This window comes from Hirundo rustica, chromosome 3 (assembly GCF_015227805.2).
Source record: "Hirundo rustica isolate bHirRus1 chromosome 3, bHirRus1.pri.v3, whole genome shotgun sequence".
Taxonomy (NCBI): Eukaryota; Metazoa; Chordata; class Aves; order Passeriformes; family Hirundinidae; genus Hirundo; species Hirundo rustica.
Window position 1 is genome coordinate 71,181,239 of NC_053452.1, and position 134,092 is coordinate 71,315,330.

At 43.3% G+C, this 134,092-nt stretch overlaps 1 protein-coding gene across 2 annotated transcripts; it reads right to left on the bottom strand.

Moving 5' to 3' along the window:
• Positions 1-21,718: 21,718 nt before the first annotated feature.
• SOBP (sine oculis binding protein homolog) lies at positions 21,719-121,260 on the bottom strand. 2 transcript variants are annotated; one of them, XM_040058313.2, is made up of 6 exons: positions 121,093-121,260; positions 111,659-111,797; positions 109,605-109,790; positions 97,217-97,368; positions 57,590-57,685; positions 21,719-23,673 (listed from the first exon to the last, which is right to left on the bottom strand). In XM_040058313.2, exons 1-6 carry the CDS (start codon positions 121,186-121,188, stop codon positions 21,721-21,723), a joined length of 2,622 nt encoding a protein of 873 aa, XP_039914247.1. In that variant the 5' UTR covers positions 121,189-121,260; the 3' UTR covers positions 21,719-21,720. The 2 variants fall into 2 exon arrangements, with proteins under 2 accessions (XP_039914247.1, XP_039914248.1); XM_040058314.2 differs by lacking the exon at positions 57,590-57,685.
• Between the last annotated feature and the right edge of the window lie 12,832 nt (positions 121,261-134,092).

The following is a 134,092-nucleotide window of genomic DNA, read 5'->3' on the forward strand; positions in this document are numbered from 1 at the left end:
ATTTTGGAGGATTTGCACAGGCAGACCACAGAGATGTCCTTTCTTTAGTGAAACATAGAAAGTACTTCCCATGTAAATTCAGTTTAGATGCAGGAGCTTGAGTGAAGGACTGTTGAAACTACTTATCCCACCAGCTATTCTATAGTCTCACTGAGAATTTATTTCCAGGTCAAGCAGGGTAGTACATGCTGAGAAGGCAAGGATGGAGCACAGCCCTGTGTAAATAATACACTAGGCCTGCACTGGACCAATTTCTACTGGCAAAACAGACTCTTTTTTCAGGAACTTGGTCCAGTTGGGACTTCCAGCAAATGAAAGTATTTTATAGCGCAACCTTGTAAACTACTTAGGGATTTTGAAAATAAGCAAATAGAAGCAAAGATACTGTTCCTGTTCCTCAATGTCTGATCATTTCCCAGGAGCATGGATGGCTGAAAAAGGATCTCTTTTCTCATGGTTACATACCCTGCTGTTTCTGGGATGTCACTCACTGGGCTGCATTATCAAAAACCTTTAATGAATCTCCCCTTGGGTTTGCATTCCCGAAGAAAGCCACAGCAGCCCAGATTGCAACCCGTGGCAGCCTAGCTGCTTCTTGAGGCCATGCTTACCCTGCTGGGTGACCTCTTTACGTCTCCCCAAAATGCAGAGGAGTTCTTGATCCCCTCAGGAGCCCTTAAAACCCCGACCAGAGTATCCGCCAGCACGTGTCCATGTCGAAAGACAGGGGCTGGACTGGAGCAATGTGAGGAGACCTCTGTGAAAAGCAGCCTACAAACCTGTGAGCTTAATGGACAGTGAAATACGTGATACTTTTTTTTTAATCAACTGTTGTAAGTAATTGAGTGGGGAATAAAAATTTCCATTAGATTCTATATGGTGGGAAGATTATCTCTCTCTTTTGAAATCTCCTGGATTTTCCTGTGAGAGCAAATGTGTCTGACTGATAGTGTGTGGCTATCAGACACAAGGAAAATTATCTAATTTATAGCCTGTACTGAGAAAGCTACCAGCAGCAGAATAAAATAGTTCTCCATATGGCACCATAAAGGTTCCAAAAACTATAGTTAAAGAAAAAACAACAATGCTCGTAGAGAAATTCTCCTTCCATGTATCAAGGAAGGGGTTAAAGCAACAAGGCTGGTAAAGACTCACAAGAAGGAATGATGTCTTTGATTGTCTTAGATGAATTTATAGCTTTTATGTACAGGATTACAAGTATTAGATGCATCTTTGTGCTAACAGGGCTCATGTTTTGAAGTACAAGGAAACTCTACAGTTACATTCTGTGGAGGCTTCCACAGTTTGCCAAATGGAAAAACATTTGGAGGTTTGGAAAAATCTTGCACATAAATTACTAAAGGCACGAAGCGCCTGAAAGATGGATGAAATCAGAAGCCAAGGAAAAGCAGCGTGTGTGCCAAGGAACAAAAAAAAAACATGTAATGATTTCTTTTAATGACTCTCCTGCAAAATGGAGAGCAAGCTTCCAGGGCATGTCATATTCTCATAAAAGCAGCTTGCCTGGGTGATGAGAAATACCCTGTAAGTGGTCAGACCGAGACCAAATTTTTCATCCTTTCTGCACATAGCTCTCCATTGATTATGTTAAGTGCTACCCACTGGTTAAAAACACAGCAAGCTCATTGTCTCTGCCTGTGGCAAAGGGCAGCTACACACTTGCTAATTTCCTGATTTATGACACCCTATAGAAGGAATTGAAAATGGGCACAAGCCGGGGACACACACACACACACTATTGGAACAGAGGGAGATCAGGAAGTTTGTGATAAAGAAAAGGCAGGCTCTCCTCTGACATGTAATCTCTCTTTTGGCTTGAAGTAAACCTGCTCCTTCAAGGCTATGCCATCAACAGGGCCTGGCTCAAGTTTCACCACTAAATCTGAGTCAACAATCTCTAATCTGGACACTGGGCTCAGGATTCAGGCTCAGGTTGCAGTTGGAAGCAGACAACAGGGACACACAGAGGTGGGGGTCGGGGGAGTGGGGAGAGGAGGAAAAAGACAATCTTTGTTTCTCACTTGACTGTCCACACAAGGCTAAATCAAGGTGGTTTTTTTGTTGGTTTTTTTTTTTTTTTTTGTCATCTCCGAGATAAAACTTTGCACCTCTCTGGTCTTGAAGTAGCCTTCCTGACACTTATATTAAGTACAGAGGATATATGTCCGAGAAAGGGGGACATAAGTTTGCGGAGCAGCTCAGATTTGGAGTTCTTTTCATCTTTCTGACATGTGATACCGTGACATAAGCTGCCTGCAGTGGGGTTGCTATGCAGATATACAGTTTCTGAAAAGTTACACCAGGAAAACTAAAACCTACCGATGGATTTAGCATTTCACAAAGAAGCGGGATAAAATGTGTGGCAGTAGACTCAAAAGCTAGAAAAGGTGAATTAAACTTTCATGAAAACAATCTCCCTAAAAACCAAAAAGGATCAATAAGTATAAAAGTATCTTGTTGCATTCCTAGCCTTTGGGCTGCTGACTTAATCCCGCTACTGTATATAATAAAGGACAGCCTGTGTGTTTAATGGCAGGGGCAGAAAGAAGTGGGAAATACTTGGGTACTGTTCCTCCTAATTTCACCCTCTTTCCCCCTCTTTGTTGCTGCTTTGCCATAATTTTATTTTGAAAAATAAAGACTAGAATAAAAAATATGTTGTCTGAGGCTTCCAGCCAAAAATGTGCCAGCACTTTCCCTTCCCACCACCCCCCCCCAGTACTCCTCAAACTCCTTAGGCCAAAAGCCTTAACAAAAGCTGTTTTCTGTTTGGAAGATCTTCGGGTCCTGAGCTCTCTTTCCTAACCCCTAGCACAGGAAATGATTTTATAATTCACATTATTAAGGAATTCGACTCATGATCCCCCCTCTTCCCACCTCGTTCCCTGGATGTGGACCGACAATAAGCCTGTGGGCTGGCACCCATCCTCTCTGACCCGTCTGTGTCAGCTCCTCTACCTGACCCTGCCCATAAATCGTGCTGCTGGGCCTGTAGCGAGGGTGTGCAGGCAACAGGGAGCTTTCCCCAGCATCCAGCTGTGCCTCAGCGCTCGGGCGCCTGCTCAGCCACGTGTTTTGGGAGATACTGGGAGTTACACAGCGGGCTGCTCCCAAGTCCTCTGTGTCCTCTATGTGTGTGTGTGTGTCCATGTCCCAAACATTATGTTTCACATAACGCCTGTCGGGCCAAAGACCATGCCAGCAACAGGGACGCAGTAAGTCAACCTCCTTTGGCAAGAGTTGGAAACCACATCTCTGTCCCCAGGTACTCAGGAGAGGGCGGGTTGTGCGAAGGGCCAGCATCACCCAGCACACGTGGGGCAGACGTGCGGGGGCAAGGGGCAGCCCTGCCAGCCCGGCACGCTCCAGAGCTGCCTGGGTGATGCTGCCAGCGCTGCTGCCCCAGGAGCTCTTTGGCTGCCTGCCCTCCCTGTCCTGCTGTGCTGAGGGCCCGGGAAGCGCGGAGGACAGCGGGGCTGCGGCGCGCTGAAGTGAGCTCCTGGAGCTGGCTTAGGGGGGGCTGCCTTTGCTTCAGAAGTGGGCTCTGTAATGGGTCGGTAAATGCAGCAACTCTAAAGCCCTTCTGGGAGCAGGAGCAGATGCCCTTGTTCCAGGAGAGAGCCACAAGCACTAACTGGAGGACTATGCCTCCCCTTCCTGGCGCTGAGGATGTAATCCTCACGTCTCTTCCCCGCGAAATGCAGAGAACCTCTCCGGCCTTTCGTGGCATAGCTTGTGCCCCAGCAGACCAGCCAGGACAGATTGTATCACATCCATTCTGGCCTGGGACATGGGAAGGGATAACAGCCTCCCTCAACAACTTGTTTTGCATGTGCCTGTGTGGGCTCGACTCCTTCAGCTGAAGAAGGGGAGTGAAGCTGAGTCTCCTGGCGCCTCGGCAAGCCCCCAGAGTACAACACTTTTCTGGAAAAGAAGGCAGCATTCCTTCTTCCTCAAGCCCTTTTCTTTTACTAAATAGATCCAGCAAGGTCCTTCAAAAGCAGACCTGCTGAGAGCTGGGAATCACAACACATCTCTGTCCTCAGCTATCTTATCAGCAAATAATAACCAAGCTTTCCTTCTCATCTGGGCAGGATCCCAACTGCATCATGGGCTGCCCAGATGCCAGATAGCTCCAAGGGGGAGCAAATGAGGCTGCCCCTCCTCCGGTGACAGTCATGTGCCTGGACTATTGATGTAGGGACATACAACTTTTAGATGTTTGCATCATTTGTAAGGAAAGGTCATGGGCATTTGGCATTTGGCTACATCTCTGTCTCTTGAGAATCCTTGAAAAACTTATTTTAGTAGGGCAGTGGGTGAAGTGACTGGGACACACCTGCTCCAGCAGACAGGGGATACTTTAGAGACCAGGGAACAGCTTGGAGGAAAGAGAGCATCAGCAGCCTGTTACTCTTTTCTTCTTCCTTTTGGCTGAGTTTGTTCTTCACATTGTCACAGAACTTCAAGTCCAGGCAGGTCTTGGCGGGTCAACGTGTCAGGCTGAGGGGCACCCCTGTATCAGACGCCCTGTTCCCCTTGGGGGAGCTGCAGTGCCCTGCAGTGAGCATCCATCACACCTCTGAGGAGCCACGCTCCCACCACTGCCGGAAGCAAACAGCCAGAGGCTGCTGTTCTGCTGTGTTTTTCACAGCTCTTTGTGTTTTGCTGATGCTTCCCATGTTTTGTGCAAAATGTCCCAGTATTCCTCAAGGTAGCAATGCATTTCTTTGCCCAGTTCCACAGAAATGACAACTAAAATGTGTGTAAGCCTACGTAAAGCTGTTCTCCCCATTCCAAAGCATTTGAGCTGTTATGTTCAGTATGAAGCAGGTTCAACTCTGTTCCGGATTCTCTCTCCCCCTGCTGCATGCATGTATGGATACTGCCTGAGTGCCACTTTTCCTTACTCACAGATCCCAAATATCAAGTCAAGTCTCAATATCAAGTGAGAGTGGAAGGCAAAACAACCTAAGAAACTGCATCTTTTCCGAGTTACACCTCTGTAAATCCAGAGCGATTATGGGGGGATCAACCTGAATCAGCATCAGCAAATTTGCTCTTTGCACACAGAATGTTTGTCATAGTTGTTATTATTAAATGATGTCTTTATATTCCAGGTCTATTTTTAAAACAAAGGCAATGAAGTTTGGGCATCCAGTTCTATATATGGACACTCCAAATGGCATTGAAATGCCTCATGCATGTGTTTGGCTGAGTGTTGATTTGAGTGTCCAAATATGGACCTCAGAATGGGATATCTCACTTGGATAAGCATCCTTGCAAATTTGGCTCACAGCACTTATTTGAACAAAGCAAATTTATTTCTATCATTTAGCACGGAAAAAGCACAAATTGTTTTCATTTTGAGGGACATCCTTATTCACGGAATTGGGACACTCAAAAAACTGTCACGTGTAGTAGTTCTGAAAAAAAATAAAGCTCTCAAAATCATCTAAGACAACAGGAGAGGAAATTAATGCAGAGTGCTTGCAGTAGGCAGACCCCCTTTTATCACACGGGCAAAATTCTCGCTGACGGCAAGAATTCAGTGTTAGCAGAAGGGCCCATGCAGCTTGATCACAGCAAACTCCCCCTCTGCCCCAACAGTGTGAAGGGATGCACGCACGGCCAGCTGCCCCGAGACCCGAGTCAAAACCGCCTCTTCTCTGCTGATGGAGACAGTGTCTGCAGCCCAAAACCCCTTGTGAGCAAGAGCTGGAGCCATGGCTGTTGCACGCAGGAACCTTCCCCTGTATCTCCCAGTGCACAGGATTTTCTTTGTCTGGCTCCTTGATGGAGAGTTCTCCAGGAATGAGTTTGGCTTGGCTGTTAGGTCTTAGTGCTTAATAAATAATGTCAGCAGCAAGCGAGCACCGTTCTGCAAGTGTTTGCTGGGTTCCCGTTAATTGCAAAGGACCTTTACATCCTTTGTGTAATTCCATTCATTTTGTTGGCACCATGCAAGGGATGGATTTGGCCTCAGAAATAAAGCAGGTTTCTCTTGAATAATGTATTGTACCATTTGGTCTGCATTTTCCTCGAGGTTTATGTATATTTGGATATTCCCCCCCCACCCCCCCACCCCCCCCCTTATATGCAGCTGGAGATACTTTTTCAATAGCAAACAATGAACTGATTCAGCTGTCCAAAGCAGTTGTTCACATTCTGGATTTTGGGGTAAGATGTTAAGAAAGTATAAGGTGAGCAAATTCTCAGGAAAGCTAAGGTAAGTTTGTGATCACTGCAAACACGTGAAACCGGCTCTAGCCTAGATCGCTTTCTCTACCTCTGCTGTACTGATGAATTTTGACAAGCTGATTCCATTTCTAGAAAGGAAAACCAGTTCACCAGAGAGAAAGATTTCTCTAAAGAGTCTGTTGTTTTTCAGAAGGGTGAAAATGTGTGCTAACAATTCTGGACCACTGACAAAAGCAAAATCAATACACACGGCCTTCGTTTTACAGCCAAGTTCAGATGAATAAATAGAGATGCAGCAAGCTGTTTACCAGGGAGACAAGCTTTACTCTACGTGCCCTTCCAAGCAGGCACGCTTAGGCTGTTGTTGTTTGCCTTACATGGCTGGTTAATGAAATCAGTCAAATAGTTCCAGAGCTCACTGGACATTTCCAAGCCCTCCATCGTCAGCCGTGCTGGCTGTGCTGGCCCAGAGCTGGAAAGCAAACGCTATTGTGTGAGATAGCAGAGGTCTGGGGGCACTTGGGAGGAGCTTGGTCCTTTGAAGAACCTCTGATTCCAGGGGCAGTTCATGCACAGAAAAGCCCCATCCTCACAAAAGGCAGGCACAATACTCTCTGTACACTTCCCCAGAGGCAGCATGAGAAAATGGTGCTTGCACGCATCCTCTCGAAATCAATGAAGCTGCAGCCACTGCATCTATCCAGGGACCCTCTCCAGGATCAGGACCTAACTCTGCACTGTGCTAAGTGCAGGGTTTTTTCTCCCCATGCCTTAAACACTGCAGAAACTGAGAACTGTCAAGGGAGGCACGAAGATGGAAGGGACATAGATACAGCTTTCAAGAACAACTTACACGTATTTTTCTGTGGCTTCAGACTCAGGGGTCTTTTTGTCTGTGACCAGGCAGGTAGAGGAATGAATAACTGCATGCACAAAGAAGGGAAAAAAAAGAAAAATAAAACAACAGCACGTTTAAGTGCATTTTTTTTTCTTGGAGATTTATTTTGTTTTAATAAATCTGACACCAGTCAGGGAGAGAGAAAAGCGTTGCAAGACCAAAAGGAAAGCAGAGCACGCTGAGGGTGCTTCAGATTCTTGCTCTCTTGAAGATGTTTCATCAAAATGTCTTTGAGCTCTCTCCCTAGACTCAGGAGCTGTTGGATTCCCCCCACCCACCCCTTTTCCTTTTTGTTGGTTTTTTTTTTTTGTTTCTTTCTTTTTTTTTAAAAAGCGAGCTTACTCGCCCGGTGTGATTTCCAAGCTTTCGCAGCTCTAATAAATAAGGAGCACCTGTAAAACAGTAGCTTGACTTAAGTGAATCTGTACAAAGGAAAATATAGAAATACAGTATATACATAGTGCTCATAGTGCACCATCACTACAAGGCTCTGGTTCAACTGACTCTGCTGCCCTGCTCCCAAACACTGCTGACACACAGACTCCGATGCTGCAAACTACTCCTCTGTTCCCCACAGCAGCCTTATAGAAAAGGTGTACTCTGAACACTCAAGAGTGAACAATTGCTTTATTCGAGTTAGTAAACAGTTACACTGAATCACAAGGTGATCTGAATTTTTTTTTAAGTTTTTTTCTTTCTTTTTGATTTTTTGTGGGGTTTTTATGGGTTTTTGTATTTTTTTTTCTTTTATTTTTTTTTTTCTTTTTTATTTGTCAGAATGGGATACTCCACAACTCTCTTACCAATTCAGTGCCAGTATAACATGCTCTAGTGTACTTTTGGACTCTTGGCTACAACTGTACAAGTGCACACAAGTAAATTCTACCCTGTTATCCTCCACCCACTGATTGAGGATCAAATTGCACATTTCTCTTAACCATGACAGGAGAAAGCAAACAGTGAAACAGAATCATGGGGGATCTTTCTCACTTTACCCTTGTTTTCATTGGTTTGTCCATACCATTCTAATTATCATGAAAGGGCTATGCATATGGAGAGATTGTCTCACTGCCTTCCTGGATCACTGAAAACCATCAGGGTTGAAATTTCATCCAAGTCTTTCGTGACGCCCAGCAAATATTCCCCTCAGATTATTTTACACCTTGAGGGAATTTTGGTCTTTAGTTCAACACTCTTGCTCTGTTCCCAAATGGGGCGCTATTTAGGGGAATTTAAAGAGAAAGCTGAGAAGAATAAACATTTACTGAGTTCTCTTGGCATTCAGTCTCTGAAAAACCACAGTATAAACTATTCATGCTGCTTCTTACATCTGTCAAATCAAAAATTAAAAGCCATAAAAGTGTAACACTGAAAATATGGCATTAGAAAGGATAAAGGTGGCCTTTGTAAAAATAACAAGGAAGGTATATTAGCCAATAAAATATTCTAACTCTTCATTTAAAAGTGCATCATGGGTAGGACAGAGATGACTCTGAAGCGTTGCTACTCCAGTATTACCCCTTTCCCCCATCAAAACTTGAATAGGTCCAAAACCATACAATGCAAATCACGATTCTTAGTGTAGCAGCAAAACCACAGCAGTTTTTCAAAGGAAAAAAAAAAAAAAAATTAAAAAAAAATCCGTATCATTGCCCAGTCTCAAATATCTGAACTTCGAAGTCAGTGAGGGTAAAGTACCTATGTTGGTCCATGTGGTTTTTGAAACCCGGGTGAAAAATCCCCCCCAGCAAGAAACCAAGAGGAAAAAGCGTTCCGAGAGGAGAAGAGGGGTGGTCGCAGGAATGCTGAGCACGCTGTGTGGATCGATGGTGTGCTGTCTTCTGGGTCAAAGGCACCCGTGGGACCGAGACTTCTTGGAGGGGCTTCATGACAGGAAGCTGCTTTCTTTGCTGGACTTTCAGCCAGAGGGGGTGGTGAGCGGACCAGCTGGTGTCATTCGGTGGAGCGACGTGGTTTGCTCTGCTCCCTTTCTCCATGCAAGGTACCCTGTCAGCGAGCGCTCCTGCAAAGCAGACAAGCAGAGGGGGTCAGCGTGAGCAGCAGGAGGCTCACTGCAGCAGGCTGGGCACTGCCTGAGCTCACGGCACACACAGCCTCACGCTGGGCAGGCGGTCAGGCCGAGGAGCAAGCCCACTGCTCCGGCCTCGCCTGCCCCTCGTGCCCCAAGGGCCATCGGGGCACGCAGCCTCCAAGGTTGCTGGAGAGGAAGATGGAGGAATTTCTGTGATTAAAAAAAGCTGGAAACTGATGTAATTATAGTTCATTCTCAACAACACCCTGGCAGTCATAAGTTCCTGAGTCTTAGTGTTCCTAGGGGCTGCTGGGAGATACACCATTGCTTCGTGTGCTTCTACTTCCCTTGTCAGCCGGCCGTGTAAGCTACCTAGCAGGGATTGTCCCTTCTGTCGCCCTACACAGTGAGCTTTGGACTTTATCTCCTTGGATGGGATCTGCTGTCTCCTACAGATTTGGACTGAAACTCAGCAGTACTTATCAGCCTGAGTTTTGGTGCTCAGGCAGTTTTGGTGCTCAGGCAGTTTTGGGGCACATTTTCCTTCTCAGTCTGCTCCGCGATCTCCCCTTTACACTGGCTCCTCTGCAATCCCTCTCAACAATGTGCCTGTATCCCCTTGCCAAACCTCCACCCTCCTTAAAGCAGAGACTGGAAGGCACATGGAATATGTCGACCAGCATAAATTTCCATGGCATGGAGACCATGATATCCAGGTTAAGGAGTAACGTTTGTGCTTTCAGGCAATGCGCCCAGTGAGATGAGCTTCTTTGAGTGTACAGAGAGTTGTGAACAAGAACTAGACTGAGAACTGGGATGTATCCACCTACTAAGGTGGAGTATATGACTGCTTTCTGTCACATTTTTTGGCTCGGAGCCTTGGTGTAAAAAGGGAAAATTAAGCCTGTAATGTCTGTATGAAGCCTCACGCTGCTCTCTCTTTCCATACATCAACGGAAATGAATTCCCATCCCTCACTAACCAGTCTCAAGGTACATGGTACAGCACAGACCAATAAGGGATTAGTAAGGGAAGGCATTAAGAAGTTCAGTGGCTCTTGATGCTGTCTGCCCGGAGCAGTCATCTAGCTGTGTACACTCTGTCTATTTTCCCCTGGCGCAGATGGACTCCGTGTAACAGGGTGTGCAGAACGGCTGTAGGACCTTCCCTGTTGACTGGCTCATATGGCAATAATCCCGTTTGATGAATGCATCTTTGTAGCAATCAAATTACAAAATAAAACTCCGTATCAGGCATAGCATGCAAAGTTCTATAAAGAAATGAGAACACACTAGTCATCACTGTTTCAGAGTTCAGTGCCAGCACTAGCGTGCATGACCAGCACAATAAAGTCAGCTATTTATATCTCCCCCCAAAAACCCCAAATTACTTTTAAGGAGAGCGACATATGCTCTTCACCCTAGCTGAACCTGCCTTCAACACACACCAGATATTGCTGATCAGATAGAAAAATCGCATCAACCACAAAAGAATTTTCATCAGGGTAAAGCCATGGAGTTGAGCTTACGCGAGTTGTGCTGAGGTAAGCACACTGGGTTTTGCTGGCTTTCCAAAGTCAAGTAGGGCTGGGCTGATCCTGGGTTTGAAGACCACCTAGAAGTTAGAGGTCAGCTGTAGTTCAAACCCTGGAAACAGCATGGAAAAGATGAGGGAAGGCTCATTTCTGCCCTATTTTTAACATAGGGGGAAGGAGGATAACTCAACTGGATGATGACCCAGCTGAAGCAGGTGCCTTGGAGGTTCATTTATGTGGGCTCAGATAGTGATGCAATGCTTCCATGCAACAGGTGAGAGTTGCACTGGTGCCCTGTGTGACTGTTAGTCAAAACCTGAGCAACCAGCAGCTGTGACACAGGCTGCACGCACCCACACAGAGCTTCCTCTTCGGCTGATGCCTGACCTGAGGATTTAAATCCTTGCTCAGAAAAGCACGGAATTAGAGCATGGCAGGTCAATCTGGCAGCTCAGGCAAAGCCTCCCCACTCTTTGCTCCCTCTCTGCAATTACCCAGCTCTTTCCAGGTTCTGTTGCAGAGCTACAGCCCTTTGTCCTGTGGTGGGAAGCTTGGTCCTGCTTGGTAGACCCAAATGCTGGAAGTGTTCCTCATTTCCCTGCCCCTCCATGCTGAGGAGCTGGGGGGCTCAGCTGTGGGGACACGTCCTTCTTCTGCTGCCCCACATCCACGCACTGATCCCTGTGCATCTGCTCCCAGCACTGCCCCAGGAGCCAAGCATGGCAGCATGCTCCTGATGGCCACCAGAAAAAGCTGCTTTTATACAGTGTCCTCCCCAGCCATGTCCTGCTCCCTCAGAGGGACCGTGTCATTGACATGGCTTTGGACTCATACACACATCCAGACACACACACACACCGAGTTTTTTCCATGGTGGCTTCCCTGTCATTCCATGCCCCATTGAATATTTCTGTCTCCAGATTCACATCTTATTGTTCAGGAAAAATTAGAGACTGGGTGGGGAAGGCTGAAACAACCGTTGATGTGGACTGGCATGGCAGAGCTTCCATAATTTAGAACAGCACTTAATTCACCCAGACAATGAATGCTGATGTGCTAAAAGAGGCCTGCTTCATCTGGGACATGCATGGCCCTAGAGTAAAGGCACTGCAATTATTTTCTCAGGGAAACTGCTCTGAAGATAAACCACAAGAGTGCAGCTAAAGTCAGCATGGAAGCAAGCTCAGCCCTGGAAACACTCAGGAATCATCTGTTACTTGTAATAGTTCTGTAATTTTCTATTTTTTTTTTTTTCCAATTCTTAAAGCAGTTCAAGCTTCTTCATTAAAACCTTCCCCTTTGAATATTCTAAGATTTATCTTTCCATGAGCTAACGGAAGGGATGCCACATTGCAAAAGACAGGGAGGATTTTTAGCACAAATTGGAAAACAAGCTGAGTCTTTAAGCACCAACTCTGGATTTCAAAGATAGTGATTTCCTTCTGCTCTGACCTTGTAAGCTAAAGGTCCTCCTCAGCTTTGGGTCACCCGTGGAACTCAGGCTCTCCCTTCTACCGAAACATGAGCTGCAGTCTGAGCAAACATTGTGACTTTAGGCAATGCATTGGGGAAGAGCCCTGGGATTTGCCTTTTATGCCTAGGCAGAAGAAGTGGAAAGGACATCCCCAGCTCTAAGAATTGTTGCACCATGTTGTCCAGGCTGTTACTGACAGTGGGGGTGTCTCTGGTTTATATTTTTGGGCATTCTGAGGTATGTACATGGATGATGCAAAGAGGAAAATGCCGTCACGGTTCTGGACTTCTAATCTCTACACTGAAGTGCCCCTAGGGCAGACCACAGAGCCTGCCAGGGCCAGCCCCGATTTACACTGGCGTAATTGGTGTATCTCCACAACAACAAGCAGCCCCGTCTCCCCCAGTTAGTGCAGCACCTGGGTGTTTGCCAGCCTTGCAAGCAGTGTGCTTTGCCCCACCGGTGTGCAGATGTGGCAGAAGATATGATTTTCCTCTAGGAAAAAAAAAAAAAAAAAGCCAAATTTTCAACGAATTCTCCCATTCTAAGCTGGGATTAAGTTGAGATTTTGCAAGGTATTAAAAAAAAAAAAACAAACACTAAAAGGAACACCCCTTCCCCCCCAAAAAAAGGACCAAACCAAAAAACCAACCTGAACCAAACAAAAAAAACCCCAAACTGAAAAAATGAAAGTAAACCAAAATTTAGACAGTTTCTACTCTCCTTTCCTGAAAACAGGGAACCACTATGATGTGATAACCCTTCTTTAAACCTCCAATTTTGTCTGAATCAGATTAGTAGCTTCAACTTGTGTTTCAGCAGTCTCCTGTGGGCCTAAACCGCTATACCAAGGTGCTTCTCGATTTTCTCATTCAACTTGATCTCTCCAGTAAACCCAGTTAAGTGGCCAGGGAAAGGCAGTTTAACTGTTGATAGTGGTAAGGAGGATGGTGAGGATGGGTGTCCTGCTGAGCCACATCCTGTACCTCCCTGGGAGAGCCCTCCTCCTCACCTGGGCTACACCTGGGCCTGGCTTTTTAACCTGAAGTGTTATTGCGGGCCACAAAATTGTAACAATTACAATAACAAAACTTTCTGAAGCAGGAATGAACCTTCTTAGTGAAAAGTTTCAGCATCCTTTATCAGGAAGCAGTCAACATTTTCCCGTTTTCCCATGAACAACTCCACTGCCCATAACCATCCAGGACTGCATGCCTGGCACTGTCCCCATAGAGTTTCTCCCTGGTTTTCACAACCCTTGTTCCGGTTCTCTTCAGGCCTAAGCAAGAGCAGATGCAGCTCAGGTGGCAAAAATGTCATGTGGATTATCTTGTGGGAGAAAGAAGAGGAAAAACTCATCCACAACACATAAGGAGCAAGTGGGTAAGACCTGGCATAGATCTTAGTGCAATGCCAGGCACCTTAGGGCATCTCCCTTATCCTCAGCACTGAACTGGGCACTGAAAAACCTGCATTGGGCATTAGATTTTCTCTGTTTCTCACCCCAAGAAGAGAGGAACAATGTTTTTACCACCAAGATAAGCATTTCAGCAATAACTGGCAATCTGCTTCAAATAGAACTGAACTGGCATTTTAACTGATCTTTGAAATTTAGGGTCAGAATTCAAATTTTCAGTGACTTCGTCATGTATCTTTTCTAGTCATGTTCAAGATTCTCTCAACTGGAGAATTCCTGTGGGAAAGGGCTTTTTTTTCCTCCTCTTTTTGGATAAGGAACTTAGAAGAGGCAGCACAAGTGGTTCATGAAACCTTATAAATATTTGGAGCATAAGCAGGCGACACGAAGTTTTACATTTAACCACGTGGGCTCCAAATAAATAGCTGAAAATTGCTTTAACCATAGGTTTCAATATCAATCACCTGATGATGGGATGCAGATCTTTCCAGAGAGGTCGGAACTCCATAGTTATTTCACTCAACACTACCCAATCCCCAAACCCCCTATTTCTTAATTTATTTTTTTTTTTTAAATATCTGCTTTCACAGAAGATGATTAAATTACACAGCATGAAAGTCCAAAACTGGGACTGGAAGATGGAGCACAGCAGGGAGTATGGGTGTCCTCTCACCAAACACAGTTCAGCCTCTTTGCCTTTAGATAATTTGTTATTGAAGGTTGGCTCGAATTTAAGGCAGCAATGTTTCAGAAACACTTGGAAAAGCAAGCCAGCTGCAGGGCGGATATCATTACAAATTGAGACACATGTTGTACAGGAATACCATTCTTTTCAAATACCAAAGTTGTGTCTGGGGAAGTAAAGCCATGCAAAGGAGTCAGAGGCAGAATCTGTAACGTGCTGAGGGCCTTCAACTTGCATTAGAGGCACCAAGCACTGAGTGCACACAGTACTGAGCAGGATCAAGCCCAGATATTTAATCAGCTGTAATTTCCATGGTAGAAGCAAACATTAAATAGTTGAGGGTTCTGCAGCATGTTAGAGGTTAATTCGATTTACAGCTCTCATGAGATGATCACACACGTTCCCAAAGAAAACTTTCAGTCCTGTGAGTGCACTGCAGCTCATTATCAAAATAATGTAAATAAGGTCATGATTAGTAGGTCTCAGCTGTGAGGCTTTGACTGGTGGAAGGACCCAGAAACATGCTTACCTTTATGGGACCTAAAAATAGACAGGAGAGACTCAGTAGGTAATCTGGAAACAAAAATTGCTTCAGAAAGTCTTGCTTGCTACTGCCTGATTTCCTCCCATCTTCTTGCTCGAAGAGCTTCGTTTCTACTTTGCTTCAATCTTCCACTGTGTTTTTTAAACAATAATTTAATTTTATCCTAAAATATATGGCTCACTGCTTGAGTAGGTGCAACTTTTTCACAACCACAGTCCTCAGAAGTGTTTTCCTCCTTTCTCTCCCACTTTCAGGTATTGCTCGTAGTACTGTTAAATAGTTTATAAGCTCCTCACAGTTGTTTGGAGCTCACTGCCCTGCACTGAAGTTGGCCATCGTGTTTCAGGGTCAAGTTTCACAAAGGCTGTGAGGTGCTTAGCTCCTCATCAGATTTCAGTGGCAATCAGACACATACCATCCAGCATCTTGGCCCCTGCATGTCAAGGCAATCGATGTCTAGATGATGTTTTTACAAGTGTTTTTACAAGAGTCTGTTTTACTATGGTCTTTGTTGTTCGGGACTCTGTATTTAATTATGAGTTGTGCTTTCCTCCTCACCCCCATAAAATTTCCCTGCACCACTGACTTCAGCAGCTCAACAGCACAAGGACAGGCTGATGAAGAGTTCGAGTCTCCCCACAGGGCTGCTTCACACTTAACACTTCTCAGTGCAGCCAAACCTGCTTTGAACCAACTCAAATAAGAGGAGCATTTTAGACTTTACATGTATGAAAGTACCTGATCAGTCTTTAAAACCTGGCAAAGAATTATGAGCAACTCATTGTTTCAATATGAATGTGGGTTGTACCAACTTGGGGAATGGCATGGTGCTTATTTCAGTTCAAATTATTTTAATTTCATAAGACAATTTAATAATGGCAAGTAAGCACCAAAATTATCTCTGAAATCGGTGGTCTGAGCTCCTGGGAGCTGTCAGGTAGACTGCAGTCTGTAGGTGTCATAGGCTCTTCAGATTTCTGTGGGTCTGTCAATTGAACTGTGCCTTTTTTTGCTGTCAAGTTCTGGCCGTGTGTTTTGTTTGCCAACAGCCCTAGATGCTTATTACCTTTACAAATCAGTCCAGGTGGAGTTGTTTTCTAAACAGAGTTCAAGGATCAGATTTCGCATTTGAAACATGTGCCCTAGGAGGTTTTACAGAAAAGCAGGAGGAGCCCATCAGAAATCAGCACTTGCTCCTTCGATTCAAAGAGTGTGCAGTGATCTATGGCAGCGTACCACGAGCCTGCTATTTACTGCCACTGAGACGGAAGTTAGCACTCCCACACCCCGGCAGCAAGATGTGGGAGCTGAAAGCTACCCTGGAAGTATGTCATTTTATACTTCACTATTTTGAGAACCCTCTTTTCTTTTCTTTTCTTTTCCTTTTCTTTTCTTTTCTTTTCTTTTCTTTTCTTTTCTTTTCTTTTCTTTTCTTTTCTTTTCTTTTCTTTTCTTTTCTTTCCTTTCCTTTCCCTTTCCTTTCCTTTCCTTTCCTTTCCTTTCCTTTCCTTTCCTTTCCTTTCCTTTCCTTTCCTTTCCTTTCCTTTCCTTTCCTTTCCCTTTCCTTTCCTTTCCTTTCCTTTCCTTTTTTTTTTCCTGGGAAATCCTTTTTCTGATTTTATATACCTGAGAAGTTATACAGGCAATTTTGAAACATAAGATCACAATGCTAGAGTCAGGCAGCTCTCAAGGGCAAAGCTTCAGTTTCAAGCAAATGTGTTTAAGGCTTTGTGGTGTCTCTTCTCCCCCTTTGGATAAATGGAAAATTTCTGTAGGCTCATAAGAAGTCAGGTGAAGGAAAACTTCTGAAGCAGAAGAGTAGGTGTTAAGTGTATGAGTCCAATTACTCTGCTGATTTAAATTAGTTTGGCATCAGTGGAACTATATCCAGTTAAAATTAGCTAAGGCTCTGGCCCATACTACCGTGTCAACAAAGATGACTAGCATAGAAATGTGTTCAAATATAGAAAAACCGTTTTCAAGTATATCTTTAAGGTCAAATTTTGTCCTGATCATAGCAAGCTGGGCAGAGGTAAGAAAGTTGTTGGTAGATGGACACCACAGTGACAGAGGAGAGATAAAACCTCTTAGTCTAAAAAAAAAGGAGGTCAATAGCTATGCCCCTTGCCTCAGGAATCCAGACCAGAGCAGAAAATCTTGTGCTGACCATTACGGGCAGAGGAGTTCAAAGTGGGATATATATTACTTCTGAGTGTTCTGCATGCTGTATATTTTTAAGAGTACAATGCATGGACTAGACAGCTGAAGGTTTGGGCCTTTCACTCTGCAGAGGCTGACCCTAGGACATACAGGTTGGCTCTGTTGGTAGACATACACCTACTATTTCCATTACTTCTGGAAGAAATTCTGCTGTCACAAGCGGAAAAAAAAACTCCTTCCTTTCCTGACCCCTCTGTCCCCAGCATGGGATTACCCAACACATCCACATATATGCACACACAGAAGCTAGTTGTGAGTTTAGCATGTGCCACGTCATTTTCTCGTTTAGTTTAACGTAACTATCATGTTAAATCCAAGCAGACCTCAGTGTTTTCATTTCTTTGCTTTAGGAAACATTGACATCAAAGCTAGTGGGTTAAAACTGATCCCGCCAGGGCATAAAGCATGTAGGCAGGCAACACTAACACTGCTAATTTTAGAAACTCACATTGCTCAAACTTGAAAATATAACACTCAACAGAATATTCTTCCTAGCTTCATTCCTTTATCATAGCAGGACTTTGGCACTGAGACATCTTTTGATAGTTTTTCAAATTGCATCAAGCTAGAACAGCTTGACAGTCCACTTCCTGATGGAGAAACTAAACTTTAACATCGAGGATTATGTTGCTGATTAGCACTTTCAATAATCAAGTAATTGGTACATTAAATAATACAGAGACTGGCAACTTGCCTGAAAAGGTCACGCTTGCACTGATTCCTTTTTAGAGTCCGTGTTGCTGTTACATGAATTCAATCTGTCTGTCCAGAACTCTAGCGTAAAAATATTTGGCTAATTTCCTTCTTGACACACATTTTGATGGGAAATGAAATCCAGGAAAAGTTGTACATTAGGACAATATGTTCAGATTTTCCAGTTTGTGTAGGTGAGAAGCAAGAGAGAAAAAGACAACCGGCTGGACGTTTTTTCTCCCAGGTCAGTGTGGCCAGTGCTATCAATACAAACCTCCAAGGGCCCAAATCAACACATTTGTTAGTGCAGCTTCTATCCTCTTTGTAATTTATTAGAATTTCTATGAGGTTGGAGCCTCTCTTAAGGTAGCCTCCCCCCAGCTGTATTGCAGAAGATGAAAGGTTTTATTTCCCTGCTTCCCAAGACCTGGGCAGGATGAACTAACCCACGGGCATGGCAGAGGTCAGGGCTGCAGTGCAAGAGGCTACACTGATGTTCTCCTCCTTCCGTTGCCCCCTCTGCATGGACACAGACAGGCTCTGAGCCCTGCTCAGTCCTCACAGGCAGGGAGGGCAGAAATCTAAGGCAGAGCCCTTTTGCTCCCCCAGACTGGCTGTGACCAGCAATGCTGAAATAGTGAAAGAAGGGGTCTGCATGAAACCACAGAGTCCTCACCTCAAATCAATCCTCAAAACCACACAAATCACTTGTGCGTGCCTTGAGACGCTCAAAACCCACCCGCATTTCACTGAGGTACCCACTGGAATGAGATGGTTACCATGCTGTTTACTTCTGCAGAGTATTTGGAGTATCCTCTTTCCCTTGGAGCACATAAGGACCCTGGTGTCCCATATCTTCTGCACAGAGGCTCCTTTTCTTTTTCTGGTGGAAGAAGGGGATGAACACAGGCTAATAACCATCACCATGCCATGCTGTGCTACTGCACAAGCCCCAGAGGTACGGCAGACACCTAGGCTGGGCTTCTTAACTTCCAGACAAGTGGACATCTATGTCTGTGTCAGTCACCCTAAGTTTCCCTCCTTGCAGGCAGAAATAGGTGCTCCTAGGGCACAATTCATCTGAGCTGTCTTAGTTGTTGACTCTGGGATGAGCTCAGCTGTCTCTTTGAAGTGCCTGCTTCTCTAGGTTGATTTTAAAGAGAGTTTAGACAATTAGCTCAGCTGCATCCTTGTTACAGATGTCTATATTGGGTCAGATTAATCTTGTCTGGCAACCTGAAAACTTTCCTGTAGACGACCCTTACACCGAGGCAAAGTAATATGTAAAACTCAGGATGAAAGGGAAAATGGTTATTCCTGAGGATAATCACAGTAGTAGTTATTGACATTTAGAGAATAAAAAGGGCTGAGGACAGTAACTGAATGATAAAGAATCCTTGCCTTTCCAGTGCAGCTTGTCCAGTTTGCCCACTTTCTCTCTCAAATACTAACCATGAAGTCATGTCATGAATAATCACATCAACAGGCAAAAATACACAACTCGGTGAAGCCAGAACACTCTCTGAAGGTTTAAGCTCTGGCTTTCAATGATACTAAACTCCTCTTGGGACTGGGACCTTGAAGAGGCAGCATTGCTGCAGCCCGGATGGTCCAGGCAAGCAGAAATAGATGCTAAGAGCCAGCCTGTCTTTGACTACAGAGTAAGCACATAAATGTGCAAGTCTTCTAGCGCTCTCTTGAAATAAGCAGCTACGAGGAGCTTCAACGAGGTGGGAAAGGGAGGGTTAACAATGGCTCTCCTAAAATGTAATAAAAAGGATACAGTCAAATAGCAGCCTTCTCACTAGATCAAATCACTACCCCTAGGTAGAAGCATGCAAACATTCATGAGGAGAATCTTTCAAGCTCCAAAGGTAACACTGGGGTTTGCAACAAAGCTATCACTGCTGAGGGACAAACATTCCACGGGGGGATCCCCACTAATAGGACCTATGAGTGTGTAAATATTTTAAATTTTCATTTGACTTCTGATTTATTGTATATGCTGATTACTAGTCCAAGAATCTGATGGTTGTCCTCCCTCCTTATCAGTGTATCTTTTAAATGTGTCAGCACACGCTGAGAGCAAAGAATAATAGTTGTGTTCCACCAAAGAAAGTAAATAAATACTGCTGGTGATCAAGGGAAGTAATGTTCCCAGCCCTGCAACCAGCACAGGGAATGCAGTGTTAACAATCGAGGAGGGAGTCCTGACTATACCATGTATCTTTGATGGTGCAATTAGCCCACACTGATAGAGCAGGGAGATACTGCAATGGCCCAGATTACACAGCCTGCTGCTGTCTGTGGCTGTAGGTGCCAAACACCACTGCAGTCACTATATTTGTGCTACCAGGGACAGGGATTTACTGGAGGCTACAGCATATTCCATGGATTGTAATGAAATCTGGCATGTCACCAAGCCACATCCGGCGAACCATCAGTATTCTACTGCTCAACAGATTTCTTGCAACACCCACCATTTCCCCTTTTCCTGAAAGAACTTCTCTGTGCTTGTGAATCTAAATAAATTCCCTTACACTAGCTTTGTTAAGGAATATATTCAGTGCAGGTAGCTCAGTATGCAGCTGCAGTGTCAGCTGCAGGTTGAGCTCTGGGTGCCAGAAGCCCAAGCCTGAACACCAGGCAAGAGGATGGGAATAGGCACTGATCCTTTCCATAAAAAAGGACACAGAGTGACCAGACACTCACTCCCAACAACCGCCAGAATTTCCTGTGCTTAGACTGTGAGGGTATAAAAGGTAAAAAAGCCCAGGGGTTCCTTTGTTCTGGATCCCTGCTCAAAGGCATAAGCTCGAGCTGTTGTTTTGTTATTTGTTTATTGCACCATGTTGAAATTATTTTAAGGATTGGGATATCTGAGAACTCTGCTATGGAAAACCTGGGGTTGAGCCAGTGAGGAAACCTGGCCTGATTGTGTGAGTGTAGGATGTGTAGCTGTGGAGGGGCTTCTGTCCCAGCTCAGGTCGGACCAGAGTGACTGCCAGAGCCATTCTTGGATGGTCAGACAGGGAAGATTCGTTAGACAGTTTCTCACTCACAGGTTTGAAGCATCAGGCACGTAGTAGACTAAGAGTTTTACAAAGATGCTATGCTATCAGAGGGATTCAGTAGGCTGGAAACTGGAAACGAAGGATGAGAGGTTGCTGCACCTGGACCATTGCCCTTGAACAAGGCATGGAGGTTGGTGGAGTTACCTGTATCTCCTGCCTTGCTTTGCAAACCTACCAGGGGCCACAAACATACCAAGTGCAGGGCTGGGGCAAATCTCCACTGCTTTTCTAAGTCTGAGACTTGCACCAAAGGTAGACACCTCAGGTAGGGCAGTAAAGCCCCATGGCAGAGGTTTTGCTGCAATAAGCTATAGTGGGCAGGTCCCAAGCAGCAGGCAGTCCCTAAGCAACAACAGATGGGAAAGGAAAGCCCCTGGAGAGGAGTTCAATCTCAAGAGAACAGCTCAGTGGAAAGCCAGGGTGCAGTCTGGAGGCAGACCAAAGTAAGATGGTTGGAGGCGACCATTTGCTAAGTCCATTGGATCTGAGCTAGCAGGAAGCTGCTGGGTCATCCGGCTCTATGCTATGCTGCAGGGCAATTTCAGTCATCATGAAGGCTTGAGTTGCTGTGTAACTCAGCTGGAATAAGTAAGCAGATTAATGGCCCAGACCTATACCACATTCTAGGCAGAAAACCACTGACTTTGACATACACAGCACAATAACTTCACAGCCAGAACCATTACGATATGTTCTGTGAGCAAAAGTGTAATGAGGCTGCTGATGAATGGAGTACCGACAAGTACAGATGCAATGCAACACAAAAAACAAGACTAAAACACAAATACCAATAGTTTTCTGAAAGTGCTCATAAATTGGAATTTTTATCTTTTTGTTTCATAAAGGCCACATCCACATGAGTTTGACCTCGTACCTGAAAATACTGAATTCTATTTACACAGAAGGCAGTAGTGATTACACAAACCTTTACTTATTCTGATTTCGAATTCGGAGACACCTCCTTTTCAATGGTGGCTCCAGATCCTCTGGCCCTGTGCTGAGTATTGGCGTTGAGATAATGCACGGCGCAATAGCAGTCTTTTCTGCTGGTTTTGGCACAGGCTGGATCACGCAACCTGTCTTGGGCAGCATCCTCAAAGCATATGCATGGTCCTCGTCTGCTGGATTGTTAAGGTTAGGGTCCTGTTTGTCTCCCCCAGCCAGGGGCTCTTCCCCAGTCTTCTTGCCAGCATCTCCCTCAAGGTGGCAGTTTGACGCACAGTTGTTCTCCTTCACGGACTCCAGCTCGCTCACTGCCAGCTCCTCCGGGGGCTGGGGCTTTTTCGGCTCCTGGGGCGGCTCCGGGTTCTTGGAACCCTCTGTGCTCTTTGTGCCATTCACAATGACGTTGCACACCGCTGCACCAGCTTCCAGTCCCGGCGCGCCAGAGGCCAAGGAGACGGGACAGCAGTGAGCTCCGTCACTGCACGGTAACGTTTTTGAGTCAACTGGGCTGCAGTTGTCCCTGCAGTCACTGCAGTTCCTTTTGTCTGAGCTACCAAAAGCCAAATTTACAACACTGTTAGGTTCACGCTCAACTTTCACTTGGGCGTGCAGGGCCCTGTGGATGACATTGTGCAGCCTAGACCGGTGGCCTACTGTTAGGTCTATCACACCATCCTGTGGACCCTGTAGCACACTGGGGAAACCAAATTTACTGTTCACTGGACTACTAGGTCTGACAGTCAAATCAACAACTTCATTTTTACTGTGCTCCTGAAGCACTTTAGCTTGATTAAGGGACTGGCCTGAGCAGCTCGGTGATGAGTCAGAGGACTTGGACGATCCTTGCTTTGACTCTCGAGGGGATGAAGAGCTATTGGCTGGCTTTGCCCCAGGCGTCTCGCTGGAGGTACTCGGAATGAAGCTTTCACCGTTGCTGGAGAAGCCGTTGGGGGGTTTGGAGTCGTTGATGTGAGGGATGGGGATGGGGATGGGGATGGGAACGGGCAAAGGGACAATGACGGGATATGGCACTAGTAGAGTTGGGGGTGGCACCAGTGGGGCAAGGGATGGCAATCCAAAGTTCATCATCTGTGGCATAGGCATAGGGCCATTTGGCATCATGCTGACAGGGGGGAAGGGAAGACTGGGCAAAGGAGCTCCGGGAGGGGGAGGCGGCAACAAGCCGGGAGGATTCCCCGGCATGGTAGGTGTTGTGGGGGGATGGATATGGGGGGAAAGCATTGGCCTGTGCATGGGGCTGGAGGTGGGACCCATATTTCTGGGACCACCTGGTGGGGGACCAATTCCAGGAATCATTGGGTTTGACAGAGGGCTGTTAGGATTTGAGGCATGGTGAGGTGGCCCACGAATAAATGGTGGACGGATTTGCTGCATAATTTGCTGTTCCATGAATATGGGCAGAGGAACTGGCCCACGGTTTGTCATCACCATGGGAGGACTGCGAGGTGGGACACCAATTGGAGGCACAATGCTAGCAGGTGGCTGGACAGAAACTGGTGGAATATTTGGATTCTCACTGATGGGAATAGGTTTGGGAACTGGCGTGGGGATTTTAGTGACAGAGCAGTTGGCAGTGTCAGACGGAGAGGCAGTGGTAGACGCTGATGGTCCAGGGCCTTGAATTTGGCCAGCTGCAGACGCTGGGGATGGGGCTTTTCTCCGAGCATCTGCTAGCGGTATATTCCAAGAATCTGGAGTCAGCAGCTGCACCCCAGTGCCTTCTGCTTTATTTTCCACTGGAGGATGTAATGTACTGCACAGTCCAGCTGGAAGATTGGCCTGTGTCTCTTTGTAGAAAATGTCCATTTTGTACTGATTGAGACATTTTGCACTGCAGAACTGAAGCCTTCTTTCCCCGTCCCCAAAATCCAGATACTCTTTTGTGTGTCTTATGTGCTTACACCAGTCACATACCTACAACACAGTAATAAAATCAAATCAGGTAAGAAAAGCAATCTTCTCTTCATAGTGTTATTTTAAAAGTAATTTTTCAGTTGCTAAATACATTATTTTTCTAACAGAAAAAAAAAATGTTACATTTGTGAAAACGGCACCTTTTTTTTTTTTTTTTTCTTCCCCTCCAACATATTAATGAATTGAATGCCACTCCCTTTTCTGGCTCCTGTGATCTCAGTTCTACCTTATACGATGCATTATACATCTTAAACCCACAGCACAGGGAAGAATCCTCAGCTGGCATGAGCTGTTGTAACACACATATGTAAGTACGCAAAGTCCATATGAGTATGGCTGTGACTACTCCTTGGTGGTAATCTAAGCACACTTGTGCCATCTGAGATGCCATACTACACAAGGACTGTGAGAACTGGAAAAGGACTCAGAAAATTGCTGGATATGCATGCAAACCATTTTCTGCTAAACCGCAGCACACAGTAACATTCAGTATTCTACTAAGGGTATCAAATAATAAGTTGGAAAGAGTGTGATATTTCAAAATGGCATCACAAAGCAAAAAGCATCATTGATTCTTTGCCCTTTGTTCCAAGGAGAAACTTGGAAAGAGTCGGGATATTTGTGTAAGGTTCGAATAGTCCCAATTTGTGATGTTTCAGCAAGCTGGAATTATTTTCTGAGCTGTTTGCCCACTTTTGTGTACAAGGCACTTAGAGTAAAACTTCTTGGCAAGCAAGGACCTGTTTAGCAACTTCTCAAATACTACGGCAAAAAGTTTGCATTGCAGGCTCAATTTTGTTTTGTTTCTCTGCTTTCCATTTAATCCTTTTTTATGTTGCTATTGGTGTGGTGAAGACACAGCCAATTTTTTTAAAAAAATAAGGCTGCAGAACTAATTAAGCTGTGAAAGGTTTTCCCAGTTGTAAACCACTAGAAACCAAAGTTCAAAAAATAGTCATTCTAGGCTTCAGAATGCATTACTTCAGAGAAATTATTGTGATTTCATTAACACATTAATTTTGCAACACCAACAGCTCTCACAGATGGTGAAGACATGATCTACAATTCAAATATGACTCTTGTTTGCACAAATGCCTTTCCTTCATATGGCATTTTAAACAAGAATTAATATGAGTAATCTTGCCATAGCTATAAACAGATAAACAGATGTCAGATTTTTCAGTGCCTCACTTTTTTGACAGAATTTTACACACACAACCACCCCTCCCCCCCTCCCGATTTTTTGTCATTTACATTAGTTCTCAAAATACTCCACTGACAGTGATTCTTGGGGCTTTCTATCAGCATGTTGAGCCTATGACCATGTCATAATATATCCTGGTATTGTTTGTTCTGCCTTTTCCAAATAGTCCATATTAGCCTGTTTTGAAACGACTTCATCTTTTGTACATAGGAAAAAAATACACTAAAAACCCCAAAGAAGACTATGATTGTGAAAAGACTGCATTAAAAGGATAATTAATTTTAATAACTATTGGCCATATAAACAATTCAAAACAACATATGCTGGGCATCTGATTACCCATCTCATTTAACTCTCAGCTTTCCTTTAATATAAACAGTGGCGACATTCTTGAGTTTTCAGTAATATATCTTTAATGTATAGGCGCACACACACACACACACACACACACACACACTATATGCTGTGGCTATTGGCCCATTTAACTCCTTGACCTTTTGACCATCCCATCAGGTTGCTGCTTCCCTCCTGCTCCCCTCCTCATTCACACACACACATGCACACACTCCCTCTCTTTTTTCCCAACATTTAAATCAAGCGAAATAATTAACTGAGAAGTAGCAACTCCTAAGTCAGCCCTGAAGTTTGGGAATGCAGGACCTAGATTTTTAGCTTGGGCATGCAGGCACTGTGCCCCGTGAGATAAAGCAGAGAGGGTGCTGCTGCTGCTCGGTGCATGTGGCATCAGCAAGGGTGTATTTCCAGCATGGCGCCCCATTGCAAGAAAGGAAATTTCCCAGTGCAAACAAGTCCAGCCCTGCATTGAACACACAGTGATGGTGTCACACCCTAAAATATGTGGACAAAAAGGCTGTCAAACGCACAGAACTGTTGGGATAAATGCCTCCACTGCAGTGGTGCATGTATCCCCCCCCAAAAGTGGGGCAGATGGGAAAGCAGGAGTGCAGCAAGCACGGCAGAGTGGGCAATCCCACTTCCAACAGCTCCTGGATTTTATCAGGTATCAGCTCTCCGTCTGCTCCCCACAGGAAGGCTCAGCGCCATCACAGACCTTGCGCCTGTGAGCTTGTGCTGCAAACATTGCAAACACACAGCAGCGGGCACTGAACCATCCCACATATTTGGCACGGGTGTGGGTTTTGCCACCCACCTGGCAAGTCAGCACGCACGGTGGAACCATCCTATAATCAATCTCCTGGAGTTTTCTGGCTTGCCACTGCTTTCAAAGCAGACAAAAGCAGAATTTGTGAGCCTGCACCAGGAGGTAATAGGACACTATTTAACTCAGTGGAGCTGCTGAATTTACCTTAAAGTCATTTCTGAGCGAGAGCTCACTGCTGTAGCCACAAAATGCTATCTATTTTGCTTGTATGGAATCAGGATGCACCCAACCACACTCCTCCTGCTGCTTGCAGAGTATGCTCTTGCCCCAAGGGCTGGCATAGATGCAGAGAGTCTCCACATGTACCCCAGGAGCTGGAGAAAGAGGCACTAGGAGCTCCCAGATAGCTCCTGAGGCAGGCTGGGCCAGGATGAAGTCCACTCTGGCCCACCACCATCTATTTACAGTGGAAAGACAAGGAGGAGAGTTGCCTCAGAGGTATCTGCAGTAAAAAATGGAGGAGGACTTCAGGTGCAGCTGCAGGGAAGACTTGCATTTCCTTTGCGACAAGGAAGTAAACTACCTTGTAAGCCCGCTGCCAAAGAAGCGCCTGAGAAATATGAGAGAGTAAACCCTTATCTTCCTAGGAAGCACCCCATACATGACCTTAATTAAAGGGACTGAAAGAGAAATACAGCCCCACAAAAAATTGTGGCATCTTTTCTAATGATTTAATTTTATTAGTTAGCATTTGAAAAATTCACTGAAACCCTTCACTGTATTATTGCTGTATCGATTTGTTTGTCTCCAGTGGGCTCCTGTGTCTCTCCTGGCTAAACAAATATTTTCTCTTCCTCGGTAAAATATTTAGAAATCCTGCTTACAAATTCTCTACTGATTTCTCCAGTTTTCAATAACTCACTAAGGAACAAGAAACTCTGAAGCACGCCTGCCTCACTCACATATTGATCACAGACCCTTCTGTATATTTTATCACTAGATAAAATTAATTAAAGCCAGAGAAATAAAAGGCAGCAAATCTGTTCATCTGAATATGCTGCATAGACCAAATATTCAATAAATATCTCATTGATTTCATGCAATATCTCAAAGTGCTGAAGCTACAACATCAGTGAAAAATGTCCATATTCTACGTTCATGTATTTCATAATTTTCTTTTGTTTTCTTCTCATTCTTTTTTTTTTTTAAATTTACATAAGCAATCAGTCTGTGCTGCTTAGTTAAAATAAAAAGGTATAAAAATGTGGGACTCATATGCAGGTAATATGCAGGCAATATGACACCTCACAATACCATACTAAAAGGCTGAAAAAGAGTCTCTACAACAACGAGAAAATTACCGGAGGAGAAAAAATGTCACTTAAGAATTAATGAATCAAGTCTGTCTTACAGAATTGATCATTTAAGATGAGGTCAATGAATTTATGCTACAAATGGCTGTATCACTAGAGGTAATAAAATGGAGCAATATCATTCATTTTACATCTAACTAATGACATGCTCAGAGTAATTACAGATTTCTTCTAAAAGCCTACACTGATTAGTTCAGATGTGATAGGTGAAACATATATATCTCTCCATTCAATAAAATAACATTTTCTTATCTGTAGAACACACAACCGATGTCTTATTTTTTTAAGTATTTGCCTTCTGTACAGAACATCACTGTTCTTCACAACCAGCTCAGAATTTCACCGCTCATGTATTCCCTTCGCTTCCCTTTTCCCGCCTCATCCCTCCCCTTCATTGTACAACCAAGAGAAGAGGTAAACTGTTGCAGAGTGCTTGTTAATACTGCGCACTGGATTTGGTAGTGCTTACACATGGGAGCAGCTCCCTGGGCTTCAGCGGGATCAGTCACAAGCATTAATGCTGTAGGACCACATTTGCAGGGCCTGACCCAGCACCAGTGGAAAAACAATGAAGAGCCTCCTCTTTAACACAAGCCATCGGCTTTGGGTCTGCTGCTTAACACCGGCCCCTGCTCACCCTGGAGTCATCAAGAGCCTTGTTCCCAACCTCAACAGCAGCAGAGGCACAGACAGGGATTTTGGAAGGAACTGCCAAAGAAGAAATACCCAGGGAGAAAATAAATGCTGTGAGACTCAGTTACAGGCATTTCCTAGCGAATGCAGGCAAACCCACCGTTTTGTACATTTCCACCAACAGGAGGTTGGACAAGTAGTGGCGTCACTGACAATGAGCATGAAAATTTCCAAGATAGAGGGTCAAAACTTGCAAGGTGCTAACAGATCCCCTAATGCACCTTCATGTCCCTTGGAAAACACTTCTAGGACCGCTGCACACTTCACACCATGAATGCCAGAACATGAATCCTGAATGACAGAAAGATCAGTAATAAGATAATGGCCTATCTCATTCAGCTGTAACGCAACAACCCTCAAGAAGATTAAATTTACCTAACTGGGGCATATCCAAGGCTAAACAACAGAATGAACGTTCCTTCAGTACATTTAATGTATTTATATTTTGGTGGCGGGTTGCCAGTGTGCTACTTATAAGCTCAATGACTCGGTATCGTTTATCCGCTTTCCCGTGAAACACACAGCAATCTACACCAGGAGACAACTCAGAAGACACTGCATCAGCAGAAACACAACTTGTGCCTGATACGGGAACACCGAGGAAGCCAGGACTGAGGGATCCCGTAACGCTCGTATGTCTCTAACACAAAGAGCGGGAATAAAGCCATTCCCGTTGGCATCCTTTCCTTTATTTTGATAGAAACATCCAAAGTGCAGTCCGGACACGGCTACGAGGCTGCCTCGCAGGCACAACACAGGATCCTGCTGTGCCTGAAAGGGCACTTGGACCTTAGGCACCAGGTGATTAATACTTAAATCAACTGGCTGTCAAATGCAGGCAACAAGGTTCACACATCGGTGCAGTCCACCACTAACCTTTGAAGAACAATCTAGTATCAGACACTACTTCATTAAGAAATACACTTGGTAAAACCTGTTTGTAGAGGTATTTACATCAGCCCTAGAGAAAACAGGAGCAAGTAGCAATAGAAAAAACCCTGCTGCGGTGAAAGAGACCCTGTGCCTTGTAAGAGGCCTCACAATGCTTTGGACAACTTTCAGCTCTATGATAAAGCTTAGTAAGAGGACAGAAAGTGGTCACTAGGGCAAAGACATGCTGTTTCCAGCTTCTCCAGAACCAGAGGGTGACTGACAAAGCTCCTCTCCTTGCCCAGGACAACGTCACTGCACGAGGGAGGGCTGAATCACATGTGAGGACCAGGCTTTTATCAAAGATGCTGAACAGATGCTGAAGATTATAAAAGACTCACTTCTTGGCAAAAAATCCATGTATTTGACTTTGCTGAGTAGTTCCTACTTCCTTTTCTCACTGTGGTATCCAAGTGCTGTCTCTTTATATACGTTCAGGCATATGTTCTGACATCATGAACATCATTGCACATTTCCTATATCCTGTTCTGGCCCTGGTTGCCTTTCCTTTTATCCCAGACTAGTCCTGGAAGGGTCTGGGAAGTTCCCTGAAGTTTTCAGTACTGCCACCCAGCCAGGATGCATGAGGCATGGAGGCATAGGCTCCCACCCAATCCCAAAAGCCACAAGGCGAGGACACAATGCCTCTCTCCTGCACACCTTCCTGCTTTGCAGCCCAGTGAGAGCCTGACACACCAGCCATATGTTTTTCAGCAAGGGCTCAAGTTTTTTGAAGTCTGCCAAACATTGGACACAGCAAAAAATCTAGAAATGAGGAATTGGCTAGAAACACACATACAGAGGTTTCCAGTATACAGTCAAACGAGTCACAGCCACTGTTCTAACACACAGCTCAGTCACACCCTTTGCAGAACACCCAGCAGCCACTGCAGCACTAACACCAAGGCACCTTGAGACCCAGGCCCCCTTGCAAGGCTGTGAGCACTCCTGGCAGGACACTAGGGGAAAATTCAGTCAATCAGAAGGAAAGAAACCTAGATCTGTGTGTCCTGCAGGACTATGTACCTAACTGTCCCTAAAGGAGTGTGAAACCTCTACTCTGCTGTCTTCAACAGCTCCCCAAGCTTATTGGGCAATGTGGCTATCTGCACCCTCCCTTCTTTCCTCCATTTATCCATCAACAAGGCTTCTCTTCAGAGCAGGTTACCTAAAAGGTAATCCCCTCATAGATCCCACCTGCAATGATAATCCTGCAAATGGCCCTGCTTCTGCAGTCTGTTGCCTGATTAAGAACAGAGAAACCTTGGGGCAAGAGCTGTACCTCAAGCATTAATGCATCCAACACCTGTGAGCACAGAGAAGCTGTGGTCCCAGTGGAGCTCTGGATCAGACTGAGACCTCTTGCAAACATCAGCTTGGGTCTGTATCAATCTTCACCTCCTCCTCTGCTCACCTTCTGAGGGTAACCTGCCACTGAAGAGCCAAAGCCCCCACCAGTCTCTGAGGGCACGGCTCAGTTCTTAGCACACACACCAATTTGTTTGACACAAAGATTGCTCCAAGTCATTAAAGTCCTCTTTTAGCATTTCCTGACTCAGAAAAAGACAAATATGAAGAAGAGCAAGGTAGGCACACTGCCATGCCAGTTGAGAAAGTGGGCAGATGAAGATCTGCGGAAGGACACAGTCATGCTCAGAAGAATAGGGTCAGAGTGAGGAAGAGGGGTGTAATACATTCCACCCAGAGATGATGGAAAATGACAATCTCCTTTGAGAGGTAAGCAATAATCAGCATAATATCCTAATGCTGTTGTGCTTTTTTCACAGCTAATTGAGTTATCACAAAAGGTATTCAGCTGCCAGCACCCAGCGCCAAGAGATAGAGTGGGCGCAGCCTTGCCAGAAGCTGCTGTCGCTCACTAGCGTGTCCCACATTTCTCTCTTGATCCTCCTCCAAAACGCCCATGCTCAGGCTTCCTGCTGAGATGGACAGGTAGCCTGGGGCACAGCCAGTGCCTGAGCAGGGTGTGCAGGGTCTGCCTGTCCAGCACTGCAGCTGCTGCGTGCTGGCCCACAGGGCTGGGCCCTTTGTCTGGGGGTCCCCCGCAGGTATGCAGACTGTCCCCAAAGGGGGAGGGCAGCTCACAGTGTCTGCTTTGAAGACAACCATGACTAAGTCCCTGCCTCAGCTGTCATGACTGGGAACCGATGCTCTTTAGGTACCTAATGTCAAACAATACTGTAACAGGCATAATCCTAAGCGTGGCTCTAAGCAGTTATCCAGCCTCGATCACCATTTTTGATGTCTTACTGTAAAACATTCAGCATGTTTATTGTGGCAAGATTTTTCTATCCAAGATGGCTTGTGATAATTTTTTTATACTGATTGTTCCATTCGAATGGAGTGATTATTATAAAAAACAAAAAGAATCATTCCAGCTGAAACCTGCTGCGAAGGAACCCTGAGGCAGGCTCCAACACACTGTGAATGTGGTTACAATATAGCTCATAGCGATGCTAGGTGTGAAGGAAAACAGATTTTTACAATGTTTGGAGCTTTGTGTAAAAACAGTTGACAAAACAGAACGCTGCAGTTGCCTACAACTTAAAACTGTCCTGTGACAAGTTTCTCTCTGTTAAAAAGATACCAAAGCTTGCCTGCCTGATTGTTTTTTCTTTCCCTGATGTTCCCCTCCTAAACGTCTTGTCGTTTCAAAAATCTTTACCAGTTTTCTGAGTGAATACTGACTTTATGTCATTTAAATGCAAGACTCACTCTGTCTCCATTTTTCATCCTAATTACGCAAAAGTCTGAGCTACATGAAGCATAAGGAGAAAATAGAGTTATTTGGTAATTAATGGCTAATGATAAATTGATTCCATTTTTTGAATCATTGCAGTTGTCATCTGTGGTATTTAAAACATAAGGCTTCTAAAAGCCCTTGGGTTCCTTTGTGTTGGGGGGCTTTTCAATGTTTCCAGTCAGAAAGAATGAATGTGAGTTATGCTAACGCCTGGTGGAAATCCAGGTTGGGTCTTGTTTCATCAGAGTGGCTACATATTTGATTTTGTATATAAACAGCTGAGCTCTGTGCTTTCACCTTCAGTCTGAGGCTTTGGAACCACGGAAGGAACTTTGGATCTAAAACCACTAGTGAAGCCCAAAATAAGGTGGGTGAAACTTCAGGGAAAATGAATGTAGTGTGAGGTTGGGCTTGCCAAGAGGGAAGAAGTTCTTCTCCCCAGAAATGTTCCTGGTTAAAATAACACAGAATGGGACAATAACTGCATTTAAATCTATAATCTTTAATGTAAGGTTTTTACAGGGGTACTATACAAGAGGATTAAAGGGCATGTCTGCGTGGCTGTCGCAGTACTGGCTAAGTCCACCACTGCAGCAGTGACAGAAGTCCTAAATAAAATTCATGTGATGCATAAGATAAATGGAGGGTAAGAGCAGGAGAGCTGGGGGTTAAATGCCCTCAGTAGGTCAGACAGTCTGTCTCACCAAGACTCTTATTTCAGAAACATCTAAAGAACACCTTAGCCTGAATGCCCTTTCCAAAAGGACATGCCATGGGTTTGCCATGCCTGGGAAACCTCATCCCACACCAAGCGCACTGGCCTTTGAGCAACCAAGAGTCTGTGGGGCAGAGCAAACCACAGCTCAAGCCATCAAGTCCTACACTCAGATCCTGAACTCTCATCAAGCCTCATCACACAGAAAGGCCAAGAAACAGTTTCTCTTCCAGACTTAACCTAGTCTGACAAGAGACCATTCAACCGTGTCTGTAGCCATCTTCCTTGTGAGCATAATTTGAGGGATCTGTGGAATCAGCTGAGTGTCTCCACCATGCTCCTCATGGCCCTTAGCTCATGGGTGGGAGCATGAGATGCCAGCTTGGCAGAGCAGTGGTGCAAACATCTGCAGTCAAGCAGTCTGATTTGGATTATGTAGGCATTGGTCTCCTTGATGTTCAACACTCAATTTCCAGGCCAACTCTTCTCACGATATGCGTTCCCAAATTCCCCTGCTCCTGACATGATGGTGGGAAACAACTCAGCAGTCAGAAACAAGAACTACATCGAGTAGTTGAAGCTGGGAGTCTTGGTGAACTACAGTCTGTATCTTTCCACAACAGGAGATTTTGCTTTATGATCCTTAAGCTGTTAGTGCCCCAGCAGGAGCTTCACTTCTTCCTAAAGATGACACAAATGAACTTCATCAAACTGTTGTCACTAAAACTGTGGAAAGTATCGACAGTGGGGAAGCTTTGCAAATACCTTGAGAACAGGACAAGAAATGTTGGCTTTGAATATTCAGGAAGTCATAAGAAAGAAATCAAAGCTAACATCTGGAAAAACATTTTTGGGGCTTAGAAATACTTCATCAGAATGTCCAGGCCCTGTTGTCCCTTTGGGGCAGCAAGGGAATGTTGCACTAGGAAATACCCTCCTTCCTCTTCCTCAGAGAGTGGAAATGCATTTCATTCCTCAGGAGGACATTCGCCTCCATGTCCTTGGAGAACTTTCTCTATAATCTACGTTCCCATGTGTTCAGCTACAGGAGGCAGCAGAACAGCTTCTCCACGCTTGGGATGGCCAAGCTGCAGAGTCCCACCAGTGCCCAGGCTGACAAACGGGCCAGCACTTCTGTCATGCCAGGAGCTCCTCAATCCTACAGAGAGGCTGCTCTCTTCAAGAACGGGGCTAAACATCAGCCCCAGAAGGTTTCTTCTGCAGAGCAGCTGCCAGCAAGCGCAGTGAGAAAGAGAGCCTGTATGCACTAGGCATTGCAGCATTCCCTGCATCCAGCCCCAGCAACTGGGAAAAGAAAGGGAGCAACTGACACTGCAAATTCTTCAATCAAATTCTTTTGAGAAATATAGATGGTGTTAAGCAAAGAAAAGCTATAGAGTAAAAATGAAAGGGGCACTTTACTAGGCTCAATCAGTATCTCACTGATTGACCAAAATCCTTCCAAATGAGAAGTCTGCACCCTTAGGAATCTCATGTGACCAAATCTGCAGGTGACTTCAGAAGCCAGATGAAGATCTACATTCTCTAATTAATTCACTTTTTTATTCAGTATCTGAATAAACATGTTCACTCCTCTTGTTTTCTGATCAAAACTTTATTCTGATAATATGGCAGACATTGTGAGGTGGAAAATTATCCATCTGGCTAGAATTTACATCTAGTAATATCTTATATGTATTTTTTCCCACTATATTTTCTTTATAATATTCAAGAGAATATAAAACTAACTAACCCTCCCCCGTTACTACTCCAGTTGCTCATAGATTGGTTGACAGAACTCTAAGTGCAATAATGAGGAGGTTTGAGGGGCAGGTTAATGTTTTTTGCTAATATATGATGCTTTTAGCCTAAGGCATTGCTGGAGGCCTATACCACTTCACCTGAAACCAAAATCACCACTGAACAGTCATTAAATCACTCAGAGTTAAATGTAATATTACTGGGCCTAGAGAATAGTACTGCAATCCAGATTTGAAATTTCATTAGTCCATAGAATAGGAAGCAGGAATGCAATCTGAAGCCTTGGGAAATCTTTATTTATCTGTAATGAAGGGTTCTAAGTCCAATTGCTCCCTCACACCTATTGCCATTCTACAGTGGCGTAACTCTCTCAGACTGGTGCGCTGCTTCTTCTGATTTACCCTGTACAAGCAAGAAGCTTACAAAATTCAAGTCTCTGGGTGCTTTGAAATATATATATATATATATATATATAAATGTGTGTGTGTGTGCTTGCTTCCCCCCTATCTATACAGCTCAGGGATCTTCAGCTTTTATTATTACATGGTAATCTTTATCATGCAATAATTTTTGCAGGCCAGCACCAACTACTACACTAGGTGCTGTAACATATACATAACTTTAGCAGGGGCTGCAGCAGAACTGGCTGGGTCTCACAGTCTACCTGACACAGATTCCCTGCATGTTTCCCCACCTTTCCCAAACATATAAAAATCCTAGAGGGACTGCATCAGCCGCTGACTTGAAAAAATAAAATTAGGGAAAGATTGACTTGATTGGGGAAAGATTGACTTGACCATTAGTAAAAATGGATGAAAAAAACCCCACAAAACTTCCCAAGAGAGGCATTGCTGGGTTTTAGGCTACAGAACTCTGAAGGGAGTCAAAGATTGAGATTTGAATGCGTGTGATTCACACTCTGAGGACTGCTGGTTTCACTGCTGGTAATGGTACACACCACCCTGCGTCCCAGAGTATGTTCAGTTTAAAAAGCAGCCCTCTCTCTGGAAACCACATTTGATTAGAACAGCCCTGGGCCAGATCCAAAATCTGCCTGGATCAGGGAAACATGTGTCACATCGGCTTCAGCACAGGACTGAGACATGTCACATCTCTTGCAGATTGGGCACGGAGAGTGGAATTCATTTTCCCATTTCCTCTGGAGCTGGGGGCTGGAGAAGACGAAGCCAAGTAAGGGAAATTGCTCTGCTGCACACAGAGGAAACATTCTGAGTCCTCTACTTTCTCTTGCTGCAAGGCACTGATCCTGGCTGAAACCCAGAGCCCATTGGTACAGACCCAGCTCCCCTTCCCCCTCATAATTAGCACAAAATCACCAGTGGAGAGAGGCTTATTCTGAGCAACTGTTAGAATTATTCTTGGTCACTCCCATATGGAGCAAGGAAGACTGTAGTAATTGCCACGGAATAGAAGAGATGGGGATTGTAATGAGAGGAGAGGAGAGGAGAGGAGAGGAGAGGAGAGGAGAGGAGAGGAGAGGACGAGGAGAGGAGAGGAGAGGAGAGGAGAGGAGAGGAGAGGAGAGGAGAGGAGAGGAGAGGAGAGGAGAGGAGAGGAGAGGAGAGGAGAGGAGAGGAGAGGAGAGGAGAGGAGAGGAGAGGAGAGGAGAGGAGAGGAGAGGAGAGGAGAGGAGAGGAGAGGAGAGGAGAGGAGAGGAGAGGAGAATTAAAAGATTACTCTGTTTCTGGTAGGCAAGGTTTACCATAAATATTATGGTCCCTAGCTATCTGAAACCATAGGTTTTTCAGGATTTTAACCTTGAAAATAATAAATGAGGAGTTACAAAGGTCTAAAACTGCAGCCTAGAGCCAAACATATGGTGAACTAATGTGTGTGAAAACTTCCTTGTCGTCTTCTTCTGCTAATGCCTCTCTTATTTTGCTAAGAACATTCCTGCAGAGAAGCCAGGCTTCCTTTGAGAGGAGCCAATGTCTGTGAGGGTGATGGGCAGCAACCAGTTTTACTTGTGTGCAGCACCTGAGGGAGGGAGGGCCAGCCCTTTACATACCCTTCTTGCCCACTATGATGCTTTTCTCAGGCCCAAAACATTTGCTGGTTCTCAAGAAAGGCAAAATGTGTCTTCTTCCTTTCTGATTGATACATCTTTCTTTCTAAGTAAGGCATGAAGTGAAAAAATTATCCTACCTATTCAGATGAAAAGGTCTTACTTATCCCTCTGTTTAGAAAGTGTTTAGCACCGGAACGTACCTGACACTAAGGTATTTACATAAATCAAAGCTATTCTTAGTAATCCTGGGATCAATCTGGGAAAACTCCACTGAAGCCAGTATTCCTTTTTCCATTTGAATCGTGTAACTGAGAGCAGAATTTGGCACGAAGGATCCATTTCTCACCAAGGAGGGTACATTACAGCAGAAGGCATCAGTAAAGAACACAGTCACAGAGGACCCTTTAGCAATGCATTGTGTTACTGTAGATGGCACTCCTTCCTTGCCTGGGTGCACGATGCACACTGCGACTGCACAGACTCTATTATGTAAATGCATCATGCCAAAGCCTTTCATACTTACAAGACCATGCAGATGATTTTCTCCTTGCATGACATGCACGACAAAGCAGCTATGTGGAAGCAGCGCACCAGGACAAAGGAAATCAACATATTTAAACCATCACCCTGCAAAGCTCTCAAGAGTGCTTTGCTCCTTAGATTCCTCCTCAAAGAGGACCAACTCTGTCTTGCTTTCTCCAGCCTTTTTCCTCCCTCAGGTCTTGCCACAGAACTACTTCTGTCAACAGTCTCACAGGGTAGAGCACCACTCAAAATATTCTTCATCGGACCAGCTGAGATCTGGCAGGCAAATGAAGACCTGCAGCCATCACATGCAAAGGCTCCTAACCATGCATTTGTTCAATGTAACCAAAGTGTTTGTTTTTTCTTTAAAGAGCTTTCCTTTACATTTATTTTAACACACATCCTGGGTGTCAAGTGCTCCTCATCCAGTGACTTAGAGCAGTAGGAGAAGGAAGGTTGCATAGCTACGGCACTGAGATAGGACTTGCCGGGTCGGCATTAGTCATTCTCTGCAAAGACAAAACCACTGAGTAACTTTGGACAAGAAGAAGGGCAGGCAGTGAAATGATCCAAATAGCACAGTTTCGGATATTAACTTTGATTGCCCAGCTCAGGTTTGTGAATCGAGCTAGGCATCTCAGGAGAGTGGACCACAGCAGGAACCTAACTATGGCTCTGAACTGGTCCCAGTAGAACTCTCTGTTCACCCACTGTCAGAAGAATGAAGCTACTCTCTAAAGATGGGAGGCTTCTATGTGTCTTTGATCCTCCTCTTACGACTTGGAGAAGGCATTCCCAGATCTGACTAACCTACTTGGAGCATGAGGGCTTTGAAATCAGGTCCTCTCACACATGTGTACGATGTCCAGTACAGTCACTCACACAGAGCTGGTGCCCTGATCCACCACCATCAGACAACCAAAGTGCAGCATCCCTGTGGGGCTCTTTCCACCCTTTGGGATCAGAAATCAAGCGGGGCTTTGCTCACACTCTGGCTTGAGGATTTGGCTCCCTGTGGCTCGGTACTATTGCGCACTCGTACACATCCTGTTATAAGGAATGGTATATGGAATGGCTTACTGCAACACAGTAGAGGGGAAAGGAAGATGGAATTAAGTATTTACCATTAGAGATGACTGAGAATACTGGCTGTTCTTCACAAGTGCCAGGCACATTTATCACCCTGTGCTATAGGAGGGGATGCGACTAAGAGGTGGGGACATGCCAGTTAACCTCAGGCACTTGTCCAAGCACAGCGTGAGATCCGAGGTATGCACGAGGGTTGAAATTCCATTACAGGTTCTAAATAATTAAACACTACATGTTTGGAAGCTCATTCATTCCTATTACTTTTTAAATAATTAATCTGTATTTACATCTAGTGAACTTCACGGAGCTATACACATAACAAATTTGAGTCAAGTTGCAGAAGAGAGATTGTTCCTGTCTGACAGCATTACAAATGTTTTCGTTGTATACAGTAACTTCAGCTATTAGGGATCAGTCAAAAACCAAATCCAACCTAGATGCTGTACACCACTGGGGTTTTTCATCAAATTATTCACAAGCAATCAAAACACTAAGGGAAAGCGTAAATCCCCAGAGGAAAAAATGTGCTTCTTACATCTTACAATAGTAAAAATGGGTTCAAGTTGGAAGACAGTGAAATGAAAATTTGCATATATTTTTCCTATTGAACATAATCATTATGTTCAAGATAATGCTGTCAGTTCCATGTAACCTGTAGTACAGTCTGATTCAAAAATACCAATCTCAAAGCCTAGAATAACACATGTAACAGAGTAACAGACTCTAGAACAGAAAGAAAAAAATCTCTATCTAGAGTCCTTGTCTTCCTCAACACATTATTTCCTTCTACTTGCTTCTAGTTCAAGCTGAACAAGACATTAAATACCCAGCAGGTTTCACCTAACTGGAACTACATGTGATGCACCAAAATGAACAACCAACACTGTTGAAACCTCCAAAACAATACATAACTGAAATAGGTGCTTGAAACCGTAGCTCTGCTGTGGGAAATGAATTCGTAGCAATGGCATCAGGATTACATGTTTATTATACGTGTGATTTCCAGCTCCAGTTAGCGTCTATTTGCAAGAAAGCAGATATATATGCATTCACTTATGCAATTCTAGCTGGTATTCCTACAAATTCAGCCCAAAACTAAGTTATTTCCTTTCCAAATAGAATTACTACTAATAGAAATGCTGCTGGCCAAACAGTTCCTTCAATTACAGTAAGTGGAACAAAGCTGCCTTCAAACTGAGATCTCTGTTACACCTGCACAGTTATTCTGGCAGTTAATTAGATTGCACAGGGGTAAATATGGACTTAATGTGCTCTTCAGAGGCCTCATAATGGCAGAAGACATATTAGAGAGAGAATAAAGAAACCAACTTGACTTTCAAATCCCAGGCTGGCTTTGCAAGGAAGGGAGCAAAAACATCTGTACTGCAGGTGAAGCAGTCATGCATTAGAGAACACGGAAAGCCAGTGTCACCTTGGAGAGGAAAGGTTTGCTTAAAAAAACACTTTGCCACATTCTTATTTAGTAATTGTTATTAAAAAATAAAAAAAGCAATGCAAGGACATCTAAATCAAGGGCAGGCATTGGATCCAATAATGACAAGTCTCCTTTTTGCTCCTTTGACCTGTGCCGCTCTAATTCAGAGTCCTGAGGACAGAAGCTGCACATTTCTGAACGGCAGAAGACAAACAGGGCTGCAGAAGAAGGGACCATGAGGTCAGGTTTCAGTGAAAGCCAGGCTTCCATGCCAGGCACAGAGATCAAGGAGCAACTAACTCAAAGCACAGGAAGAATCAGTGCTTCAGATGTCAGCTGTTTCAAGGATTACAAGTCCCCCTGTTTCTAGTGTCAAGGTAATAATCAGAGCAGCGGATGCGCGAGGCTCCTCGCAGCGATAGCTGAATGTGCAGCCCTCGATTTGGATTCAGTTCGGGGGATTTTGTTTCGTTTTCAGACAAAGCAAACAGCACCAAGTATTCATATTTCAAGGCTGTTTTAAGGATCAAAACCCATCTTACTTAATAAAAAGATGAGCAAGATTCAAAGCAGAAAATTATATGGGAGCTTCACATGCAGTAGGTGGAGGGGCAGGATTTTGTGACTTTTTGTCAGGGGTATTCATTTAAAGACTGGTGCTAACAACAGCTTCTTAAAAATGTTGTGTGTGTACCTTCCTGTTCCCCCCCTCCCCAATTCATGTTTTCACATAAATCCTGATTTTGGCATATTACTTTATTGTGGAGACATGTTCTGTGTACTGGATGGCTTATGCAAATTAGCCAAATGTCCTATAAATTAGTCTTGAAATGCCTGGGATAATAAGCTGCTTGCATGGTGAGCAGTGCACGGTATTCAAAGAAGGACTTTACAGGTTGGGAGAGTAGGAAAACGTGGTAAGTGTGTCCAGACCGCACAGCAAGGCGGGATGCCTCCCTGGCACTGTGCTGCTCACTGCAAAATGAAAGGCTGAATGACTGGAATGGGAAAATGTAATGCTAGGAGGTAACCAAAAATTGAAACATCCCTCCCTCCCCACCCTGCCAGTTATTACCTGGTAGGCAGGTGTGTCCCCAGCTACTGAAGTCCGAGATTGCAGATCTTCTCAGTTGACTTGGCCAACATATTTAAGCTGGTTGCAGGCTGGGTTTTCTTCCCTGCCTAGTTTGGATTCCCACTGAAGGCCTTTTGACATAAGTCATGTATGTGAACTGCACTGTACGCAATGCTTTCTTCTGGAGACATGTATCTGTCTACCAAAAGTCATACCTCCCTTGTGTTCCTTGCCTGAGATGGAGAGAGTGCTTCAAAAATACACTCCCAGTTGTATTTTAAAAACAGGTGGTTTATGTCACTTGCTGCTGTCTTGTGAAGTGTAGATTTAAGAGCAAGCTTTACACACAAAGGGCTGGTTCTCTGCTTCTGACCCGGGTGGTGCTCTCTGAGGCATGTGAGGTAAATGGCAATAAATCAGATGACAAATCCAAAATACACTGCTCGCTTTTGGTGTGCGTTTAACTGGCATTACATATTGAATTTGTTTGTGGGCACCCTCATTTGCAACATCACAATAATTAAATGATATTAGCATTCAGAGGCAGGTGTATGAGAGAAAGTGCTGTTAGGTTTACTTGGTAACAATGAGAACCTTAAGGATGCCTTTATCTTGCATTCCTTTATTTTATTATTGCCACAGAACTAAACAGGGGATGGTGAGGGAAAGAGGCTGGACAACAGGGAGGAAAACCAGATGCGGGTTTTACAAATGGAGTGCTCACCCTGCCTCCCTCCCTCTCCTTCTGGTTCTTCTAAGGCCCCATGTTTTCTGACAAGGATGCTGTGGAGCAAGCCCTCAAAGGGAGCCATTTTATCCCTTTGTCCTGCAACAACCACTGTGCACTCCTGAGCGCCCTGCCCTGGAAACGTCTCTTTTCACTATTCGGAGAGAGCATAGGATGCTCCTCAAAGCCCACAAGACTGCAGTAACAAATTTGGCTCTCTGCTGTCAGTGCTATTGAGATATGGCGAGAGGCCGGGCCAGCTGCTCGGAGCTTTGTGCTAACTGTGGCTAACCCTGATTCGGTGGCGTTTTATCCCCTCTGACAATTGTGCAGACAAAAGGGATGAGGTAAAGGCAAAGCAAGCAGGAGGAATTCATCGTCGCAATTCCACATGAGCTTCAGAAGTGCAATTATGACCATTTTATGAATGGAAGCAGAGACAAAGAGAGATAAAGTGACTTGGCCAGGGTCACAGGGAATAGCTGGAACAGAGCTGAGGAAAGAACAGGCATCTCATTAAGGACTGATCTAATCCCATGCACTGGGGCAATCTTCCCTGCAAAAATCTCAGGGCCTGCATTCAGAGACCCACCTAGTTTGGTCATACTGAGAAATCAAGCTGTGAGCTGTGGCAGGTAATTGGCGAGCTTTTAGATGGCAAAGCTTAAAGAAAGTTACACGATTTATCCTGGAACTGAGGAAGAAGACAGTTAAATTGAAAGAAACAAAATGAAGTAATGGAGAAAAAGAGATATTCAGAAGAGGAAGAGAAGCCTAATTAAAAAAAAAAAAAAAATCAAGTAGCAGGAAACTAAATACAAAGGTAAAAATTTATTTTAAATGGAAAAATAGCAGGTATACTTAAGTGAAAACAGCTCAGCCAACATGGACAATCCCTGCCTCACTGCACTTTCAATAAAAGCATACCAGTTTGCATGAATCTTGGGCAGAGGAGCTGTTTGTGCTGGAGACAGTCACAGGGGCAGCAGCCGCCCAGGAGATGGAATCCCAGTGCAAGGGTAGCCAGGCAGGTGAGGGGCAGCAGCCGTGCCCACCGACGAGCTCCACCTGTTCCCTGCTCAGCATCCGCAGCGAGTGTAACATCAGCAGTAGCTGTCTTAATAATGTTTTAAACCTTCCTGCCCTCCTTTTCAGAGCTACAACATGTAGATTCAAATCCCTGGACATTCACAAGCAATTATTTTCTAACAAGGCCAGAAGAAAAGCTTCCAGCTCTACAGCTTCAAAAACCCCTGCCCAGACACACTCTGTGGTTGACCTTTTTCAAGACCTAAATATATACGAGATACCTAAATAAGATAATTGGCCAAGTATAATTCTGGTGTGAGCTGGAGGTCTTACACCAGAGGTGACAGAGGCCCTCTCTAAGCAGGAGAGAAACTGCAGGAACTCCATCCTTGCTGGTTTGCCCCCTGCATTCAAAAGCTTCTCTGATGCTTGCTCCTCTCCTGATTTTGCATGATTTTATTCATGTGCATCCCGGTGTTAGGTTTCACAGTGGATGTACTTAGCTGTACAAACTGTGCCAAGTGAGCTTACCAGAATGGCAGTGTCGTGCAGGAGATGGTACTTTTGCAAGGGCAGCCCCAAATTTCTATTTTCCATTGCTGCATGAGAACAGCCTATCATGCCACGAAAGATATAAATGTTTTGTGGCCTTGCAGATAAGCTAGACAGATGATCCATCATCATGGCTCTGCATCACCACCATGGTGAAGGGATAAGGAGTGAAAGCTGATGGCTTCTGCACAACAAACAAACAAGCACAGAGACAGTGTTTGCTCATTTCAATGTGCAAAGCTGACTTGTTTAAATATGAGTATGTTGCTTATAGACAAATTTTAGTGACAGCAGCCCCGTGGCAGCTATCACTGTTTGCACTTCTGCTAAAAATAGCTGTGCTGTCTTCGGATTTATTTAGGTGCTACATCTGCAGGTAGTTCTCACTCCTTCCACCACATCTCTACCTGCTACCATTTCCTCCACCCTCCAGGGTATATCATGCTCAGGAAGAGGCTAACCACACAAGGTTCATGTGGTGTCACAAACACCTGAAACCACTTCCCTGTCCTCACCAAAAGGCTGTGCCCTTTTCTCTCTCTCTTCTCATCTCAGTTGTTCTCTTTCTCGGTCATGCTTAAAGGTAAGGGGCACCAGGCACAGTTTCAAAATGCCCCCAGTGCCTTCACTGAAGAGTGAGGTTGTCTAAAAGGCAGCACAAACTATGGAGACTGCAGAGTGGCTTCTCCCAGATCAGATCATGATAATCATTGCTTCTGCATATACAGAAAAGTGATTTTCTCTTCCCCCTGTGTCAGTCTACAGCACAATACAGATGCACTTTAGAACCAAAGCACTTTCTGGAGGAAGTAACAGAACCTTTCAATTTCTAGGTTTTTCACTGTACATATATTCAGATGAAGCACCTGTCTCAAATTCAGGGTGATCTGCCTTAAGTCAGGCTCCTCCCAGAACTTAATTTGGGCACTGTGTTTACACCTATGAAAAGGAGCAAGTGCCAACCAGGAAACAGACAGAAGTGAGAAAACATAAAACATGAAATCTAAACATGACTGGTTTCCTCCAAGAGCCACAATCCAGGCGCTCTCCAAACCCCTCTTTTAAGACAGAGCTACATCGAGTTACTGAAGGTCCAACAAACCTACAAAGAGCTAGCAAAGACCATGAATTGTAGCTCCTATTAGTCCACAAACCTTCAAAAAGGCATTTCACCTTCTGCACACAACTTACCTGCACTAGTGGCAAACCTCAGCATTTTACAGCTGAACTGTTTTCTCTGCTGTGTTAATGAGATTTGTTTCCAGCAGATTTTTCTAACAGCACAGGGGGGAAATTGGGCCAAACTCCTCTACATAGGGGCTTCTCCCAAAACTCACGCTGACACAGCTGGTGGGATTATAGTAAATTCCATGGAGACAAGCACAGCCTGCTTTCCTAATACATGAGCCAGGTACTGCAGCCCTCCCAAGCAGGCTGCTGTGGTAATCTCAGCCCCTACCTCAGCTCCCATCAGCAGTTCAGAGATACCAAAGGAACACATCTCCCCAGGGTGGTGTTAGAGAGAAAAGCCAGCACACAGAGGTCACTGCAGCTGTGTGGTGATTTAGGGCAACAGAGATTTCAGCAAGATTCCAGCAGAAGGATTTTGATAACTAGCGCGGATCTCCATTTCCGCAAGGAGTACAAGCCTTTCCTTTCACTAACCGCAGTGATCTTGAGCTAATCTCATTTGAACTTTGGACAGTTTGCACTCATCTAGTCCTTGGGCACGCCTTTCTGCTGGGGAGAGTTTCAGCCCTTGTTTGTGCTGAAGGAAAAAGAGACCTAAAGCTGGACTGCTGGGCTGCGCGAGCACACGAGCTATAACCCCTCATTAAATGTGCATGATGCGGTGACAAAGAAGGAACACAGCGCAGTGGCAATTGCCAGAGCCCTGTGGCAATCCAGAGAGCATACCCACTGGGGAGAGCAGCACTTGCTCAACAAAGTCCCCTGCAATCTCTCGGAAAGGAAGGAATAGAATATGCATAAGATAAAACTGAACACATTTTCCTGGCCTTGTGCAGCCCCGGTGTCCGTAAGGGCGTGCCCATCCCTGCCAAGGACCCCATTCCTCCCTGGGCACACGCTCTGGGAAAGGCCCTGCAGGTGCAAGCACACCTGAGAATCTCACCTGCTTGCTTTGCTCGTGGCACCAAATGCTTCCAGTTTAAGGAAGAGACGGGATCTAGTGATTTTACATGAAATACCATCCCAGAGATTTATTAACACAAAGTGCAAAATAACTGATAAGAGAAGCATTTACCATTTCTATTTATGGAGTCAGTCTCTTAGGTCTTTAATATTTCAGTTTCCATCAACCTTTGGCCCTTATGGCTTGGTAAAATGATACACCAGCACAACGTCCCTATAGCTATTTTCCAGCATTACACAATCCTATGTTAGGGACAGATTCTCACCTACTTTGAGAATCCTCTACACCACTCTGGCAGCTCAAAGGGGCCACATAAGTACACTTCATACACACCAACTTTTGAGGCTTCTTGCTATTGCCAGTGATGAAAAGGCATCCCTGGCTTGGGCCAGAACCTGGTCCTTTGCTTAATGTTTTGAACAAATGAAGCTGTTCATTTGTTTGAATGCCAAAGACAGAGGGGGGAGAGAGAGAGAGAGAGATGGGGGCAGTAGCCAGGTGAACCCCAAGTGCTTCTACCCTTGGCAGTCAGGAATCTATGTTGCTATGAAGCAGAAATGTGTTGGGATGTGTTACCTTCCCAACATCTAAAAAACTCTCAGAAAATGACTGCTTCACATCATGACTAAGGAGGCATCAATTTCAGTGTCATGTGCAGTCACGTTCATTTGGGACAGGCCACAGGTGGTCAATTATTTCTCTGCCTGTCTAGAAGAAGCATGTTTATTCCTCAAATAAAATGTATTAGTACAATACAGAGTTTATAGCTCAATTAGGAAAGTGACATGCAAAGAGTTACAGCTTCTTGTGGAGAATACAAACAAATTTTTAAAACTGAGTGAAATACTACCCTCCTCCCTATCAGACACACAGAAAATAAACAACTGGAGAGGCAGCTGACAGGTATTTTAAGTTCAAAATTTAACCAGCCTGTACAATTGAATATTGTGCTGTATATTAAAGCTCTAGACTATAACTGTGTTCCTTCTCTGTTTAAAACAATTTTAGCTGATTATCCAGGCACTGGTTAAAAAAAAAAAAAAAGACACAAAATTTAATTTTGGTCCCAAGCATTAAAAAAGGTGCGCATTGAGCAGAATTGTGCACATGCACACTTTGATCACTTTGTGGGATCCACTCACAGCTCTACTTACTTCTACTGGGCAGTCAAATTGTCTTTAAATATCTGTAAGTAAACCTTGGAACCTGTTTTCTCCTGCGTCAGATAAGAATTCATAATAAATGAACTTTGCAAATACCAAGGATGCGGTTGTTCACTATTTGGAATATAACACAACACTAAGTAAGGGATATCATTTTGCACTTCTAACATTTTAAACTCAAATTGCATGCAAAGGCAACTAAATAACAGCATCCCCATTTCAAAGCTGGAGAGTAGACATCTAAACATAAAATTAGCAGAGACCTAACTTCAAGCATACAAGCAGTCCCTCTGAACTGCTCTGCCTGCAAGCTTGATGTTAGACACATGCAGGAATATGCAGTTCAGCCAATGACTGTAAGTACCCAGAATGTGGGTGTCATATGGAAGGTATTTATCTAGTTAATGAGCAGATACTGGCACATCTAAACATTGGTTTGACCAATCCTAAATCAAGACCTAATTATTTTGAGTAAATCCCACTCTACAAGTGCTTGTCTTCCTCTGTTAACCACAGGACCTAGAGAGAGAGTCCAGCCTGGATGCCAAATACTGAGATGTCACAGCCAGCCGTGTGAATGGAACCATGTCCTAAACCAAAGGGTGCTGTGGAACTGGGAAGAAACACGGCACTGGTGCAAACCAGAGTGAAATGTAGACCCAGCTGAAGCTCACACTGAAACATCCATCACCTTACTGTGAATGCAACTGAGAACAACATCTGATCACCTGAATCCCACAGGTTTATCCTGTTATCCTGAAAGACATCAAGCACAAGGAGACGTGCATGGTTTTCAAACAGGGAAACAACCTCGGGTGAGATGAATATTTCACTGAAATTGTTAGGGCTACACTGGTGAAAGGTGTACAACATAGGAATATTTCAGATTACTACAAGCAAAAAGCTGAGCTCAAAATACTGATGTGCTTTTATCTGCATGTATACCCTCCTGAAAGACCCCAGTCTGCAAATGAAAGCAAGAACAAGAAAACTTGTAGGGAAACAGAACAAGAAAACTTGTTGTAGGGAAACAGACACTTCTTCCCAGGGTGAGAAACAACAGCACATCAAAATCACATTGTGCAAGACGACATTTATAAAAACGCTGATAGATACCATCCCCTGTTTGACTTATGGAGCCATCAAAAGCTCACTTCCACAGAGGGTTTTGTACCCTTTAGTTGACTGAATCACCAATTTAGAGTCTGTCAGACTCCATTATGCAGGTTAAGAGTCTCTCCTTGGTTTAATCTGTTATGCATTAGTAAGAGAGCACTGGTGCCTGTATCCTCTCGCACAACCAAAGCCTTTCTGCCATTACATAGTAAATTTTGTTCTTTCTCGCATTCGGAAAAAACCCCAACACAACAGCAACACGGCTTAGTTGCTACGCAAAGACTTAGGAGCCACTGCATAGGGATCAGTTCCAGTGTTTGGTTTGATTTGAACCAAGACAGGCAAATTATGCCTGGATGTGATCTGACAAGACCTTTCTGCTTGCCTGTTTCTCTTGTCTACAGGTGTAGGGAGAGAGCCTGGGATCCCCACAACCCTTTACAATCCTGATGCACATTTACTGCCTTCCAGCCTGATGCCTGGTACAGTTTAAATTCTGAGTACCAACAGACAGATTTATTATGGAAGCTAGTAGGGATCTTTTTTTCTCTCTCATTGACTAGATGTGACTCAAAAAGTTAATGGTAATTGCTCTCATCTTCATTTAGCAACGAGAGAGAGAGAGAGAGAGAAATGGGAGCAATTTGCAGATATGAGAACAGGTCATTACAGGTGTGTTATATTAGTGTATTCATGAGCCCCCTGGGACAGCCATGCTGTGATATCCAATAACTTTTTTAATGTGTAATTACACACCATTGGACTATAATTGATTAATTGAAAAGCGAATGTAGGCAGATGCTAGGCCAAGGCTGCTGCTGCTTGTTAAATGAATATGTCCTTGCTTCTTTATAATAAGTTAAGTGAACTACTCAGAAGCAATTAAGTGAGAACTGAAATTCATTAGATTTTATGTAATTGTTGATATTAACTTCTATAATAAAATACAGGATTTATATTTTGGGTTTTTCTTCCCATCCCAAAAGCAATATAATACATGTCACAGCTGAGATGTAAAAAAAGTACCTGCCACAGACAGCAAGCTGTGAGATATGTGCTCTTAGCATTCAGATCTTCTTCAGGTAACTGTGTGGCACTAACCTTCCTTCTTGGGATGGCACTCCAGGAAGCTTTGCACAGTTCCGGGGATTCCCAATGAGATGGAGTCAGACACTTAATATCCCAGAGCACCCCCAAACCTCCCTGCAGTCTACTTGAATAGTGGCCAAGCTCTTCTCAACCCTCCTTCTCACTGGCTGGATCTTAACTCTAAGAAATAAAAAGAGTAAAGTCTCCTGATTTTCAAAACTCTACTCTCTTACTGCTGCATGTTGGCTCTCCAAGGGATCAAAGCCTTCAAACCCTTTTCAGTGGGGAAGACAACGCATGCAGCAGGATGAGACGTAAGCCAACTGCACCGTTACAAAACGTCGAACTCATTAATGTAAGCACCTGTTCAGGCCTGATAAAACCCATTCTAATTAACACCTTGCATGGCTGAAAGCCAGGGTCAGAGGTGAAAAAGGACCTGAGCCCCTGGGCATCAAAGCTGGTTTTATGGCCTGACCCTGAGCTGCAGGTATGGTGGTGGTGAGATGTGTTGCAAGGGATGGCTCCCCCCAGGTAGCTGCTAGGGTATTCCACAGGCCCTACTCAGTCATCTGCATCCCCTGCACAGACCTCAAGAAGAAAATATTTACAGCTTTGCGTGACGACTTGGGAAATTTTATTTCCAATTTATATGGAAGGAATTCCAGTGAATTTTATCACGCTTCACTTCCTGTGGAACAAGATATATCTTTACTCTTTAACATTCTATTAAAACTATCTGAATTTTATTTCACAGAATCACAGAATAAGATGATTTGGAACAGCCCCAAAAGGAACATCAAGTCCAACTCGGGTCCTGCACAGGACCACTCCAGAAAACACAGAGAGCATTGTCCATTGTTCATGAACTCTGTCAGGCTTGGTGCTGTGACCACCAAACCACTCTCTGGGTGAAGAACCTTTCTCTAATATCCAACCTAAAACTCCCCTGGCAAGTCTTCAGACCATTCCCTCAGGTCCTGTCGCTGGGCACCCCAGAGAAGAGATCAATGCCTGCCCCTCCTCTTGCCCCCATGAGGATGTTGTAACTGCAGTGAGGTGTCCCCTCCCAGGCTGAACACACCAAGTGACCTCAGCTGCTCTTCACACGGCCTCCTCTCAAAGTCCTTCATCATCTTTGTTGCTCTCCTTTGGACATTCTACAATAGCTTAATGTCTTTATTATATTGTGGTGTCCAAAACTGCCCCCAGGACCCAAGGTGAGGCTGCACTGAAGCAGAGCAGAGAGGGACAATCCCCTCCTTTGCCTGGCTGGCGATGCTGTGCCTGACACAGGTTATAAATACCAGTTTCCTAAAGCTAAGCCACAATTCTCAACTGGTTTTCTTTCCAAGACATATGAACCTCCTTTTTTTTTTTTTTTTTCCCCTTTTCCTTTTTTATAGATTTAGAGAGGTTTGGGTGGGGGAATGGCTGACAATTTTTTCCTTCAAAAATTTATTGAAATCATTATTTAGAAGCAGTCCGCTAATAAACGAATGTAATTTCATCTAGTAGTTTCTTAACTTTTTACATGTTTAAATTTGTGGTAAATAAAAAGACTGTGGGTTGCTTTTTTAATATTAAAGAAAAATCAAAATTTCAGCAACATGTTTAATATGAAAATTATAACTTCAGTAAACACATCAAATAATGAAAGTAAAGAGTAAAACTAGAGTAATAGAACACAGTATTGCAGTAAGGAGAAATTAAGGTTAGAGAAATTATTCAGAGGTCATCAGTAAGTGCAGATTTATTAATGAAAATTTTAATGCTTGTCCTGGGAAGGAAGATGACAGATTTGGAGCTGTAATGGGATTTTAATTGTTTTCCTTTTTAACAAATGCATTTTTCTCCTCTTTCAAAATAATAACAGTGATGTTAAAAATTTAAAAACATGCCTCCTTTTGAGAAAAGGCAGGCTTGTGCTCACAAAGTGTCAAATGCCACATCCTAAAATAATGCTCCTGTATTAGGATGAAGGAAAATGCTAAATTAGAGGCACTGGTGCAAAGTTGCTTCCTATATGTAACTAGGTGCAGTGAGAAAGGGGATATGAATCACTCTTGGCTCCAGGAGGCCAAAGACTCTCTGCCTGTAGCCATGGTCTTTCCCGAATCTGTCCCATTCCCATTGTTTCTCTTCCCATGCTGCCCACCCCTCTCACTGTCGTACCTTTTAGTCCATCTCCTTAGGGCCCTGAATCATCCTCCTTAATTTGAATCATCCTACTCTTTTCAATTCACTGGATTGAAAAGACAGGGAATATGTGGAGCTCCTGGTGGTACCAGCCTGCCTGGGGAGGAAGCCACATCCCCGGCCATGGGAAGAGATTTTCTTCCTTTTATTCCCTTCCTTCCCTTCCTTTTTCCCATTCCTCATGCTCCTGTGAATTTTATACCTTGTATTTTATATGTTGCTGGGTCCTTGACACTCTCAAGGTGGGCGGTGCTCCCCTGCCCACCCCTGCGTGGGGATCCCTCACCCTCCTCAGGTCACGGTCACTTGCTAACCCTGGGCGTAGAGGGAGCGTGGTTTGGGTCTTATTTCCAGCAGAAAGTCTGCTACCTCAGGCTTGCCAAGAAAGGGCTTTGTTTTCTATTATTTTCTACAACAGGTCTCTGATGCCAGCCTTCGGTGTAGATATTATTAATAAAGATCACGGTTTCTACACTTCAAATGAGCTGTTAGCCGGCCTACTGCAGTTTTTGGTCAGACAGGAGGAAGGTGTCTCAACGTAGTCATTCATCTTTTTTTATTCACAGAACATAAGGTGTCATTCAGAACCCACCTCAAGTGAACAGGAGGGATCCTATTGATTTCACTGGGCTTTGGATCATAGGTTGTGGAGTTCTAAACACGGTGTGAGTTAAGAAATAAAAGCTCGATACTTTAGTAGCATGGGGGTGCAGGATAGCGGAAGGGGAGCAGAAGGCCTGGAAGACCAGGATTTCGTTTCGAGGACCCCTAGAAGGTCTCTTGCAGCCCAGACAACCCCCCTGATCCAGTCCATGCTGTCACAGTGGGAGGAACAGCTTCACTTCCATTGTGGGATAGAAAAACGTATCATTAAAAGGCAGGGCCAAGAAGGACACAGCCTGTGCGCCGGGCAAGACAGTGGCTGCATTTGTTCTCAACCAGTAAAGAGATCTGTGCAGACAGGCACAGGGACTATCATTTCCTGGGGCCAGCGTGTCCCAGCGTGGCTGGCAGGCTGCAGCTCCGTGTTCGGTCCCGTGTTACCCCCGCGAGATGCCAATCGCGGCACAGACGCCGAGGCACCCAGTGCCCCGCGGTGCCTACCTGTGCTGGCAGGCAGCAGGCAGGGCCAGCTGGAGCTGGCTGTCAGGGCTCTCTCTCCCCAGGGCTGCCAATAGGCCCGTGCTCTGAGTGCTGCCCCTTTTCAGTGCTGGTGGACTTCAACAGGAACATGCACATAAGGCGAGCACCGCTCAGCCCTTCATTCGGCCTGGCAGCAATCAAGGACAAAAAACCTTTCAGAATAATTTTTCCTGGTTAGTTGCCCTCACTTGAAAAGAAACAGAGTGCAAGGTTTTCAGTGGGGTTTTGGGGAGTTTCGTTTCAAAATAATTCTGCCGTTGCTCATGGACGATTTAGTTTTTGAAAATGAAACACTACAGGCGATTAATTCACCATATGACCTAAGCGCCGCTGTTATTTCAGTCACAAGAAAGGTTGAATTTCATGTGGCCAAGATTACTGAGGTTTTAAGAGCATCAGTATCAATTCACTGCTACAATTGCTTTTCTCCATATTTTTGTTCCAGGGCCATAACCACCACTCTGACAGCTCTCTGTGCCTGATCCAAAGTCCCTGAAACCAACAGTGGGCTGTTAGGGGTTCGCACAGTCATCCGCTTGAATCACTGATTATGCCACAGTGAAACTGATGCAGTAGTTGCTCTCAGACTGTGATGGCAAACTGAGCGAGGAACTGATGAAATCCATCAGAAAACCACCAAAAAACTGCAATGTTTGTGAGACAAACATTGACTGATATTGAAACAGCATTTAAATATGGCTGTGGAGGTTTTCAGCTCTCACCAAGCTAAGTGGCTCTATGATCTGGAGCTCCACAAAGTGTCACAGGTCTCTTCCCCCTCTCCTCTCCTGCCTCTCCAAGGTGGCAGAACCGCCTCCTGACCACAGGATTCTACCTGGCAGGCTAGGTGTGGCCCCATAGCCCTCAGAGCTGCTGGGCAGCACTCCTGCTCCAGCTTTCAGGCCGAAAGCCCTGCACATCCCCAATCTGTGGCCAGAATGAAGGAAGTGTTCTCCCTCTCCCTCTGTTGCTCTGCACTCAAGAGTGTGAAGGAAAAGCCAGGAAAAGCACAATGGGAAGTTCACTTCTTCCTCTCTCTCCACTCTGCTAGGAATAAGGACACAGCAGACTAGACAAAAAGGGTGGCAAGGCAAGAGGTGGAATGAACAAAGCTATTTCTCCCTAATTCAGTCCACTTTTGAAGGCACTGTGAATTTAAATGGACCGAGAGGTATTTTCTTCTATTGCTGAGGCACTAACAGGGAGCAGTTTTGCTTGACACTGGGGCACAGTAAGCAGGTCAGGCACCTTAAAGAAATTTAAGCCTCACTTTCTGAAGCCAAAATTCTCATGGCCTTCAAAGGATACCAATATGCATACTTCTATTTAACTCATCTACAACAGCAAAACCTATTGGCCTCATCTGATCACAAATACTCTCAGTGCTTTTTAATGTCAGCGTAGTAGGTATGAAATCTTTCCCACATTCCAGTGCTGCTGATGCCTTAAGTTTTAGCATCACCACAGTTCTGAAGTTAGCCTGCCTGCATCCCCGCTGCCCTGTCTGGGTGCCCCACATGTGCCATTTGTCCCGACTCTGCCTCCAGTGCTGGACCAGCAGAGCGCAGTGGCACGATTTCAGGCAAAGCATTAGCTGTAGCTCTGGCTCACCACAGCTTTGCCACAGCCTCCCCAAAGGCCTTTTGCTCATAAGAGAACATTCTGCCTTCTCATGTTTCCATTGTGGATGTGTTTTCCGAGTTTTCTCTGCCTCATTTTGTCAGTGATTAAAGATAACTGGCCGTAGGTGAGTTTGCATTAAATCCAATAGCAAGCATGTTTTATTTTGAGTCTTTTACAGAATAGCTTCCAAGCACCAGGACTTACAATTCATCTCATACTGCATTCACAAATTTATCCTCTCAGAGCAGAACTACTAGGAACAGGCTTTTTGATTTGAAAGATGAAAAGATCATGATTTTACTGCAGGAAAAGCATGGATTCAAGTGGGTGCAAGACTGGAAATTATATTTTTTTTGTCAGGATATTTATGTTTTGTTTGATTATTCGTTTGCTTTACATTTAATCCCATAGCAGTGGGAGGTACTCACATCATCTCCATAAACAAATGATCTGGAAAGCAACCTGATGTTTAATTTCCTTAACCCATCAAACCCTCCTTACCCCATACAGCAGCATGCCAATCTGAAACCTTGACTCAATATTCCGAGGAAACGGGGGGAGGAAGGACAAACTGCTGGTTTTTCTTTCCCACTTTTGTTAAAAGGCAACCAAGCATGACTCTTCCTACCCTGACTAACCTGGATAGGTGCCAGATGGATTTTTCCTTTCTCTAGGCAATGGCTGAGGAATTTCATCTGGCTAGAGCTGGGGCCGTGGGCTCCTTGCTGGCCTTTTCACTCCAGCCTCCCCTTTCTCGGCAGTTAATCCCATCTTTCTCCCCACATCCACTATTAGCTGGACTGTACTGTTTCTTGACAATCAGCTTACAGCAGGGACTAAATTCTGCCTTTTCCTTCTGGAAACAAAGAGATGTGCCTGAAAGAAAAGCTTCCAGCCACTCATGGAATAAGAAATTAAAATCCCGAGGCAGTGCCTATGGGAGAAGAATGGATGGCTGGCCAAGACAGCATGCTGATCTGGCTCTTTAAAAATAGATTTCTTTTATGTAGCTCCCAATATTTATCATGGATAGCTAAACTTTAGGCAATATGATTCTCAAAAATACTGTGAAGTCCACAAGGAAAATCTGATGTGCTCATTGATGAGAGCATCTTAACCACTTTGGGTTTTGTGCCCCACAGCAAAATTCAGGACCCAACATATATGGATTTAGCTTAGGAAGTGAGTACCCTGTTCCAATCCCATAACTGCAAAATGGCTTTCTACACTAAGCAAAATATTTAATTGTCACTGCTTTTCTTAATAAGCAGAACTACTGAACGCACTTCAGGGTTTCCTCTGCCTAAATTATACCTTTCATCCTTCTATTTCCTATCAAACATGCTCACATTCAAAAAAGACAAAAAACCAACAGAAATGCTGAGATGTACCTCATTAAATTACCTCCTCTCGTTGTGTGTAAGCAATGAAGAAAGCATACAATTTGTAATACTCCATGTTACTTTTGTAATACTCTATGTTACCATGCTTTAAAATCTCTCCAGGTATTGAAGAGTTAAAGCTTGCTGTGTGTGCCTGTGACCTGGGCTGTTAAGATTCAGTCAGTGTAGCCTGGCTCCTGGGAGAGCCCTGGCATGCAGACCCAGCAGCAGCAGCCCAGCCCTGGATCCTGGCTGGCAGCACTCTCCCAGCATGAGTATTTCCCAAGCAGAGGAGCCTGCCCTTGCCGAAACAAACCTCTCTGGAAAATGGCAGCTAAACCCTAAAGCGAAGAAAGCATTGTTGAGCTGCAGCCTCCAATTTCACCTGACAGACTATTACTCTGTTTACTCTGAACTGCCCTCAGAAAACTCCAAGGATTCCCTCATTCTCAAAAGCATAAACAAGTTTCCGTTGCTCATTTGTTTAAAAACTCTTGTCTTTTCACTCAGGCGGCATCTGACTTGTGCTGTTAGATTCTGAGTAAGCTTTCACCTTAAAATATTGTGAAAATATTTTTTAGAGGATCAGCTGCCTTCACTCCCTTCTTTCTTTTTTTTTTTTTTTTTTGTTTTGTTTTCTTTTTTATTTTTTTTTTTTTTTTTTTTTGTCTCCTCTCTCAAGGAATGCTGACGAGCCTTTAAGAGAAAGAAGGTTTCTTGATGGCCGGTTCTGGTGAAATTAGCTTTTGAGACTTGAGCACATTTTAATATAGCATTGTTTCCATAAAGTAAAATGTAGAAAGAATAACACTACCTCTCTGTGAAACACATAGAATCTTCAACAAATAACACTAGTTCCCCCACCACCCACACCTAGGCTCAACATCATATTTTCACTGAAAGTTCCTAAAATACATCTTTTTAAAGATAGCAGAGGTGCATATTCATTATTTGCCTACTATTTTTTTCCACATACAAATTGAGTACAGATTACATCCCTGCCAATTTTGTTTCCAATAGCATAGGAAAAATAAAACTATAACAAATTGCTTTTATTACTTCCTTAAACAAGAATTGAAACTTGTCCAAAAAAGTACATGAAAGACTAACTTTGATGACTTGAGCTTTTGCCAGACACAGTGGTGATATAATAAAGCAAAAAACTTAAATGCATATTAACAGAGGAACAAGCAACTGGGCATTAAAAGAATGCTTGGTTTTAATAGCACAAAGTGGGTTAATTGGTTCATTGACGGCTTGCACTAAATATAAAGCAGATTTTCAATGGAAATATTACATGACTTCTATCATGTTGTCTCTATTACTAAGTTTCTCCAGCACCAAGAAGCCCTACTGACTTTGGGAGCATCTTGGTGTGCTGTGATGGTTCGTCAGGCCTGATTAGCAGCACAGTAATTAAGCATGGCCTCGAAGAAAGAGCCTCATTTATTTGGCACAGGAATTACGACTACGCCAGGGAACGGGGAACGGCTTTTTGTGTTTGTCTAATTTCCTCTCCTTAGGATGTAACACTGCTGTCCCTGAAACCACCAGGAACTTTGCAAAGGGTTTGCAAGGAACCAAGACCAGATCTCACGGGTCACCTTGCTTTTGGCTGGGGAGAATGATACTGGTAACAAACAGAACCTTCTAAGTGACACCTGCGGCTGTGAAAAGCGTTGTCTTTACCTAACCAAGGGTTGGCTCAGCACAGGGGACACTGGTGGGGTAGGAGAGCGCAGGCCCAGTAGTGCAGGTGTGGCCAAGATGCTCTGAGCTCTGGCCAGTGTGGGGACAGGGGCTGGCCACCAGCCTGGGGCTGCTGCTTCCTGCTGTGGGCTTCTCTGGCCAGCTGACTGAACCTGGAGGCCAACTTCAGCGCTGAGTTATCGACTCATCGGCTCGACTTTCACTGCCTGTTGCACCTGGGGCACCAGGAGCACCGCTCGACCTTGCATCCTGGGAGGGCAGGCATGGGCTTTAATGCAGATAAAACACAGCTTGCACCTCCACTGCCACCCGCCTCCTCTCTGGTTACAAGGAGAAAAAAAAGAAATGTCGTTCCAAAGTAAAACCCCGTGCACTGACTCTCCATAAACACTTACATTTAGCCAAACGATTTTACTTAAGTACAGATGAGAAGAAAGGAGAATGTAAGGGAGAGATCTACCGATGTATCTAAGCCTCCCTTTTCGAAAGCCATGCATGAATCTCTTTTAAATGTACAACAGTTCATCCTCTGTTTACTTTAGGCAAACAGAAAAACTCATGGTGGAGCACTCATTTTCGCAAGCTAATCAAGAACATTAGGTCCCCACAGATTCATTTAATAGAAATATAATAGGCATTCCTGCTTGCTTTTAATCTCGTCTAGCTGCAAATGCTGAAATGAACAGCGAATTAACCCTGCCTTGGAACAGAGATTCTTTCACAGCTGATATCATCTCTCTTATGGCTTGTAAACACTCCAGGCTCCCTCTATGTGCTTTCCTGGCTTTCGCTCTTTCCCCACAGCAGAGGAGAGGAACGGAGAGGACAGGAGCGGAGAGGAAAGGATGCTTTGGATTGCATGCAGCGATGAAGGGGAGGAATAGGTGAGCTCTGAAGGGAGGACTGTCTGTTAGCAGAACAAAATGCAGCGCCGCCACCCGAAAACAAGGCAGAGCTAAAAGGTGGATGGGAGAGTGAATTTTGGGGTATTTTGGGGGAAGGGGGGAGGGGCTCTCCGTGCATCACAAGCCACTCCCTTCATGGCTCTCCCTGATTTACCAGTGCAAGACAAAGTAGTAAGACAAGGCCATTCACGTGCTGACATCAAAATATATGATATTTTTCAAGCAATTTGAGATCTTAAACTGTTCACGGATAGCAGAACTAGCATTAGAACGCTAAAACAGTAAAAAAACCCTATCATATTTCATAATGTATGTCATAACGAACAAAAACCTTAAAAAAAAAAAAAAAACGGTTTTCACTGTGCTAAAGTAACAATCTAGACTTGTTGTAAGTATGTTATTCTTACAAGTAGTTCGCAGTTATTCTTGAAGGCAAGTCTTGGAGTTTCCTTAGCATAGTGCTGCTGGGGAAAATTTTCAGCATGTCCATCTTCATCTCTAGCCTGAAGGGAAATATAATGGCCTATTTAGGGACTTACAAATAATGGAAGGAAAAAAAATAGCTAAAAGCATAACAGCTCAGATCATTAAAACAGACGGGAATCCCAAAATACAACATTATTAAAAAGTTTCTTTAAATAGTCAGTACACCTTTTAGATATGAGAACTTGGGATGCCGTTTTCTTACATAGCTTAGATTGAACATGCAAATTCATCGTGGAGTAATAATTAGAACAACAAAAGACAAAACCAAAATGAAATATTTGAGCTGGAAACTGAGTGACTCAGGGTTTCAATTTACTCCATTGCATTTTTCAGGATTACATTACATATGTATTCATTTAAACTTTTTGACATGCTTAAGCGATCCCTTGATAATGTACTTGTATTTTCAGTTTAACAGTAAGGCCAAAAAAAAAATATTCATACTCATAATTTACATTTAATACTCTTACAAATAAATGGATTCCCCCTCCACGCTTAAGTGAAAGGAGCAATCATCTAGTGAGAACAACGATCCTTTAGTCAAATGCGGTCAAAATATTTAATGACAAAGATGCATTAAAAGTTACTGGTTATTTGTTACTACACTGTTAATTAAGAAAGCTGAAGTTTAAATGGAGACATTACCAGAGCCCATTAGCAATCCTGCTTGCATATAGAATTTTTCCCTTCTCATCTCGAGCGTTTTCTGCTTTTGAGTTAAAGCAAAAGGGAGAAGCAGGTGAAAGGAGGAGTGTCAGCAATACGCTCATTACACTGTTCATTTGAGTGACACTTGCACTCCGTTCCGCTCCATCTCATCTGATTCCTGACTGTTCGCTCTCTCCCTCTCACAGCCTCCCAAAATTCACAGCTGAGCTGTCTCCCTCACATATGGCTTGCATATAATTATGCACATTCCATTTTACACTGCATTAAAATGATGAGCTCCTGGCTCCCTGCCAACCTATTTAAATCAGCCCCTGCCCAAAGAAGCCGGGGAGAGGAGGAGGGCAGAAGCGGGGTGACCGGATCGGGGGCGAGGGGCGCGGGCAGGGGCAGGGGGGCGAGGGGCAGGTAGCCCCCGCTGCCCCGTGCGTGCTCCCGGGGCAGGGGTGTCCGGGGATGCCCAGGTGCCACGCGGGCTCACCTCTGCGCCCCGGCAGCGCGGCGCTCGCCCCTCGCGCAGCCAGAGCTGCCTGTCGTCGCACGTCACGCGCCCGGCGCTCGGGCTTTTCAGCGTTGGCATTTATGAAAGATATTTACACCTTGCAGGCGCTGCCACTTGTTTGTCTTCAAACAGGCTCCCGCCTCTCCCCGAGGAGAAGGGTTGGGAAAGGGGAGACGCGGGCTAACAGCACTGTCGATTTTTGGGAAAACGTGCGGGGTCTGCACCTCAGTGAAAGCCCCCTGACTCCAGCAGGCTTTGACTCGGGCCTCTGCTTGTCAGCCATGGGGCCTGAACACAGTCTGCCCAACAGAAAATGCCATTTTTAACAATGCAAAATTTGTCCAAAGGTGTATTTTGGGAAGTACCTATAACTGATGATTATTACAAGGACTGGGAAGTAGGAGAAAAGTTTATTCTGTATGTTTCCTAGCAGTTTATAGGTATTTTCTTTCAATGCCCCCAATAGTTGTGGGTGGAAAATGTTTAACGTTTTGCTTTAAAACCACAAGAAAGAAGAGTCCTGAGCATCTGAAGTCACTTGACAAAGGTTTAAATGTATTCTTCTAATTATTAGCTTGAAACTGAAACCTCTCTTACACAATAAATCTACTTCCATGCTGCGTGGAATATAGTTAAAACCTGACCGGGTTTTCTAAAAAAAACCCACTTCTAAATTCTCATTTTGAAATCAAACTTTGTCCGTTCCTTTCCTCCTTGAAGGAATATGGGCAACTCACTGAAGCTCTTCCAGGTCATCTAAAAGACAACTGGGGGAAGAATGCCTTAAAAAATGCCTTGCACAAATAGAAACAGACCTGTCAGCTCGGGAAAACAGATGCCAATGGGATGCTCAGCAATGGACAGCTAGGGAGATACTGGTGGGGCACAGGTGCTGGTTGTGTGGGGCTCTGAGCGCTGCTGGTGCCCCCAGACCCCTGAAATTGTATCTTGGCACCATGCAATACATTGTGCATGTGACGGCTGGCACACTGTAACCTGCCGGTGAGCCTCTGGAGCGTTATCTTGGTGCACGCACACACCTTGTAAAATGAAATGGATATCAGGGTGTTTGTAGTGCATCTGCCAAAATACAGAGACAAACCTCACCAACCTTGACCTGCTCACCAAAATCGCCAGTTACACAGAGGTTATTCACCCCTGCTGATGGCAACGTGCTCCAGCTCCTACTGACCTAAACCTCGCTTTATTTAATTTTGGATGTCATTAAAATTCCTTAGTCTCAAAACCGGTTTAGCCAAATACTGCCATAATTTGCTCAGGCAGCAGAAATACACCTAATTTAGCTAGCTGCTTTCCATTGTGAAAAAACACCTATTTTGAGCAGTCAGGACTAATTCCCCAATATCCATTATCCATTAATTATCACTACTGTCTTTCAGTTGTGAATAATTTGCAGAAGGAAATACTCTGTTCATCTCTGTTCTAAGCATATTAAAAAATGGCTCAGAATCTATCTTGCAATGGTAATACTGCGATGCATCTGTGCCTACACTGACCCACTCTCAACCACTGCTGCACGCCTCGTGACTGCCTTGATTCCCCAGCATCTCACTCGCGGCAAGCTGGCATCTACAGCTTTGCCATCAGGCCTGGCTGCCATGGGATGCTATTGTTCAAAAGAAAACAACTGCAAAAACACCCAAGCCAAATCTGTGATCACTGTTTTTTTTTTTTTTTTTAATGCTTTAATACTGCTAAAATCATTATAGGAATGCTCTCATCAAAAAATGTATGCAATAACTGCTAGATGTGATTGATTGCCTCCATGTAATATATGGGACAACTGCTCTCACAGCACATTTCGTTCCAGGACAAAAGAAAAAAAAGCGTCAGCTTGTGTTCTGAGGCCTGGAACCATGGTTAGCACTGCTAGCTTTATCAGTGCAAAACTGCTGCAACTCCACTGTGGCAGTGCCTCTCCTGGGATTTACTGAATCTCCTCATTCAATACCCTCTACTGGCAGAGAGCCGCCTTCCCATCAGCTGCACGAGATCCGAGAGGGAAACCGGCCCGTGGCCAGCCCCTGGGGACACCGGGCTGGACACGTGACAAGACTGGTGGCACACACACACACACACACCACCTCACTACCACTGCCAGGGTAGAGCACGCTGCCCAAGGAGTGGTGCTGGCTCACAAAGATGACCTAGCGAGGAAACCGCGGTTCACTTGGTGGAGGTGGTTTGGCTGTAAGGTCAGCCTGATGATGGGTTGTGCGGGAAATCATGGCCTTTAATTGCAGGTTAGATATTAGGAGGCCCTCCTTAATGACAGGTACAGCAAAGCACTGGAGCAGATTGCCTAAGGAGACCGTCAATGCCCCATCACTGGAGTTTTTTAAGAGCAGATTAGCCAAACATCTGCCAGGAATGACACGCATGGAGTAGCTCCTGATGTGGGGAAGCTGGATAGTTGAGAGCATCTCCTTTCCTAGGTCCTTGTTTTCTCTGCTTTCTGCTGCTGAGCTTTGAAAGAAAATGGCAGGAGGCTAAGGGAAAAAAAAAAATTTAAAAAAAACTAAACCAGAAAACAGGATCTGAAAGGATCTCTCTGAAAATAGCACAGCATTTGATGTTCAGAGATATGTGTATTCATTAATAAGTGTATGATGACAACTATCTTTGGCTACAGAAACTGTGCTATTTGTTCGTAAGCCAGCCAGCCTATATTTGTGAAAGATGCCAATAGTTTGGAAACAGACTATATATTCAGTCAAGATTCCTTTTTTTAACACAACGGAGGAAGAACAACCTACAGCAGAATTTCCTCCTCTCCAAAGAGCGGGGATATTTGTTTCTCTTTATTCTCAGAGAAAAATTATCTTGATCCAGACAGAGGATTTCTTAGCTTCAGTGTAAGTCTTTTTATGCAGCTTTAGCCTTGGGAGAGGAAATCTGTGCTCACATTTTAATATTAAGGGCAGGATCTTACAATAGTATAAGTCACATGGCAGGTTGAACCAAATAATTTATTAAGATGGAACTTGTTAATGCAAAGCTTCCACCAAAACGGGACAATGCATTTGGAACAAAATCCTTAGTCCTCAAGAACTCTAATGCCACTTAACCAAAACCACCTAACATTAAGAGCAACAGTCACTTGAGTCAGGCAGAGTGACAGAATATTAGCCTGCTTACTTGGGATAAAACTGCCACGTAATTTCCATAAATGTCCTTTGAGACAGATGAAACACGGGAATGTTACCCCCAGATATGTTAAAGGCAGCGAGCATCGGCTGAATGTCTCTGGTAGGACAGAGAATAAGCTGCAAGGAGCTGAATAGCGTTGCTATAGAAGTGCAGATAATTGCATCGAGGCTCCTGTCCCGTGGCGATGAACAGAGGAAATTCACATCACCCTTAATACTACTGTCTCCAGAGGCTGGCTGCAGATGGGAACTGAAAGCTCCGTTTCCGTTTCCACCACAAAGGTTATCTCTCCTTTCACTGAAACGCGAAGGAAATCCTCGGGGAGACCCTAATCCTTGAAATTCTAGTTCCTGTGCATTTCTGTTGTCCCAGATAATCAATTATCATGCTCTCTACATTCACTGTACCAGCAATAGTAAAAATAGTACTAAACTTCCACCTGCTGGGTATATTTTCCCAGAGATATGAACATGCTTGCAGTGGGCTGGGTGGTGGGGGAGCCCAGCTTCGGGGCCCTGGGTGGTGGTGCTGTGCTGGGAATGGAATGGGGCCAGGGAAGATGGTCCAGAGAGGATGTTCCCTTGTTCAGCAACCGTGCAGTTACAGGAATGAGCAAGCCCTCAGCCCAGAGAAAGTCTTCCCTCAGGAGAAGCTCCCGCTAATGTTTGATGAGTGGTTTGCTCTTCACAAGGATTTCAAGATTTTCCTGAATCACAGTGTGATGGAATAAGCGGTATTTATTTGCTTGTTGCCTCTCTCAGCTGCACTCTATTCACTAATCTCTACAGTTGTAATATTTCACCACTCCAAACCTCTAAAATCTTCTCAAGATTTTTGAAAAAGGTATTTTGGAAACATGTCAAAACAAGGTTTCATAAAATCTCCCAAGACTCAGATCATTGAAAAGAAAGGACCTAAAATCACTCTGGTTGTTTATCAAGTCGTTATCATTTACATCCCACAAACACTGAGTTATCCCTTTAGCCTGGCCTCCGGTGACCAGTACAGGTTAGAGGTGACTGCCCTACCCAATATTTTCCAGTCTGGGGTCTCTTTAACAGCAGTGACTCTCTGCACACTTGGTGGTGGTCTATGGAGAGCTTGCAGGTCATGTGCTACTAACTCCCCTTGTTTCCAGCTGCTAAAATGCATTTAAAGACAGCTAAAAATACATTAAATACTTTCCTAACGTTATTTTTCCATGTAAGCAACTGCTGTAGTCACCACAGGAATGTCATTTGATCGCCAAGGGGAGGGGAAGTGGTCTGCGAGACAATCTGTCTACTGGAGGTGATCTACAAAGTTAAAAAGAAATTGGGAATATGCTCTCCTGTAACTTCTTTATTAAGTATGCAAAGGAAAACCAGGAGGGCTTTTGCTGACTTGTTGCCTCCTCTCCTCAAACATGCCACACGAACACATGTACCAACACACACGTGCAGGGCTCCACCCATTACTTAAGTTAGGAACTGAGACCTCTTTCATGCTGGAAGAAGGCACCAGTGGATAGAAACCAGCAGAACAACATCACCGTGACAAGCCAGACCTTGGGACTGCACATGCAGTTCTTCCCAGCCCTGAGAAGAGGGTGTACTGCAGGAGACAGGTTTTGTGGCCATTTTGTTGCTTGGGGTCTCTCCATAAACTTCCTTGAAATCTCTCCCTGGCACTCAGCTGCTCCTGGCTCCTATACATTACAGTACAGACTCCACAACTCTGGAGTCCCATTCCCAGAGGAAAATTATATGGTCCCCAAGAAGGAGCAAAGATGTCCCTGCAAAGTCCCTAAGCAGAGCCCCTGCAGGTATCCTCAGCAAGACAAGGGTCCCTGTTGTTGTCACAGCTGCTGCTCACAGCTGCTTTTGCCTTACTGTGACATGTCCAGCGCAGACAGTGATGAATCTAGACCCAAACTCCAATCTTTGTTCAAATTTTAGTTGCCATTTCAAAAGCAAATACAAAACCTGAATGCAAAACCACTAATGGCAGACTGGATTAGAAAAACATCTCAAGTCCTGATGTTTAGGGGAAGGTTTGGTGTGGAAGAACTTCAGGAGCCAGAGATCTGGCCAGTGTGATTAAGCCCTGACAAAATATCTAATTCTGAATATCCTGCAAACTTCTCCACTGTGCTGACAGACGAAATACTCCCTGACTTCAAAAATAAATAGTCACCAGGTCAAACCTGCTATTCTAACCAAACCCAGCCCACAGCACCTCATCATCCCTTTCTAAACACATGTAAAATCTCCTGACAAACAGGCAGTTTTGCTGAGAAAAGCCAACCCAGAAAAAATGCATTACAACAAAGAAGGAGAAGGTGCCAAACCATGGAATGATAGGACAGTGTTTCTGAAATTATCCTTGTCAAAGCAACTGAGGACTGTCACGTTCATTTTCTTGCATAACTGAAGCACTCTAAAAAATCCAAACAAATATGCCTGCAAATCTGAAAAGCAGTTATTTAAGGATTCTTTTTTTTTAAATGCTTGTCTTCCACAGGCTATGGCTCTCAATGGTCCAGCTTTATGTATTAAATTTTTCACTCAGGATTTCATGGTATAAAATTCTCCATGGTTTATGTTTAAAATGCAAGCTGCAAACTCTATTATAATGTAAGGAATATTATAAGTGGATCAAAAGGAAATACTAATAACAGTACTACTCTAGTGCCTGCTAAAGTAATAACTTCCATCCTACTGCACTTAAAACTTACACCAAAAAATGGATTCAGCTTTCTGGATTCTATAAAACTTTTCGTCCCCTTCCCCGAGTTTTGCTTCATATACTTTGTAGGAGAACCCTGATTTCCTGCAGGACTTCTCATCCTTCCAGACAAAATCAGGATTTTCTTTTTATACAGTTTGCAATGTTGTGCATTTATGGCCCTTTCTACCAGGGTCATAAAATACCTAGAAAAAACTGGTGATCACTTTCAATCTCCCAGTACATCCAGAAAGAGCAACTGAATTAAAAATAGCAGTCAGTGTCTACTGCCCTGGACCTCTTTTCTAATATTTGTAGGAAGAGGAGTGGAAGGTTTGAGATGTTAAGTGACTCAGGCCCACAGGCAAGCCAAGGTGGTACAGCCTCGATCCAGTTGCTCAAGAAGGAAACTGCCTAACGCTCTCATGTGAAAACTCTGTATTAAACCTCATATTCCCACTGCATTCCAGACTTACAGACGTTTCCTTTCTCTACTGGCCAATACCTGGGCAGTTTCTGCAGCATTCCCGCCTTCCACAGGACTGCGCTACCCTTCCTCTGCTCATGGCGTGGGGATATGTGAGAAGTGTTCAGGTGGCTGCCTCAAAAGATCATTTTTCAAACTGCACAAACCTTTAACCATATCATAATTTTTTTATAACCGCTTCCAAATTGCCAAAGAATAAAAATAATAACAAACACATAATGTTGGAATAATTTGAAATAAACTTTGTTTATTGCCCCTTTGAATATTTTTTCAACAAGTCAATGCTGTATGGGATCTTCATAAACGTGAGCCTATCCTGTTAATCTCCCTCCTGATTCATGACAGGCCTGATCCAGAGACACTAATGGACCATGCCTGACAGTTATTGCAACATATTCAATACCCAGCCTAAAATACAGCCAGGAAAGAAATGAAAACATACTACAGACTTGCCAGTAGCTTCCATTTTTGTAACGGGTAGCTCACACCAGCACAGTCGATAAGCTTTCCCTCTCTCTTCACATCCCCTGATTATTATCATTTATGAGATAAAATCAATTTCCAAAGTATTCTCTGTGTTTCACTGTCAGGTAGCTCAAGTATCTCTTGTTGCTGCTGCCATTTCTACAAGGGTCCCTCTGACCAGGTGTCAGATTTGGGCAAGCACAGATTTTCTGCCAGAAAAGCAGGAAGGCAAAACACAACACCAAGGAGGAAAAAAAGGAAAAAGAAAAAAGTAAAAAGACCCAAAGAAAACACCAGAAAAAACGCCCCAACAGATGTTAGTAAGGGTTACCTAAGGCTCACAGACCAAACAGATAGCTGTCCCTAGTGAATTTGTTTCAATGCATTTGCGTATTTTGAGCTTTTGCATTGTAAATACCAGAGCAACAATGCGGATTTTCTCTGATTGCGGCGTCACATATATGATTAATCATCTTGACTCAGAGCATATTTTTTTAAAGCAATTGCAGGCTGGTTTAATGAACTCCTCTCCCACTGGCTTTTATAGACTACTCATGATCAACATACCATTAAGATAAACCTCGTGTCCCATCCCTCCCCCCTCTGACAGCTTGCCTTATTTGCCTCACAACAGTCAATATCCAATTAAGAGGCAACGGATTTGATCGATACAGAAGGTAACAATAAGACTTAAACAGCTGGTGAATTCTACATGTACTCCTTTTCTTCAATTCCCATCTTGGTGGTATATAAACGGTTCTGAGCTTTGAATAAATGCAGAGAAGGAAAAACAATGGCCAGGTCTGGCTGGTAAAGCTTTCCCTCAAGTGGGCTGTGTCTGCAAGCTACTGCACAGCCATAAATGCATGTCTGGGGCCACTGCAAGACAGGCAGGATCCTATTCTCTGTGTTTTCTGTGGCCTTTTGAAGGGTGAAAATAGAAGTCTCCTCCTGGTCTGGTTACAAGCCACATGTCACTTGGGTCATTCACACATGAAAATGGAGAGGCTGTAATATTATTAAAGCAATCATTTGTGAGCTGGGCCAAGGGATAACTGGTCCAGAGACGGGGGCAAAACCCAACAGGAAAGGACTGTAGGCAGGAGAACAGGCAAGCAGAGGGTGAAAAGAAACGAGGGGAAGCTTTGATACAAATGACATATTCTACAACCTTAATATCATCTCCCAGTCTTTCTGCCAGTGATGAATGGCTGCAATAAAAGGTGGAATAGTGGCACATACAAGCAGGAAAAAAGCAAAACCTGCCTGGTGGTGAGGACCATTCATTTGAATTCCCAGCAGCCCAGGTAGAGGTCAGGGACTGAGGTCACAATATCGCCACTGCCTTTGGGTCTAACACCAGGTACAGTACTTCTTCCTTGTCTCCTGCCACCTTTTTTTGAGGCTTTTATTCAAAGTTTTACCTTCAAAGGTGTTTCACAGAGTACTGGGCTGATATAGCCCAAACGAGGTACCCCTCTTTTTCCAGGATTCCCACTCTTATTTTAAATAAGAAGTCATGACCATGTGGGATGCCATGCTCTCACTGACAAATGGGACCTAACCCAAACACCTCTGAGCTCGCTCCCAACACTGGCAGAAAGTTATTCCTAAATCACAGTGGCATGCCTGTGTTCTCTAATGCCCACTGCAACCCTCTGTTATTTGGAGGGATTCCAATAACATATATCATGTCTAAAACCAGGAAACTGTCTGTTCAAACTCATAAGAAAACTCAGAGCACACAGATCTTTTCAGGCGGTGGCAACTGACTATAATTTATCTTCCCAACTTGCCTTGGGATTTGAGAAGTCCCATTCTGAGTTCTCCTTTCTGTAACAGTAAGACGAAATGTACTGAAAAACACCTGTCCTCTCAGCTCCCTTCACTACCATTTTCCATGGGGAGCCGTTGCAAGTAGATCTTTGGCCAGGTTTCGAAACCCAAAGCAATCCACTTCTAACTGTTCCCAGCAGTTTACTTCAGGTCCCAAGTTTTATCAGACTACACCTTTTTTTCAACTCTGTTCACTGCTATTACAGAAAAAAAAAAAAAATCCCACTTTAACTTTTAAAGACAGACTTGAAAAAAGGAACAGAAAGAAACACATTTTTCTGCCTTTTGCATTCACTCAAATGGCTCTGCCTGTGACTCACCTGGCCCCTTACCACAGAGCAAAAGTCTGCACGTTTTGCCATGTAATTCTGTAATCCTGATTTTGATGGTTGGACTTGACGACATGAAAGGTCTTTTCCAACCTTAATGATTCTATGATTCTCTTTTCTCACTCTCAGCTCCTGTCTTGAAAAGCATCCCTTAGGGCTTAACCAGACTCTGCAAACTCCCAATTAGCCCTGATGTCTCGTCAGGCATATGTACGAGTATTTACATGTCACCCTTACCATTTCATGGTGGCACTGTGGCACTGTCAGCTTTTCAAAACTTCCATGTGTCTATTCCAAGCTCTTACGTGTTTGCCCCTTAGATAGCTCCTACTTGCCAATATACATTACAAATGATTAGCCAATAACCTTGCCTACAGCCCTGACCTTCCTTAATGTCTCCTCACTATTCTGTGGACTATTCAGTGTCACCTCAAACGTGGCACCCATTGTGTTGCTGGGCTTGCTGAATTCCAGCTGTTGGCCTGTGCAATAGGTCTGCTGCCACAGGTCTGTCCCATTTTCCTCAAAAACAGAGCTACTGCTTCAACAGGGAGGAAAAAAGATGAAGACAGGACACTCCTCTGCAAAACTGGTACTACAGCTGAAGAGCTGGGAGCTGCCAAAATCACACCCCCGCACCGTGAGTGTCCCTGGGTCCTCCATTCAAGGGCTGGACTTCAGGCAGCCTGGCAGGCTTTGCAATATTCGGAGAGCAAAGTACTCCTGATGTTTCTCCACTCCCGGGCTGTAAATCGCACGCTTGCCTCTTCTGCCTCCAGCACAGAGACTTATCTATCTCAGTTGAAAGGCTGTTCCTGTCCAAGATTTTGGAGAAACCTGCAGAAATGTGGCCTTTGGTCTATCACCCACTGTGCACAGCTCCAGAAGGTCCCCATTGTTTGACTGAGCCTCTGTCTTGGTCACAGTGTATATTGCAGTAGGATGCAGCAAGGCTTGGAGGAAACTGGTGCTCCAATTATTGCCACTACACAGAAGTATAAATGCATCAAGCAAAGAACCAGCTCTAAATAAACACTTTAAGCACACTCTTACTCTATTAAATATTGCTGCTATCTGAAAAACTTTGCAAAATTTTCTACTCACTGATTTATTCCATCAAAATTCAAGGCCCAACTCTCTTACCTGCATCCAGACCACTCTGAACTGGCTTTGTAAAGCACAGGAATGGTCTTAACCTCCGCTGTTCTTAGTGCACTTTTTCCATCTGTGCCTACAGATACTTTCAAGTGAAGAAAGCACCTACTTGCCCCTCACACAATCATGAGTGAAGTTAAGCTTAGGCAAAGGCCAGAGCTAGCAAGATAACCACTGGAGCAGCGACAGATGTTCAGCCTAACATAAGATTGAGGCCAGTAGACAGGAAAATCCGTCTGTGTTTCCCAGCGCTACTAGCAGGAGGAGGACTGTGGTGGTAGCCATCATCTTTTCATTAGCAATAGCCTGGTCAGAGAGAAAAGAAGCCGAGGAATCGTCTTTTCATATTCAGAGTGTGAGTTCCAGGAACAGAATTACCATTTAAATTACTTACATCTAACTATGTAATTAATGTTCGTGTCAGTTTATTACAGGCATCTTCACCATCGATGCTGTGAAATGCAACTTAGCGACTTTTTTTGTGGGGAACGAGCTGGAACAACCATTTGTCTCCCTTCCATTGTTTATATATTAATCATTAAATTGTTACTAATATTATTAATCTCATTATCCTAATTATATATGTTCCGTCTTTTTAGAGTAGCACTCCTTCCAGAATTAGACTGTTTCACACATCTCCATTGTTCCTCTCTCTCAGTTAAGAGACTCGATGGGGAATCACTGGCATCGAAGGAAGGTGAAGTGAGTATTGAGCACAAGAAGCCGCAGCATCAGCTGCTTCGCAGGAAGCGGAAATCTATGAGTGCTCTTTAACAACCGGCACACTTCACAGCATACACCGGCAGAACATTCCACACGGCGGGAGGTGAGGCTTAAAAAAATTGGTGCACTATAATCCTTTAAAAGCAGCCTGGATCACATTCTGGAAGTCTAGGTCATGTGCCTGGCGCTGCCTCATATGGTGTCTCTCTTCCGCCATTTGTTTATTTGCTTCTGGCAGTTTTGGCAGTGAGGTATCGGAGTGAAATGCACACCACTCCATACATATGGTGGGAAGAATCTAGTGCATCAGTTGAATGCATACTGTACTGTATACACATTCTGTTTTATCTCTGAGCACAGCTGTGCTGTAAAAGCTTACAAAATGTGAAGCCTTCTGTGCAGCAAAAACATCGACAGGAGAAGCTGGCCTGTAACTTATTAGGTTGTGACACAAGCCAAAAAAAGACGGAGTTACAGCTGACAACTCCTGGCATCGTGATGAAAAGCACAGTGGCTCAAGTTAGAGAGGGAGTGTCAGCCCTAACTTCATGTTTTGGACTTTCACTGCCATGGGTCACAAATAGCATCGCTGGTTTGTTCTAGGACAATGATTCCCAATCCCAGTGCACAGCTTCCAGCTAGTGACTGAAGCAAACAGGCAAATCACGCCCCTGGTGCCCCACTGCGCTTGCAGGCAGCGTGTGCTAGGAAGGGATTCAAGAAGGCAGGAGCCAAAAAGCAATTGTGCCTCTCTTCTTCACCCAGCACAGCAGCCTTCAAGCTGGGATCAGTCCTGCATTCCCTACTCCCCCTGCAAACTGGGCTGGAGGTAGTGGAAACACACGGTAGGGAATTCAGGTGCCGGTTGAAGCAGATGTCTGGTAGGCTTTTTTCCACCACAACCTTCAAACACAGACTTTCTATCTAAATCTGAGTAAGAATGGCCACTCTGGGTCAGATGTAAGGTACCTTAGCTGAGGCTTGTCTCCAGCAGCAATCAGTATCACTCTCTTGACGAAAATCTGAGGAGCAAAGGGCTATAGTCCTTCCAGAGGCACAGACCTGCCCTGAGGGCAGTGGGAATGGGAGTGTAAAAGGTTTGATGAGTGGGTTTGGCCTGTGTGTCCACGGTTCCTGGATTTTTTTTTTACATCCATCTCTGTGAAGCGCTGAGTTAGGTGAGATCGTAGTACATCTCCTTCCCTACCTACTGACAGACTCCATATGTGCATGTATGTGTAGGCAGAGGAAGTGTGGTGAGTAAGCAAAACAGAGAAGGGAAATGCAGGTGAGATGGCATTTTTAGGATGCAGAGGAACTGCCCTGGTAAGAAAGACATGACTGGAGACATCACACTTGCTTCCTGATCCCATAGGATTGAATTCCATACACAGCTGAGTGCTGCACTTCTCCAGGCTGACCTGTGTTTTTTCCCACAGATGCTGTGAGGGCTCCCCAGCTAGAGAAGAAAATCCCTCCTGTCCAGCCTCTCCACTGCCTGAGGTGATTCCGACTCTCCAGGCGGGCCTCTGGCTCCAGCAGCTTCCTTGGCAGACACAGATTGTGGAGAGCACCTTACAGCGGGAGAGCACTCTGCCATTCCACAGGCACTCACCAGGGGAATCACACCCTTCCCTGCTCCTCACAGAAATTTACTTTTCTCAGGCAGGACCCCACCTGATTCCAAGGGAAAAGGGGAGCTTAACCCTCCTGTCAACAGGAGCTGAGGGGGAAGGTCATCCCACAAGGAAGCTTTCATCTGGCTGCTACCGCATCCCTCAGCTGTGAGGAGACTTCCTTCCTCTGACACAGTCATGATGGCACCTCCAAACTCAGCTGTCCCTGGGGGCTGCCCAAATGTCATTGCAGGAGTCCTGCAGCCGGGCACTGGCCCTGCAGGGGATGAAATGCAACCCCCAGCCATGTTTAGCCTCTCTGCCTCATCTCGTGGGAGCACAGTTGCATGGCTTTTACGCTGCACTGCGTCCATTGCACTCTTCCCTAGCCCTGTGGGTGACAGGCCACCCCACAGCAAAGGGGAAGGGGGACACCACTGTCACACTTTGGGGGGAAGACAGACAAGAAGAGCAGTTTAAGGCCAGGTTAGACATTTTGTCACCTCTCCTATCAAATATCTGAAAATAAAAAAGAAGCAAGAAAAGGGAAAAAATAACAAGTTCTTGCCTCGAGTTCTAATTGCTGCTGATGTTACTTTATTTTCAACAATTGACTTTAATTGCATCACCACACTGAGTAAACTTTCTTTTTCAAAAGTTATTTTAAATACATGGCAGACTGCTCCTTAAAACCTGGCCACGGTCTGCACTAGACAAAAAATCATCAGTGAAAAGCGATCAGAGTTTTGGAACAGCTCTTACATAACATATTCAATAACAAGGACTTACCCACTTAAAAAAAAAACCCCAAAAACCAAAAGAGAGACAATGGATGTGATAGTAGCCTATGTAGTATGCTATATTTTATGATAACAAAGAAAAAACCCAACACATTCCCATATTTTTGTTACCCAAACAAAAGTAGCTAGTAGCTATCCATCAACTATCCACTGCCTCTCACAATGTAAAAAGCTAGAGGTTCAATAAGCATGCAAAAAAAAATTTAAAAAAATTAAAAAATAACTCTTTGCAGAACAAGTCACCAAGCTGAGTGGTGTGCAGGTCAAAGCCATGCACTATTCCAGGAGGAGTGTAATGCCTTTTGGAAGGACACGTTCATCAGCTATTAACAACAACAGCACAAGCACTCCCACGAGAGAGCAGTTCCGAGGAGCCAGCAGACACGGCCTCGATGCAAGGAGCCATGAGTCTGGCATGGAGGGTGACCTCAGCTGGAGCTTTCAGCACCCAGGCCTTCCTGCAGTCAAACTCTAGGAACTGATTTTGGAAATGGGAACTCCGGATCTGTTTTCAAACCTTGAAAGTAACACATGGAAATTAATTGGGGCTATCATTTCTGCCTCCAAAAAAGGGGAATTAAATGATTTCTGAGGCTGGTAAGAGACTTTGGAGGTGGGAGCTGAATTTAACTTTTACAGCAAACACAGCTACACTTTGGCTGAGAGGTGGAAGGGAAAACACAGGTGTGTATCTCCTGATGGTACTGGACACAGACTAGCTTTTCTTCTTATACATGCTCTAGGAAAGTTTTGTCATTGAAGGGCTTTTGAAAGCCAGGAGGTCACAGTTTTTCCAGCCTTCCTGTTCATACCACCAAAAAATTCTAGGAATCTACTCCTGTTGTGAAGAAATTCAGCACTCTTGAAATTCAACAGCTTTGAATATCCTGACTTCAGCCAAAAACAGACAACTAGATTTGAAACACCTAAATATCCACAGGAAAATGTGCACATATAATGAGTACAACAGAAATAAATTTCACTCTGACTCCTAGTTATCCTTTCTTAGTTTTACCTGCATTTCTGAGTTCAATTACAAGATCACCCAGGAAATCAACTTAGATTGCACTCCTAGAGATACATGAAGCAAGCAGAAATGCCATCACTCTTGTGACGGCTTTCAGCAGGGGTTTAAATCTTTCTCAATCTAAGGAATGCGGTGTTGCTCAGAGGAATTTGACAATTACAAATGAGCATCCTAGAAAACACCACTTATGGAATGACAGCTTGCTAGAATATTACCAGCTACTCAGAGACTTTCCCTAAAACATATGAACAGGAAAGGAAAGGGCAGTTGGAGATTCTAGGAACTGAATTTGTCTGGACCCTCAGCAGACAAACACACGCTTCACTAAAAATGGGATAAAAAAAATACTAGCCTTGGACACATTTTTTTATAAACTTTAATACTGCAGTTTTACTTGTTGTAAAGGACTTTCAAAATTACCTTCAATAGTTCCATCAGTTTCTATACCCAAATCCACAGTCTCTTGCTACTGTCAGTCACTTGCTTGGTAACAGGTATGTGGCAACATTTATGTAGTTCTGAGACATGGAAAGTAGAATGTAATAACAGAAAAGAAGAAAAACCCTTGGCTGCGCCAAGATATGCCAATTCTTTTTAGCTGGTTCTGAGGAAAAGATACAACAGCCTCACTATGTGCATAAATGCATATATGAACATGAATTTCTAGGTTTAGTTCCACCATTCACAGGAAGTAATTAGAAACTTTAAAGTTAATTAACATCCTAAACATCCTAAAACTACAACTGTTGCGAAGCAGCTACAACAGTTGCTTCGCAAAAGGGTGGAGCTGCCACACATAGCTGTGGCTGATCAAACGCTGTGAGAGCTCACAGAAGTCTATGTGGTTTTTATTTCCTTTTTCTATCATTTTTCATCCCTCTTGGTCACCAGGTGCTTGTTGCTGTCGACGAGATCACTGCAGGAAGCAGAAGTTCAACTGAAAAGGAGTTTCTAAACCACCCTTGCTGGATCAATGAGATCAGATGAACTTGTGTTTATTTTTTTATTATTATTTTTATTTTTTTTCCCCACATCCTTGCTCATCCCCACACACACCAGGAAAACCTGTGTTATTCTAGATTGACTTAAATGTCAAACAGACTAATAGGAGACCCATATCTAGGCCGTAGCAGGGAACAGACCTGGAATACTCACAATAAAATTGACAGGCTTGATGGCTGAATGGATTTAAGCAACAGCTGGAATCTGATGAGTCTAAAATCACAAGTAAGCTGATCAGGAGAATAAATCTTTCATGGATTACATTCAATTAAGTGCTCTCTCATCACTGAGAGGCAGCTAGACATCGATGCACAATATATACTAAAATTAACTGGGTTCCAGATTCACCCGCTGAGGCTGAAAACAGAATTCTGCAGTTTGTCTGCCAGGCTGGGTATTGGATAGTGGCAATTAATGTGAAAAAGTCACCAACACTCTTGTAAACTCTAAACATCCCTCCAAGGGTATCCCCTCTCCATATGCGAAGAGAGATCGTCTTTAAACTGAAAGAGGGTATGTTTATATTGGATATTAGGAAGAAATTCTTCACTATGAGAATGATGAGACACTGGCACAGGTTTCCGACAGAAATCATGGATGCCCCATCCCTGCAAGTGCTCAAGGCCAGGTTGGAGTTGGACCCTGAGCAACCTGGTCTATTGGGAGGTCTCCCCGGCTACCGCACAAACCATACTACAGCTCTCTGATAACAAAGCACCCAGGTTCTTTATGTTTGTTCCATGTAACATGCAGGAGATGGGCTGATTTCTAAAAGCTGCCACTCAGTAGGAAAGGCAGCAAATTTTTATGCCAGCTACTTTTAGCCATGGAGCAGGAGTGGCAGAGCCAAGCCCATCATGCACTCAAAGGCTTTCACTCCACAGGCTCCTGGGGCACAGAAGCTGTGGGGTTCTCAGCAAATCTGAAATAGCTTTCATGGTTGGAGATCAAGTCTCTGCAGTAAAATGTCACGAAACAGTAAAGGCAGAGGCAAAGAACTGAACTGAAGCAAAACAAACCAACAACTGACTAGAAAGGCAGCATGTCTCTTGGGAAAAGTGTTTAATTGTGACTGATTTTATGATGCTAATATTTTTCATTCATTCCTTTCATTTATTTCTCATTTTTCATTAGAGGAAAATTTTAAGAGGAACTGATTTCTTGCTGAAGTTTCCCATACAGTATGTCACAACAGTAATTAAGACATGACAGAAGGAGATCATGGTGTGGTTCCGGATTTATACAACAGTATTGGAGTCAATAGCCCATGCTGTTCCCTCTAACAAAGTCACTTGGGCTTGGATTTTCAGAAGGCCTGGTATAAGTTAAGCAAACAAGGTGGGTTTTTTTGGTTTTTTGTTTTGTTTTGTTTTTTTGTTTTGTTTTTTTTTTTTTTTTCAGGGAAGTCAGTAGCTTAATTTTGGCCTGTGCTTTCAGAAATTTCAGGCTTGGCAAAAGGAGCAAAGGAAACACCTTCCCTCATTCCAGAGCTGTGATGATGACAGGTTACAAATGCCCAGCTGCATCAGGGCTGCCCAGATGTCCTGTCCCTGTGGGGTGGCTCCCTTCGTGGGCGCTCTGTGGAGAAGGAGGCTCATGTGGAGCAGGACCACCCACCTGGCTTTCGTGTGCCCTTGTGGGTGTCTTCCCTCTCCTGATGAGAGCATGCACCTCTCCGACTGCTAGAGCTGTCCATTGGAAAAGAAAGCAAAGTGGCAGAAGCCCACCTTTGCTTGATACGTAGCCCTTTGTTGGTGCGAGAGGCTCCTCCCTGTGAAACTGTCCTAGCTGCAAATTCACTGCAGATCATCAGCTGTCAGCTGGCCAGTTCACAATTACCTTAAACACTTTGACCCCCACTGTGTCCTGAGCATCCATCAGGCAGCGACTGCTGTCTCAGACCAGTTCCAAAAGACTCCCCCTTTGACAGTTACTACATCAGACACGCTCGGCTTTGTTTCCCATTATAGCAGTGGCATTCTGAGGCCAGACAGGGTTGTGCTTTGCTGTCTGCCTTATAAAACCAACCTGTAACACAAAAATTAAGCTGTGCTCTTTCAAAGATTTTCGCTCCTGGTAACAAAAAATCTGTGTGTCAGGCTTTCTTGCCCATTACCCTGATGATTCTTACTGAGGTGGGAAGGCATCTGGTCATTCTCCAGGCACACTGACAGGGACAAGATCCATCTGGGTCAACACAGGAAGCACACAGAGCATGCAGAATTTCTTTGTCAAACAAGAAGGTGCTGTTTTTCTAAATAACCACTTTCTTAACTACAATCTCATTTTAAGCAGAGGTCACTGGCCTCTATTCTTCAAGGAATAAGAGTAGTGTGATAAAATCAGCACCAGGAAGGACAGAGGATTAGAAACCGGGGTCAGGGAACAAGGACTTAGGAAGTTGAGAAGGTGTCCCCAAATCTCAGAATATGCTCACTTTCCCCAAACAAAAATCTACTATTTGAGTCTTGAAATCTGAGACTCGCAATAGGAACACGAGCTCCGTCAAACCAGCCGGGTTCTCTGCGACTCTGACAAGGAATTTGGTGCAACAGCTCATGAAAACAGGTGGTGAGTGTCCAGTTCAGAATGGGAAGTAGTGTACTACTGTAAAATTCCCATCTTCCCACCCCTTGATTTAAGAATTTCCGTGTCAAAAAAATTTGGTCAGCTCAGCAAAGAGACTGAACTATCTTGTGAAAGCCTTGTCTTTTTAATTGCAATAGCTGTGAAACACACAATGCATCTTTAAGATTTTACAGTGCTGGTAATATAAAAGAACTGAAATATTTGCCATCATCTTATCAAAATATCAGGCCTGCAACTTACAGGAATATTTTATGAATGGTGAGCCAGAAAGATTTGCTTTTTCTTTCTTTCTTGGGTCACATTCACAGCAATGCAAGAGCAAAGAATAAGCCCCTCTCTCTTTTGCGGAATTAATTTGCTTCATTAAAAGCCAAACCCCTCTTTCTCTTGCCAGCTGAAATAGCCGCCTTTGTATCCTTAAGTGAAATCATTAAGAAACATGTCAGACAGAGAGAGATGTGTTTTTCCCAGGTATTCCTAAAGCCTTTGAGTACTACAAGTCAGAACTATGAAATTATACTGCACCACTCCAAGCATTTGTTTCTCTTCCCAAACAGAGCGTCATTGTTCTTATTTAAAGAAATAATCCTCACAAAGCTGAAATAATTATTCAGCCCAAACAGCCCATAGCAAGTGAAACAGTCTTTAGACAGCTGTCATGGCTCAGTCTTCCGGAAGCTTTGATTTTAATGAAACTCATTAAGGAAAGAAATTAACAGAAATTAACAGGAAAGTATCATAATTTGTCTTGTTTCAGAAAGCTTGAATGGAGACAAAAGGCTCTTTAATATGACACGTAATGTGACCAGTCACAACTCTCTGTGTCGCTGAGTCTCGCAGGCTGAGTGAGTCCAAAGCTGCTTATGCTGCAGCTCCCCAGCTTGGTGCAGTGAAATGAAAACAGTAAATGAGGGACTTTGGGCACTAAGGAGCCTGTCTCCTAAGTATCTGTGCACTGTGTGCCTGTAGAAGCACGCAGGAATGTTCAAGGTAATGAAGATGCTACCTGTAAATAATCTTAGGATAATGAAAGATGAAGGGTAATAAACTCTCTTGAGAAGGAAACAATTTTATAGATAGCTCATTACTACCATTTCTTTTCGCAATACTCTTCAAAGGAAGGGGAAAAAAAAACCCACTTATCTTTTCAGATACATATTAGGTATCTAAGTAATCTCTGATTTCCCATTCAGAAGTACAAAAAGGAACATTCCATCACAGCTTTTGATCTGAGTGGAATTGACAGAGGAGCATGCGGTGTTGTAAGCAGCTCAGAAAGGCAGCAATAATAACATTGACACGTCTTGGTTTAGTGTCCTCAGCCTCTCCTCTGGCTCTCGCTGGCACGCTCTCCCTTAACTCAGCCACTGCAGCCCCATCCCAGGAGAGAGCCACACACACCCATCCACAACGTGGGACTTGCATCTGCTCAGTGCCTGGGCTAAAATCCTGCCCTTCTGCAACTGAGTTTTACCTTTGACTTTCAAAGGGGCCTGGACTTAGACTGGAGAAGTTGTGAAAAGGACAGCCATGGTGCTTGGGACCAGAGGGAGGCAAAAGGGACAGCTGGGGAGCAAAAGGGGCACGACAATCCACAGACAACTTTCATGAAATAAAATTTTCACTCGAGTCGCTCTTTGTTCCTCATAGGGACCAGTTGTTTTTCTGCAGAAAACAATAACACCCCTAAGAATCTGTTGAAAGGACATATATAAAAGCATTACCTATTTGGCATTTGCCCCATTACACCTGCAGTGGCAGTCAGCTCCTGAGGCAGAGCCATGTTGTGCTTGCCACCGTCTCATGAATCTACTGGCAATACCAGGGCAATAACAGGTACGCAGTTACTACAACTTCCTAGCACAAGGAATTTGTATAAATATAGGTTAAAACACAAGGTAGTGCTCGCAGTGGGGGGAAAAAGCCTCAGTTATATGGAATTTAGAAACAGTTTTCCTGTGATTTCCTGTGGAATTCACAGGAGGTGTCAGTGGCATGTGGGAAATGCTGGGGTCCACGAGGGCAGATACAGAGAGCGGGTATGACAGACAGGGAAAGTCAAGAGAGTAACCAGGAGCTGTTGGCAGGAGGGAGACAAGGATGGGCACAGGAAATCAGGGCTAATGGAAATGCTTCCGAGCGAAGGAAAAAGTGTTAGGCCATCAGACAAAGCAATTCTTGAGAAAAACACAACAGCAGAATGACTCCTCCTCCAGTCCACATGAAGCCTGAATGATAATACAAGCCATAGCGGATATGGAAACTGGGTTCTATCCAAATGGCCTCAGAACAAGCTGAATGTGTCTAAACTGGAATCACCTGGACCTTCCTTTATCCCAGCTGACTCGGAATCTGTTCCCAGCTTATAGTCAGCTAGTTCCCACCTGACATTTATCCAAAATTGTATGCTGTTTCTAATCAAGAATACCAGCAACATCTTTCATACTAACACGCCATAAAGCAATGGTCCACTTGTGAATACAGCTGTTCTAAAAAACCCCCAAACTTACTCCATTGAAATCACTCGAGACAAACTGATTAGAATGACCAGAATTCAACCCCACAGTTCTATACACAATCTGGGAAAGTTTGTGAATTTTTACTTATTTTTTTAAAGTTTCTGAACTTCAAGGACTTGAGGAGAGTTATTGAAATATATCAAAAGACAAAGTACCTCCTTACAATCTCTCAGACTATTTTTCATATGCTTTTATCTAGTAATACTATGATGATAGACTATGATTAAATTAAACAAACCCTCTTGCATTGAAGGGAAATGCCTGGATGACCTCCAGGAGGTTATTTCTGCCCTAACTAGTTTTATGTCAGAGCCATTTTAGGAATACAAATAAGTGGAAAGATTAGGAATAGATAAATTCTGGATATCAGACTGCTGTAGGTTCACCATCTCTTTCTGAACTAGCAGCAGTGATTTCTTCCAAAAAGGAATCCCTGAGTTTCTCTTTCATTGGCACTCCTTCTCATGCAATGCATTAGACTATTTGCTTAGGCTCCAAAGGCTACCTTACGTGTCCTCTACCACACAAAAAAAGTTCATACATAAATGATTCAGGAGTACATGCTTTATCCATTCCTCCTGTTTAAAAACATGTCAGCCAAATGCTTATCACTTACTGCCACTCAGCTCAAGCTTCCTACTGGCTTCAGCCTGCCTTCAAACTAAAGGCTAAAGATGACCTGACTTTCCCAGATGTGGATATCTAGCTGTAAGCCCCATCACACTTCCTGGAAGATGAGGTGTTTACAACATCTAGGAAAATCAAATTGTTACGATACAGCTCTTTATTCTTTGTTTTGCTTATTGTGGTAAGCAGAAAATATAACACCAAAATTCTTTTGCTATCTTGATTTTGCTCTCATTTATTTTCATATGCAGTTCACTGTGTGTTTGGACCATTAGTTCACAAGAGTAATTTCAAAATTGCTTTCATTTATCAAGTTTCCTTTTATATCTCCCCTTTTTCTTATTTCAAGGAGGCCAAATATAAGTTTTTCACCTTTTTACAAAGGAAGCCTGGAATCCTGCTAATCCTGCCCAAGAACTCCACAATCGAAATATTATGTCCTTCAATCTCCAGTGCTTCTGTTTTTCTGCAATCCCTACCTCTAATCTGTCTGCTCCTGGAGTGCCCATTCCAACAGCAGCAACTGTACCTCAGAAGGGTCCCTATGAACTGCTCCATCTCCTGGTTTGGGAAAAGGCTGCCACATCCCTCCTAAATGCAGCTATGGCACAGATATGTACTGACCCAGTTCAGTCCCTGCTCTCTCACCTATGAACCCCAGTCCAAGGACAGCTGGGAGAGGGGCCCATATTTCCATCACTACTCACTCCTCCGTAATACTCAGATAAGGAAGCCTGTCTGTTCCCTGAGAAGAGCCAGAAACCCTACCAAAAAAATTGCATCAAGAACACAGAGCTCCTGCACATCAAAGAAAACCCCTTCCCTTCCTATTTATATTGGAGACTTCAAAACAGCCACCTCAGCCTTTGCTGTCACTTTAGCTGTTACAGAAGAGCCTGTTCTCTGCTTTCAGACACATGTATTTCATGTAGCATGACAAGAAAACACAGTCAAAACTTTTCCTCGCTCTATTCTGAAAAAAAAATTTTCTTTCCTTCTATATTATAAAGGAAGAAAAGCTTTGAGAACTTTGCAGGCAGGTTTGTTGGAAGAGTACTTTAAATACAAAGCAGAAATCTTTCTTATAATGATTCTTTTCATGAGTTTATTTGTGGGACATTTTTTTAATTCTGGAAACAAGAGCACATGGCTGCTGCACCAACAACCTTTCAACCAGATTTGCCTCTAGTTAACCTCAGTTTTATGAAACATAATTAAACCAATTTCTATGGGACTACTAAGGGTAAAACAGGGCAATCCCATGGAGAATTTTTTTCCCAGTGTTCCTATTGTTCCAATTATTGCAAAAATTGCACGATCAAACACAGCGAAAGAGTCAACTTTTCCACAGGTACTGTATACACTGCAGTAGCCTATGATGTAAAGTAAATGATGACAAGTAGAACACAAGAAAAATGGAAACGCTAAGAGCACTGGTGTAACTAATGCCTGACAACTTGTGTGTGTGCATGCATGTGTCCTGGGTGCAGGGGATGTTGGCCAGCTGGGGATGATGTCTATAAAACCCACACTGTACCAGGCACAAGGCTCGTTTCACCTCAGGAAATGCGCTGTGACTTAGTGGAGGCTCACTTTTGCCACTGGCATTACTCTGGTAGACAGAGACCTCATCTCACAACTCCAATCTCGTACTGGAGCATCTGTGCCTGAACACTGCCAAACGTACATCCTTCCTGACAGGCTACTCAGTTAAGCCTGGCAAATGCCTTTGTGCACGGCACTTTAGCAATACAGCACACGCAAAACCTGCTAGTTTTCTTCCATAATATTTGCAAATTCCGTAACAGTTGATTATTTATACATTAACCCACAGACTTCATTTCTTCCATCTTATACCCACCCATTGTAGATGTAGTGTTGCTGCCACTTGCTCTGTTAGGCACAAATTAATGCATCAGAGCCGTGTAATTTATGCATGCTATTTTGTCAAGTCTGTTTGTATGGAATCTGCTTTGGAGAGGCAAGCTGCTTCCTACTCGGGGGTCAGAAATAGTATTAATTTCTCTTTTCTTTCGGTGCTATGGATCAAGGTAACTTCAGAGCAGTCACCAGCAAATCTCTGATGAGATGGAAATTGCAGTGTTCTGTGTTTTATGCTGCTTCAGGCAGAGATGATTTGTGTGCATGCAGAACTACGACATCGACATAATAGAAGAAAACCCTAGTTGACATGGATATTCGGGGCATGCCATCATCAGGGCAGCCAAATGGCCAAGGACAAAGCACTGATCTACTAAGCTAGAACATGACTGTGCACTTCTAGGTTTCAAAACCTGGAAGGGAGGAAACCAAACTGCCTGCCTTTCCCAGGAAGCAGTATTAGAAGGCAGACAGCTTGTTCCACTTAAATGCGCCCCACTGCAGTAACAGTATTACTTGTGAAATGAAGACACAACATACAGTCTTTTCTTAGTGCTTTACAATTCTCAGGTCAAGTGCTAATACATATTACAGAGCTCTCCCTGGCAAGTATTGTTAGAGCTGTCATTAAAGACCTCCAAAAGTCTTAGCTGTGCAATTGAAAATGTTTCCAAATCCTCTTATCCCAAACATAACAAATCTTGCTGTTGTTAAATCTGATGTTTTGTAAATTCGATACTACTTGGCTTATTGAGGGGGCTGGAGAATTTTTTTTGTGTAATAACACAGATCTCCAGAAAACGAATAAAGCGTCTCTGCAGTAAGGGAATAAGACAGCTCTCTGGGAAGGGATTTATGTAGACCCGTGAAAAAGAAAAAAAAATCAAAGACCACCTACAGTACAGTATGAAGATGATTCTAGGATTAAAAGGCACAATAATGCTACCCAATTACATCTCTGCCTGGGTCGTGTGCTATGCATAGCAGAAAGAAGCAAGATGGCAGATACCCTGGGTTATTTTAATTAATTTAATCATGTGACTAATTGGTCTCTGCTGGGTTTCTGTGGTAACTGCTTCCTAAGTGCTGATGGGCAATTGTGTTAAATGTAGCTTGGAAACTGCACGTAGGGTGCAGTGCCTTCTAGGGAGCAAAGGGAATTGTACAGCTGTGTGGGGAAGGTGCTCCTGCTGGGGCACTGATTATCTCCGCGCAGAATGTCTACAGCTGTACTGTCCTCTTTGCTCGTCTGCTTCCCGAAGGAACATGCAGAAAACGTGCTAGACTTTCTCCCTCCTGGGCGTGAAAGTAGATTTTGTGTAGGGATACGCGAGGCCACATGTATGCGGCAGAGCACGCGCGGTTCGCAAACAAAGGGAGAGCAGCCAGAGCGCCGTGCGTGCAAACCGAAATGACTCCTGCGTGCACAGTGTGAGGCCCTGCAAACCAGAATGTCTCCTTAGTGCTGACTGTGTTCGAGGGTAAATCCATTACCAAGCCCTGACACAAACAACGTGTGAAACGGGGTGGGTCTTTTTTTTTTTTTTTTTTTGCCCAACTGCTCCTGCTTCTCTTGTATTATTCATGAAATCCCTTAAATCCACACGGGTCATAATTAGCATGGAGTACCGCAAAATGGCACAGAGCTGCCTTCAAAATTGGCAAACATGAAAATGACTTGTAAAAGTCATTCTTTGCTTCACGGGTTGAATTTCGGATCACCACGAACAAGAAGTTGTCATCCTGTTGGATCCAAACTTACGCCCATGTCTCCTCACGTGATTGATGTAACAGCAAGTACAGCAAGATGATTAATAATAGCAACCTACTTTCCAGCAATCACAATTGCACATAAAAAATTACTGTTTAATGGGGTGGTAAGTTAAACCCTACTAAGGGCACAGAGAAAAAACAACAGAGAATCTCCTCTCCTCGGTACCTTTCAATGAAAAAAAAGCAACCTAAGAAAACATCCTTAAGACAATACAAGACATGCTGCAAATACAGAACACAAGAGGGAACAGAAAATGCCATACCTTGTCCTAACCTTACCAGTGAAAATGCAGAAAAAGGATAGGAAATGTAGGAAGACATAGCCAGAGAGAGGTTAAAAGTTTGGTGGCTGTATTGTGAAGGCTAGAAAGGTTCCATTTAATAAAGCAAGGGAAAGGATAAGGCAGAATGGTGAAGGAGGAAAAACGTGCATTACCTCCCTGCCCTGGGCTACTGGAGGATAAAGAGCTATCCAGTCTAACTGCGGCAGACCTGAGCTTTATTTTATTTAATATAATCAGGTTAAATTTAAAATACCTTATACAGCTTTATCAGCAAAAAGCTGTAGCTGTAGAGCACAAACATCGAATTCCTCATTTTTCCTGTTGTAATGCCACCACTGGCTTCGTGATTCAGTGCTCATCCTACTGACATGAGTGGAAATATTGCCCCTGACACTCACAAGACCAAAATACTTCCTTTGTTTTGAAACTGGTGGTCAGTATGCTATTGCATATTCTGTCCTGCAATTTGTTTTGTTATTCACGCCTAAGTTCAAGGCTGAAGAAATAAAGCTCAAAATAACCTCATTTGCTGTAAGCTGTCTTCAGCAAATCAGTTTTAGGAAACAACTTACAAACTAGGTGATATGTTGTAATATCTCTATTGTGTTCTTTGGAAAAGTTAGGCATAGTGAAGCTCCTAGACTTTACATTTTATGCTGAAATGTCCAGATATAATGAATTAGAGCTCTACATGACCCTTCTCTAAAAACAGCCCTTATTGTGTGAGATTGAACAAAACCTCACATACTGTTTGTCTTTTTATAAGAAATCTTTTACACTTTCCATATTTTCACCAACAGCAAATACTAGAAAATATTGACATTTTCAAAATACTCCAAAAGAGCAGTGTGGCGACCCTGACAACTGCATTATGAAGGCTGAAATTTTTTAAGAGAGTCTTGAGAATAACTGAAAGTGAGAGAAAACGTTTTCATATGAGTGATATTAACAAAAAACTCCTCAGTAAGACTACACCAAACCTATTGCTGCTGCAGACTCAGTAAATGGAGCTATTACAACACCTACACTGGGCCAAAATTACTGCTGATCCAAGTAGCCCCATTTACTTTAATAAAGCTATGTATTTGCCCAACCAAATGGGACACGTCAATTTGGATCTGGATTATGTCACAGAGCCCTTCATGCTCGCTATGCCAGCAGTGCAACCACTCTGATTAGGATGATGGGTCTCGCCACAGTGACCAGCACATTTGTCCACCTCATCTGGCAAATTGCAGCTCACAATAGCCAACACCTGAAGGAAGGAATGAAAAAATATCCTGTAATCTACACAGTTATAGGATGCATCTGGGGCTGACACAGTGGGTGACATCTCTCATGTATGAGATTTGCTTTCTGTTGTTGTTTCATTTGGTTCAGCTATACGCTTTGCTAATAATAATCAGTTTTATCAAACCTCTGCAACTACACCATTTAATTTCAGTACCAGTTCAGCTGCTACTCCAAACAGAGCAGTCCTGTTTATTTCAGGGGCTTGCTGCTCAGTTCTTTAACTATTTGTAACAGTTGAGTCTAAAAATGGGCGGTGTAATTTGGGGAAGCAATAACTCCTGCTGAGCAGGCTATCCTTTCATTTCTGCAGGAAACAGAAAATATACTGAGGACAGTGCATGCATTTCCCTTGCCAGTGCCAGCCACAGTGTTTACTAGTGTCTGTTTTTCCCAGCTTAGTCAGTCCCAAGCAAACCGGCTCATTTCAGGCCCCAGTAACAAGTGTTAACACCTCAAAGTATTATACAAGAATATTGCAAAAGATGAACCTCTGGTCCAGCCCTCTCTTCCCTCTCCACAGGCTTAACCTTTTCGTATTCCCTAAGGCATGTTTGATTCTTCTGATCACTGAACTCTGCATATCCAAACTCTCCCCAAATCTTGCCACTCCTTGCTCTACCCACATTACAGCAACCACTCAACTGTCCTCCTCAACACTCCTCCACCTCAGACCCTTGCCCATTTAACTACCATTATATCTGCATGATCCAACTTACTGCCCTTCCCCTAGCCTCAGCTTCAGGCTGTTGCCTAGCTTCATTCATTCCCCTAAGATATTTTTTTCAGGGTGGTTTGTTGTTTTTTTTTTTTTTTTTTTTGCCCCCTAAACATACTAACTCATTTTTGTAAAAGTACAAGTTGGGTTTTTTCATTATTTCTGATTCCTCCAGAAGATTATTTTCTGTCCTGTCTGGTATCTGTAACTCCTAGTTCCGTATCAGCTGCAGAGTTTGTGAACTTGTTCTCTGTTCTCTCCTGGAGATCATTAATGAAATATGAAACAAGACCAACTTCACTAAAGTCCCCCTGGCACTTCTCTATCCACAACCTGATATGCTGCTCTTTATCACCACCCTTTACTCTATTCCTTGAGCCTGTTTTCAGGCCACTTGACAGTGTTCATATCCAAAGTAATTGGAATTAATCTGAGGGTAAGATTTCATGAGATGCCATTTCAAGTGCTTTACTAAATTTCAAATCCATTAGAACTTCTAATTTGCCTCCCTCAGCTGATTTCCGTGCGTGTGTACATACTAACCGTGTCTGCCTGGCAAAACCTCTGTACTCATCTGCTACTCCTTACCCATTGGGTATAACTGCAGGAAATTGGAATGTGATTGAGTGGGTTTGAGCATTGAGTTATCTGCCTTTTGTCGAAAAATCCAACTTTTTTTTTTTTTCCTAAAAAACAATTTGTTTTTCTCAAGGAAATTGAGTTGAAATTTTGTGTAGCACATATAAAAACATCCCTCAGCATTATAAAGTAATTTTTCTTTTGGCAGGAAACTGGAGTACTTTTCAATGCAATCAGTTTCTTATTTAAATGTCCAGCTTCCTATGAAAATGTGGACTGAGGTATGCTGCCATAGCAAAGTGCATTCACTGCTTCCATGGAGGGCATCAAACTATCCACAGACATCAAATAACACATCAAAACCAACTAATCTTATCCAGCAAACATGATCCTGAGTCCAAATAACCACCTAAATATCTCAATCTAAAAGCTGCTATGTATAAAAATTATATCCCAGCTGTTCTTTAGAGTGTTACTACCTGCCAGATCATGCCTAACTGAAGTTACTTTATTCTGCTGTTAAGCAAATTAAATAAAAATTATTTAGGAGTTCTCATTTCCTGTGCTCAAGAAGAAAATAACCTTCTTATGTCTCCTTCTCTTTCTCTGTTTTTGTTTTGGTTTTTTTTTAAGCACCGTACAAAAGACTTCCAAATTTTCAGGAACAGTTGCTGGTTTTAATGATATATTGCAGATCCTTGTCAATATCTCTGCTGCTTCACACTTTTATTTCCTTAGGAACACTCAGGCTGAGTACCATCTGCTCCTGGTGATTTACTGCTCTCGAGTTGCTGAAGTTGTTCCGTAACTCCGTCCTAAGAGACTTCAATTTCTGTTATAAGGCCACACTCTGATTTCCTGTGGATAGTGTCCTTGGGACAGGACTTTCTTCATCATCCTCTGTGGTGAAGATGGACATGGGAAATTTAATTTCGTTTCCCTGCTGTTCCACTTTTTCAGAAGAGGTCAGAGCCATGGCTGGATGACCTACAGGCACAGGGGACTTAGAGGTGGCTTTTTGTTTTCTACAGAGCCACTTTTTCTGTACTTCCTACACTGCCTGGTACCTGCACTTTTCACATCATTTCTGCACTTCACCTCAGGAACCTTTAGCAATAATTGATTGATTGTGTTTTCAAATTTTTTGAAGGAAATGTTTTGTCTTAAAAAGGCAAAGCATTTGGTGTTTCTGCTACATGTATGCCTAGCACCCTGGTGGCATTTCCATCATTTAACAACCACACTTCCAATTTGGAAAGAATTTTTTTTCCTCCTCTCTTGCTGTGTGAAAAACGACAGAAACAATAGGAAAACAGACCAGATGCGAAATAATTGAACTGCATGTACACAATGTACAGGGCAAATATGCACAGGGCCTGATCTAAAGCTAATTACAAGCAATGGGATATCACCCATTGATGCCAATGGAAGCTGGATCAGGCCCAAAGAAAGTACACAAAAAAGCAGAGAGAGTTTCTTGTCTCATCTTTCAGTTACAGTAATCATAGGTGTTGTTTGTAACAGTAGTAGGTAACAAATTTTCCAGTAAAAGTGTGATTTTTAAGTTGACAGTGTCCCTTTAAGCTTATGCACTTCTTCACTTAACTATGCCAGATTTACTCTCCCCTTTCTACTTTTCCTTGCTCAGAGGTATACATACCATCTGTGCATCTAATATGGTGTTCTTAAATAGCCTCCAGAGAGATTCAATACTTCTCTTTTTTTCCTTTTTTAAACTTTCTCTTGTTTAACCCTTTTTCTTGGTATTTTAGAACCTCCTCTTTCAGAGCTCCTGGTCTTTCTTCTTTAGGATGAAGTTACCACCTTCACACACAGAAGTCAGGAGTACAGCTGCTTGCTCTTTTAATGCTTTACTTTAGTCAAAACTCATCGGGAGTTGCCTTATCAAGGCAGTGAGACTGATCCATTCAACAATAGCCAAAGTCGACCATTATTTTAATGCTACACAATGAAACAATTCAAACCTTTCTCTCCATAAATATTTAAATGTCAGTGCCCTGTTTTCATCTCTAGATTAATCTTTTAAGACTTATATTTAGTTCTAGGAGCTCTCTTCCACCTAATTTTTAGTAGCACTGTGCACCATAACTGTGAAAGCCTGGGGGCTAAATTAAAAATAGCAAGAGTTATTGAGAGGGAGTTGTTGTTTGATTTCTAACTCAACAGGTTTCCCTTTTCATTTGAGACTCCGAATTTCAAGGGAAAGAAGGTCCACGGGGACACAGGACACTGCAGAGCTGCATCCCTCCATGTGCTAAGAGGAAAATTACCGCACTCGGCCAGTCTAATGGAGGTGCTGAGTCCTCGGTGCTTTCCCACGCTCCCCAGGAAAGCTGCACCAGGCTACCATGCCCCACTAAAGACCCTTTTCCTGGCAAAGCCCAGAGAAGGGCTGGAGAGATGCTCTGCTCTGCTCTTCTCCTGAAATAAATGGACAGCAACAGAGCCACGTCCACCCCTTGTCCCGTGTGTGCCAGCCAAAGGACTGGCTCCTGCCGGAGCATCGTCGCCAGCCCCTCTGTGTGACAGGCAGGGTCTGGCCTCCTGCTTCTTAGGCTGGAGAGTAAATAAACCAAAATCATCTGAAGACACACGCTCCCCACCTCCAAACCCATCAAATGGCTGTTTCTAAATATTACTAAACAGATGAGTACATTTATTTTAGACACAAAATTGCATCAAGTCTGACAACTCACAACATATGTTTACTTTCAACTTAAATTCAAATTGGTGAGTTGAAAATGCTTGGGGTTTTGACAGAGCACAGCCAGTCACTGAATTTATCTGGTCACCAAGTGATCAAATATTATTGGAGAAACGAATTTCTACTGGAGGGACATTTTACATTTTTAGACTTTTGCTCTATAAAACCCACCTCATTCTTCCATCAAGTTTAATGCGTGCACGGTGAGCACGGCTTGATTTATGGCAAGAAACTGACTTCAACTAACAATCCCCAGTAGTACATTTTCCTGTTCATCCAGCAGATTATAAGTTATATCCATTTGGCCTCTCCTAGCCTCATTTAAACTCACAAGGCCAGACTCAAGGTTAATGGGTGTAAGGGTTTCTTCAGTCTTCCCATAAAGCAGCAGACGTTTGCAAACAAACCTAAGAGGGATGAAACTTTCCTGGCTAGAAGGTGCCAAAAGGATAGACAACGTGATTTACTCCCTTGGTCTCAGTTTCATCCTTGAATTTACTGCAAGGTTTCTTTGGCTGACGGAGAGGAAAGCCACCACACTGGGAGTGTAACAGAGTGATTGAATACAGACCGTCAGCTGACACGAAATGTCGCAACACCACTGAACTGCTGCCTCACCTGCACAAATTACTTCTCCACTTGCGAAATGTGACAGCAATGTCATCTCCTGAGACACTTCAGGACTAGAAATTACCTTCTACCTTCAGCTGGGCCCCTCAGGTTTTGTACTTCTGCCCACTGTGCTACTCTGCTGGGGTGGAATTTCGCCCTGTTAAACTATGCCATTAATTCTAATTTCTGCATGCCACACACCCTTTCAGAAGTGTGTGCAAATGGTGTTGCTCACAACATTGTTCCTAATCCAAACACATTTTTGAAAACCATATTTGCTTAATTTTTGTTTTCAAATAAAAATATATAGAGTGAAAAAAAATACTCAACCTCCTTTTCAATATTTCCCTAAGTTAATGAGCTGACTGATAAATGAACAGATGCCATTAAAGCAATAATTTATTCAAATGTCATGATATTTTTGAACAAACATTTAATACGCATTTCTTTATTTGCCCAGCTCATATTAGTATTAATGATTGATGTGTTCATTAGGAAAGGGAAGAATGGCACCAAACACAGTCCGTGCAAATTAGATTCACTTTGGAGATACACCCTAAGCTTTTGTCAGAATAAAGACTGTTCTTGATGCTCATTCTGTGCTGAGCATGAGAAAACAAAACTGGAAGGTGCTTAATTTCATACCAAGCCAAGGTGAACATAAGGCAGCCTGAGCTGAGACACGAAACAAAGGACAGCAATATTTTTTTGAGCAATTGGCTAGCTCACATAGGTTGGAACCAAAGGGGTTCAGAGGTAAAGTAAGCATCCATGTGTATTACATCTGTTCATTCTCTGAATGCATCATTGTTATTCATTTAAACTCTTTAATCAAAAATCCCCTGGTGATGTAAAAATATCGTGGATGCAGACCATGGAGTCTATCTTGCCAAACTTTTTAAAGGAGCAAAATGTCTGTTTATCCTCTAGTGTTCTCCTCTCCCCTTCAAAAATTCATCCTAAGTGATTTAAGACTTCAGTAAAGCTCTTTAGTAACCTCCAGAAAAACGGCTGCTAGACATATTTCTCCCTCAGTCACTCTGCAGGTAGCAACTTCTTTCATTTCTCCAATACCAAGTGTCAGAACATCTATTGAAACCCAAATCATTGCTCTAAACTGCATTCACCCAGTGTGCAAAAAACTTAAAAGCATTTCCAGTCAAGTCCTAACACAATTAGTGGTTTTGGTTGTACCATCTGTATGTAAACAAAACCTGCTTCTGGGAAAAAGGAAAAGCGCAATCATTGAAGCTGTCCAAAACTGATGTGAGGACACCTCACATAAACTGGTAGCTTTGTTTGAATCAAATGCTTGCCCCCCAAGAGGCAGCTGTAATTAGCATATTCATCTTGATATAACCAAAGCAGCCAGAATGCAACACGACTGATGTAATGCGTCACGGTGGTTAAAATTAAAAGTGAACACGCCTTTTAATTGGATTGGATGCCTGCTAGTAATGCAGACAATGGGAATTTGATTCAAATTTATAGTATTAAATGGCAGCAGATGGACATTAAAATGTCCACTGAGTTTGCAAACTGACAAGCATGCTGGGTTTGCCAGATCCCTTCATTAAGTCACTGGTGGCATCAGTCAGGTGCTGCTGCCCATTTCATTGTTAGCAATGGCAATGCACTTTGCTTTGCTGTGGATGAGCAGTGAGATATTCTGACTGATGGCCTCAGTCGGTTAATTTGGAATTTCATTTGCCTCTTCTAATCACGAAAAATCCTAGCTCCCGTTTAGGGAAGCAGTTCTATGAGATCTCTGGGTTTAGCATCCTGTAAATAGCGAGGCCAGCTGATGACAGCAAGACAATGATGCCAAGCTTCTTTCTGACCAATGCCACCCATTTCTTTCACAGCTCAGGAATTTTTTAATATTTCGGTCTCTGTTCCAGATTCTTGGTCACTATCTGCAGCCTTCAACCCTCCACAAACTTTATAAACATCTTCTGAATGAGATTATTTTGCTTATCCCTCCTTCTCCAGCCAGTTCCTCAAAGAAGTTTGCAATTGTGCCCTACACTCGAGCTGCTTCCCCTGCAGACTCAGCGTCTCATCTGCATTCACTCATCAGCGCTCATTTATAGCTCAACAAAGCAATCACAGCTATGGAGATGTTTGTTGTCTTTTTCTCCTCTACCTTCGAGCATTTGCAAGAAACCTTTTTAATTGGCTGCTGTGGCAAATACACGCAGGCACACACGCAGATGTGCACACACAAATACACGCACGCACGTTCTACGCAAACCCGCAGCGGCAGAAGCAACTTTGTGAACCATTTATTAAATCCTGCTTTTCTCTAAAGCTCCACAGAACCAAATATGCACAATTGCAGGCAATGCAAAGATGGTGGGACACCTGCCCTGAACGGACCTTTCTAAACACCAGATTAATGCAAGTTAAGTCTCCAGGAGAAATGGATTTTCTATTCAGAGCCCCATGTGTTTCAACTATGGAAAGGAAGTCTGAAGGAACACTTTTTAGCTTTTTTGTTGTTTTTTTTTTTCCCAGTCAGGGCATTATTTGCATCAAGCCACTTTAAGCAATTTTCCAAATTTCAATGAATAATGATCACTTTACAAATTAAATTTTGTAGATGCATAAGAAAGAGATGAAAGTAGCTTTTTATTTGCCATTACTCATTGACTTAACAGTGAGATTGTTAAATATCTCTCATGCGCTGTTAGGCTGCACAATTAAGCTTGAAATCAAGTGAACTTTCTCTGACAATTCTCAGTAATAATTCCGGGGAATGATAGCTGCTGCTTACTCCCAGTTTATAATATGTGTTTGTATATAAATGTCCATATTATCACTTAGTGATAGACATTAATTAACAAAAAAATTATGCAGGCAAGAGTGCTAAAGCTATATGATGTTGCATGGTCTTTATTATCTTTAAATATAGCTTGAAAATGTGAGGAGTCGTCTAATGCAACAGAACTCAGAGCTAAATAATTATGTATGACTTCTTACAGCTCCATTTGATAGTTCACATTCATTTTGCCACACTGATGAGATAAAGGACCCTAAACCACACTCCCTGCACTACTAACACAGTGTTGCCCATCACTGTACTTTACAGGGAGAAAAGGGTCATCCTTGTTTACATCTTCATGGTGCTAAAGAGTAGCTTACTTTTACTTTTTGATTTATGCCTTTTTGTTTATTAGTATGAATGAAATTGGACTGCACTGTAAACAAAAACATCTATCCTTCCTCCTAATTGGGAGGCAGTGCAAAGCAGGGACAAGGTCAAGCATAAAATACTGCCTGAGAACCTTGCAGTCACTATGTCTCCAAAGTCTTAGTCAAATCAAGTAAATTATTCTTCAATATATCTGTGAGCAGAGTTTATAACCTCTGTGAAGTCAGTCCTAGTTCTCCATTTGGCTATTTGCTCATTATAAATTTGCTTTCTGACCCATTGAGTCAAACAACTTAATTTCAAAATTAATCTTTTCAAGCTTCAGACTCACTGGATCCAATTATGAGTCCAACTGTTCCCTTTAAATTTCATGTTCTGAAACTTGGTGGTCTAGTGCTTTTTGCCCTTATGTGACTCTTTGGTACTTAACTTTGTCTCAGTCTGCCTATAAAATTAAATCTAAGAAGGGAGCATCCCAATCTTATCTCTTTGGTTACTAACATTAGTCCCAAATGCTCGCTTTTCCAGCAATGGTTCCTTCTAATTGGTATTATTGTACACAACAGGTTGTCCTTATACAGTATTCATTATGTGCATTTGACTGGGCAAATTGGACAAAACAGGAGCAGGAATGCAGATTTGGGTTACTGTTGTTTGGGGGTGGCAGTGGTGGTATTTTTAGGTTTCCTTCTAAACTGGATCTTGTCTAAATACTTTGGGTTTTGCTTAATGGGATAAAAGCCTCAATTTTTTGCTCATTTATGTCTGATAATTTAAAAAAAATTATTCTCTTGGGAGAGCCTTTATAATTTCAAAACATATATATTTCTATTGTTGCAAGACATGGCTGCTGGCTGATGTAATTTTAAATGGTCATGACTTCAAAATACCTGGAGCAAAATTTGCATTTCTTATAAGAAAAGCAACTTAAGGTTGCACTAGCCTTTTTCCTTACAAACTTCTCATTCCAGGCATGAAGCTCTATGACAACCCTGGCTATGCATGGATGCAGAGGATACAAGGGCCCAGCTTCTGGAGCAAAAATAGACACGACTCCAGCTGGACTAAAGGCAGGAAAGCCTGACGGGCACCTCTGCCTTCACTCCTTGGGTTCAAAGCTCCCAAGGCCAGGAGAGTACCAGCTTATTGCTGTGTGTTGCTACTCTTGCTAAACCTAGTGCAGGAAAGGGCTGGGAAGGAGTCAGAAGTTGGGAGCAGCCAGTGCCCAGCTGACCTGGGGCTTTGTGGAGCACTTCCAGGGCACTTCAGTGCAGGCTCATGTCAAGCCTTCTCCCAGCTGGCAATCTGTGGCGTGCAGCACTGTAGTGTGCATTTGCCCCGTGTATGAGAAAAGATTTTTTTGATGAGGATTCTGAGCACAGCAATTGTCATTCAGGGATGGATAATTCACAGCATTACTTAGTGCTGTTTTGAGGCATTAGTGATGACTAATTCTTTACTGCTTAAACAGCCCTATCATCTGAGGCAAGCATTTATTACAGCACTTCTTATCTAGGGGAGGGAGGGAAGACTGCTTAACGTGATCCATTAGGAAACTCAAGCTTTAAATAAAGTGACCACAAAGTCCTATCAGCTCCCAGAAATGCAGCAGCTGTACATATTTAATGTAATACAACACTATATTGTGGCAGAGATCCACAGTTTAAAACATGCATAAGGCAGGTGAAACGTGACTGTTTTGCTCCTCTGTTTGAAAAACGAGAAAGTGTAGAGTGGCATAATTCCTTAAAATACATAAATAAGCATTAGAGTCATGGAGAAGACAGGTATGCTGTTGGAACAGCAGTAACAGAGCAAAGGTCAGCAGTTAAATCTGAAACTATTGCATCCTGGTCCTTTTGATCTTATTCCTCAAGACTCCACTCTGTTACTAACAGGTGAAGTGCAAGACCAGAAGCATGAGGGTCTGCGGAGTTCTACCATGCTTGTCTTAATTTAACAGCAGCGCTTCCTAAATATTCTGTCCCCGGATCATCTAATGCCGTGAACATACATGCAAGGGGCAGCTACAGATTTCCTCTTCTCAGTCAGATCCTGTGAAATTCCAGGTTCCACAGGCCCAAAGAGAAAGAAAATTCAACTCACTAGCTTAGCTTTGAAGCAGAGCCAATCAACACGATAATGTTTTCTCACCATGTTTTGCCAAGTCCTCCCACATGACATTTTGTTAGTTTGAAACCTCTTTAGTGAATAATAGGACATTTCACTGGGATATGCTGGTATATGAAAATATTATGAACATCTATTGTGTTTATATATGTATATATATATGTGTGTGTGTGTGTGTGCGTATACACACATACAAATAATGAATACAGCGAGCTTTCTGGATGGAAATATTCAGCATCTTCCAGAAGAAGTTAACAGAGGTGTAGGAAAGGGAACCAAGGAGAATGTGAAGCTCCAATTCATCCTTTCTCATAATACAAGGACAAGGAGGCCTCCAGTAAAGCAAAAGGAGAATATATAGTAAGTCAGGTAAACGGAAACTTTTCCATATACTGCCTCACTGATTGAATTAATGGTCATAAAATATTACTGAATTCTACTACTAATGGGTTACTAGAAGGTTGAAGTACACCTCTGCATTATGTTAACATGCATTTATTTTCATTTAGCAGGGATCTAAATCTCTTATTTCAGGATCTAAGCTGTAGGTGAGAAAGAATACACCAAGTTCTTTCATCTGCCTCTCCAAGGTTTCCCAAATTATCTGGTACTCATCAGTTCTGGACACACAGGACCACTGAACCAGGATCACTGACAATGCCTCCATTACTAGGAAGTATCTTATCCAGGTAAATTTGTGACTGGAAGTCACAGGAGCATCAGCTGACAGGGATCTGTATCCTGTCAGCCCAGAGTGTCTGGACTGTGCCCTGCATGTTGTAAGGCACATTGAACGCGTGTGATAAAAGTGCACATGTGCACAACGTACATACATCCGTGCAAATGTATTTTCAAATGAGGAGCATCTAAGGAGCGTGTGTTTCCCTCCTCTACACTTTTTTCTAGATAAAAAGAATGTAAACAACACTCTTCACAGAATACTCATGTGACTTATTCGCCTGTCTGCTCCAGTAGACATTATGAGCTTGATTCTCCAAGCCTGCTACTAAAATTCCACTCTACTGATTTTTGCAACCTAATTCTTCAGGGGTTTTTTTTGTGGTTGTTTTTTGTTGGGGTTTTTTGTTTTTTTTTTTTTTGGCAGGATGACGTGACCCAAATTTATAAAGGAGGTTAATTTGCTATAACATTGCATCTTGAGTCTAGAATCCATATGCACTTTTTTGTTATTATGACAGATGTAAAAGACCAGATTTAGAGACCTGAAGTGAGTTTGAACTTGACAGGCTTGGTATGTACTGAACATGAGGGTAAATGGCATCATTTATGAAACCAAAATGTAAAAAGTTTTATGAATGATAAACATTTGTAAGACAATAAAGTTACCCAAAGGCTCACACTACTAAGCACCAAAAGGGCACAGTTGCTTTTTTAACAACCAAAAATCTGAGGTGTTTCTTCTCTATTTTTCTTTAAATGACATGTTACAGATCCTGCTGCAGGAAAACAGCTGCTGAAGTAACCTAGAGGGCATTTTCAGGCACTGTGCTTCAGTGATTACAGCAATTTTTGTAGACATTCAATATTAGGATTGCTTTCTAATTTTAGATGGAGTTAAATTTAAATTGAGTAGGAGGGGCTTTCAAGTTACTCTTGACGTTCTAACATTGCTTACCCAAAAACTGTATAGTGTCTGAATTTTGTAGCCATGGTAAGTTATTAAAAATTATACACTTTTAAAGAACAAAAGTAGAGATCACTAACAGCAGGGAAAAGGTGTCCAGTATTGTGATGGGACTGAGACTTAGGCCCTAAAAGCATTTACCCACTGGCCATGGTCCAATGCCATGGGACCTGGCGGCACTGTCATACACAACCTTTCTCTCCTCTCTTGCTTTGACACTTCCTCTTAGTTGTGTATGTGTAGGAGGTATTCTGAGACTCTAAGGCCTTATGAGTCTTCAGAGTCTTATGTTAATGCTTATTGATATTTAAATTCCCTGACTCTCACAAGACCCAAGTATCAAGCTGAGTGAAACTGGAAGAAAGAAGGTTAGTAAAGGGCTGACAGTCCAACAGACAATACAGATGGAAAGTGGTGGGACCAGGTGAAACAGAGAAAACAAAAGAAAAGAGTTTCTATTAGATGCTGAATGAGACTCAGGCTGGGCCCGATTAAAGCCATGTCTATGTAGGTTACATCTTTCCTTATTTCTCTTACCTTGTTTCTCTTGAAATATGCTCTTCGGCAAGCTGCAAAGCACTTCTCGCTGCAGAAGCATTTCACTTCACTTCCCATACTCAGGGAATAGCGCTTGATTCCAACTTTCTGGCACCAGGCACACATTATTTGTACATTTGACACATCATCTTCTACAACAAAAATATAAGAACAATGTTTACATGAGATGCAAACACCTTCCTCAGACATCTGCACACTTACTGTCAGAAAAAAGCAGCACCAGCTCATCTTATTTCTAACTCCCTCACTGTCAGAGAACAGAACTGTGCCTGCCTGTGATCACCAGCTTCGTCCTCAGGCAGCCAGTGACCTGTGCCAGCCAGACTCAGCAGACTGGCAAAGCTTCTAAAACGGCTGGAAAAGATGATTAGCTTCAAAAATTGTGCACTGCTGAAAATGTCTGTAAATCTCGAGAACTTTTTAGCACACTTAAGAGCGCACAACTCTTTACTAATTGAGTAACTGAGGCTGAAGGTTTAGTGAGTACTGCTGCTTTGTTCTTGTTACTTACAGTTTGCTGTAGTGAGTCCCTGAGATGCTCTGCTTAGCAAGCTGGTAATAAAACACAGCCAAAAAGTGCTGCACCAAGGCAGGTCTCTAACACAAGCCCTCTTCTAAATAAGAAGGAACATAAAACACCCCTTTTCTGTATTATTTTGAAATGACTAGAATACAAAACAGCTTTTGCGTAAATTCAGCAGTCACAGAAACATAGACTTGAACAAGGCAGAAGTTGCAGCACTGTGGCAAAATCTGCCGGGTTACATTTCAGTCATTATAACTCATCGGTCAAATCTTAATTCAGGCAGAATTGCCGAGCCTCTTTCGAGCTCTTCTCTAACATGTGCTACAAATGTGACATGTGTGCCTTCTGCCATGTAAAAATACCCTAGAGCTTATTTACTAATGTGCAGCCATATCCTTATGTGGTCATCATTCCCACCTTAGCTTCACAGACAACAGCAGTGAATAGTTAAGCCTACTAACCAGATCAAGTCAGTAAGTTAGCAGGAATCTTTCTGACTTAAAACTCAGAATTCTTCAGTTCTTATGTCCAGTTTATGATACTGAATGACCTTTCAGTTACAGACAGCAGCCATTGTCTAACTTCTGGGAAAAAATATCCCTGGAGAGTAATTGTTAAAGCAGTTCCTGGTCCATGAGCTGTGGAGAATTCATAGCTTAGAGATTCTGTCATGCAGCCATCCTATTTCCCTATAAAGGATTTGTTTTTGAAGCTACGCTGTCATCGTTCTGTAAAATTATTGGCAAACTAATTTTTAGCAGAGTGATTTGGCTCCTTTCCCTGACTATCATAACTCAGAACTACGTGCTGCATTTTACTCACCTTATTGGAATAAATATTGCCAGTTTAATAACTTTTTTCCTTCCACAAATTGTGTTATGATTTACAGCTGCAAATAAAATTCTACTATGTAAAATAATGACCTTTTAGCTTTAATCAGACTGTCTACCTTTAAACTTATATTTAAGGCCAAGTTAGAGCACAGATTTGGGTTTAATGTATTGTATCAATTACCCTTTAGAGTGGGACTTGCCAGTATTATAACCGCCTGAACTGAAGACGAAGCAAAATCAAAACAATTTGGCCAAAATCATCACTAGCCACCTCTAGGGTCAAAAACCTGCCCTGAGCTGGCTGTAACATCAGCCAGGCACACAGGCACGCGGGGTGCTGCTGTGGTGGCTTTGCACGTGACCATCGCCGCTTTCTCCGCAGACCGGTCTTGTCCAGGATGCCAACTACTCCAGCACAGCCCGAGAGCTCTTCCCCCCATTCTTATCCTGAGCATTTGAAGTACTTCTCTTTTACAAAGGCACACTGATTCAGCTACCTTTGCACCATAATAAACCAATTCCTTACAGACTGAACCTGCCCCTTTGAATGTACCAGGACAACAGGAGTTCCTCTGAATCAAAGGAACCAGACAGCAGACTCTTGTTTCAGATAACAGTAACATATATTCCCCTACTGATAAGAAGCATTTTATCTCTGGGAAAGAGAAGATCTACCAGTTATGCCTTTCCAATAGCCTTCATTTCTGGTGAGAGGAACTCTCATAAATGAAAAAAAGAACATTACAGAGCTGAAAGAGAGTTCACTGACAAATTGGATGCTGAAGTAGCTCTTTTTGAAGCAGGTTAGTTTGTCTGGGGCACAGTTTTTAAGGGGAAACGCAGAGATGCACCACTGGGATTCTCAGGGGCTTTCATGAGTGAATATGACAGGGGGAACACCTCAGCTGTCATTCAATACCTGTTCACTGATACACATGAACTGTCTCCCATAGATGATGAGAAAGACCCACACAATTGTTCATTTCTAATTACACAGGCTCCCAGCAGCAGCTGTTTACATAGAAAAGCCACGTTATTCACATTTCTGCAGGTGGTTATGCAGGACAGTCAGGTTCAGTGCATCTCCTTTTACCAAAGATCCCCTAAGATATATCCTGGCAAGGGGAGGAGGGGGAGAGGCACCCTTCTGTGTCAAGTTGCTGTCTTGCCATGCCCTGTCCAGCAGAATTTCACCACCGCCTCACAGAAAATCCATTGAAGCAGTATGGTTGAAGCAGTATGGTTTCACTTGTGGTCCATGGATCTGACGGTCAAAACAAAAAACAAAACAAAACAAAACAAACAAACAAACAAACAAAAAAAAAAACCAACCCAAAACAAAACAAACAAAAAACCCCCACAACAAACAAACAAACAAACAAAAACACCCATGGTCTGCAAACTACTACTATTTCCAGCCCTGTATGCTCTTTCAGGACGTGATATGTGATATCCAGGAGGCATCATCAGTATTAGTCAAAATGGTCATCATTTTGAAAGAAGGAAGAGGGAAAGGGAAAGATGTAGTCTAGCTACATACAAAGAACTCAAACTATTTCTCTGTTCCACTCCTTTCTCATCCTAGTCATCAAACAATGTAATCCTTTTCATTTCATGGCAACAGCAATAACAGAACTTGATGCCTCTTCAATTTAATAGACTCAGGAACATTGCAACAGAAGGATTAACTGAGTATGGCCACGTGAAGCAGCCAGGAAATAGCAGTACTTCAGAAGGGGGTTCAGAGTACACACTTCCTGGGCCAGGACACTAATACATCACTTTCCAAGTCATCTTTGCTCCCTCAGGCGTACATTTGCCCAAGTCGATTTTTGATGCGACTCTAACTTTTTGTAACGCAGTTCATCGGGTGAAAATAGAAAACACCCAGTATCGCGTTTCTATGGACCATCAACCAGGTCCAGCCCAGCGGGAGGAAAAACTTGATCTGCAATCAAATCCTTTCTTTCAGCTACAAGTGATGCTAAGAGCAGCAGAGAAAGGCAGCCATGCTTGGTACCTGGGAGAGTACAGAGCTGTGCCCTGTGGGTGTGGATGACAGCTGGGGACAGTGATAAAGGTCCAAACCGGACTGTGCGCTTCCCTTCTTCATAGCGGTTGTGGCAGAGACCTGAGCAGACCTTGTGAAAAGAACTAATAGGCGTGCTTTGTTACAATGTATTAAGCTTAGCGACCAAAAAATCAGGACTGCAACACTGGCAGGAAGTATTACTTCATGTGTTTCTACCGGCAGTGAGAAGCAAAAATGTAGCCTCAAAACATTAAGACTGCATGAAATAAGAAAAGACAGAGTCTTGGGATTTAAGTGCTGTCATCTGCTAAACACAAGTTGGGATAACCTGAAAACAGAAATTCATATCTTGCATTCCATTCAAGATAAAATTCCTCTCACTTTTTCACAGACCTTTGTTTTTCAAGGCCAAATTCTTTGAAAATCACTTTACCAGATTCCTGCCCTGCTTTCAGGAAAATGTATCAAATCTCTATTCCTAGAGCACTCCGCTAGAAGAACTTACCGCTAAGAGATCACAGAGAAATCACAGGAAATTTCAAATCCAGTAGTTTAAGACTGGTTATCTGTCTTCAATCTTTATGCTAATCTTTTCCTGATTAGAACTGCACTAAGAAAGCTTCTCCACAATAATTATACCAGTCTATTACATCAGCAATGGTCTCTTTTGCTCATAGACAGACTTCTGCTGGTAGTCTAGCTTAGCATATCTGCTTAAAGCAACATGAGCTCATCCTGACACCATGCCTACATCCATCATGTGAGCTCCCACTGGAGCAGCTCTGCTGAAGATCATTCACCATCACTTTTAGGACTCATACAGCTATGCTGACACGTTTGTAAAGTACAAAAATATAATTTCCAAGCCCTGGCATGGATAATTTTGAAGTGAAAGAAAATACTTCTTAATAACTGCCTTTTTTTTTTTTTTCTTTTCCCTCTCCATCTGGGCCTGGACATTAACGACCTGCTTTTGCAAAGTGTTGAGCATGTTCTCAGATCTGTCACACTTATCACATGAGCACTCTTACAGGTGAGACAAGGAGGAGACGGGACTGACACAACTGAATAGTAACAAGAGGACATTCAGCAGAACAAACATGCTGCTGTCCTCTGTAATTAGACCAGGTAACAGAAAGATAAATTCTTTCTACATACTGCACAAGATCTAAATTTCCGGCCTCTACTTTTCTGAGTTCTCAGCTCTTCACAGAGAGAGATACTGTGGGAGTTACGCTATCGTGTTTTTCTGCCTCTGGGTTGTGTCATTACAGGTGGAAGAAGCACTCCCTGCACCCACCACACAGATACTGTTCAGTTATATCTCCTTGTGGTTTTTATCCTGTGTATTTTTTATAATGAACAATGCAACAAACACAGAGTGTTTGCAGTGTTAAATCATGTTCCCAAAGGGAGTAGTTTGTATAACAAGATAAAATTATCACATTATAATAACTAAATATGCATCAGTCTAAAGCATGCTTCAATTAATCATCAAAAGTTTGCACCGCCTCTTTAGGTCTTAATTAAGCAGAATGCTTGGTGTTTTTTTTCCTTTCAAACCCATGTGAAGGAGCTGCAGAAAATTGTTCCTCTTAAACCCAGTGAGCAGCAGTTTACACTAATCGATCTTATACAGAGCCATAATTTAAAGAGGTGGGGAGAAGTGAAGGAAGGCAATGAGAACAAGGGAGTAAATCCATCATGAACAGCCCTGTCTCTTTACCTAAGCAAACCAGCATGATCTCTGGTGTTTAGTGCAATGTTCCTAAAATCCCTACAATTCTGCAGTTAAATCCTGATCAGTTTACTAAGTTTTAGATCGCAACACTCAACTAATACTGTTTCGAACTGAGATGTATTTTCAATTTTAACTCCAGCTTCAAAAAGTTGGGTGAAACTAAATGCAGCTACAGTTCTAATCCTGCATATTATGAAGATTCAAGGGCAGGTACTTCAAAACCTTACTTTCCATATTTCCTTGCAAGAAATTCAGCAGGAGATACTCAATTCTTCCAGCAAGAAGATAACATCTCTCCCGAAGGTGCCCAAGCACAGTACTGCTATGCAGAAGGAAGACCAGGACAACAGAGTGTTTGGGATTCAGATCTCAAGTACAGCACCTGGACTGAGTGAGCCTCTGTGAAACCTGTACCTTGACTGTGGCTGTATCCATGATCTGATACAAAAACCATTTTGGCATCCCATCCCTCCTCCATGTCTCCTGACCAAGCAACTCGTCTCTGGCTTGAGTCTCCTTCCATCACACGATCAGAAGCCATATTTCTCCACTACTATTTTCATCTACTTTCCTCTCTTTTTCTCTTTGCTGCATCCCACCCCCTCACACAGGCAGTTTAGATCCCAGGTTTCTTGGGCAGTGAGCTATAATAACCCTTTTACTTTGAGCTGGGAACTGTGCTCAATCCACTGGCATATATATATATCTTTAAATATTTTAGCCACTTTCACTATTAATTTCTAATGAAAAGCTGCAAAACTTCCTTTTTAAAGACTTTAGGTCTTAACTTGACTTGGGCATCTGCAGCAATAACAGTAAGGGCTCACTGTTTCCACTGGGACCTGCCAGGATTTCAGAACTGGATAATTCTGAGTTACCTGCCTGCTGCTTCTGAAATCCCAGAACACCACTGAAGAAAACCAAGCAGCATGTATTCAGATTTTTCATCCCCAAGGATTTCCTGAGGTTGTTGATCCCAAGTAAGGCAGAAGCACCATTACAGTCAATTTTCTTGCACCTTAAATGCTCTACCAAATTAATCTCAAAATAAAAAAGGTGAAGAAATTCAACTCCTGAGACACTGCTGCAGATCCCCTTGTGATACTACCTTAAGCACTGATGTTCTAAACAGATGGGGCACGTGACAAACTTAAGGTAAAAAAGTACCTTAAAAAAAGGTAATTGCCAGAGGAAGATTAAAATAAACATAGGGCTGACAATAGAAAGCTTGCTGCAGCCATCGCTATGGAAATATCAGAGCCTCCACAGTGCATTTCCTTTTAAGGACCAGTCTCTTTAAGTTCACTACTCTGCCAATAAAGCAAAATGTCCCAGCCCCTTTTGAAAAAATCATTTTGGGGAACCAGGCCTGCCTACGTTTCTATGCATGAGCCTCTGAGGCACATTCTTATGCTTAGTTCAGTAGGGACTGAAGGCACAACACAAAAGCTGGCATTTAGGCAGGTTTTAGACACGCAAACAAAAAAAGCACCTATTTCAGCTAACAGAGGGGGAACTCCCTGTGTACTTTGAATATATGCTATTTATGTGCATACATGGACATTATGATTTTCTTTTTAGCACAAAGGAAACACTTGGCCTTCCACAGAGAGCAAAAGACATCAACAGTGGGCTAGATGGGGTAGGCATCCTGGCAACCACCAGCATTTAAAAACCCAGGCAGTAATAACCCTACAATCAGTGTAAATTTGATGATGCTTCAAATGGAAAACAAAAGAAATAATTTGAAGAGTAGCGACTATAGGATTTGTTGCAGCGGTCTTCATCAGAGGGCAAAACCTACAGTTAGAGAAATCGTAACGCTGTTCAGCAGCCAGAAGATATTTGTGAAATTCTGAAGAGGGATCCAGAGCACAGTGAAATGAAAGTCTCCTCCATATACAGACTTAACTAGATCTGATAATGTGGTCCTTACTTAAAGAAAACTGCCACTCGGTTCTGGCTGGAATCAAACTTCTTGCTATTGCAGTCATAGATCCAATTCCTCTGTGAACTTTGACGGATGATCTTGGAATTCATTGTTACTGGCCTTCTAAATACCATTTAAAACATCGTTTATGCTTTCAAATTCCTCCAATGCAATTTAAATATTGAGAGAGGTTACAGCAGGCTGTTTCCAGAATGTTTGTAGGGCAGGAACTCTGCTTATTCCCATATGTTGCACAAAGTTAATCGTCTGCACTTGCACTTATAAAATCTCCTGTAAACTTTAATTCTAAAGAAATGCTAAATCATAGTAGGAAGTCACTAATTTTTTTCTATTAAAAAACCCAAATACTTTAGTACTTGAATCTGATATTCCTCTGCCAGCCTAGGTCACAGGCTGATTTTCCAAGTCAGCACTGGAAATGCTTCTCCTTTAAGACACTTTGCCTCATCAGATACCATTCCTCCAGCCCAGTCCTGCTTCACCTCCACAAGTTCCTGATAACTTCTGGTACAACTCCAGACATTATCACTTGGAACCTAACATTATGTCGAGACACTCATCTGTGGGTTGTAGGATTTACATCCCCCTTTCTTCTCCAAATGTACTCGGCGACTTGTGAAAACCTCAGGAGGGAGCATTATTTTTTCCTTGTACTTTTTTCCTCCATGGGAAGCTCAGTCAACTGCATGACATCAAACTTTCTGCCTCCCCTTTTGCTGTGTCCCTTGGCAGTGACCTCCCCTCGCAGCACAGCATCGCAGGAAGCCGGTTCTTTTTTGGGATGCTCAGAGCAGCCGGCGCGCACCGTGCATCACTTGCATGCAGAAGGATGCAGGAAAGGGAAGGGTTTTGTCAACCCTCATGCTCCAAGGACAGACCAACCAAGCAGCTGCACACCCCTACCAAGGCACTGCCACGGGGACCACAAGACAAAGTAAATCAAAGAGCATTCAAAGAAATGGGAAAACTGAAACACCATAGCCTCCAGCAGGTGCCAGGGGAAAGAGGCAGCTTGTTCTCACCCGCATTTGAAAGAATTTTTTGCATTCTTCTTCAACTACTCTTTATTTCAGCCTTCCTTCATCCCAGTAACAAGAGTTGTCCAAACTTGCCTGAGCAAAAGGGCAGAGTCACCCTAAGTGCCCTCTCAAATTTACTCTATCATTAAAGGCTGCAGAACAACAGAAAGTTTGCATGCTACATACTATGGCCATATACCCTCACAACTGTGGTGAGATTTTTAGTTCTGGGTCATTCCAGGCTATTTCATTTTTGTTCCTCGCTATTTCTGTGTGACTTTTAAGTTGGAAAAAACAAACAAACAAACAAAAAACCCCACCAGCCTTCTTTACATTGCTGTGCAGAAAATAAGAACCTTCTAACACCAAGCAGAACTAATCTTAGGATTGCTTTGTTGCAATAGGCTGTACTCTGTACTCAAGACTAACCCTGAAAATCACTCAAAATCTGCTGCAAGGCCTAAATGTAGTTACCAGCATGCTGGGCAAGATGGACTCCTACCAGCCACAAGGAGACTCTTACAGCAACTCTCTGGAGGCTGCATTGACTACTTATATGCTTCCAGATGCAGGTTCGATGGCTGATGCTGACTTACAAAGTCATGTTTGATTTGGGCACTGCTCCAGTGTGGTCACTCTGCCTGGTGATGCAGATCAGGGGAGTGCTCTTGCAGACAGCCTCCACATCTGAGTAACTGGCATTCTCCTGGTGGAGGCTTCCCATGACTGGATTTAGCATCCTCCACTGACACACCATAACCTGAGTCTGTAGACACTCAGTGCACCACAAAGGGCCCATGCATTTAACTCAGCCTTCTGTGGGTTTAATTATGAGGTACAGCAAGGACAGGGTGCCTTTATTGGAGCTGTTTATATTTGGTTAGGAGCACCCCAATTTTTTCCAGAACCATATAAGCAAGTTGGAACTTAACATTTCGTTTGACTAAAACAGAAATCTGAACAGCTTGAAAATAAAATTTTAGTCAGACTGCTCAAAATTATTTGGTTTTCAAATAAAATAAAAAAGCTAAACAACAAAACAACAAAAAACCCCACACCAAAACAGAAAGCATTTTACTGCAAAATAGGCATGAGGAGGGAAAAAAGGTAATTTTGTTAACACTTCAAGGTTTTAGCCTGGTCATACAAAATACAAATGCATACAGGACACTTGTATAAAGCTTTCCAGCACGCTCAAGGAAAACCTAGTCTGCTGAAATCTTCAGCTTCCTAGACAGTTTAGGATCAACGCCCCTTCCTCCTCTTTTTCAAACTGATAGCTGTTTCTCATAAAGAATCATATTTGCCTTCCTAGAAATTTTATTTCCCTTGGCTTCTGGACTGTGTCTTTTTAGCTGTGCAATTGCTATGTCAGTGCACATTGCTGAGTATCCTTGTTTCTCTTCAGGTTTGTGAGCATCCCCCCACGCTCTGCTCTCCTTCCTCTTACCTGTATTGAATCTTATCAGCAAAATTATTCAACTAATAATTCAATGGATCTGCTTATGCTCTTCAGACCATTACCCTTCTGTCCAAATGAATACCTCAGCCTGTCTTGCTGACACCTCTTTACTCAGGCTGACCCTTCTGTTCAAGATCAATACAGCAAGAATTAAAGTCTTAATAATTTCTCCCTGAGTGCTCACTCCATATTATTTGCTCAATAAGGATGGACTGCACCATCTTTCCTGTCCTTCAGGTTCATGATTTAGGTATCATTTTCACCTGTGGGCACTCCCTTTTGAGCTATACTGAAGTCTTGTAGATTTTTCTCCCCTACAATATCTAAAAGCTTTCCTCAACCATTCACAAACTCTGGACACATCCTAATCCTTAGTCTCCCAGTAACAACGGCGCATTACTGCCTGGTCCTTTTTCTGGCCTGTAATGTAACTTTGCCCTCTGTGTGTCCACACAGAACAGGCTGCAAAGATCCCTTTTTCTGCCCAGCATTTTAACCTTGAAACTTTATCTTGGCCTCTTTCTGCCTCTCTCTCCTGTCCCCTGACTTCATTTATCCATTCAAACGTGGACAATGCTTTGGTGTTTGTGGCAGGTCAGTCATAGCCTGTCTGTCCCCCATGCTGGAAATGTCAACCTTCGCCTTATTAAGTAATGATGTGAGTCTAATCATTTGCCTGCTCAAGTCAAAGCAGCACCTTTGTGCTGTTTCCAAAGCCATCCCCTACGCTTGCAAGGGACTCCAGGGAAACATCCCCAGAGCTACTCTTGTCTGGCTTTGCATCACTCTGAAGCTTTCTGCTTTGATGCAGTGCCCACAAAGCGGTGTCAAAGTGCAGTGCCAAGACCACTGCCTCGCACACTGGCTCCCCTGGCGCCTTTGTACTCCCTTTCCTACCAGTTGTTTCTTGCCAGGCTCTTCGGGGTGATCACGGCTAGGGCTCCTACGCCCTAAGATAAAACAAAACCATTACTACCCGTGCTTGTTGCAAACCCCACAAAGGTGGTGATTCCCCTCCCCCTCCAATCCTCCCAAGCTTTGGTCTCTAAAGCAAAGGTGAGATAGATATGCCCATCTGCTCAGAAGGCATGGTAATCCAGAGCTCATTACCGATCACGGGATAAAGTCAGAGGAGGCAGAGATCATCCATTCGTATCTCCTGCGCAGGTACAGCAACGATACTCATTGTTAATGAATTAATTAAAACCTAAAGGTGGAACACACTTGTGAAAAGCTCTCCCTACACGTTACCCTTAGAGGTACATTTGAACACAGGATCATGTGCTGTAGGTGGACAGGCAAAGAACAGAAGGCAGTTGACTTGGCCAAGATTCCCTTGTGTCCACTTAACCACTGTTGCAGTAATTTGTTTTTCTACTTCATAGTTCAATCTCCTCCTGCTTATTTGGTGTCATAAAAATCCAGCAACTGTGGCAATTTGCACAATGCATGCTATAGCCTTGTGTTCACATACCACAATTTCAGCATTCTGGATTCATTTGTGACTCAGATTGGAGGAGAAAATAGCTTAGGATGGCACAAGCCCTTGATTAAAGCTTTAGGGCCAAATCAACAACAGCTGAGGATCCAGCCCATATGGCCTGAGATCTTTAGCTGTGTAAAGGCTGCAGGAATGGGCCCAAATAGCTTTAGTAATTAGCAAATATCATATAAAATAGATTGAAAGTCTTTGGCAAGGAGAACGTATTGAGTAACATTTGAAAATTATTCATAGCACATTATATACTTCTTTAGAGATAAAACTCAATGGCATAACAATAATTTAGGAGGGGCAACTGTAGTTAATTACTCCACCAACAACAGGCAAACACTTTCTTGGATCCATCAGTACTTTACAGCTACATTTAGACAACGTTACAAAGGGCATCCAACACCTGGGACCTGATTCTACAAGCAGGCTCTGCCTCTGCAGAAGCACCCTGGCACCTGCTGGCATCTCTTTAGCCATGTGTGTGGAGAGCTGATGTTCTTGGGTAGGAGTTGCATGTCACCCTCTACTCGTCAGTGCCTTGGTCACTTGAGAACAACCACAACAACAACCAAGGATGTCTACGGAAGCAGGACTCAGCCTGCTCCTACCTAGATTCACCAATTTTCACACCATGTGGAGCAGTAAACAATAACACAACAATTAATCACCCTGGTGTAGCCATAAGAGCTCCTTTCACAGATCACAGTAAGCGGCATGCAGAGGGGAATAAATCATTTTTCATGCAAACTCTGAGGAATGGCATGTTAGAAAACCAGTCCCGATAAAAATCTAATGAAAATGTAAAACATCTCAGCGCAGTCTCCTGGGTAGAGTCAAGATCATATTAAACCCTTGAGAGACAGCAGTCAGGGATTTCAATGGGAATCAAGAGACAGTTTTCCCAACATGATCTCATTAACCTGATACAAAGACATGATACTGATTCGATGGCTTTGTCTCTTTCACTCTTTCCTTCATGCAGCCTATTTTTAATTTAATAATCTTCCATTAATTTAGTTAAAGGCTTTATTCACCCGAACAAAATCTCTACTTTTTTTTCCTAAAAGCAAATGCTGTTGAAGTGCTGAGAGCATCATCCAGCATGAGGAGTGTCACAAAAAACGCAGGTTTGTTGTCATTGCATTTGCAGGAGTTTTTCAAGAATATTAAAGTAATTAAAGCCACTCTCCCACTCCTGTGACTGGATTTTAATCATTTTGAAATCAACTCTCTCACTAAGACACCGGGATCCAGTGATCTCAGGGCGTTGTCAATAACAGTAACCATTTTTACATGTTCATTAGGATTTACCTGCTGGTGGCTTTATGAAAGGTGGTGGAATTAATGGGACAATAATAGGTACATTCCCATGATCCTTCGACCCTGCTGGTGAGTCTGATAGTCCATTTCCTGTGGCAAGCCCTGGGTAGCTTGGGTTTATATTGTACGGTGAAATAACACTGTCCTCAGGTAATTTTGGTTTTGGCAAAGAATTTTCTGTAAAACAAAAAGAACACATTGTACAGTATGACCAGTATGACACATAAATTTCTTAAATAGCCCTACATACTTTCACCAATCTCTTCATTAAATTACTTACCCTAATACAAGAATAGTGCACAAAAACCCCAGGTATTTTCCCTTATAAAGAAATTGATACTTTCCAGTAACCTACAGAAGTGCTCCATATTTTTTTTTTTTTTTTTCAAAATCAAACACACACTTTCTTTTTGCAGAAGGTAAAAGCTGGGATTATTTTGTCATGCATAGCCTTAGTATGCCCGATTTAGTCAATGGTATCCTATTCTTGTACTTCATTTCTACTGTTTGCATGGTGATCACACTCAGTGTGCTGTGACTTCACCAGTACAAGGAGCATGAACTGAAGAATAAAAGAATTTCTGTTCTCTACAAATGAGTAGTAATAATGAAAGGAATTTAAAGAAAGGAATACAATATTGAAATCACAGCAAAGTGTGCACAAAATGATGACAGTTATTATTCTAATTCTTTAATCCCAAATCACTACAGGATTCTTATTTGTAGGAATTTCTCTAATCTATCTCAGCCAGGGGACTACCTCCTCTCCCATCTCTCAGAACACTAAATGTGCTTTTTTCCCCCTCCCAAAAATTGCATACACCAAAAATTTCTACCTGTCACAGGCATTCAACTTCTATGGTACATAAAACATATGATTAGCATCATGTGCCTATAAAAAAAGTATGCCACAAATTTCATCAAGCATAGGCTGGAGCCAGTAACCATTCAGTAGAAGATGTATTTATTAAAACAGAAATAAACTAAGCGCATTACTACACAGGCACAGGTTTCTTCAAAGGTAGCTTAATGACATTACCTTTTCAATGAAAAATAAATATCGATCACCAACACTGTTACAGAACTAACAAGCTGCAAACATTCAATTTTAACACAATTAGGTTGTTTCACCCTACCACTAATTTTTCCCCCCCTTTTTCTAGCCATCTGTCCCTCAGCACTGGTCTCTCTGGTGTCAGCACTCATCGCAACACTCACTGAATACAGTGCTGCTGCTAGCCACCAGAAAGAAAACCCCAACACTGCTGTCCACGAACACAGTGAAAAGTAGCACCCCAAGTGCATGAAAGCTGCTGGAATTTCCTCTCTTTACCTCACCTTTGAGGAACTCCTGTTGGATAAGCCGAGACGCAGCAATTTTCTACTCTTCTCCTTACTCTGATTACAAGCCCCTATCCATTCCCTGAGACTGAGGAGTCAGAAGGCAAAAACTGAATGACTGAACAAACCAACAGGCTCTCATCCTTTACATTTTGAATCACAAAGATTCAGCAGTGTCTCAAACAAATTCCACCCATGGAAAACTTCTACCACAGTGCAGAAGTCAGTATAGTGCAAATGTGGATGAGAAGCCTTTTGTGAACATTCACGCGTGTTCCTACATGTGTGAATATTCCAGTTTAAAATCTTTCAGTATTTTAAAAAGTTGTAGGCCAACCAGCCTCAGTATGGGAAGCAAAAGGGTCCCTTAAGGCCATCCTGCTAAGAAAGTACTCCTTCCTTTCTCCATTTGTGAGAAGTTTATTGATACCACAGGCACACGGCTTTCAACCAACACATGAAACGCATTATTTGTGAAGATATATATCAATATATAACAATATATCGATACACCAACAGCAAATTTGTTAAGTGACTTTCCTCACAGCCTATCGGCTTCCCCGTACCACAAGGTACGCTCAGATATTTTTATGTAAAGCAACCAAGACACAAGCAACAGAACATGCTTCGCAATCAACACCAAGCAGACAGGTTGAGCTATTAATCCCTCTTTACATGAACACAGAAACATGAAGTCTCGTTACCTTTGAGAACAGAAATGTGCTGGCGGCTTTCCCCATCTGCTGAGTAGTTCCTGAATTCAATATCTTCTCCATCTTTCAGCTCTACCTTATCATAACCATACCAGCCAAGGAGCTCATTCATAGTGTTTTCAGCAAAGTTCTGAAAGAGAAAAATTACCTACTTATTTATGTAATCAATACCCATTTGGAAGGAAGGGAGGACTGCATAAATCGAACCATATCTGTGCTACATGAGGAAGTGTCAGGTTTGGCCCACCTCCTCAAAGACTAATGTTCATTTCATAACTCAAGTGCATAAAGTGAAACGCATTTAAATCTCCGACTGGCACATGTAATTATGACAGAGCCTCATATGTCTGTAATTTAAAGAAAATGAAAAGGAGAGTTATTTATGACTTTTGCTCTGACACTCAATGTCAGAAATATTTTAACATACATTCTTCACACAAACTTGTCTGTGTTACCATAAAATATTTAAGACTGCAGCAAGAGAATAACAGAAAACCAGGATTTTTTTTTTTTTTCAACCAGCAGTTAATCAATCTTACTGCGTTACAGTCTTTTCAGCTGGAGCAGGTCACTGACACAATTACAGTTCCTTGAGGTGCACATGAACCAAATCAAATAAAATCAAAGCAGACGGTTTTTTCTCAGTTATAAGCCCTTGCATAGTCGAGGCACTTAAAGATTCTGCACTGTGAAAGCATTCTACCATCATTTTTCATACAAACATTTCTTATATTTCTTTAAGAAAACCTTCCCCAAATTTCAAACCAGTATTTATTTTCAAACCAGCTTCCCAGCGGCTGAGCGGTCACATTTTATGTTTGTATGGAAATGCAAAGTATGGAACATGACTGTCATAACCCTCAATTTCTATTAAAAATATGTCCTCTAGGTCATGAGGCAAAAATATTTCTGTAGAAAATGCTCATTACTGGGCCAGGAGATCGAGTGGAGTAAGTTAAGAAATCTGCAGCCAGGCAACAGAGCTTTCTGAAATCAAATAGTGCAACAGAGCTCTACAGCTTATGGATCTAGGAAACTACCAAAGGAAACCAGCTAATGAATTATTGCAATGGCAAAGATCAGTTTAAAGTAGTATGACAACTATAAGTTGAAACAAAAAGGCCACACAGAGAGCCTTTCTATTTGGTTTCTGCCATTTTTTTTTATTAACACTCTTCTAAAACAAACTCCAAACTTCATATTCCTCTAAGATCTTGACTTCTAAAATAATGCTACTGATAAGCACCGTTGCCCAGGACTTTGGCCAAGGAATAAGGAGAATACAACACCAATTCAAAACAAATGGTAAACGTCAAACTTGCAGGTTGCCAGATTTTGTCTAGTAACTGCTTTAGCTCAATTTTTGAGTGGGAGAAAGTCTAATGATAGAACACAGCAATTCTCCAGTCATTTAAACAAATAAATAAAATTAATCAGATGATAATTGCTTTTGAATTCAAAGCTACAGCAGGTGCTGTGCCCCAGAACCCCGGAGTGCTGCTCTGCTCCCGGCTCATTCATCACACCAGATTACATAGGTGTTCCTGTCACTCAAGGAGCGCTCTAAAGCAGCTACAAGCAATAAGCACAAGCAATTTGTACTCTTCCAAGAGTATCGTCTGTGCAATTATGCTACAAACACATTTCAGGAAAAGAAAACCCAAAACAAAACCCCAGAGCAGACCCCCTAAGGCATCCATTTCCTTTTGGTTTTTCCCTTTTGCCTTTTCACCTTAGCATCTGATGGAAGTCACAATTCTGTGGCTGCCCTGCGCAGCCCCAAATTGCTGGAAAATATTCCATCATCCTAACTCTGCTTCTAGACTGGGCATTTTAAGTGTGATATCTGAATTATGCCACTACAACAGTTTTTCAATGAGTACAGTGCAGTGTAAATGTGGCTAACAACTACCTAAATCATTTGAATGAGGCAGTGTCATATTTTAATTACTAGCAAAATGAAAAAAAAAAATCTAAAAGTGGTTTTTCAGTGGGTTTTCTTTTTTGGGGGGTGGTGTGTTTTTTGGGTTTTTGTTTTGTTTGGTTTTGATTTTGGGTTTTTTTTGGTTGTTTGGGTTTGGTGGTTTTTTTCAGCTTTTTAGAAAACTTTTCTCTTAGCCTTGAAGAGTCCGAGTGCACTAACCCTGTCTGTAACCCATGGGAAGCCAATAACAAAATGGCCTGGATGTGGGGAGTCAAATCTCACCACTGCAGCTCACCCAAAATGACCTGAAAGGGCCCCTGGAGGCCCAAAGGCAAGGTCTGCCCAGCTTCCCTTGCTTTGCTAAATTTCAGCTATGGAGACACAGCCCTAGAGACTAATCTAGCAAGGTAGAGACCAACTGACAAAGTCTTACCAATTTAAACCCCATGCAACCAAATTAATTGAGTAGCTCTAAATTTGTCTCCTGTGGATGCTTTGTGTTTTATTTGCACTGCTGATCAACTCAGACAGTGAATAATTTCTAATTGCTTGTCAAAGAATACATAAGCAAGGTTGCACATATGTTTGTTTTTTCCTGAAAATTCATGTATCTGTCCCTTTGAAATGTAGTCAAAATGATGGTTGCATTTGTAATGGCACCAAATTTAAGTACCTTTCACATCTCATTTAAACTATCCATGATAAGTGATGCACCAAAATGAACATTCATACTAACAAAAAATACATTGGGTTTCAAAATCACTCATCATAGAGTTTATAAATGACTAAACTATATGACTAGTTTATAAAACAGTGAATCAATGGGGTCTTATCTACTAACTTCAATGAGAGTACAATGAGGTTGCATGCCAGCAATAACAAAAGTAAGCACCTTTTTAACGCTGATTCCGCAAAAAGAGTGGCTTGGATTAAAAACGAAACACAAAACAAAACAAGCCGCTCTCCTCCATAATTTCTTACCTACTACAATGCTGCAAGTCACCCTTAATACCATGTTCTCAGTGACTAACAGCCAGAGCTCCATTACACCACACTTTATTCACAGCAAACGGAAAGCATGACCCCAAGCTCAGCAAGCTGTCAAACCTAAGAAATCCTTTTTTCCACACTGACTCTCTTGCAGAGATGAGTATCTGAAGAACAACATCACCTTCCCTTAGACTCCTGACTACAAGACCCATTTGCAGAGATGTCTAATGCCCTGACAACGGAGACCATGCTGAAACCGCTGCCCGGAAGCTGACCAGTATTAATTCATTGTTTTCATGTATTTTCCCTTCTTCCATTTCAATTACAGACACCATACACATGGATTCAAGACATGGTAACAAGATGGGATTTGTAAAGACCAGTGTGGTGGCAATAGTCAAAATAAAAATTATGAGATTAGGTAATTTTTCTCTGTGTGAATGCAGGGGAAGGGGGAAAGAAAATAAAGACAAAGACGAGTTCTTGGTGAAGCTAAGGAAGGAAGAAGGCATATTAATACACAACCTGCATGTGCAGAGCAGAATGTCACTGAAAAACATACAAGTTTCAAATGCTAAGTAAAAGGAAGGGTGATGATTGTAACATTGAGGCTTGAGAAAAGCAGGAATGTGGACTCAACTTTGGAGCAGGAAAGCAGAAGCAGCTTTGATGACAGGAGACAGAGGAATTGCAAGATAACAGACCTGCCAAAGACCAGGAAGGAGATGTGAAGGCAGATGTGGAAGACCAGCTAGAGGATGCACAAGGAGCTGCAATTCAAAGCTTCGGCAGGAATAGGACAGCTGAGGCATTAAGGTAGTCCATGCCTACTTCCAGACTCATTCCCCACAAGGATGTAGAGTGACTGCAGGATGAGGCTGTCACTCCAACCCCACAGCTAGCCAAAGGGCTGGGATGATGTGAAACACAAGCGCAGAGACAAAATCTTGCTCATATTCAATAAATCTCAGGTCAGCAATCACACTGCTAAGCTGGGACCCTTACATCCACTCAGCCCAAAGGCAGCCCCCCGGCAGGGACCCACGGATTTCACTGCAAATGTACAGCATGGAGCCCAACTTCAGCCAGGTGTGGAGGCAACGCTCAGTCCCCTGTGCAGAAACAGAGCCCGAGCCCTGGTGCCACCCACAGCACGGGGCAGCATCAGAGCCGAGAAGAAAACCACAGAAATCCTGTCCCACGCCCTTCCCTGCTCATTCTGCCACGCCGTGCACCAAGCAGACAAGCTTCCGAGACCACAGTGGAAACACCAGTCCCCTCTGCAGCTGCCAGCACAGCCAGGCAGTTGGTTAACATCCCACAGGAGCCAAACCTCCTGCTCCTCTCTGGCCGACAGAGCACCATTACAGCTGCTCACTGCCCGAGCATCCACTACGGCTGCGGCACAACCAGCTCGTGCCTGCCAAAGAAACTGGCCCGAAAACGCCCCGGTGGCCCCAGCCACGCACCACAGCCAAAGCTTCTTCCCAGTACGTGGAAATTCAGCCTTTGCCCACCGCTAAGTCCCAAACGACTTATCACCGCCGTGGGGCAATGTGTAATTGGTGTGTTTTAACTGTATGATTTCTCTATTCTTGCACTACATAGAAACATCTTCCTACCTGGAGGAGCCAGGATAACAAACTGTTATGCTCCTTGGTATTTCTATTTGAACTTGCTCCCTATTCCCCTGAAAGATGAAGAAGAGTGTGTTGACTCGCTAGACTGTGGTTTCCCTCCTTTCTGAGTCTGACTTATATGCTAGGCAGTAAAAATATAATCACATTTATTCCCACTTTAGGACTCATTTCATCGTAACAGTACACCTACAGTTTGATTTTTTTACATTACAATGCATAATTTCCCCAAATCTTTGCTAATTAATACATTCTCAAGCTATGCCATGCGTCTCTTTCCATCTTAGATCTCTTGACTTTCCTTCTCTATGATCCTCATTCACAGGGGGCAAGGCCTGGCTTCACCGAATGAGGCCTGGCAAACATGGAGGCAGGGAACACAGGGGAGAATCAGTCTGTCAGACTCATTTTCTTCTAGGTTTTACTGCTGAATGTTTATTTCAGATCTGGGAGGAAGCATAGTGGCTCCATTCCATTTCCTTGCCTGCATAACCCACTCAGTGCATTGCCCCACAAATCCACTTTTCACTTTCACTGCTGTGAGGAAATAAAAATGTTTCTAGAGGTGCTACACAAACTTGGATCTTTCTTCCCAGCCCTCACATTCTTTGCTTGTTTACGTTGTCGCCATACTGAATTCTATGATTAGACCTTTACCCTATCAGAAAGCAAAATTCCATGATGCTTTACTTTCCCTTGTCCTCTCATTTATATACAGAACCTCTTTGGTTCTGTATAACCCACTTTGTTTGGGGAAGCACGATTTCTGCAGTGCCCTGCCAGGTGAGGCTCCCTGTGCAGACAGGCAACCCCTTCGCAGCCACGCCACAAAACTTCCATGTGTATTCCATAGAAAAAAAAATTGGTCTCTTGAAATAATACAATCGATAAAGTCTGTCTGCTTTTCCACTTTCCCAAAGATTTTTTTTTTTTTTTTTTTTTTTGCTTTTCAGGAGAGAAGGGAGGAGTTTCCTTGGAATCTTCCGAGTGCTCTGAGCAAACTGGCTCGCTCCAGGCACAGGGCTGCTACGCCTGCTTCACCACTTTCCTCCTTCTGACAGAAGTACTTTCAAATGCCAAGCAGGGACTATTTAAACACTAAACTGAAAGATATTCTGAGGAGTTTACTATTAAATGGTAACAGATGGGTCTGCCCTAAGCTTTAGGCAGCAGGAACAATGCCCAATTTTAGATACAAATTGGTTATTGAGAATATTTATGGACACCAAATTCCTTGGGCACATGGAATAGCCCTGTGAAATTACAACCCAAATTAATTGCTTACCTTTCAATTGTTAGAGACACATGGATACACTGTGCAGGAGAATTTCCAGTGCAATTCAGTACTGGATGTAACCTCACCTCACAGCAGAGCACCTAGCTACTCCTCCTGAGCAGCACTGCTTCCTGGCAGCAGGATGGCACATGGAAATAAGCTGAGGAGAGATGGATGGGGGATCCACCACTGTGCCTAGACAAGTGCTTTCATGGATTAAACTTTTACAAATATTTTGATCTTAAAATAGTAGTGGGTTCCCTGATGACAACAGGTTTGGATTCATGAGGTGTTCTGTCATTCACCAGCAAGTGAAAAATGGCACCAAACTGAATTTCAGAATAACTATCTGCTTTTCTTCCAAGGTGTGAGGCGAATGCTACCTCTGGAAGAAAAACTGGAAAGTCTCATCTGAAGGAGGAAGGAGGACAAAAGAAAAAACAACCAGAAAATATGAGAAAGAGTGGCTGTAAAGGTCACAGTGTAACAGAACAGTTCCTCATGAATATATTTTTCATTGAAACGTAATATCAGAAAACTGTGCAGAGTCATGTACTTTTTGCACACAACATTGTATCAAATTAAAATTTGTTATTACCATCGTGTACATTAGGTTAGCGATAACAAAAATGTAACTCAATATCTGGCATAAGGAAAGAGCGAGCAACCTGAATATCCATCCAGTCATGTTAAAACCAAGCTGCGACAGCACCGTTGGAAAACACTAAAGCGAGCAGTGAGGTGTTGTGATCCTTCCCGAGTAAATATCTGATTATATCAAACAGCAAATCTCAAAGGAAGTCTCTGTGATGAGGTAATATTATGGCTCATTCATAGTGCCTTGAATTTACTGTACTTAAAATAGACACTTGTACCAATGGCCTTTTTATTATCCGAAGGGGGAAAAAAGAAATCACATATACACCAGTCCCTTTTTCTTTCTGCTAGCAAAGGGAGGCAATTCGATCCAACGTGGGCTGAAACCTGAGTAGGTCACTGTACACCATGATAAAATTCCCTAACCCCTGAGCCAAATTTCCCTGAGGGGGCCCTCCTACCTCTACTTTACTTTCCAAGCTGACTTTTCCATTCCGTCTCTCGTCTTTTCCTCCCCTTCATCTCTTTCATTTCCCCTACCTTAAAGCCTTGATATCTGATCTGCTGCTGATACTCAGGTTACAGTTTTTACAGCTTAGGCTGTCTATTGCTGTATACATTCCTTTCTTTCTGCTCTGCTGTGATTACTTACCAGAGCTTATTTTACACTGGTCCAGATGAAAGCAGTTCAGATGAAGGGAAACAGTCAGCCTGTTTGAACATTACAGATACAAACTTACACAAGGGCACATTGTGCTCCCTCTGTCATTTCGCTGCAAACATTTTGCGCACTGTAACCAATTTGTTACATTATTGTATTCTCCGGGTTTATTAAGAACAACTAGACGTCTTAATTCATCAGTAAAGAAAACGGGTAAATGATTGCCACAGGATTTTAACTTTCTTAACAGGTCAAAAATTCAAACTACTTCTTTTTCCTCCCCCCCCCTTTTTCCCTTCTTAGATGATAGCAGTCAACTGCCCTACTAAAAATGCATAGCATCTAGAGCATAGTTTACGCTGAAAGGTGGGCTACGGAAGGTTCTGCCTTCAGCTGTCTCACTCTCAACCAGAAATTACATTGGTTCAAAATGCCCTTTCTACACACATTTAGTTTTTAAGTCAGCTGAAATTTTGAGGTTCCTAACCTTAAGCAGTTAGCCACGATTAAAAAAGAGAAACTCTCTACACGAAGGTTAACGCCAGTGCTTAATACCAAAGCATTAGCTTAAAATTGTGTAATTTTTCTCCTTCACACAATGTTGTTTTTGTTTCTTCCTCACCCTTTCAGACAAACATCTGTTATACTGTAGAAGAACAACTATCTCCCAAACCGCTGAGTGTGCCTGCAGCCAAAGTAAACAAAACAAACCCAGAGGATCCAGCACAGTCAGCCTTTATATCCAGCCAGGATAACATTTCACATGTTTTGATTAAAATTAGCTAATTTGTAATTCTAGAACCTATGAAACTTAAAAGCTGCAATCCATATAGATCGCATTAGGCGATGCTCCGAGGGGCCAATGCCCTGTACTACAGACCTCTGCAGTCCTCAAAACTATGTGGGATTACAATGAGCAATGACTCTCCGGTGACTGCACAGAGCCCTCTCCGAAAATAGGATGTGTCACATATCTCACAAAGAAAGATCCCACTCCTCTGGACTTGAAGCTACTACAGCTTGTTTCCAAAGAGATGCACCAACACGTTATTTTGTTTGTGCCCCTAATACTACTCTTGCCCACGTTTACACTTGAAGTGCACACAGAACCATGTACACGCTCATCACATGGGCAGCAAGAACAAGAACGCCTGCCTTGGGCAGGAAAGGGCACCTAACCGAAATCAGTGGTGTGCGAAAGAGGGGAGGGGACGGCGCATTCCCGTTTAATCTTATATGGGGAGATCAATGTTCCAGAAAGCAAAGATATTTTCACTAGGTGTCGTGCATATTTATACACTCGCCTATATAGTATGCATACTATGTGAACGAGTGACATTTTCCAGGCTGTCTTCCACTTACAATCAGCCTTTTAATAAATGACATATTCAAATTAAATCTCAGCAGCCTTGTCTCGTAGCCAGACTAGCTGTTTTAGTCACTTCATCTGTACATTTAACAACAAGTTCAGCTGAAGTCTAGCAATACATTGTTACCAACTTTGGGGAATTAGAGACATCAAACAAACAGAGATGGAAAGGAGGCGCAAAAAAATAGGACCGATCCAGCCTGGAACAGCGACCTAATGGTAAAATAAGTCCCAAAATAGCGGGTTTGTGCCATCGCAGCCATCCCAACATCTGGAGCGGCCGCCAGAGCACAGCTGGAGCGGCACCGGTTCCTATAAGGCAGGACAGCCCTCCGCGCGGTAAATACTCTTCCACCAAAAGCAGCCCTCGGACAAGGCACCTTCCAGCGACACCTCTGCGCTGCCGTGAGCCGCGGAGCGGAGCGGTACAGCACAGGGGGAGGCGAGGGGAAGGAGAGAAAAGGGGGCTCCGCGCTGGAGTGCGAGACTGATGCACGGCTCACACCACAGCGTTTCACTTTGACAATTTAATTACACAGTTGCAGCTGGCTACTGGAAAAAGGACAGAAATACAGCGTTTAAAAGAGATCCTTTTCTTTCCTAACTTTAAGGGCTTTCCAGCTACCTGGGAGGGTGGCGATAGAAAGAAAGAAGGGGGGAAAAAAAGAAAAAAAAAAAAAAAAAGGGGGGGGGGGAGAAAAAAAAAATAGGCTCATCATTGGCACCGAGGAGCTTAAAAGCCCAACGAGAGAGTTATTTTTAAAAAAAAATAAATAAAGCTGGTCAATGAACAGGATTTCCAGCCTGTGAATTCGTCTCTGTTTGCAGCCCAGGAGGCGGAGTTGAGACACATTCAGTGCATCCTACAAAAAAAAAAAAATGACAAGAGATCCTTTCTTATTTCATCTCCATGCTCGGAGGCGGGGGGTGCGGGGGGGGACCCCGCTCCCGTTCCCATCACGGGCACCTACCTTCATCTCCTCGTTGATCTCCCGCTTCACCGGGTGAGCCGGCTTCCTGCTCCTTTTATTTTCGGGAGGTCTCCCTTCTTTCTCCATTTCTGCCATTTTTTGCGCCTACTTGGTGGTGGTGGTGGTGGAGATGAAATGGCTGCTGGTGCTCTGGGGGGGCCGGGAGGGGCGCGGGGGGGCGGCGGCGGCGGCTCTCAGTGGTGGCAGGCGGCGCCGCGGAGGGCCCGGGGGGAGCGCGGCGGCGGCGGCGGCGGCGGCGGGCGGGCGGGGGGCGCGGGCGGGCAGGGGCGCGGGTGCCCCGGCGAGTCAGCCATCTTCTGCCTCGCCGCCGGCCCGCATGGGAGCGGCGGGGCGGGCGGGCGGGAGGCAGCGCGGAGCGAGCCGGCCCCGCGCCTGCTGTGGCGCTGCTGGCGGGCTGCCGCGGAGGGGGCGGCGGAGGGAAGGGGGAGGCCGGCCCCGGACCGCCGGCGGGCGGGGCTTGCCGGCACCGAATCGGCCGCTGCTGCCCGCCATGGGAGCCGGCGAGGGGGGAGGCGCCGAGCACCGGGCGGAGCGGAGCGCGGCGGAGAGGAGGGGGCGGTGCGCACCCGCCCCCGCCCCCAGCCCGGCGTGGGGATGGGGGGGGCCCGGTGCCCGCCACCGACAGCCGAGGGGTCCGCCCGGTCTGCGCCCCTCTGCGCAGCCCACCCGAGCCGTCCTGTCCCGTCCCGACCGTTCCCATCCCGTCCCGTCCCCGCCGCTCTCAGCCGAGGCTCTTCCCCTGATCGCTCCTGGTTTTTTCCCTTTATCTGCGGCCGGGAGGTGCGGATGAATGGTTTGGTGGGACGCGCTTCAGCGAGGAGGTGCCGGATTACAGCACACGCTGTGGGCGATACATTGATTATTCCTAGGCTCTGCTTTCCCGCTTTCCCTGGCAGTCCCCGATTACCCGGTACAACGCATTACGGCACGGGGGTGTCCATTTTTCCGACAGACAAAATTGTAATCGTACGACAGGGTTTCGGTACACCTTAAAATGATACATTTTTTTATAAAAACACCCAAACCCACAGTCGAAAGATAAACTGCGTTCCCTGTGGGCATGAGTAAGCTCCCCATAAAAATCTCTGTTTAGCCTGTCAAAGACAACTTCGGTTTGCGTGCAACAATGCCTAATTTACATTCTCTGTTTCCGAAGCTTTAAATCACTGGCACTTTTTAGCATGAAAAGTTGAGCACAACTTTGTTCGTTTCGTTACTGAGATGAGCCTTGCCTGCCTGCCTGCCTGTCAGAGCGATTAGAGACACGGGGCACGTTTCCCCCAGTGACTTTCAGAATAAGGAGAAACGGAGATTTTGCACAGCTTCAGATGTTAGAGCATCACGCATCAAAAGATGAGATAGCAATCAGATTGACCCTCTAAAATCCTAGAGCACATCCGCAGTGGTAAAGTCGCGGCCGCTGCGAGGCGGAGGTGCTGCCACTCCCCTCGCTGCCTGAAAGAATTAGGCAGATGTTGAGAAAATCCCAGCTCTCATCGTTTGGTTTTCGCAGAGCAGCAGGACCTCGCAGGGACCCTCGAGAAGGCTCTGCTGACAGCAGAGTTGCAGGAGTTCAGCCGCAGCAGGGTTCGTGCTGTGGGCTCGGTCCGTTCCGTGACCCACCAAGCAGCAAGCATGTGAGGAAACAAAGGTTTGGATTTTTTTCCTGCTTGTAGTATTTTAAAATACAGTGATTTCTCAAACTTGTGGAAACTAACTTACATCTATAGGTAACCTTCAAAGGACGATGCTTAGTAGAGAGGTTTCCCTCCTCCTGTGCCCCACCGCCAGCAACCTATGTTTTGTTTACCGTATTCTATTACAAACAAACCAGTACAGTTGAGCTCTCATTAAGTACAGGAGATATTCACAGAATCTCAGGGTATTCTTTCGCACAATAAGAATAAGACAGACAGCACAAGGGGAAGTTGCTTTTAAACGCAATCTCGCACGACTCTTTGAAACCTCTGGAAAAAGCCAGCCAGCCTCAGATGACAATTCTGCTTTGAACAGCCACCACCTTGCTGATACATAAAGTCATTCTAATGAAAAAGACAAAACGAGCTCTTGTGTTAGACACAACGCTAATTTCTCAGCAGAGCCGATGGAAGAATTTTAAGGAAAACCTTAAAACTTCTGCTAAACAGTGTATTGCCTCAAATGGTTCTCGTTCACTGAAACATCAGAGGACTACTTCTCAATACTTACTATGTGTATTGTAATAAAGCACTGGCATTGTTTCATTAAGCACTGCATAAATTTAACAGTTTTGAGTTGACAATCTGACAAAAATATTAATCTCAAACTCCCAGCATAAACAGAACTTCCTTTAATGTTGGAAGATACTTTGGAGAAGGTATTTGCAAGCCTAGGTGATGGGAATTGACTACAGCAGGTTACAGTGAGTAGACCAGAATGAATTTTCTTCAGGATCAAGTCTGTCATTCCGGTTTTCCTGACTAGCATCAGAAGGTTTGGCTGCAAATTGAAGCACTTCCCACCCCTCTTGCTACCAGTTCTGAATGCTGATTCTCACTTCTTGATCACCAAAAGTAACAGCATTCAGCTGGGGTTTTTCACAGTATTTTTCTGAATGCTTTTGAATGGAGATGTGAACTTATTTCTCCTGACAGTAGGCTCATTTGCTCAGCTACTTCTGGTAAGCTCTTTAAAAAGAACCTCCAGTCCTCCAGTACCTTGTCAACCAGCAGATGAAAGCCACAGTCTTAAAGCATACCCTGTTTTTCTTGGTATTTAATGTAGGACTGCGATGGATACAAAAGTTCTACCGCTCTGTGTCCTAATAATAATATCTCCATCTGACAGCAGATTATTTCTGCAACTGTCACGATTCCTACTTTTCTAGAGCTGTTATTACCTTGATGTGCATATTATTGCACTGCATATTCTTGGGAAGTTGTTCTTCTAGTGACAGCATATGGAGGACCATCAACTGTCAACACAGAAGTTCATGCATTTAGAGCACTCAGACGTTATCTGACACACATCGGAGGTACCGAAATAAGTTTTGGAAACCATTTAATTATTCCACTTGTTACTAAGGGGGAAGGAGTGACTAACAAAAAGGAACACTTTCAGGTTTTAGTGGTAACTCGTGAATTTACAAGGGGAGGAAGAATATCAGAATCTATGGAAGCCACACATTTGTCAGCCATACAATGGCATTGATCTGAACATCTCCAAAAAGTTATGAGAAAATAAATCTGCTATTTACATTACAGGCACCCTAACATTAAACACATTTACTGAACCGTGGCAGCAGCACATATTTTTTTTTTGTATGAAGCCCTGTATTTTCAGTAAAGAATCCTGGTTCTGTAGTTCTCAATATGGATTCTGCAAACATCTTAAACAGGTGAATAAAGGTGACTGATTGGATCAATAGAACTGCTCAGATTTATTCTACAAGACAGAGACACCGAGGTATGTGGTATCAGTAAGCAGTTTGCAGCCGAAGATGAAACTTGGATCCTGTGAAGATTTTTCTCCTGAGTTTAATGAGACCAAATTCCTTGTGAAATTTCCAAGGTGATTTAAAATCAGTCTGTTAGAGTGTGTGCTCTAACTACAGTGAGGTAGAGAAAGCCTCTCGCTGTCATGATGGTTCAAGGACTAGAAGCTGGTCGGTTTTTTGGTCACTTTTAAAACTGGGAAGAAACTATAAGATTTTTGCCTTTCAGTGGTCTCTAAGTCGTGACAAAAACCTGAGTGTTTCCTTCCATTGCCTAAGCATATGCTCTGCACCCGAGGCTCCATGTTTTACCAAGCTCCATATTTTTGATCTACCACAGATCTGTTTCCAGCTCCGAATTTGCACTTGGGTTTTTGCAAGTACAGTAATTCGGACTTCTTAAAAATATGTATCCTTCATAAAATCACATGTGCAAATGAGTTGCCTATAATAAAGCACCCCAGGTTTGATTTATATTCTATAGTTCATAGTCCTATTTATTAGTGTTTAAATGTTTTGAAAGGAGACTAGAGCTACGTTTTAGGTAACACAAAAGAAACATTTTGCTCCGAGTTCTTCATTTTGGCCTTTATTAATGCGTAAGTCTCCTTAATATTAATAATGAGCTATTTAGTCTCTTTTTGTTTGTTTGTTTTTGGGTGTGGGGTTTTGTTTTGTGGGTTGGTTTTTTTTTTTTTTTTTGGGGGTGGTTTTGTTTTTTTTTTTTTGGTTTGGTTTGGTTTGTTTTCCTGCTGGGAAGGACGAGACAAACAAGCAGGCCTGATTTTTCCAGCTGCTAAATATGCAAAGCAGCACGACGGCTTCAAAGCGAAAGGTTTCAGAAGGCAACGGCAACAAGCGAGCGGTGCTCTGGGGGCACTCTGGAAACAAGGTGCCGGTTTTCAGCGGCAGACTCGGGACAAGCGGGGTCAGCCCCGGAGCCGCGGCGCTGCCCGGCGGGCGGGCGGGCGGGCGGAGGGCCCCGGCGGCCCCGGCCCCAGGAGCAGCGTCCCCGCCCGGCGGCTGCGGCGAGAGCTCCCCCTCCCGTCCCGCTCCTGCCCAGCGCGGTGGGAAGCGCATCGTGGAGCCTCGGACAGCGAAACGCGTTTAGGCACCGGCCTGCGTGCGATTACGCACGTATAAACCCACACGTCCACCCACACACGCTGGGGGAAAGCTGAAGGTAAAAAGGGAGGCTGTTGTCTCTTTTATTTTCCCAAGTAACAGCCCCAGACGTAGCAGGCCAAAGTAAAGGTGAGGCTCGTAACTGGGTTCTCTTAATATTGCTGATAATTTACCGTATATTCTCTGCTTGCCAAGGTGTTGTCAGCTCTCCGTCAGGTTGCTCGGTAATGCCAGTCACCGTGGAAAACATATGTCTATGCAGTCTTTCACCTGTATCCGAGGGGAAGCCATAATAAACAGCAATTTAAATTCAGGTATTTGGTTTGCTGAAGTGTTTAATTAAACAAAGAAATTCATTATGTGAGTTCACAGAAAAGTTCCATAACGTTGATTTTTTTTTTTTTTTTTTCGTTTGACTCGAAGTGGAAATGTTCCTCTGACTTTTTGTGTGGCACGCTAAGATGATAGATTATTTATGCCATCAGAAGCAAATAAATGCAGTGAATAATTAAAAGATTGGCTCCCGATATTTTTTTAATAGGTAGACAGCCATTTTCATACACATGGAAAACATATATATGAGCTTCTCTCTTGCTTCAGTTCCGCCCAAACCCCACTTCCACTTCAGCGATGTTTTTTCACCCATACCTTGGAGAAGGGGTACATTCCACTCGTTCCTGAGCTTGGACGAATGCCCACAGCATTACTCGCACACAGTAGTGTCTGTAGATTCCTTTCTGCTGTGGATACTAATCTCAATCCGGAGTTTCCTTAGATGATTGGAAGCTGTTCTGCAAAATGTCAAGAGGTAGCTTTTCCAAAGCAGACTCAGTATGGCAGCTGAAATGGGAGTAGTGGCGGCTTTCCAAATACAAAGGTCTGGAAATGTTTGGAGATATTTTAATGTTGATGAATATTCCTTTTTTTTCTTTGTTTTGCTCTGCTTTAGGGTATCAGTGTCAAATCTGTACGAATTAATGGCAAGACAGTGCCTTAACACTGTTAATGCTTTTTGAAACTTCTGTCAAAAAGCGAGAAACTTTATTTAACTTATTGAATTATTAATAACAATTGCTCTTTTGGCCTGAATCCTCACATAATTTGATAAACAGAAAGAAAAGTTAACTTGTTTCTACAATTCTTTGTTAAAGATTTCCAAGTCTCCTGTTAAAATACCTTTTTGTTTCTTGCTCATTTTCTCATGTTCCTTACAAGAAAAGTAAGCAAGAAGAAGTCTTTAGCATGAGAGAACACCCATGCTATTAAAAATCAATCAATATTAAACCTTTTTAAAAGATAGCAACACGTTAAAAAACAAATTAGTGAAAACATGTCCTGGACACCAGTATTGACTTTGGGGAAAAATTTTTATCGTATGTCTACAGCTACACTCTGTCTATCCACTCTGGTTATTCAGTGATCCTTCTGTGATGCTTTCATATTGAATACAATGCCAAAAATCAGGTAAAGAAAAATAAAGGACCTATGGATGAGCAAAAAACTTAGACTTGAACTTGGCTGTGACAAACCATGGGTTTGCAGCTTCATTACAGATAAGGTCTGTACCTCAGAATGAAATCAATCTTTTAAAAAGAGATTTTGTGAATCTTTTGAAGTTTCATTTGGTCCAAAATGGTGCTCTGTCACACAGGTTGGTAAGAGCATATACTAAGCGCTACTTTCTTGAGGGTTTCTTCTTTCATTGGGGCTGACACCCAAAATACTGGCCTCCAAGGGCTACTTTGGAGAAGGCTTGAGGTACTGAGGCACCCTCCTAACTCTGTGTGTGCTGGGCCCTGTTTCTCTACACACGTCAAAAGCAGGGAACTGTCAAAGTCGGAAGCAAAACCAGTGAGGGGTGGATACTTTTGCTCTCTGGAACAGTCCTAAGCTGTAAACCTCCCTCTGAGGTGAACTGAGAATGTTTATAGCCAAGGCATATTAATTTCTTCACCTACCATTTCTTGACAACGACTGTTTCCTCCCCTTCCAATTATTTTAATTCTCTGTACAGAAGAAGGCAGGAGAGGGTCTTCTTGGATTTAGTTTAATAAATAGGCAAGTCTCCCAGATGCTACAATGGCAGGAGAAGAGGGGGAGAGATTGGGATACAGCAGAAAGTTCTCCCTTCTTTTTAACTTCACTCTTTTTTAATAAATTAATCTTGCTGTTTCCTGAAAATGCTGGTATAGTACTCTACATCAAGTTCTTCCTAAAAAGTATCCCTCCTCTTTTTGTCTTTCTGTGTAGAATAAAAGTATTTTTTACAGTCATGATAGTGGTTTATACATTTTCTCATAATCCTGTATTTCCCCTGTAAGCTTTGTTGCATGATATAGTATGTCAGTTTAAGTAACATCTGTCAAGGGATGGAAAGCAATTGCAGGTTCTTTTCATTCATAAAGTCATTCTGGAGTTTCTTCATCCTTAATTTTCTTGTCATGCTTTCAAAAACATTACATGATTTTGTCCAAATTACCCCCTGCATTGCATATACAAGATACAGATTCATTTCTTTCCTGGACCCAAAGAAACATGTCAAGGTATCTACATTGATATATATACTAAATGATTCAGAGTTGGTAAAAGTTGAGCTTTGACATGTCATTATTTGACGATTACTCTTCTTCTGCAATGCTTGTTTTCCTGCCAGCATCTCCCCAGAATCCTACATGATATGCGATTCAATCTCTTGATCTTTTCAGTTATATTTACATTAATTTTACACATCCTAAAAGGATGTGTAAAGGCAATGCCTTCATACTGATGTGGTGAAAAGTCTGTCAAAAAATCCAAATGTATCTTGGGCATGCATAACAGAGATATATTCAGGACTAGAATGGTGCACGTATTTAGCACATCAAAGAATAGCTGGGATTGGAAGGGAACTCTGGAGATCATCCAGTCCAACCTCCCTGCTCAAAGCAGAGCAAGTTGGTCCTGTGTCCAGTCATGTCTTGAATAAGTATGAAGGTTCCATAGCATCTCTGGGCCACCTCTTCCAGTGTTTGACCACATTTATAGTAAAAAAAAATAAAAGCTTTTTCTTATGTTTACATGGATTTTTGTGTACTTTGATTTGTGCCCATGTGCCTCTCGTTCTGTCACTAAAAAAAGACTGGTTCTGTGTTTTCCACTTGCCTCCCCCATTCAGGTATTTATACACACTGATCATATCTTCCCTGGGCCTTCTCTTCTCCTTGCTAAACAATCCCAAGTCCCTTAGCCTCTCAAACATCAGATTCTTCAGTCCCTTTATCATCTCCATGGCCCTCCACTGTCCTTGCTCCAGTGTGTCCATGTCTCTCTTATACTGTGGAGCTTGGATCTTGACCCAGCAGTCCAGAGTGTCTTGCCAGGACTGAGTAGAGAGGAAGGATCACATCCATCACCTTGCTAGCAGTGCTCTTCCTAATGCACCTCAGCCATCTTTGCTGCAAGGCTGCACTGCTGGCTCATGTTCAGATTGTTGAATAACAAAGTCCCCAGGGCCTTCTCTGCAAAGCTGCTTTTTAGCTTCTTCCCCAGCTTTGTTACTACAAATATTGTTCTGATCTGCGTGCAGGATTTCACATTTCTTTGTTGAAATTCATGAGATTCTTGTCAGCCTTTTCTCCTGCATATTATTAAATTTGTTTTGATTTATGATCTTTTAGGTAATTAGTAATACTATTAGCTGGAAATATTTTGTTTTCATGAACTGTGTGGCTTTTCCTAATTAAATCATGCATGTAACATTAATGATAATAATCTGTGTCTCTCACCATAAGTAGATTTTGCTCAAAGACAGTCCTGAGAATCTTTCTCTGTACAGGCAGGGTCTTTTGCCTTAAAGCATGATCAGCATTTCTGATCCAAAATTCTCCATCCAAGATTCTCGAATTGAGAATTGACATGTCAAAGCAGAATTGACATGTTCTCACCACTCGTTTTCGGGTCACCAGAGGGTGTAGATGGGACACAGTCACATACAGCTTCCATCACACCCAGATGGCTGAGCAAAGGCTTGCCACGAGACTTCAGCTTTGGACTGCTTCTGGGAGTAGAGGGTCAGGAACGCCATGCCTATCTTCATTAGCACGCACTGAAATCCTGCTCACACACAGCAAACCCTGCCATGCTGGCGTTTATTCTGAGTATCACTAGAGGTCCCCAGGTGCACCACCATTCCTGCAAGCTCAGACAGCAGAGGCTTGCAATGCCAAGGCTCTGTATTATTTCTTCCTCTCGGCCCTCAGGACAATGTGAGAAGTTGCCTGCTGCACACTGGGTGTCACAGCTGGTGTCTTTTGAGCCCTGGTGAGAGGAGCTGCAAACTGAGGTTCACTGGCTTTGCCCAAATTGCCAACACTAAAACCAGGTCCAAGGCCAACTCCAAAACCTTGCCACCCATATGATTAGTTGGGGTCTTCTTGTCTGTTGTTAACTAATATTACAGCTACCAGTTAGTATTACAGCTGCTTCACAGATGAGAAATCATCAGGAGAGAGATAAAGTGACAAAACACATGTACTGGAAGAGACTCATGGCCTCAACTAGAACTCAGCTCTTATGTCTTGTAAGACAGTCCTGTCACCATTAGAACATGTAAGCTAACCTTCTTGGAAAAAAATGAAATGTGAGCCTCCCTTTGAACCAGCTTGACTTTGAGCTCCCTCATGAAACACCAACAACCTTTGAAAGAACACGGGGATGGCACCATTGACAGATTTTGCCTCAGCTGGCTGCAAATAAAGTTATTTGAAATAACTGCCAAAGTTGTAATTTATCAGACTTTTTCACAGATTCTACAAAAGCAAGGAAATTCAAAGTTGAAAGGCTTTCTCCAGGCAGCACATGCCAGGCATTTGTGCATGAATTGCAGGAGGGGAAACGATATGTTTCTTTTAGAGCTGTTGTTGCCATCACGGAAAGTGAACAAGCATCTGTGCTTTGGAAATCAGTGGATGGAAGGTGTTCCGTGAAAGGCAGCATGTGGGAAAGCAGCTTAAAATGGTGAGAGTGTACAAAAGTAGCAGGAGTTCTGAATGCCACCAGGGAGAAGAAGTGGAACAAGGCTGACACATAGAAAGGTGGCGAGAAAGCAAAAAGAAATGCGAAGAGGAGTACACTGTAGGGAAAAAATCCCACCCACTCTTGGCTAGAGAATAGATCTGAACAAGTTCCAAGAGAGGAACAGAGAAAGAGAAAAAATTATAGGGTAGATGGAAAGTGTATCTATTAGATTGTGCAGGTGAAAATATAAGTTGAAGTTTTGGTGTTTTACTGTGGAAACAGATACAAAGCTGAAAATCAGATGTTCCAGCAGGACTCCTGATATAGCAAATCTGTACATTTATAGTATATGAAGCCTGTAGGATGATTCTCCTCTGTAGCATTTGCCACTGATTCTGAAAAAAAAAAAAAAGGGAAGAGTCACACTTAGTAGTATTTAATTAAAGAGTACTACTTACTTTAAATCACCATAAGTAAGGGTTGCACTGCCAGTCCTAAGGCTCTTAATTTCACTCCAGGGCTGATGATTTCCTTTGTCACTACACTGTGAAGCTGAATCCAGAGTAACAATTTAATACTTGAGTGCCCAGAGTCAGTCAGATGCTTTGCATAAAAGTGTTCTCTTGTGCTTGTGGAGTGCCTGCAGCTCCCCCGGAGAGCTGGTGGGTGCTAAGCACCTCTGAAAATCAGGTCACTGTCACTCAAGAGCTCAGAAAGCAACTGAGGTGCCAAAGTTTAAGACTAAACTTACAAGTAAGTGACATCATTGTGGAAGACTGTCTCTGAAGGACTGCTGTGCTTTTGGTCATTTGAATTTTGGTATGTGATACGCATGCATTTGTAAATTAGATGTCTTTATAGGTTGTAAAACCCACCATAAATTAGGATAAAAGAAAGAGGGCATTAGAGAGGAAAGAAGGAAGATGAGGGGAATTAATTAAACAGAAATGGATGGAGATGTTGTTCAAGATCATTTTAGACTAGTTTGGACACACCTCATTGGTTCTGAATGCAGATAGGAAGCTTTAAATAGATGTCGTGGGGTTCTTCCATATAACGCAAAAAAAAAAAAAAAACCAACCTGGGGAAGACAGTGTTCACAGGATGCTTGGAGGGAAAAAGGTCCAAATGGCTTCAAAGGAGAGCTTGGAATAGCCAGACTTGGAAGATCTGAGAAGTAGCTCCATTTTCATTTATTAAACATGATGGACTTGACAGAGCATCTGGCTCAAGAAGTCTCCAAAGTGCAGTCAGGTGGGAGCTAGGTGGACATACCACAGAGCTTATTTCTCCATATCTGCGTCATTTCTCATTCTATTTCCTTAATCATTTCATTCTGGCTCTTATGGGAGACAGGCTGTACTACTTTAAATGTTCCTTTCATCTGACTCAATGCCCTCATATTCTATTGTGCATTAGTAGCTTATGTTTCCCCTTCTATAGGTTACTTAACCATGCTGGCCTAAGTCAATTGTTTTTCCTCTTGTCCTGCTGCAGCAGTACCCATGATTGCTGTGATGAACAAATATAAACTGTTTTAGAGCATGCACTGAAGAGGCAAGCAGGCATTTTAATTACAAGGATTAAAAGGAGAACAGATGCAAGTGAGTCGAGTGCTAGGTAAATATAAATGCATCACCCCTTGTACCCTGAGAGTCATCACTCTTCATCTCCAACAGATTGACATCAGGATAAATTCAAAAGCAGAGGGTATAGTACTGGAAAATACCTATTTTTAACAGAAGACTGGGGTAAAGTGTATAGATAGATGGATACCTTTTTAATTTCCTCAAAGCTGTTTAGTCAGTGCTACTTAAAATACATTATTTTGTTCAGACACCGAATTACAAGGATGGACTCAAATGGTTTTAACTTGAGTTTTCCAACTCAAATTGAAAAAGCATTTTCTGTGTCATCTATGTTCACTTTCATATACTGAGCTTGGTTCCCAGACTGGCATTACTCTCCACCTGGTAGCAAGGCAAGGAGTGGGCACAGAGGTAGAGAAGTCCCTTAGAAAACTGTTTCCTTCTGTGCTTTGGGCTTTAAAGTTGATCAGTAAACAGCAAGCCAGTGCTGAGTCTCTGGTGCGGAATGCTCGTGCTGTGCACCTCTGCTCAGGGAGTGGGTAGTGCCTTTCTTGGGAACTGGATCTTTCAGGCATGTTTCAAAGGGCACTCATAAATAGAAAGGTACACAAACCCAGGTGGAGGTAACAAAGACACTGGTGATTTCTACAACGTTTACTTCAGAGGAAATGTGCAGCCAACCTTAGCTTCCAGTCTAAGTAGGAAAAAGACGGAAAAACATGTGCAAATCTGGGGGGAAAAAAAGAAAATAGAATTGAATCTATGTTTTGATTATGCATGTGAATAGCAAGCAGCAAAATACAAATAACACTTCATAAATTACATATATTTAATCCCCGAGAAGTAAGCATTTTAACTGAGAAATATTTCCATTTATTTATCTAAGTCCAAATAAATTCTGCATGTTGTGTATGTCTGCCAGTTTCCTGGCCATACTATGACTATAATCTCTGGTTTCTATCACTACCTGATAACTGTTCCATTATTTAGATAGAGGTTTTCAAACCATTTTTCACCTAACATAAAAAATCCTTTTTTTTTCTTTCTTCCCCCCCCCCCCCCCCCCCCCCCCCGAGAACCCTCCCAAATCACATCATCTTCTCTGATTTTAAGTGATACTGAGATGAAACTCATTGGAAAAAAAAAAATCCATAGAAAATCTAGACATTTATGGGGTGGGGAATTTAATAGAGGGTACATGGGTAAGCCTTGGTTCAGCATGGCTGTCACTTCCTCTTTGCTGCATTTCACTCTTGCCCAAACCATGAATTCCTTAGGCAGGGGACCGTCTCCTTTGTTCTGGTTTTGAAATGTGTCTGGTTGGAGTTTTCTACTGCTACTGATGTTCAATTAAATACAAATAATAAATAGTTAATGGTTTGCTGAGCTGCAGAGGTGGGGCTAATCAGCTGAGACTTCATGGAGTGGTTAATGATGGATTAGGAATGGGGGAACTGATAAAGCTGAATATTTAAAGACTAATATTGTACAGGATGATGGATGTTTTGTCTGCTTTGATTGCATATGAGCAGAAACTAACAATGCGCTTATCTTCCTCCTCCTTCTATTGTAGATTACTCGGCTCCAAAACGTTGCTGTTCTGGGTCTCTGTCCAAATTCCCCTGAGCGGAGCACTGCCCATCAGAGGGGATGGCCTGAGAGGCTCTTACAATGGAAACTGGGTGGGTAGGTGAACAAACAGTGCCTCTACGAAGGGGGTGCGTTATCAGCAGCACACTCCTGTTCATACTCAGCTTGCTGAAATGGAGGGATTTCCATTGATTTTGCTTTCTTTTGC

Bases quoted from the DNA above. Each gene is read 5' to 3' on its own strand.
- SOBP (XM_040058313.2), bottom strand. From the start codon at position 121,188: ATGGCAGAAATGGAGAAAGAAGGGAGACCTCCCGAAAATAAAAGGAGC. The intron at 111,798-121,092 runs GTAGGTGCCCGT...TTTCTCTTTCAG, and splicing joins AGATCAACGAGGAGATGAAG to AACTTTGCTGAAAACACTAT. The intron at 23,674-57,589 runs GTAAGAATAACA...ACTGTGTTGTAG, and splicing joins AGAATAACTGCGAACTACTT to GTATGTGACTGGTGTAAGCA.